The following is a 137,472-nucleotide window of genomic DNA, read 5'->3' as shown; positions in this document are numbered from 1 at the left end:
GAGAGTTGAAATGCTCCCATCAATCCTCTTCACCAGGCAGACTGCATTGGTATTGGATAATTTGTTTGAATTATTCTGATTGCAGATTCTATCATTGTTATATGTCAATAAATATAACATGTTACCAGTGTTTCTTCTCTCGAGTTTTCTTGGGCAAATGACACTGTGTTAATTACCAAGCTGACCATGCCCCCTACATAAACAAATTATTTTAAGAAATGAATGACAATTTCATGGGGACAGCAGTTCTATTAAATCATGGGTCATGTTTTGTGTGGTGCATTTTGAAGCCTCTGTACTTATTCATTTATATTATTTGTAACATCTTGATGATCACCAACCCCCACGGCACCTCAATAGCCAACTGAAGCAGAGCATTTAAAAGTGCTCCAAACTGGAAATCACATGGTCACTCCATGAGAAATTCTAGGTGCAAAAACACACCTCTAACTCATTTTAAAACTGGGACATCAACATTTCTAGAATTTCATACTTGGATTGACAGGGGGCTAGGAAGGGAGAAAGGAAATGACTCACCTTGCCATAGATACTGCTCCAGGCTCAGAGGGCTTTAATACTTGACAAAGCCTTGACAGTTAAAGATCACACCAGACATGAGGCATTTTTCTATAGCTCAAACCTTCCTTACACCAAGGGTTTACAATCTGTGCATCTCCAGATGTTTCAGGACCACAGCTTCCATCAGCTTACAATTGACCATTATTATCAAGGATGATAGAAGCTATAGTCCAGAAACATCTGGATACTGCAACATTGTCTATCACTGCCTTAAACTGATGGGCCACCCTGACAGCCTTCAGAATTACCACTTCTTACCAGAGTAAGAAAGGGATGGCACAGACATCCCCAAGCATGCCACTCTACTTCAAACAACATATATCTGCTCTTTCAAAAGTAGCTAGACTGTATGTTCCCAAGATCCAGTAAGTGTCACAGAGTGTAGGCACCCCTAGCCATAGGAAATTAGACAAGTGAGGAAAGGATGAGGTTGGCTTATCTCTAAAAATTATTTTGCCCAATATGGGGCTTTAACTCATGACTCTGAGAGTATGCTCTACCAACAGAGCTATCCTAGCAGTTTTTAGATGATGCCAGAGAGATTCCCATGCATGCCACATTGCTTCAAACAGTACATATGTGTTGTTTCTAAAGTCTAGACTGCATTAGTCAGGGCCCGTACATTTTGATATGGTTAGTACTCTCTCCTGCATTGTATCCAAGATCTAGTTAGTGGGGTGGATAGCAATGTCTGATCAGTGTCACATAGTTGAGAGAGTGTAGGAGGCCCCAGCAAGGTATTCTAGGAAGAGATGGTGTTTTGTTTGGGTTTGGGGGATTTTTTTAATTATGGTGTACCCTTTTAGACATTACCGATTGATGTGGTCTGCGTTGCTCCCGGGAGGGAAAAAGGAAGTCAAATGACACCGAGGTGGATTCAGAGAAAGAGTTATTTATTTCTGCTCTCCGGAGCAGCAGAAAGGCACTTGCGTGATTAGTTCACAGCAAGAGCACTTAAAGAGCAGTTACACACACCTTATATACCCTTTCTGGTCCCCTTGCCCCCTCCCCAGGAATCCAGCCACGTCAGCTTATACACGTAAGTTGACATCCATGACCATAAACAGATGTTCCTGTTCCGGTACTCTTGACCATAAAAGGGTGTTCCTGTTCCTGTATTCCTTATCTTGGGGTAAGAAGGTCACCAACTCTAAGAGCACTCCTGGCGTCATCCCCGAGCGCGGGGGTATCTTGCAAGCTCTGTGCGTCAGTGTGTCAGGATATTTACAACCCACAAGATAAGATAAGCCCCAGCTCTGCCATTCTGACTCCACTTCGGAACTGACAAGGCCATCCATTAAGCGTCACGGACTGATAAAGGAGAGAGCTTTGTTTATACAGCTGGGTTCCTGTTACACATTTGTTCAAGTGCTCAAGTTAATGGTTTTTAGCTAATGCATCCTTGGAGAAGGAAAAATGGGGATTTGGAGGCCCGTTTCAGACTGACTGCACAGTCAGGTTTTAGATTTGGAAAACCCATTCCTTCAATGGGTGTCCTGCATTAGCAAGCAGATTGGGCAAGATGGCCTTAGAGATCCCTTCCTAACCTTTGATTCTGTGATGTGGCAGACATGTTTACTTCGGCAGTTCTCCTCCTGGTGATGCAACATAGAGTCCAACAACATTGCGAAAGTGATTATTTCCCCTGTAATTATTAAAATTATTATGATCAATTCACCTGGCAAATCTCCAGAAGGCAGAATGGGAAATAAAAAATGAAAACATAAATCTGAAATGATTTAAAGCACCCCAGTGTTCCAAAGACAGCTATGGTAAGGGAGGAGAGGTGAGGCCAGGATCTGTTATTTCACAGAGTTTTGATTTTCATTGTATCAATTAGATCTCAAATCATGATATTTTATATAGCATTTGATCAATTTTTTTGACATTATTGAAGTTAATGAGAAGGTTGATACAGGTCTGCTTAAGTACTGAATTGCCAGAGTTGGCTGCCATCAAATCCATCCTGTTCAAGTCAGACTGATGATAGTAACAATATTGTAGAGAGGCAAAGGAGAGTCCATGTGTAGAAGGATATTTGGGATCAGGATGTTGTTGCTGCTGCTTCTCCTGCTCCTTCCCAATATGGTGCCCAAAGTGCACACTGTTGGTTGCAGCAGAAATAATCCTGTGCATATTCCACATGAGTGGTATGAACAAGGGGACCTTATCATTGGTGGGATAGCATCTCATATCTTTTACATGTACCCCAAGCTTTCCTTCAATATACACCCTTCTCATGTCTTTATTGATCTCCCAGTGTAAGTAAAATGTCCTTAACATTATTTTATTTGTTATTTATACATTGATATCTGGATATCTGACAGAAAAGTACTTTGATTGCTTTGGGAAAAAGTTTTACATTTAAAAAACACAAAAACAAATGGACATTTTCTATAAGAAATATAAGAAATATCCATGCACATACTGTAGGCTATGCCTAAACTATTAATTAGTCATCAGAAAACATTCACCTTCACCAATTCTGGAAAGATAAAGAGAAAGGAGAGTAGGAGAAAGAGAAAGTGAGTAAGATAAGAACTGCTCTCCAACATACAGCCATGCAGTTATCCAGTCATGTTTGCTGATGATTCTAAAATGTTTAGTTATTAAAAAATAAGACAGATTGCAAAGCACTCCAAAATAATCTCTGCATACTGGTTGCATGAGCAGTAAAATGGCAAAGGCAATTCAATTTAAGCAAGTGTGAAGTGAGATTTATTCCAGGCTAAAGAAATTATTAATTTTACTTATATACCTATGGCATCTGAACTAGTGGTGAATGACCAGGAATGAGACCTTGGGTCATAGCAGATAACACAGTGAAAATGTGGACACAGGGTGCAGCTGTGCTAGAATTCCATTCTAGCAAACATCACTTAAGGAACTGCCAATATCATAATGCAGTTAAACTAATCTATGGCGTGACCTACACTTGGTACACTATGTACAGTTCTGGTCAATTCACCTAAGAAGGGATGGTGTAGAGCTGGAAAAAGCTCACCCGAGGCCCTTCTTCATGTGCCTCCTCCACGAGAGGTCTGGAGGGTGGCAACACAACAATGGGGCTTTTTGCTCCCCACTTATGGAATTCTCTCCCCAGGAAGGCTCAGCTGCCACCTTCATTACATATCTTTAAGCACCAGGCAAAAACATTCTCTTCTCCAAGGCCTTGGCTAATTGAACAATCTATGCCGTTTTAAACTGGAGCACTGTATTTAGCTCATACTGTGCTATATATTTCATGTTTTTTATTGTAAACCGCCATATGAACCTCAGATGAAGGGTGATTAATAATAATAATAATAATAATAATAATAATAATAATAATAATAATAATAATAATACATGACTAAACTGGTGGGCTGTACCCTCTCCTTTCAATTCTAGATTTTATGCTCTGTTTAATTCTCCCATAAAACAGTAACTCACTTCGTTTGCAGGGTGATGACAAAGTTGTACCAACACATCCTGGCCTTGGTGTTTGCCATTGATGAGATCAACGAGAATCCCAGGATGTTGCCCAATGTCACTCTGGGGTTCCACATCTATGATAGCTATTATGATTCAAAGATGACCTACCGAACCACTCTGGATCTGCTCTTTAAATCGCGTTACTTTCTCCCCAACTACATATGTAGCATCCAGAAAAGTGTAGTAGGAGTCATTGGGGGATTTGGCTCTGAGACTTCTTTGTGCATGGCAGACATCTTAGGTCTTTACAAGATTCCACAGGTAGAATATGGGAATTAAAATAATAATAATGGAATTTCACACAATAATAAACTCTCCCCCTCTCCTTCCACTAGAAACCTGCTGATTCATGAATATGGACAGGTAAAAAAGGAAGAGTAAAAGAGACTGCAGTATATAAATATATTAGAGAGGTATAACGTGGGTGAGAAGGGCAATGTTCCAAAGAATGTGTGTTTAATGCATATAATGCTAATTGCTTGAAAATTTCCAAGCATTGGTGACAATGGAAAGATGAAATATAGAAACGAGACTTCCTTGGAAGCAAAATCCAGGTTTGGGGCAAGTACTCTTTGATGAGAGAATCCCAGCAGAGATTTAAAACCACAAAACGTGCTGCACAGTAAAGCACAGAAATATAAGCATGTAGACCTTTAAAATATGTCATTGTGAGTTTCAGAATATTCCCCTTTCCCCCCTACATAGAAAAAGACCTCGCATTTGTTAAAATAAAAATGGTTTACTTATAAACTCTCTGAAGAGTTCATAGTAGATGGAGCATCAACTTCTCTCTACAATCACTAAAAGGGTTACAGAACAGAAGAAGAGGATCAGTGGTTTCTATTGCTCCAGCTCCACATGAAAGTTTTGTTGAATCATACGCTTAGCAGTGCCCAAAGCAGTACATTACAATGAGCAAACTACTCCAAATACTTGGAGACAAATGTGATGACTCAATAATATTAAGAATGAATAGCTTCAGAAATTATTGAGCACAAATTGTCTGCATTTTTCTATGTCCCTAAAATGAGTACATTTGAGTATATAGGATTTATTACTACTACTACTACTACTACTACTACTACTATTAGAATGTATATACTGCCATATACCCAGAGGTCTCAGGGCAGTTCACAGAAAAGATCAACATAAAAACCACTATATAGAGAGAGTGGCAGGTGAAATATCTAGCAAGGAATGACTGTTAATAGCTTGCCTCAAATTGTGGGGAATAAAAGCTAAAGCACATTGTGACAATCTTCCCAATAAACAGATACTTATCTGAAAGTAACTGGAATGTTTACAACACTTACAACACTTATATTCAGATAAATGTGTTGGGAGTTCTTGTTTCCACTTGGACAGTTTGGTTTTTCTTTTTTCAGATTTCATATGGTTCATTTGAATCAGTCATGAATGAACAAATCAAATTCCCTTCCTTTTACCGCATGGTCCCCAATGAAGGACTTCAGTATCAAGGAATTATCCAGTTACTTTTGTATTTTGGATGGAAATGGGTCGGGCTCCTCACTCCAGATAATGAAGCTGGAGAACATTTCTTGCAGATCATTGAACCAATGCTTTACAAGAATCGGATCTGTTCAGCATTCACAGAAAAGATTTGGTACCATCTGCATGTCACTGGTAACATGTTCGATACGGTAGATGATGTGGTACGTGGATCAAAGCTCTTCACACGAGCTTTCATAATGAGCAAAGCCAATGCTGTTGTTATATATGGAGGAAGTCAATCTATTGCATGGCTGTTAAATGCTGCAAAGACAATGATGGTAACTCTGTTAATATATCATCCACATATTAAGTTACCTGAAGGAAAAGTGTGGATTACAACAGCTCAAATTGATTTCACATTACATACAGTTCAAAAAAATACTGGTATTAACATACAAATGTTCCATGGTGCTCTATCCTTTGCTATCCACTCCAAGGAGACTCACAGCTTCCAAGACTTTATTCAGCATGTAAATCCTTATTGGGAAGATGGTGATGGTTTTATCAAAGATTTATGGGAACAAGCATTTGGTTGTTCACTTTCAAACTCCACTGCGTCAAAATACTTTTATGTCACATGTACTGGAGAGGAGATGCTGGAGAGCCTTCCTGCATCATTTTTTGAAATGAGCATGACCGGCCACAGCTACAGCATCTACAATGCTGTCTATGCTTTGGCACATGCCTTACAGATCATGTTTCCGGCTGGAGCCAACCACAAAGGAACAGAGAGTAGAGAAAGACTCTCTCATCAGAATTTGAAACCTTGGCAGGTAGGGTTTCCTGTTACAAAGTGTACAGTTTACAAAATATTCTGTGTTGTGCACTGCCTTGATATATTATATAAATTGGCAATGCACTATAAGTAAAGAAAGAAACCTTGATAACTAAAAATAATTTTGTTATATCAGAGATTGGAATTAGAAAAGTTCTTATAATAATAAAAAGACTTTAGATTACATAGGCATTCCTCTTACCTACGGTTAACAGCACAGATTAGCCAAGTGGAGTGCAAATCAAACTGCCTGAAATGACCCTTGTAGCTTTCTGAAGTTTCTCAAAATCTGGTGGAGAGTCCATGAAAATTTCTGGTTTCCTTGGTAATTCCAGCACACATGATACAGAGATCTAGCAAAATTCAGAGATTCCAGAAATGAAGGAAATGAAAGCCACACACACCCTCCAATTAACAACAACAACAAAACACAACATCTGGCTGGGTTTCCCTAACCACTCTGGGTGGCTCACAGCATATATCAAAACATACTAGAACATAAAACATTAATAATTTTCCAATACAGGGCTGCCTTCAGATGTCTTCTAAAAGTCAGTTAGCTGTTTATTTTCTTGATATCTGAAGGCAGGGTGTTCCACAGGAAGGGCACCACTACCAAGAAGTCCCTCTGCCTAGTTCCCTGTAACTTCACTTCTCGCAGTGAGGGAACCAGCAGAAGACCCTTGAAGGAGGAACAATGGGGGTGGAGATGCTCCTTCAGGTATAATGGGCCGTGGCCATTTAGGGCTTTAAAGGTCAGCACCAACACTTTGAATTGTGCTCGGAAATGCACTGGGAGCCAATAAAGATCCTTTAGGACCGGTGTTATATGGTCCCAGCAGCCACTCCCAGTCACCAGTCTAGCTGCCGCATTCTGGATTAATTGTAGTTTCCGAGTCATCTTCAAAGGCAGCACCACATGCAATAGTCCAAGCATGAGATAACCTGTGCCTCCATGGATAGCTGTCAGTCCAAAATGACCCCCAGACTGCACACCTGGTCCTTTAGAGGCACAGTTACTGCATTCAAGACCAGAGAGTCCCCCACACCTGCCCATTCCCTGACTTTGTAGACCTTGTGGTTCTCTTTTCACATAGGTCCAATCATTCCTGCAGAGAATCTCGTTCAACAACAGTGCTGGTGATGAAATCACATTAAATGAATATGGAGAGTTAGCAGCTGGCTTTGATATTACAAACTTGGTCACTTTCCGAAATGGATCATATGTCAGGGTCAAAGTGGGGAGGCTGGATCCTCAGGCCCCTCCTGGCAAAGAGCTCACCATTAATGCAGACAGAATCAAATGGCATAGTGGCTTCACTCAGGTGAGAAAATAACTGCACAGGCTCTCAGATGGCAACATTCATAGTTTTCCATAAAGATGGGGTGTAAGGGAGGGAAGAAAGCAGGTCTTCACTTAATGCATAATTAAGTTTGCTATACACTGGAGGAGAAAAGAAAGTTTTCAAAAATAAGATGAAAATTTTATCTACGTTGAAAATTCAACATAGATAATGAATGAACTTGAGGCTCATGGGATTGAGGACTGGGGAAACATCACCTAGTAGAACAAGGAACAGCTGGATATTACCCTGGAATACAGCTATATACCATCCTGGAGTGAACACTTTGAATATTTTGATTAACTTTTTAATATATAATTGACAGACAGAGAATTGGAAGTAATATTTATTTAATTTCTATGTCTCTCTTTTCTATTTTTAAAAAAATCTTTTTCCCCCGTTCAGCCTTTTCTCTTTTCCTTTTTTGGTTAATCTACAGTGGTACCTTGGGTTAAGAGCTTAATTCATTCCGGAGGTCCGTTCTTAACCTGAAACTGTTCTTAACCTGAAGCACCACTTTAGCTAATTGGGCCTCCCGCTGCTGCCGCGCTGCCGGAGCACGATTTCTGTTCTCATCCTGAAGCAAAGTTCTTAACACGAGGTACTATTTCTGGCTTAGCAGAGTCTGTAACCTGAAGCGTATGTAACCTGAGCTACCACTATACTTTGCATTTGCTTGTGGGTTGTGTTTTGTTTGTTTGTTTGTTTTTGTTGTTTTGGATGTTCTCTACTCTGGTACACCCAGGAAGGAGATAGATGCAGGTGAAATACATTGTATGAGAGGCACGGGATGGAAGATCTGCCAAGGTGGGAGCCTGGGAGAAAAAAAGGAAGCTCCTAGGTTACAGCTGGAAAGGTCCACCCCCTTTTATGAGAGACAAGGGTTAAGATCTACATTTGGGAGAGGGCTTTATATCCCCCTCCTCTTTCTCTTCCTCTTCCTCTTTCTATTTCTCTTTCTCTTTCTCTTTTCTTTCTCTCCCCCCCCCCTTTTCCTTTATGTAGATTGCTTTTTTATTGTATTCTACAGTGGTACCTCGCAAGACGAATGCCTCGCAAGACGGAAAACTCGCAAGACGAAAGGGTTTTTTTTTTTTGTTTTTTTAGCTGCTTCGCAAGACGATTTTCCCTATGGGCTTGCTTCACAAGACGGAAACGTCTTGCAAGTTTGTTTCCTTTTTCTTAACACCGTTAATACAGTTGCGACTTGACTTCAAGGAGCAACTCATAGCACGCGGTGTGGTAGCCTTTTTTGAGGTTTTTGAAGACTTTGGTGATTTTTGAAGCTTTTCCAAAACTTTTCCGACACCGTGCTTCGCAAGACGAAAAAAATCGCAAGACGACAAAACTCGCGGAACGAATTAATTTCGTCTTGCGAGGCACCACTGTATGTAGAAAGGTGTTTTGTTTTTTTAATGCAAATCCCACCATCTAGAGTCACATCAAAATAGCACCTAGTGAAATTCATGAATCAAATGGCAGTAATCCCATAGTCACACCTGCTAAACTTGCTTGCTATTGGGCAGAACAAATTCAAATTTTGTGGTCTTTTCACAACTTCCCACATGGCCATCAGTCATACTGCTGCCGTCAGCTGACCACTTGCTGAGGGATATCCACCACCCCAGATTTTCTGCAGCCATGCCAGGCCACAACCACTGCTATCAGATGAATATAGTAAGTGGACTTTTTAAATAATAATAATAATAATAATAATAATAATAAATTATTTATATCCCGCTCTCCCCAGCCGAAGCTGGGCTCAGGGTGGCTAACAACAGTGAAAATAACACAGTTTACATAAAATCATAATCCATTAATTGAAATACATTCTAAAACCAATTCATTCTAAAATCAATTCAGAGTCGAATTAATGGCAACCATTGGGCTAGAGTTCTATGAGGCTTACAGAAGGCCTGGTGGAACAACTCTGTTTTTTAGGCCCTGTGGAAAGATGTCAAGTCCCGCAGGGCCCTAGTCTCTTGTGACAGAGCATCCCACCAGACTCCACTTCATGAGTCACCTGTGTACATATGGATTATATATTCCACAATATTGGCCCTCCTATTTACTGATAGATCACCTTATGTTATATGAATTTAAACATTTTCTTAATATTAACCTTATCCCATATCTTCGGATAGGAACCACCACTTTCAATATGTAATGCCAATTGCCGTCCTGGTTATGGGAAGAAAAAGAAGGAGGGGGAGAAGTTTTGCTGTTATGATTGTGATCCATGTCCACATGAGACGTTCTCAAATGACAAGGGTGAGAGATGCCGTGTTAGCATATACTATACAATTCATGTTAGTATATTCTGGGCAGATCCATGCCCACATGAGATGTTCTCAAATGAGAAATGTGGGAGGTAGCATGTAAATATATACAAAACAATACAATTTATTTTAGTAAGCACTGCACTCCTTGACAATTTTGTTGAGTTTAATTTCTGGAGGAGGGAAGTCTTAAATTATGGCTTGATGTGTTGTCCTTATTGTTTATAGATAACATCAATATAATCCTTCTAGAACACATTCTTCAAGATTGTATCTTCACTTTTTTAAAAAGAATATATTTTAGAAAGGTGGGTGATGAATTTACCACCAACATTGACTAATTTACAGTGGAATAAAAGTGGTGGCCCCTTCTCTAGAAACAAGGCTTTTGGGGGAGACTATAAAAGTCCTGTCAAAAACACCTTTCTGTGGCCAATATTTCAGCAACAATATTTCTCTTGTTTAACTATGCAATATCTGTGGTCCTGAGAAAAACAGAAAAGCACCACTAAAAGCATACAGCTTATCCACATTTGTTACATGAGTTGATTTTGTAAGCATCTAGGGCAAAAGCATTCATGACTAACTGCCTAAATTCAATAAAATGTGCAGAGCTTGACTCACTCTTTAGCCAAAACAGCACCCAGCAGAATTTGATTATAGTGTTTAAATTTAGTGCTTACAATGCAATTCACTCCCCTCTCGGAGTGAATAGTCAACAACCATTAGTCAGTTAAATGCTTTACATGCAGTAATCACAAATCTCAGGCATCAATCAGTGCTACAGCAGAAGCAAATACAGGCAAGGTATTCTTTGTTACAAAATAGAATCCATATCTTCAAGCACTGAAACTGGGCTAAGGAGCTCCAGCGTGATGCATGTGGTCAGTTGCATGGTTCAAACAGAAGAGAGAGAGAGAGGATCAGAAAACAAACCATACTTCCTCACTTCTTGGAGAAGTGATATCACGGAGACCTTTCTATAAATTTACAGCTCTGTAGTTCCCTTACTTACTAGCAATAATGTACAGTTGTTTGGCTGCATAAAATCTCCCGTACTTCAGATAACAACATTCTTTAGCATAATCATGGTTCTTTAAAATGATTGTACATTGTATTTTCAGAGATTGAAATATGTGCCAGATGCCCTGCAGGTCAGTATCCAAATGAAGGCCAGGATCAATGCATTCCAAAGACAGCAAACTTCCTGGGCTTTGATGAAACATTGGCCATCGTTTCAACTTTCTGTGCACTTTTATTCTCTCTGATCACAATTCTTGTGCTTGGCATCTTCGTTAAGCACAGGGACACTGCCATAGTCAAAGCCAACAATAGAACCCTAACCTATATTCTTCTACTCTGCCTCCTCTTGTGTTTCCTCTGCACTTTGATGTTCATTGGAAAACCAAGGTGGGTGACCTGTCTTCCCCGACAAACAAGTTTTGGCATCATTTTCTCTGTGGCCCTCTCCAGCATCTTGGCCAAAACCGTATCGGTGGTTTTGGCATTCATGGCTACCAAGCCAGGGTCCAGGATCAGGAGATGGGTAGGCAAAAAGCTGGCTTACACCATTGTCCTCTCTGGCTCCATTGTTCAAGTAGGAATCTGTGTCTTATGGCTGGCAACCTCTCCCCCATTCCCAGATTTGGACATGCACTCAATGAATGAAGAAATTATAATATTATGTAACGAAGGGTCAGTCTTGATGTTCTACTGTGTTTTGGGCTACATGGGCTTCCTGGCCATTATCAGCTTCACTGTGGCCTTCTTAGCCAGGAAGTTGCCTGACAGTTTCAATGAAGCCAAGTTCATCACCTTCAGCATGCTGGTTTTCTGCAGTGTTTGGCTCTCCTTTATTCCAACGTACCTGAGCACCAAAGGAAAATACATGGTGGCTGTGGAGATTTTCTCCATCTTGGCTTCCAGTGCTGGGCTGCTGGCTTGCCTCTTTTTCCCTAAATGCTACATTATTGTGATGAGGCCTGAGCTGAATAACAGAGAACAGCTGATACGGAGCAAAGCATAAATGACAGAAGAGATTGTAATTTATGTTGGGAGTTAGGCTCTGTAATCTTTCTGGCTAGTGTCAGATGTGGTGGTCAAAATAACAGAAGAGCTTATCTTATCATTTATGTTCATGGGATCCAGCATAGTTACATATGATATGGAAATGAATTGGGTTACTCTAATCCCTTACTCTAATTTTCTGGCATCCACTTTCCCAATAGGTTCTGAAACTCCTGAGCAGATGTTGGGGTGCGTTGGAAACTGCAGATAGAGAAAAGGGGAAAGGGAACAGTGTAAGCTGCCTTATGTTGAGTGAGAGCATTGCTCAATATATCCGAGCCATGCACAAGACTCAACCAAGTCTCCGTCCAAATTATGGAAGAATTTGGGCAGTTTGGGTTGTATGATCTGTGGCTGTTGGAAAGGAATATCAGGCAAGAAGTGGAGGCAGGCACTAGCCTGGGAAAATTGTGTGTAGTCTGAGACCTATCTGCTCCTCAGGTATGTCTTCCCCAGAGAATGTAAAAGCCTTGTGCCATCTAAGATGTTACTGAGCTAGGACCCTCCCTTTCTCTGCTCATCTCATCATTTTTTGATTTTTGCATAATTATTATTTCTTTGAAACTTTTCCTACCATTGGGTAAAAATACAAAAGAGGGTCAGCTATAATTTGAACTAATGGGAACCTAAACAGAACTCTACTATTTGCCAAAAAGTTGAGAAATAAGGGATATCTAAGTAGGACTGTGAGGCAGAGTCGGTTTCCTTTAAAGAACAAATCTAGTCACTGTTAAGTGGGAAGGGTTTTATTTGTTTGTTCTTTGCTCTAACTATTCCACTGTTTCAAAATAAAATTCTTTCTTGAAAGATCTCTTCACAGGCAATGTTTCTATACCTGCCTTACACACACACACACACACACACACACACACACACACACACACAAAATCTTAAAACTTCAAGGATAAACTGGGACTTCTACGCTTCTGTAATCTTATACCTGCATTGAGATTGGGCTGGGAAGGGAGTCAGGAAGTGACTCACCTTCCCATGAACACTGCTTCAGGCTCAGAGGGCTCAAATACTTGACAAAGCCCTGACAGTGCAGCATGACACCAGACACAAGGCATTTTTTCAACAGCCCAAACCTTCCTTACACCAAGGGTACCCAATCTGTTGCCCTCCTAATGTTGCTGGACTACATCTCACATCAGCTTACAATTGGCTATTATTATCATGGATGATGAAAGCTGTAATCCATCTGGAGGGAAAAATACTGCCTATCACTGCCTGACAGTGATAGACCACCTAGTCTTTGGAATTACTACTTCTTACTAGTGTAAAAGACGGATGGCACAGTTGTTCCCAAGCATACCACTCTGCTTCAAACAGTAGATATGCGTTCTTTCAAATGTATCAGGACAGTAATATCCAGGGTCTCTATATCCTGATATGGTTTGGACCCTTTCCATCATTGTTTCCAAGATCCAGCAACGGGGAATAAATGTTACAGATGTCAGAGAGTGTGTGGGCCAATAACAGTAGGAAATGAGACAAATTTTATTTTTGTTTGTAGTTATGGATGTCCTGCATTAGCAAGAAGACTGGACTTGATGACCTTAGACATCTCTGATTCTGTGATGTGACCGATATGTTTACTTCGGAAATCTTCCCATTCCTGATGCAACATAGAGTCCAAAGACATAGCACAAAAGGTTATCTGCCCTGTAATTATTAAAATTACTATAATCAAATCACCTGGCAAAGCACCAGAAGGCATAATGAAAAATAAAGAATCAAAAACTAATTCTGAAAAGATGAAAAGCACCCCAGTGTTCCATTGACAGCTATGGTAAGGGAGGAGAGAGGAGGCCAGGCTCTGTTATTTCAGTCAGTTTCCCTCTTTCATTGTATAGGTCAAGTTTCAAATCACTCTAGATTATTTAGCATTCAATTCCTTTTTTTGGTAACAGTGAAAGTGGATTCCTGACCCTTTAATTGGCAACAGAATTGCCAAAGTCGGCTGTCACCAAATACATCCTGTTCAAGTCAGGCTGGTGATAGTAACAATATTGTAGAGAGTAGAAGGGTAGAAGGATATTTGTGATCAGGATGTTGTTGCTGCTGCTTCTCCTACTGCTTCCCAATATGGTTCCCCAAGTGCACACTGTTGTTTGCAGCAGAAATAACCCTGTGCATATTCCCCATGAGTGGTATGAACAAGGGGACCTTATCATTGGTGGGATAGTGTCTCATATCCATTACGTATTCCCCAGCATTTCCTTCCATCAACACCCATCACACGACTTTATTGACAATCCAGTGTAAGTAAATGGACCTTAAGATTATTTCTTTTATTCCTTAGACATTTATATCCACCTAGAAAGTACTTTTGCTTTGGAAAAAATGCTATGAAAAAATATTTTTAATTTATTTTTAAAAAAGTCATAAGAATTTATAAGAATATTTTATTTTTGGTTCAGAGAAAGAGGAGACACACCATAATCTGCTTCAAGTTGGACAGTATGTGTCTATTATCCAGTGAAGCATAGAAAACTCACTGAACTTCCCCAGTCAAAGAGGCAGAATTAGGGTTGTGCGAGCAGTGTACACACATCAGATACAGAGCCATGGGAGCACTGCCTCAAAGCCGGGTAAGCCAGGCACTGGGCTTGAGTAGAGAACCATGAGTATCTGACTAGGTTCTGGACTCCTCCTGCCTCCTTCACAAAGCCTAGTTAGCAATTTTTCAGCTTTGAGAATTAGATGGAAGGATTCTAGGACCCTGCCAGAGCCTTGTGATTCCTTCCTAAGGGAAGGCAATGCAAGGTCTACGTGGGTGCAAATTTTCAGCCTTGCAATAGGTGTCATAGTACCCAAGTCTGCCACTGCCAGTCAATCCTATAAAGCTCCATTTAAAAAGCCAAGACAGGCAAGGGTCAAGGGGTCAGTTTGACAACTTCATTTCTTCAAGCACATTCACTACATCCTCTGGCCACAATAATCAAAACTGTTCCAGCAAAAATGGAACAGAGAGTGCACTGCATACCATTTGACAAGATCCAATTGTATCATGCAATTCTGTCTGAAACTGATTCCATCTCTAAAGTATTTCCAAAGACATAGCAGCAGGCTGCTAACTTTATTAGAGAAATGCTGTCTTGGCCAGATGACAAAAGAATATTCAAGCTCTTCCAGATAGCTGGTTGTGGACGCAGTGCTGGTAAAGATGAAGATATGAAACTTCAACTGTGTTTGAGCTGGTGCAGTTTCAGATCACCATCACTTGCTCTCTAGCCATTGATCCTCCTGCCCACAGTAATACATCATGGCAACCTTTGGGTTCAAATCTCCATTTTCTGGGTCACCTACAACTTAGGCACTTTTGTGGGAGACAAGGGGAGAGAGGAGAACTATGAAGCCCAGCTTGAGCTGCATTAGTGAAGGATGGTTCAAAATGGAAGGCATGTCTAAAGTACATTGCAAACATTCAGGGATACATTTTAAATACGCTTAGTAATAATGGGAGGAGAGCCCTTTTACTATCATCACTGCTAGCTCATCACTGGGCATTCTTCATATTCAAAATGGCAGCTGCCAATTCCTTTGTTTAATATCATACCATTTCTATTGCTAGGGACAGCTATGTACTGACAAAGGGATATCGAACTGATTTCAATAACTGTAGCATAGCCATGTGGCACAGTTCTTGTTTCTAGTGATAAAGAGCAACATGGTTAAAAAACCTGAAGCTTCATAAGTGAAGATCTCTTCTCAACCTATGTGTTCAGACAACTAAAAAATCTAACTTGGATGGAGGAGACATCCAAACATTAACTCTAAACACACAAAGCAATTTCAATATTTACATGAATATTTAACAGAGGCAGTTTAATCTCTGACATCTCGATGTTGTGCACTGCTTTATTCCCCATAAAATAGTAACACACTTTATTTGTAGGGTGATTAGAAAGTTCTACCAACACATCCTCGCCTTGGTGTTTGCTGTTGATGAGATCAATGGGAATCCCAAGATCTTGCCCAATGCCACGCTTGGATTCCACATCTATGATAGCTGTTCTGATTCAAGGATGACCTACCAAAACACTCTGGATCTTCTCTTTAAATCACATCACTTTGTCCCCAACTACATATGCGGAAATCAGAAAAAAATAGTAGGAGTCATTGGGGGACTTAGCTCTGACACCTCCTCATCCATGGCAGATGTCTTAGGTCTTTACAAAATTCCACAGGTACATAATATAGATATGTCATTCTGTAGTTCACTCTACACTCCTTCAACTAGGAAGCTGTTGATTCATAAGCATCAAGTCAAAAAAGGAAAATGGTTGCCATATATCGATATATTTGAGGACGTTAGTATGTGCATAAACCAACTTTTATGAGAGAGCCGTGTTCCCAAAGATGTGTTTAATATATTTAGTGGAGGATTGGGCAATCCTGCAAGCATTGTCCTAACTGTCTGAAAAGTACCAATCCCAATTCATGCTGCTAATAATCACTTGCAGAGGCATAAATGACTCAGGACAAGAATGGTGTTTCCCTAGGAATCATGAAATTCCCGCCTTGTGGAAGTGTGATGTTATTCAGCACTGTCCTCTTTCAGAGGCTAATGAAAAGCACTTTTCTTGTTATTTTTCTGGCACTTGGGGTGAGAAAAATAGTGGTACCATTTTTGTGTTGCTCTGCTACATTACTGAACTTCATTTTAATTGCCTTAATTTTTGCTAGTATTTTGATTCATTATATAGGATATGGTTTATTGTTGTTCACAAAAGAATAAAAAGTATTATGTCCAGGAAATCTACAGGAGAACTCCCATGAAAGTTCTTAGTACATAAACCATCAAAGTCTCTCTACAATTGCTTTAAAGGTTATAGACCAGAAGAACATGATCAATGGTTTGTCTCCCTCCATTTCCACAATCAAGTTATGTTGATGTATCCAAGCAGTATGTGGAAACGAGCAGGGATAAATGCTCTCCTGATTTTGACACAATCCATGTGTACATGTATGCGACTGTGATGACACCACAATAATAGAAATTAATATCTACATAAATAAATGAGCAAGATTGTTTGTTTTGTGCGTTTTTCTATGTAAATCGGAGGGTAGCCCTTTCTCTAAGATTAGAAAAGATGGAATGCATAGGATTTATATTAGATAAATGAGTGTGTTGTGAATTCTTGTTTCCACATGGAAAAGTTTGGCTTTTTTCTTTCTCAGATTTCATATGGTTCTTTTGAACCGGCCATAAATGATCACATCAAATTCGCTTCCTTTTATCGCATGGTCCCCAATGAAGATCTTCAGTACAAGGGAATTATCCAGCTACTTCTGCATTTCAGATGGAAATGGGTTGGGCTCATGACTCCAGCTAATGAAGCTGGAGATCAGTTCTTGCAGACCATTGAACCAATGCTTTTCAAGAATGGAATATGTTCAGCGTTCACAGAAAGAACAGATTACTATTTGCATTTCAGTGGTAACATATTTCATATAGTGGATCAATCAAAGCTTTTCTCGCAAAATTTCATTACAAGCAAAGCAAATGCAGTTGTTATATATGGAGAAAGTACATCGATTATATGGCTTACAGGTGTTATAATTCCAAAGATTATGATTCGGCTAATTCTTCAGCAATTTGCGGGGAAAGAACCTGATTGGAAAGTATGGATTACAACAGCCCAAATAGATTTCATATCAAATCAAATTTTCAGTAAAGTTATTGACATTAATATACAAATGCTCCAAGGTGCTATCTCCATTACGATTCACTCCAAGGAGATTCAAGACTTCTCAAACTTTCTGCAGGATGTAAAGCCTTCTGGACAAGACGAAGATGGTTTTATCAAGCATTTCTGGGAACAATCGTTTGGTTGTTCACTTTCAAACGCCACTGCAATGGCAGGCATTTTGGGTACATGTACTGGAGAGGAATTGCTGGAGAACCTCCCTACACCATATTTTGAAATGAGCATGACTGGCCACAGCTACAGTATCTATAATGCTGTCTATGCTCTGGCACATGCCTTACGTATTAGGTGCTCATCTGAAGCCATCTGCAAAAGGACAAAGGACAGAAACAGACTCTTTCCTCAGAATGTAGAGCCTTGGCAGGTAGCGTTTCTTGTTACAAAGTCTTTACTATATAACATGCTCAGTGTTGTGCACTCCATTGATGTACGATATGGGTTGTCAATTATTTATATTAAATAAAATCATAAATCTTAATACATCAAAATTAACATTAACTAATTTTATTGTGCTCCCCTCCAACTCTAATTATATGATCCTATGATTCTAGAAAATATTTGCTTGAACTTTCCCTGTCTGACATCAAAGCAATTTTTTTAAAAAAATAACTTGGGGGGGGGTTTATAAACAAGGATAAAGTTATACAAATAGGTATACCAAGTTTTCTCATGTCTTTTGTATATCACAAGAATAATAAATGTGGAGTAATATCTGCAACATACCGGTATGTTTCATTATTAGTGGTCAATGTATAAGTTCTTGGTTCATGAATTGGTATAAACAAAGGGGAAACAAAGGGGATAGAACAGAGGGGGCTTGTTAGGAAGAAAAGAGGGGATGGGGGAATAGGTCGTGTGGTTATTCTTCTATTCTTCTACTTAGTGTATGTTTGGGGTTTTGGGTCAGCGTTACTTGTATGGGTTCTCCGACTATTCACTTGTTATATTTGCTTGGTGTTGAGAGAGGTTGGGGTGGCTTAGGGTGTGGTTGTTTGTCTTTGGTTAGCTGTAGTGAGGTGGGGGAGGGTGGGGGTGTATTTTTGAATCAGCTTAGCCAGATTGATTTGTATGCTGTCGGCAGATTCTTGTTATTGTGTTGTTGAGCTGTGTATGTGATAACGGGGAACCATATCGGTGTAAAGGCGTCTTCTTCTATTTGTCCCCTTGTCAGTTTCAGTTTATTGGTTCATTTTTCTAATAAGGCTGTTTCCCATACTATTTGATACCATTGGTCCATGCTTACTCCTGACAGGTCTCTCCAGTGTCTGGCTATGATATTTCTTTATCATGTGAGTGGTCTTTATTATCTTGGAATATGTTTAGTGAGGTCAGTTCTGGGGTGACTTCTAATACTTGCTTAGTTATTTTGCGTATTTCTTATATGATTGCTGTCCAGAAGGGTTGGATTTGGGGACATTCCCACCATATATGGAGGTATGTGCCTGTGGAGGTGCATCCTCTTGAGTATCTTGGTGAGGTTCCTGGGTGTATTAGCGCTAGTTTCCATGGTGTTAGGTACCATCTGTAAGTGAGTGTCAGAGTGAGTTCTTTCCTTTTTGTTGATATGGCTTTAAAGGGAGGTTTAGACCACATTTTAGTCCATTGGGTGGTGTTAATCTAATGTCTTATGGCATCCGCCCAATTTTTTTTTTATTATGACAAGGGGGATATGAGATTTTGGAGCAGTATTTTGTATATTGTGGGTACCATCCATTTGCTGTGTCCCTTTGATGTTAGGAGGAGGTTTTCGAAAGTTTTCAAGGGCCTAGTTGCTGAATATTTTACTACTGCGTTGTTTAGGAGGGCATGTGATGGGATAGCCAGGACATCTGGGTAGCCCCTAGTTTGTCTTGTATTTCTTGTGTTGATAAGGGTTTGCTGTTTTTGTATAAGCCTTTGGCTTGCCATGTTTTTATCCAGAGATTTTGTTCTGCACGGTGGAATAGTGGGTGGTGTGCCAGGGGTATTAGTAGGGATGGGGTTGGGGACAGTTTACCTACTTCTTCTTTCCATGCTTTTAGCATGATCAGCAAAGATTCTTTTTCAGTGGCAGGCTGACTTTCTTATAGAAGAACATGAATTCTGGGGACATTTTGTCTATCTTCAATAAAGCCCCTCTCATTTCTTATGTCCTGTGTAGAGCACAGTGGTGTGACATGCTGTAGCCAAGAGCTGATGCCCTCCACTTGTGTTGGATATGTCTTGTCTAGTGGAAGAGTCCAGTACATCTAGAGGCATGGCAAAAGTTGTAGTGTGTTTGCCATTGTTTGCTGTGAGAGCCCCTTCACATGTTCACCTAGAAGATATTCCCTTTAGAGGTGAGGACTTTCATATGGGGGAAAATTGCACACTGCTCTACTGTGTGTCCTAAATAGTCCCTATTACCAAGGAACATATACTAACACAAGACTGCTCAAAAAGAGGCTTCTTGGTTATCAGAAGAGGGCTTACATTGACTAAATGCACAGTAACTAATACAGAGCAGCATACAGCTACACACAAACAGAAATCATGGATGCCCTGAACTAAGAAACTCAAGCGCCTAACATAAGGGCTACAGCTACATGTTTCCATGTTGCAGTAATATAATGTCTTGAGAACACGAGCACCTGACCCTTTTCTTGCCCATCATCTCTTTTTTTTTAAAAAAAATAATTTTTATTAATTTTCCAACACAAAAAAGACAAAGACAAGAACATATATAGTTTCAAAAAATCCTACTTTCTTAACCTTGTTCCTTGACTTCCCCCCACCCCCCTTCATGCATCCCAATTCCCATAATTGTGTCAGCAAATTATTATTTCTCCTCTTTACCATCTTAATATTACATCTTTTATGAAAAAATAAGTTTTTTTTCCTAAGTTGGACTCAAATTCCCTTCCATCGATTTCCCATTTTGTATTAGATAAAAGTCATATTAACTAAACCCAAAAGTCATAAATGTTTTTAAAGTTCTATTCTTCCCTCCCTCCCATCCCCGGTTTTCGTCCCTTCCCCAATACGTGTCCAAAATAACCATTCTAGCCTGGATTCCTCACGTCCGAGGCTTTCAAGTTTCTTTCAGTCCCTCTCCGCCGGTCTTGTTGGTAGTCCTTTATGTTGGTCGTCGAATCTCGAAGGAGTTCTATCCCCATCAAACCAGGTTCTCTTCCCACAAGGATATTTAGGAACAACTGCTGCAAAAGTTCCACAGGCCATGCATCTTCAGAGTCAGAGTGGGGGCCCCAATCAAATTTCTTCTTTGTTTTAAATACCTGTATTCCATATACTCCAGGGGCCTCCTCCTTCGTCTTTTGCATCTTTCGCAGATTTGTAATCAATGTGATCCCAAAGTCTCCTTGCTTGTACTCCACTAGTGTAAACTTCTGGTTGGTACTTTCCATCTTTGCTTTCTCTTTTCCTTGTTTAGTCTCCTCCACTTCTTGAGATATCATTTCTAATCCAGCTGCAGATTCTTTCTCATTCAAGTCCTCAATACATTCAGCAGAGCTGCTTATTCCAGAGGTCAAGGTCATGAGTTGTTTATTCATAGCCAGACTCTGCTCTTGTAAGATTCCCACCAAGTAAAACATTCTTTCGATTTCCGCTAGTACCTTTCCATCCGCAGCCATTGTAATATCACAGAATTCCCCCTAGAGGGAATCTGGTTACTTAATAATCTTTCTCCAACAAACCTCTGACTCGTTATTGTTTCTTTGTTTCCAACGATTTTAGTTCAATTGTAACTCATTTTAATCTAGAGGGATCTTAAATAACAATTTTTTCAGCTTTAAATTGTCCGTTTGACAGCTTTTGACAGCTGTCAAACTCCGTATTCCTCTTCCATACGCTCAAACACAGGACGCTCCCGGGCCCGGGAGGGGGGTTGTACACAACAAAAAGAAAGCTTCTAAGATTCCACTCTTTCACTCCAGCTCAAATTTCTTTTTACCAAATCTTGGAAGTTAATGTCTTTTTTAACTCACCCCGCAAAGGGTAGGCTCTCCAGCTTAGTTCTTCTATTGTTGCTTTAGATCGTCTGCAATGGGGGGGGGGGGTGCGGACTTCCCTTTAACACACACCCCGGTTGTACCGAATTCAGAAATAAATATTTTAAAGTCCCAATTCCACTTTACTCACGGGTTGCTTCTTTTCCAGCCGAATTCAGGGAAAAAAGTCAGCGCTCTTCAGCCATGGCACGCGGCTTCGCTCCACTGGGGTAGCGGTCTACTCTCAGCACCGCGCCGCTCTCCGTACCCTCTCCAAAGCCTTTAAAAAGGCTCTTCGTGGGTCAGAGGGGGCGTTTAAGGTGCCCACCGAGTCACCAGGTCCGCAGGCATCCGCGCCTGCGGTTTTTGAGGGTCTCCGCGTCGCCGTCGCGGCAGGACCCGTCTCCAGCGGAGCCGATTCCCTCCGGAGCTCGGAGGGAATCCGCCATTAGCTGTCCGCGCTAACCCGGAAGTCCTTGCCCATCATCTCAAATCCCTTCTACAGCTTGAATCTTAACAAAGGCTGCTCTGAAACACACAGATTTACAGCCTTTATGTGTGTATCCCATGACTGTTGAATTTACACTGATTCACAATTTCCCTCTCTATTTGATCTGCTGTCGAAATTTCGGTGCTCTCCATTGGGAACTGAAGTGGGGAACCCATGGAGGAAAAGAGCTTATATTCTTCCCGGAAAACTATTGAATTATCTTAGTAAGACTTTCACAACACTTCATAGACCTTTTGATTCTCTTTCCACCTAGCTGCACTCATTTCTGCACAGAATCTCATTCAACAACGGTGCTGGGGATGAAATCACATTAAATGAACATGGAGAATTAGCAGGTGGATTTGATATTACAAACCTGGTCACTTTCCCAAATACTTCCTATGTCAAGGTCAAAGTCGGAAGGCTGGATCCTCAGGCCCCTCCTGGAAAAGAGCTCACCCTTAATGAGGATGGAATCCAGTGGCACAGAGCCTTCACTCGGGTAAGGACATCACTGCACAAAGGGGTGGCATTATTGGTCATTTGGAACTTGTTGCAGAGTGCGTGCAGAGTAGACCACACAGATGGAATCACTGAAGAGATGCAAAAATATCTTTGCATGGTTTAAAAGCAAATCTGCAAACCAATATGCAGTTTTTATATCCAAATGATAAATAGAATGTCCATGTTGTGATCCATCTATTAACAAAAGCTATTAACAAAAACTCTGATCATTGCAAATATACCTCAAAGCTCCAGAGTCAAAAACCAAAAAAATTCCACTTGGCACCTGTGTGAAAAGCTCGTGGCTCGTATCTGCCTTTACAATATGATGGCGGCTGCTGCTGGGGTGACGACTGTGATTGTTGAGCTGAAGCAGATTTGGGAGTACCTTGTGTGGTTTCTTTTGGATCTGCAATCCTTTGCAAAATGTCCTTGTTTATTGCAGGAAAAACGCTTGGCAACTTTTAATGCAGTCGTGTCACCGCAAGTCCGCATACGGCTATCCTCATTATTTCTGGAACCAGCCGTTCTTATCGCACAAGCCTCCCTTCGGTCTAACTCGCCCATTAATCTTGCCGTTACCCCTTCCACTGTTAATTGTGCTGGTGGAATGGTAGATATCTGGCCAGCTAGACCATCAAAGTCTTCATTAAGGGAACAAAGAACGATAAATTCATACTGAATATCGGGTATCACCATGTCCCTTCGAATCAATTCATCACGTTTTTCCTCCAAACACCTGAAGTGTGCCGCCAAGTCACCGCCAGGCTGCAGCTTTGTCTGGTAAAGCTGCTTGAAAAACATTAATAAGACACACACTCCTTCCTAAGATGTTCTGCTGCAAGACCTTCCCACGTTTGCTTGGCAGTTTTCTTATTCCTTATGTAAACCACTTGTTGGTATCTGACAGCCAAATTAATTATTGCCCTGGCTTTTGCATCTCCTATCGCCCAAGGATCATTCATGGGGTTAGCAGGGTCCTCAGTCACATACTGCCACATATCACGAGAGGTCAAAAGTGCCTCCACACCAAACGACCATGAACTATAATTCTCATTTGTCAGCTCTGGAAACGTAAGAGCTTTCTTGGCTTCTGTAACATGGTCAGTCATCCTTGAAATCTTCCAGTACCACACCAACAGGAGGAGTAGACTTCAAACCTTTCTCAGAGTCCAAAAATGGGCAGTCATATACTCAATGCTGGGCCCATAACCAGATATTGGGTATTGCAACTATCCAACAGACATGTTTTGCCACTTGAGGTGAAAAGGGAAGTGCTGCCACTACTAATAACGCTGCTACTAATAGTTCTTTTGTAAAAAATAAAATGAACCATTGCTCCAAAAAGAGCAACATGCAAAGAAGACATATCAAACCAAGAAGGACCAATGACTATCAGAGAGTGTTGTACAAAATGCTTGTTTGTTAAAGGCAGCTCTCTACATAGTGGCATTAGACAGAATGCCAATCTAACCATATCATTATGCATAAACACTGGAATCTTTCAGGTTCACACTGATGCCGCTTAAGATTCTAGTGTTGAATTGGAACGATAGAAGCAGGGGTGTATGGAAGTGTTTGTCAGGTTGGCCCCTGCCACAGACCAAGGAGGAGCCCCCCAAATCATGCCTTGCTCAGAGTGGCTTGGAGCCCGGCTGCCCAGCCATGTACTCCATGGGTTGCTGGACAAAGGATTCAGGCTCCTCTCAGTACCTCGGTGGAGGAATCCAGGTGCTTGTCATAGTCGTGTGTTGCCAGCCATGGCTGAGCTCCAAGAGGGAGAAGCCAGTCAACCAGCCAAATCTCAGAGGGGTACTTGCTTGGAGGTAGAGTCCATATACACGCTCCAGTCCAGTCGTAAGGTCTGGAGTATCTCAGTTCATATAGTCAGACAATCTGGGGGTCAAGAAAGCCAGGGGTCAAAGGTCACGAGAAACAAGAAGCAGCAAGGTCTGATCAGGGATGACAAATGTTGTTTACAGCGACTGACTGAGGCTGGAAACCCTGCTTTAAAAAGCTGGAGCCAGCTGGTTCTCATCAGGAGCAAGAAAGCTGATCAGCAGCAGGTGGAGTCACTTCGCCTTCTGCTCCTTCAGGCTACTGCTTGGTAGGTGAAGCTGACTCCTGGCCCATGACACCACATTGGCCATCGGAGCAGCGGTGCAGTTCCACATCCTAGTTATCTGATGGCACTGTTGTAAGTGTGAGTAGAGTGCAAAGCTTAGCTTGGAGGGAAGAGAAGAGAGGCTGGTGGATGGAGTTGTAATAGATATAAGGCGAGCAGGTGGTATGCAAAGCGACGGAGGCAGGCAGGCAGGCAGGCAGACAAAGGAAGGCAGGGGGAGGAGCAGAGCAGACCCAACCCTGATGGCCCAGGAGGAGCACAAAAGGTGATGAAAAGCAAACTTTAGAAGTTCCTGTTCCATGGTCTCTTCCGACTTTGGAAGCACTGATATCTCCTTGCCAATAGTGCAAGGGATGGTGGGGATGCCAAAATAGCTCCATGCCAAGGGGACAAGGAAGCCTCGGTACACCTCCACATAGAAGGCATCAATATCTTCACAAGCAGATCTCAGTTTTACTAGAACTAAAAGTGGCCATATGATTGCTCCTACTTTGAGAATATATATTGTAAAGAAAAAGAGCACTAGGTAAAGTTTAACCACAGTTGACTTCTGAAGGAGAACTCTTCAGTACTTCTGTCCATAAAGGAATTATTAATTTACAACTTTAAAATATATGTATTGGATCTGCCTTAATTCTGTTATATATCCAAGAGTGCCAGTTTCGGCCTACATAAATAAATAAATTCTGTATAAAGTAAAGTACCATTGGAATATTGACTTTCAAGTTCACACTAATAAACATTTTTGGAATGTTTTAATGCCAATTCCTTTCAGGATTGTTAACCCAATATTTGCTAAATTCCATTCCCAATTCCTTTATATGAAGGATGAAGAGATTTGAATATATTGAGAGTGTGGATCCTACATTTAACATTTCTGGCCCTCCTATTTACTGATAGATCACCTTATGTTAGATGAATCCCTGAAACATTTTCTGAATATTCACCTCTTTGTGTCTCTTTGGATAGGTACCACCCCTTTCATTATGTAATGCCAACTGCCGTCCTGGTTATGAGAAGAAAAAGAAGGAGGGCAAGAAGTTTTGTTGTTATGATTGTGATCCATGTCCGCATGGGATGTTCTCAAATGAGAAGGGTGAGAGCATATACAAGTTATTTCTAGGGTGTATAACATGAGAATGTGACTATATGCATAATGTAAAGATTTTCCAACATTATTGCATGTAACGCTTTATAATGTTTAATGCAATCTCCTATTGCCAGTGAATCACTTCTGTGCTGCCACATTTTAATAAATAATATAAAATTTGTACTGTCCTGGAAGACACTAAAGGTTTGGAGAAGGGAGGCTGGAATAGAAGTGGTGGTCTTTTCTCTAAGAACAAGGCACATTGTGGACTTAAATATTCTTCTTCCTCTTCTTCACATTTTATGGGTTGTACACATTTTAATAATGCATTTTATTGTTATTAACCACTACTGTAGCACCACCCCAAGTCTGTTTTGATGCGACAAGACATAAAGTTGGTACATGCTAAGGGGAATTTTAAAAAAAAAACCACTCTTCAGCATGTTCTGGATTGTTTCCAATTGTCATGCAACCTTTTTTCAGGATTGGAAACCTGTGCCAGATGTCCTCCGCATCAATATCCAAATCAAGAGCAGAATGAGTGCATTCCCAAGAAACCAAACGTCTTAGGCTTTGGTGAAACTTTGGCCATGATTTCAACTTTCTCTGCACTTTTATTCTCCCTGATCACAGCTATGGTACTTGGCCTTTTCATTAAGCACTGGAACACTGCCATTGTCAAAGCCAATAACAGAAGCCTCACTTACATTCTCCTCATCTCCCTCCTCTTGTGTTTCCTGTGCTCCTTGATGTTCATTGGAATGCCTAATAAGGCAACCTGCCCACTCCGACAAACGGCTTTTGGCATTGTCTTCTCTGTGGCCCTCTCTAGCATCTTGGCCAAGACTATTTCAGTGGTTTTGGCATTCATGGCTACCAAGCCAGGATCCACAATCAGGAAGTGGGTAGGCAAAGAACTGGCTTACTCCATTGTCCTTTCCTGCTCTTTGATTCAAGTCGGAATCTGTGCCTTCTGGTTGGCAACCACTCCCCCATTCCCAGATGTGGACATGCACTCAATGAGTGAAGAAATTATATTCTTATGTAATGAAGGGTCAGCTCTCATGTTCTATGGTGTTTTGGGCTACATGGGCTTCCTGGCCATTATCAGCTTCACTGTGGCCTTCTTAGCCAGGAAGCTGCCTGACAGCTTCAATGAAGCCAAGTTCATCACCTTCAGCATGCTGGTCTTCTGCAGTGTTTGGTTCTCCTTTATTCCCACATACTTGAGCACCAGAGGAAAATACATGGTGGCTGTGGAGATCTTCTCCATCTTGGCTTCTAGTGCTGGGCTGCTGGGTTGCATCTTTTCCCCTAAATGCTACATTATTGTGGTGAGGCCTGAGCTGAATAAGAGAGAGCAGCTGATACGGAGAAAGATGTAAATAACACCATAGTTTGTCATTTCTGTATTTAGACTATATATACCTTGGGCAGCTTGCATCATCACACCTCAAGGAAGCCAATCAAGAAATGCCACTGTGCTAATTACCAAACCAACCATCCCCATACATGTACAGATTATTTTAAGAAATGAATGAAAAGTGACAATTTCATGGCGACAGTAGTTCTCTTAAATCATGGATCATGTTTTGTGTGATTCATTTTTAAGCCCCTACATTTATGTATATATTCATTTGTGTTGTTCATAATATGATGAAGCAGAACATTTAAAAGTGCTCCAAACCAGAAATCACAAGGGAACTCCACTAGCCATTCTAGGCACAAAAAGACACCAATTTCAGAACTCCCAGGATAGACTTGGATTTCTACACTTCTGGAATCTCATACCTCAGTTGACACGGGGCTTTGAAGGGAGACAGGAAGTGATCCACCTTGCCATATGTAGAAACTGCTCTAGAGTCAGGTCTCTAATACTTGAAATACCCCTGGCAGATCAATATCACCCTAGAGATGGAGCCTTTTTCTACTCTCTACTCTTATTTGCACCAGCGGTAGTCAATCTGTGGCCCTCCAGATGTTGCTAAATGGCAGCTCCCACCAGCTCACAACAAACCATTATTATAAATGATAATGGAAGCTGGAGTCCTTAAACATCTGGACGGCATAACAGTGCCTATTACTACCTTACACTGATGTGCCACCCTGACAGTTTTCTGAAGTATTGTTTCCTACCAGAGTATGAGAGCGATGTCTTGAACCTGTGGTTTTCGACCAGTGTGCCATGGCATCCTGGGGTGCCTTGAATGATGGACAGGGGTGCAGAGCACAACACTGGCCTCTGTCCCTCTTTCCTTCGCTCCCTCCTCTGATGCCCTCTTGTGACTCGGCCTCCCTTAGGCTTGTACAGCCTTGGCTTTAAGCTCCCCAGGTGAATGGTTCCTCCGGCGCTGGCCAGGGCGTGCTTCCAAGGCCCCTGTTAGGGGGAAGTGTTAGGGGGAAGGAGATAAGGGGGCAGCTCTGACCAGGAAAGGCAGCAGCAGATGCCCAGAGGTCTCCCAAGGAGACACGAGAGGAGAGGAGGCTGAGGGAACATGCTATGAGGGAGGGTGTTTGAAAAAGTGTGGGGTGCTGCCAGCTCTGCAGGCAAGGGGTGACATAACTGGGCTCCTGAAAGAATGTAGTTGGTCAAGGGAGCTCTGTCAGGCTTTTATGAAAAGCCCTTTCATCTGTGGCTCAATGCTGTAATCAGAAATAGGCACGGCTTGATAGTAATCAACTTTATTGCGCAGTAACCAAGGAGATATCACACTGCACTTCCATCAGCTAAGCAGGTCAGTTGCAGAAGTTAAATTCCTTTCCCTCTCATCCCCTATTAATACCTCCATTCTTAATTGTTCCAGCCTTTTCTTGACTCTTTTTTCATGTGCTGGGAATGGGGAAGGGGAAGGGGAAGGAGACGAATCAATTCTGTATGGCAGAGCAGAAGACAAAACCCCTACTCCTTCTCTATCACCTCTGTGGCTCCCTCAAGCCTCTCCCTTTCCTGTTCAGTCTCTGCTGATGATTCCTCTCTGTCCCACCTGTCTGAACCTGGTTCAAAGTCTGCTTCCCCCTCAGGTGCCTCCTGGGCCACCGGCTGACACTACTCTCCTTGTCCAGCCAGGCCCTGACACTGTCTTAGGTGTTCCCAAGCATGTCACTCTGCTTCAAACGGTATATACATGTTCTTTCAAAAGTAGCTGGACTGTATTATCCAGGGTCTCTGTATCCTGATATGGTTTGAACCATTTCCATCATTGTTTCCAAGATCTAGCAAATGGAATCAATGTTACATATGTCAGAGAGAGTCAGGGCCAATAGCAGTAGGAAATTAGACAAGTGGGAAAAGGATGCAGTTGGCTCACCTCTAAATACATTTTGTAGAGGAGTTTTTAGGGAGAAGATGGATGCCTGCCTACAGGTGGGGTGTTTTTATTTTTCTTGGTTTGGTTGTAGTTCTGGATGTCCTACATTACCAAGCAATTGCACAGGATGACCTTGGAAATCCCTTCCTAACCTTTGATTCTGCCTTGTGACAAATATGTTTACTTTGGCAGTTCTACTGATGACACATCAAAGAGTCAAAAAACATTGCACAAAAAGTTATCTGACCTGTAATTATTAAAATTACTATAATCAATTCACCTGGCAAAGCAACAGAAGGCATAATGAAAAATAAAGAATCAAAAATTAATTCTGAAATGATTAAAAGTACTGTGGTGTTGCATAGACAGCTAAGGTAAGGGAGGAGAGGAGCGGCCAGCTTTTGCTTTTCATTGTATTGGTTGGATTTCAAATGATAGCATTCAATTAATTCTTTGTGACAGTGCTGAAGTTAATGAGAAGGTTGATACCTGCCTCTTTAAGTACAGAATTGGCAGAATCAGCTGTCACCAAATACATCCTGTTCAAGTCAGACTGATGATAGTAACAATATTGTAGATAGGTAAAGGAGAGTCCATGTGCAGAAGGATATTTGTGATGAGGATGTTGTTGCTGCTCCTGCTCCTACTGTTTCCCAGTATGGTGCCCCAAGTGCATACTGTTGTTTGCAGCAGAAATAATCCTGTGCATATTCTACCTGAATGGTATGAGCAAGGTGACCTTACCATTGGCGCGATAGTGTCCCATTTCCATTGCATATTCCCCAGCATTTCCTTCCATAAACACCCTTCTCAGTTCTTTATTGACAACCCAAGGTAAGTAAATGGCTCTTAAACAATTTCATTTATTCTTTCTACATTTATATCTGACTATAAAGCACTTGGTTCACTTTGAAAGCCAAAGTAAGATTAAACCCAATAGTAAGATTTTTATAAGACTCTTCTACTCTTAGTTTAGAGCAGTACTCTGAAAGAGGGGATACACCATAACCTGCTCCAAGATACATGGGATCTCTCCATCCTCCAATGAATCATCTATCACTCGCTAGACCTCCCCAGTCACAAGGGCAGCGTTAGGGTTCTGCAAGAAGTTGCCATACATCGGGCCCAGAGCCATGGAAGTGCTGTCTCAAAACCTGGTAAGCAAGGCGCTGGGCTTTGAGAAAGAGGCATGGGCTCTGATAAGGTCCTAGAGCCTTCCTCCCTCCTTCCCAAAGCCTAGTTAGCACTTTTCCAGCTTTGGGAACCAGGTGGGAAGCTCTAGGACCCTACCCGAACCTTGCTTTTCCTTCCATAAGCCAGGCAAGGGATCAATTTGGCAGCTTCATTTCTTCAAGTGCGTTCACTACATCCTCCGGCCACAATAATTTAGAGTGATCTAGCAAAGATGGAACAGAGGGCGCACTGCATACCATTTCACTGGATTTAATCATGGTAAAGGTAAAAGGACCCCTGACAGTTAAGTCCAGTCACGAACGACTCTGGGGTTGCTCATCTCGCTTTACATTTCAATGGAGCCAGCATTTGTCTACTTCTTCAGACATTTTTTCCAAGTCATGTGGCCCCCAGACACCTAGTTGTGGACACAATTGTAGTGAAGAAGTAAGCTGTCATCACCACTGCCCCTTCCCTGCCACGTACCAGGTGCAGAAATGAAACCTCAGCCATGTTTGAGCTGATTCAGTTTCAGATTACTACCACTTGCTTTCTAGCTACTGATTCTCCTGCCCACAGTAATGTAGCATGGCAGACTTGCATTGGGGACATCTGGGTTCAAATCTCCATTTACTTGGCCAACTACAACCTAGGAGCTTTCCTGAGTATGCAAGGGGAGAGAGGAGAACTGTAAAACCCAGCTTGAGATGCTTCAGTGAAGGGTGGTATAAAATTGAAGTTATGTCTAAAGCACATTGAAAGCAATCAGGGATAAGCCATAAATGCACTTAGTAATAATAGGATGAGAGCCATTTTACCATCTTCACTGCCAGATCGTCACTTGGCATTCTTCGTATTCAAAATGGCAGCTGCCAATTCCTTTATTTTCATTTAATACCAGTTTATCTTCCTAGGGACAAGAACTGACAAAGAAGTGTAGAAATGATTTCAATAATTGTGCATGTTTCTAGTAATAAAAAGCAACATGGTTAAAAAACCTGAAGCTTAGTAAGTGAAGATCTCTTCTAAATCTTTGTGTTCAGACAAATAAAAATTCTGACTTGGATGGAGGAGACATCCAAAAATTAACTCTAAAAGGACAAAGCAATTTGAATATTTACAAGAATATTTAACACAGGCAGTTAAATCTATCACATCTCGATGTTGTGCACTGCTTTATTCCCCATAAAATAGTAACACACTTTATTTGTAGGGTGATAAGAAAGTTCTACCAACACATCCTCGCCTTGGTGTTTGCTGTTGATGAGATCAATGGGAATCCCAAGATCTTGCCCAATGTCACGCTTGGATTCCACATCTATGATTCCTATTCTGATTCAAGGATAACCTACAAAAACACACTGGATCTGCTCTTTAAATCACATCACTTTGTCCCCAACTACATATGTGGAATTCAGAAAAAAGTAGTAGGAGTCATTGGGGGACTTAGCTCTGACACCTCCTCATCCATGGCAGATGTCTTAGGTCTTTACAAGATTCCACAGGTACAAAGAATAGATATTTCTAACCGTAGTTCACTCTACACTCCTTCCATTAGGAAGCTGATGATTCAAAAATATCAAGTCGAAAAAGGAAAATGGTTGCAATATATTGATATATTTGTGGGGGTTAGTAAGTGCATTAACTTTTATGAGAGAGTCATGTTCTGAAACATGTGTGTTTAATATATTTAGTGGAGGATTGGGCTCACATTATTTCAACCCTGCAAGCATTGTCCTAGATGTCTGAAAAGCACCAATCCCAATTCATGCTGTTGATAATCGCTTGCACAGGCATAAATAACTCAGGACAAGAATGGCTCTCTCCCAGCCAGGGTGGTGTAGTGGTTACGAGCGGTAGAATCATAATCTGGAGAACCGCGTTCGCGTCTCAGCTCCTCCACATGCAGCTGCTGGGTGACCTTGGGCTAGTCACACTTCTTTGAAGTCTCTCAGCCCCACTCACCTCACAGAGTGTTTGTTTTGGGGGAGGAAGGGAAAGGAGAACATTAGCCTCTTTGAGACTCCTTCGGGTAGTGATAAAGCGGGATATCAAACCCAAACTCTTCTTCTTCTTCTTCCCTAGGAATCATGAAATTCCGACCTTGTGGAAGTGTGACGTTATTCAGCACTGTCCTCTTTCATAGGCTAATGAAAAGCACTTTTCTTGTTATTTTTCTGGCATTTGGAGATAGAGAAATAGTGGTACCAATTTTGTGTTGTTCTACTACATTACTGAACTTCATTTTAGTTGCCTTAATTTCTGCTGGTATTTTACTTACATTTTATAGGATATGGTTTATTGTTGATCACAGAAGAATAAAACATATTATATTCAGGAAACCTATAGGAGAACTCCCATGAGAGTTCTTAGTATAAAAACCAGCCAAGTCTTTTCAAGTGCTTTAAAGGTTATAGACCAAAAGAACATGAACAATGGTTTGTCTCCCTCCATTTCCACAATCAAGTTTTGTTGATTTATCCAGGTAGTATGTTGAAACGAGCAGGGATAAATGCTCTCCTGACTTTGACACAATCCATGTGATGACTCCACAATAATAGGAATTAATATCTACATAAATAAATGAGCAAGATGGTTTGTTTTGTGTGTTTTTCTATGTAAATGGGAGGGTGGTTTTTAAGATGGAATGCATAGAATTTATATAAGATAAATGAGTGTGTTGTGAATTCTCGTTTCCACATGGAAAAGTTTGGCTTTTTTCTTCTTCAGATTTCATATGGTTCATTTGAACTGGCCATAAATGATCACATCAAATTCGCTTCCTTTTATCGAATGGTCCCCAATGAAGATCTTCAGTACAAGGGAATTATCCAGTTACTTCTGCATTTCAGATGGAAATGGGTTGGGCTCATCACTCCAGCTAATGAAGCTGGAGAACAATTCTTGAAGACCATTGAACCAATGCTTTTCAAGAATGGAATCTGTTCAGCATTCACAGAAAGAACAGAATACTATCTGCAATTCAGTGGTAAAATATTTGATATAGTGGATCAATCAAAGCTTTTCTCACAAGCTTTCATAAAAAGCAAAGCAAATGCAGTTGTTATATATGGAGAAAGTACATCGATTATATGGCTTACAGCTGTGTTTACTGCAAGGAATATGATTCAGCTAATTCTTCATCAATCTGTGAGGAAAGAACCTGAAGGGAAAGTATGGATTACAGCAGCCCAGATAGATTTCATATCAAATGTTGCAAGAAAAGGTATTGACCCTAATATACAAGTGCTCCAAGGTGCTATCTCCATTACAATTCACTCCAAGGAGATTCAAGACTTCTCAGACTTTCTGCACAGTGTAAAGCCTTCTGGACAAGATGCATATGGTTTTATCAAGGATTTCTGGCAACAAGCATTTGGTTGTTCACTTTCAAACGCCACTGCAATGGCAGCTATTTTCGGTACATGTACTGGAGAGGAGTTGCTGGAGAGCCTCCCTGCACCATTTTTTGAAATGAGCATGACTGGCCACAGCTACAGTATCTATAATGCTGTCTATGCTCTGGCACATGCCCTACATATTAGGTGCTCATCTGAAGTCATCTGCAAAAGGTTAAAAGGTGGAAACAGACTCTTTCTTCAGAATGTAGAGCCCTGGCAGGTAGTGTTTCCTGTTACAAAGTCTTTACTTTATAACATGTGCAGTGTTTTGCAATCCATTGATGTACAATATGGGTTGTGATTTATTTATAATAAATAAAATAATGAATCTTAATACATCAAAATGAACATTAATTTTATTGTGATCCCCTCCAACTCTATAATTATATGACCCTATGATTCTAGAAAATATTTGCTTGAACATGCCTTGTCTGACTTCCATCAAAGCAAAGATTTTTTAAAAAACATAACTTTTTATTGGGTTTTATAAACAAGAATAATATTATACTAATAAGTATACCAAGTTTCCTCATGTCTTTTCTATATCACAAAAATAGAATAATAAATGTGCAGTAATATCTGCAACATATGTTTCATTAGTCAATGTATAAGTTCTTGGTTCATGAATTGGTTTAAACAAAGTAGAAACAATGGGGATAGAACAGAGTGGTTTTTTGTTAGGAAGAAAAGAGGGGGAAAGAGGGGATGGGGGAATGGGTCTGGTGGTTATTCCTCTATTCTTCTACTTTGTGTATGCGTGGGGTTTTGGGTCAGCATTACTTATATGGGTTCTCTGACTATTCACTTGTTATATTTGCTTGGTGTTGAGAGAGGTTGGGGGTGGCTTTGGGTTCACTGTAGTGAGGTAGGGGTGGGGGTTGGGGAGGGTGGATGTATTTTTGAATCAGGTTAGCCAGATTGATTTCTATGCTGTTGGCAGATTCTTGTTATTGTGATGTCGAGCTATGCATGTGATAAAGGGGAACCATATCGGATTAAGGCGTCTTCTTCTATTTGTCCCCATGTTTCAGTTTATTGGTTCGTTTTTTTAATAAGACTGTTTCCCATACTATTTGATACCATTGGTCCATGCTTACTCATGACAGGTCTCTCCAGTGTCTGGCTGCTGAGAGTAGGTGGGTTATAAGCTTCTTATCATGTGAGTGGGCAATATTATCTTGGAATAGGTTTAGTGGGGTTACTTTTGGGATGACTTCTAATACTTGCTTAGTTATTTTGCATATTTCTTGTTTGATTGCTGTCCAGAAGGTTTGGATTTGGGGACATTCCCACCATATATGGAGGTATGTGCCCGTGGAGGTGCATCCTCTTGAGTATCTTGGTGAGATTCCTGGGTGTATTAGCGCTAGTTTCCATGGTGTTAGGTACCATCTGTAAGTGAATTTCAGAGTGAAATTCCTTTTTGTTGATATGGCTTTAAAGGGAGGTTTAGACCACATTTTAGTCCATTGTGTGGCGTTAATCTCACAGCCTATAAGACACTGAGTCCAGTCAGTTGTTAAAAATGAACCCAAAAAAACAAGTTTATTTTACAAACGTTAACAAGTTTATGGTTTCTCAGATAATATTCCTGTCAGTGTCTTAACTTTAGTTTCTTTACCAGCTTATACCTTCCTAATACCTCCTGACTGATTATCTCAACTGTTTGACTGACTCCTCTTAACAAATTCTCTCACTCTCTCCCACCAGACTAGCCCAACCCACAGACTTTTCTTATCTGCCTCCCCAACTCCAGACTGTCTTCTCCACTACTCTGACTCTCTCTCCAAGAAAACCCCACCTCTGTGCTTAAACCTTATACACAGTTAACTCTGCCCCCTAGGTTCCGATCCGTTAGTCATTTTACAATTAGTTAACCCTTTCCCTATGAACCCAGTATGATGTCACACACATAGGAGGGCAAACGCCACACAGGGGTATTAGTCGGGATTGGGTTGGGAGCAGTTTACCTACTTCTTCTTTCCATGATTTAAGCAAGATTAGCAAAGATTTTTTTCAGTGGCAGGCTGCTTTCTTATAGCAGAACATGAATTCTAGGGACATTTTGTATATCTTCAATACAGCCCCTCTCATATCTTATGTCCAGTGTAGAGCACAGTGGTGTGACATGCTGTAGCCAAGAGCTGATGCCCTCCACTTGTGTTGGATATGTGATGGCTAGTGGAAGAGTCCAGTACATCTAGAGGCGTAGCAAAGGTTGTAGCTAGTCTGCCATTGATTGCTGTGAGAGCCCCTTCACATGTCCACCTAGAACATATTCCCTTTAGAGGTGAGGCCTTTCATATGGGGAAAAATTGCACACTGCTCTACTGTGTGTCCCAAGTAGTCCCTATTACCAAGGAACATATACTCACACAAGACTGCTCAAAAAGAGTTTTCTTGGTTATCAGAAGAGCGCATACATTGACTAAATGTGCAGTAACTAATACAGAGCAGCATTCAACTACACACATACAGAAATCATGGATACCCTGAACTAATAAACTCAAGCTCCTAACATGAGGGCTACAGCTACATGTTTCCATGTTGCAGTAATATAATGTCTTGAGAACATGAGACCTGACTCTTTTTCTGCCCATTATCTGAAATCCCTTCTACAGCTTGAATCTTATCAAAGGCTGCTCTGAAGGAAACAGGTCTACATCCTTTATATACATATTTCATGACTATAGATTCAGGTAGGTAGCCGTGTTGGTCTGTCATAGTCATAATAAATAACAAGATGAAAGATTTTTTAAAAAAATTATTAAAAGATGATCCAAAAAGAACTCCCTTAAGAGAATCGAGTCTTTTTTTCTTAAGACAGTCTTTAAAAGAATACTTCCAAAAAAATATTTATAATTCCAGTAGCACCTTACATCCCTTGCCCTTCCCTGTGGAACCAACTGCCATCATTAACAGTTATCAACAGTTATAAGGTTGTAGCGACCTCAGCTTCAGAGTATCTGAAGATGTGTGTATGCACACGAAAGCTCATACCTAAAAGGCTTATATTTAGTTGGTCTTTATGGTGCTACTGGAATTATTTTAAAAGGGGGGGGGAGATTCTTTTAAAGACTGTCTTAAAACAAAAAGACTTGATTCTCTTCAGGAAGTTATTTTTGGATCATCTTTTAATAAAAAAATATTTTAATCTTTCATCTTGCTATTTATTCTATCCCATGGCTGTTGAGTTTACACTGATTTATGATTTCCCTCTCTATTTGATCTGCTGTTGAAATCTGGGTGCTCTCCATTGGGAACTGAAGTGGGGGACCCCTCGATGAAAAGAACTTAAATTCTCCCAGGAAACCTATTGAATTGTCTTAGTAAGGCTATTACAAGACTTCATGGACCTTTTGATTCTCTTTCCACCTAGCTGCACTCATTTCTGCACAGAATCTCATTCAACAACAGTGTTGGCGATGAAATCACATTAAATGAACATGGAGAATTGGCAGGCGGATTTGATATTACAAACCTGGTCACTTTCCCAAATAATTCCTATGTCAGGGTCAAAGTCGGAAAGCTGGATCCTCAGGCCCCTCCTGGAAAAGAGCTCACCCTTAATGGGGATGGAATCCAATGGCACAGAGTCTTCACTCAGGTAAGGAAATCAATGCATATAGGGGTGGCATGTCTGGTTTTGCCACTTGAGGTGAAAAGGGAAGTACTGCCCACTACAAATAACAATGCTACTAATAATTCCACAGTGGTACCTTGGTTCTCGAATGGCTTGGCTCCTGAACAAATTGACACCCGAATTCCGCAAACCTGGAAGTCAGTGTTCCGGTTTGCGAATGTTTTTCGGATGTCGAACATCTGACGCGGCTTCCACTTGAGTACAGGAAGCTACTACAGCCAATCAGAAGCCACAGCTTGGTTTTTTAAACAGTTTTGGGAGTCGAACGGATTTCTGGAACATGTTAAGTTCAAGAACTAAGGTTAACATATTAAGTTCAAGAACTATACAGTGGTACCTCGGGTTAAGAACTTATTTTGTTCTGGAGGTCCATTCTTAACCTGAAACTGTTCTTAACCTGAAGCACCACTTTAGCTAATGGGGCCTCCTGCTGCCGCCTCTCCGCTGCTGCTGCACGATTTCTGTTCTCATCCTGAAGCAAAGTTTTTAACCCAAGGTAATATTTCTGGGTTAGCAGAGTCTGTAACCTGAAGCGTCGGTAACCTAAAGCGTCTGTAACCTGAGGTAACACTGTATTAGTAAATGTGAAATGAACTATTTCTTCAAAAAGAGCAACATTCAAGGAAGACATGCCAAACTAAGAAGGACCAATGGCTATCAGAGAGTGTCGTCCAACATGATTGTTTGTTCAAGGCAGCTCTCTACTTAGTAGCATTAGATAGAATGCTAAGCTAGCTGTATCTTTGTGAATGAACATTGTAATCTTCATGAGTTTTTCAGATGCCACTTGGGACCCTAGTTTTGAACTGGAATGATAGAAGCAGGAGTGTTTGGAGGTGTTTGTCAGGTTGGCCCCTGCCACAGACCCAGGAGGAGCCCCCCAAATCATGCCTTGCTCAGAGTGGCTTGAAACCCGGCTGCCCATCCAAGTACTCCATGGGCTGCTGGGCAAGGCATGCCTAGGGAAGGAATCCAGCTGTTTGTCATGGTCCTGTGCTCCCTCAGAGGAGGGAGCAGCCAGCCAACCAGCCACATCTCAGGGGGGTACTGGACTGGAGGCAGAGTCCCAGATGCTCGGTGAAAGGGATGCATGACAAAGGGCTGTTCTGCACACACACACATTCGCAAGCGGTAACCCGTTCCCGTAATTCTGGTTTTGCCGCAGACATTCAGCAGAATGGACGCTCAACGGGGTGTACGTTCAAGGAGGTATTACTGTACACAGTTCAGTCCAGTCCTAACCTCAGGAGTATTACAGTTCACATAGTCAGACAATCTGGGGATCAAGAAAGTCAAGGGGCCAAGGTCACGAGAAGCAAGATCACGAGAAGACCATGAGCAGCAAGGTCTGGTCAGGAATGACAAAAGTTGTTTCCAGCAACTGACTGAGGCTGGAAACCCTGCTTTAAAAACTGGAGCCAGCTGGTTCTCATCAGGAGCAAGAAGGCTGATCAGCAGCAGGTGGAGTCACTTTGCCTTCTGCTCCTTTAGGCTGCTGTTCAGCAGGTGAAGCCGACTCCTGGCCCATGACACCACTGGCGTTGGCCATCAGAGCAGCGGTGCAGTTCCACATCCCTAGTTAGCTGTTGGCACTGTTGTAAGTGTAAGTAGAGTGCAAAGCTTAGCTTGGAGGGAAGAAAAGAGAGGCTGGTGGATGGAGTTGCAAGAGACAGAAGGCGGGCAGGCAGGCAAAATATATTTCAGGTTCACACTAATAAACATTTTTGGAATGTCTTAATGCCCACATCCATTTTGCTGTCAGGATTGTTAACCCCATATTTGCTAGATCCCATTTCCATTTCCTTTATATGAAGGATGAAGAGATTCTTTTGCATATATTGAGAGTATGGATCCTACATTTAACATTTCTGGCCCTCCTATTTAATGATAGATCACCTGATGTTAGATGAATCCCTGAAACATTTGCTTAATATTAACCTCTTCCTATATCTTTGGATAGGTGCCACCCGTATCATTATGCAATGCCAACTGTCTTCCTGGTTATGAGAAGAAAAAGAAGGAGGGGAAGAAGTTCTGTTGTTATGCTTGTGATCCATGTCCTCATGGGATGTTCTCAAATGAGAAGGGTGAGAGGTGCCATATTAGCATATACAAGTTACTTTAGTAAATTATGAACAAATGGGCAATGGGGTTTGCTCTGTATGGACCCAATTTATATTCTTTAATAAAAATAGTATCTTAATTTCCCTTCAGTCTCAGTAAAAACTGCCACTATGAAGAAATTATCTTAGCTTTCTATGGAGTAAACCATCAGAATGTGACTTTATCTGTCACATAAAGATTTTCCATCACTGTATCTACATTGATCATTTAAATGTTATTAAATATAATGTTCCATAATGTTTAATGCAGTTTCCCATTGCTGGTGGCTCCCTGCTGTGGTGTCACATTTTAATAATGCATTTTAACTTTATAAACCACTAGCGTAGCTTCACCTCAAATCTGTTTTGATGCAACGACATAAATTTCATACAGTGGTAGCTTGGGTTACAGACGCTTCAGGTTACAGACACTACAGGTTACAGACTCCGCTAACTCAGAAATAGTACCTCGGGTTAAGAATGTTGCTTCAGGATGAGAACAGAAATCACATGGTGGCGGTGTGGCGGCAGTGGGGGGCCCCATTAGCTAGAGTGGTGCCTCAGGTTAACAGTTTCAGGTTAAGAATGGACCTCCACAATGGAATAAGTTCTTAACCCGAGGTACCACTGTACATACATGTTGTCCTGGAAGACAACACTAAAGTTTTGGGGAAGGGAGGATGGAATAGAAGTGGCGGTTTTTTCTCTAAGACCAAGGCTCTTTGGGGACAGTGTTAAAATCCTATAAAAACCACCCGTCTTGCTTCCAAGATTTCAGCTATAATATTTCTCTGATTTCATTCTGAAGTATCTGTGGTTCTAAGAAAATGGAGGAGGACCACCAAAATAATAGTTTCTCCATATATGAAATGTAAGATTTCATGCATAACTTTATTTTCAAAGCATCAAGGGCACAAGCATTTGAACTAGACGTTTTGAAACTTTTCCTTTTTGGGAAACACTATGGTAAGGGGTCTCCTGAGTTTTAAAAAACACACTCTTAAGCATATTCCGGATTGTATCCAATTGTCATGCAACCTTTTTTCAGAGTTGGAAACCTGTGCCAGATGTCCTCCGGATCAATATCCAAATGAAGAGCAGAATGAGTGCATTCCCAAGAAACCAAACGTGCTAGGCTTTGGTGAAACTTTGGCCATCATTTCAACTTTTTCTGCACTTTTATTCTCTCTGATCACAGCTATGGTACTTGGCATTTTCATTAAGCACCGGAACACTGCCATCGTCAAAGCCAATAACAGAAGCCTCACTTACATTCTCCTCATCTCCCTCCTCTCGTGTTTCCTGTGCTCCTTGATGTTCGTTGGAATGCCTAATAAGGCAACCTGCCCACTCCGACAAACGGCTTTTGGCATTGTCTTCTCTGTGGCCCTCTCTAGCATCTTGGCCAAGACTATTGCAGTGGTTTTGGCATTCATGGCTACCAAGCCAGATTCCACAATCAGGAAGTGGGTAGGCAGAAAACTGGCTTACTCCATTGTCCTTTCCTGCTCTGTGATTCAAGTAGGAATCTGTGCCTTCTGGCTGGCAACCTCTGCCCCATTCCCAGATGTGGACATGCACTCAAGCAGTGAAGAAATTATATTCTTATGTAATGAGGGGTCAGTTCTCATGTTCTATAGCGTTTTAGGCTACATGGGCTTCCTGGCCATTATCAGTTTCACTGTGGCCTTCTTAGCCAGGAAGCTGCCTGACAGCTTCAATGAAGCTAAGTTCATCACCTTCAGCATGCTGGTCTTCTGCAGTGTTTGGTTCTCCTTTATTCCTACATACTTGAGCACCAGAGGAAAATACATGGTGGCTGTGGAGATCTTCTCCATCTTGGCTTCCAGTGCTGGGCTGCTGGGTTGCATCTTTTCCCCTAAATGCTACATTATTGTGGTGAGGCCTGAGCTGAATAACAGAGAGCAGCTGATACGGAGAAAGATGTAAATAACAGAATAGTTTGTCATTTCTGTATTTACACTCTAGACTTGTTGGCATGGTAATTTCCCTGTGGTTTTTTCAAGAAAGGAAGTTACCTGAAATGATGAAAATTACAGAAGAGATTGTCTTATCATTTATATTCTTGATATCCAGTGTAGTTGCATATGACGTGTAAATGAACTGGGGGAAAACTATGGATGATATCTGTAGCACCTCTGAGCACCAGAAGAAAATACATGGTGGCTGTGGAGATTTTCTCCATCTTGGCTTCCAGTACTGGCTTGCTGGCTTGCCTCTTTTCCCCTTAATGCTACATTATTATGATAAGGCCTGAACTGATTAATAGAGAACAGCTGATATGGAGCAACTTATAAATGACAGAAGAGATTGTAGTTTATGTTGGGAGTTAGGCTCTATAACCTTTCTGGCCAGTGTCAGATGTGGGGGTCAAAATAACAGAAGAGCTTGTCTTATCATTTATGTTTTTGGGATCCAGCATAGTTACATATGATATGGAAATGAATTGGGTTACTCTAATCCCTTACTCTAATTTTCTGGCATCCACTTTCCCAATAGGTTCTGAAACTCCTGAGCAGATGTTGGGGTGCGTTGGAAACTGCAGATAGAGGAAAGGGGAAAGGGAACCTTGTAAGCTGCCTTATGTTGAGTCAATGCATTGCTCAATATATCTGAGCCATGCACGAGACTCATAGAATCATAGAATCATAGAGTTGGAAGAGACCACAAGGGCCATCGAGTCCAACCCCCTGCCAAGCAGGAAACTCAACCAAGTCTCCCTCCAAATTATGTTAGAATGTGGGCAGTTTGGGTTGTATGATCTGTGGCTGTTGGAAAGGAATATCAGGCAAGAAGTGGAGGCAGGCACTAGCCTGGGAAAATTTTGTGTAGTCTGAGACCTATCTGCTCCTCAGGTATGTCTTCCCCAGAGAATGTAAAAGCCTTGCGCCATCTAAGATGTTACTGAGCTAGGACCCTCCCTTTCTCTGCTCATCTCATCATTTTTTTATATTTCTATAATTATTATTTCTTTGAAACTTTTCCTACCATTAGGTAAAAATACAAAAGAGGGTCAGCTATAATTTGAACTAATGGGAACCTAAACAGAACTCTACTATTTGCCAAAAAGTTGAGAAATAAGGGATATCTAAGTAGCACTGTGAGGCAGAGTCGGTTTCCTTTAAAGAACAAATCTAGTCACTGTTAAGTGGGAAGGGTTATATTTGTTTGTTCTTTGCTCTAACTATTCAGCTGTTTCAAAATAAAACTCTTTCTTCAAAGATCTGTTCACAGGCAATGTTTCTATAGCTGCCTTACACACACACACACACACACACACACACACAATCTTAAAACTTCAAGGATAAACTGGGACTTCTACGCTTCTGTAATCTTATACCTGCATTGAGATTGGGCTGGGAAGGGAGTCAGGAAGTGACTCACCTTCCCATGAACACTGCTTCAGGCTCAGAGGGCTCAAATACTTGACAAAGCCCTGACAGTGCAGCATGACACCAGACACAAGGCATTTTTTCAACAGCCCAAACCTTCCTTACACCAAGGGTACCCAATCTGTTGCCCTCCTGATGTTGCTGGACTACAGCTCACATCAGCTTACAATTGGCTATTATTATCATGGATGATGAAAGCTGTAATCCATCTGGAGGGAAAAATACTGCCTATCACTGCCTGACAGTGATAGACCACCTAGTCTTTGGAATTACTACTTATTACTAGTGTAAAAGACGGATGGCACAGTTGTTCCCAAGCATACCACTCTGCTTCAAACAGTAGATATGCGTTCTTTCAAAAGTAGCACAAAAGGTTATCTGCCCTGTAATTATTAAAATTACTATAATCAAATCACCTGGCAAAGCACCAGAAGGCATAATGAAAAATAAAGAATCAAAAACTAATTCTGAAAAGATGAAAAGCACCCCAGTGTTCCATTGACAGCTATGGTAAGGGAGGAGAGAGGAGGCCAGGCTCTGTTATTTCAGTCAGTTTCCCTCTTTCATTGTATAGGTCAAGTTTCAAATCACTCTAGATTATTTAGCATTCAATTCCTTTTTTTGGTAACAGTGAAAGTGGATTCCTGACCCTTTAATTGGCAACAGAATTGCCAAAGTCGGCTGTCACCAAATACATCCTGTTCAAGTCAGGCTGGTGATAGTAACAATATTGTAGAGAGTAGAAGGGTAGAAGGATATTTGTGATCAGGATGTTGTTGCTGCTGCTTCTCCTACTGCTTCCCAATATGGTTCCAAAAGTGCACACTGTTGTTTGCAGCAGAAATAACCCTGTGCATATTCCCCATGAGTGGTATGAACAAGGGGACCTTATCATTGGTGGGATAGTGTCTCATATCCATTACGTATTCCCCAGCATTTCCTTCCATCAACACCCATCACACGACTTTATTGACAATCCAGTGTAAGTAAATGGACCTTAAGATTATTTCTTTTATTCCTTAGACATTTATATCCACCTAGAAAGTACTTTTGTTTTGGAAAAAATGCTATGAAAAAATATTTTAAATTAATTTTTTAAAAAACAGTCATAAGAATTTATAAGAATATTTCATTTTTGGTTCAGAGTAAAGAGGCGACACACCATAACCTGCTTCAAGTTGGACAGTATGTGTCTATTATCCAGTGAAGCATAGAAAACTCACTGAACTTCCCCAGTCAAAGAGGCAGAATTAGGGTTGTGCGAGCAGTGTACACACATTGGAGACAGAGCCATGGGAGCACTGCCTCAAAGCCAGGTAAGCCAGGCACTGGGCTTGAGTAGAGAGCCATGAGTATCTGACAAGGTTCTGGAGTCCTCCTGCCTCCTTCACAAAGCCTAGTTAGCAATTTTTCAGCTTTGAGAATTAGATGGAAGGATTCTAGGACCCTGCCAGAGCCTTGTGACTCCTTCCTAAGGGAAGGCAATGCAAGGTCTACGTGGTGCAAATTTTCAGCCTTGCAATAGGTGTCATAGTACCCAAGTCTGCCACTGCCAGTCAATCCTATAAAGCTCCATTTAAAAAGCCAAGACAGGCAAGGGTCAAGGGGTCAGTTTGACAACTTCATTTCTTCAAGCACATTCACTACATCCTCTGGCCATAATAATCAAAACTGTTCCAGCAAAAATGGAACAGAGAGTGCACAGCATACCATTTGACGTCTGAAACTGATTCCATCTCTAAAGTATTTCCAAAGACGTAGCAGCAGGCTGCTAACTTTATTAGAGAAATGCTGTCTTGGCCAGATGACAAAAGAATATTCAAGCTCTTCCAGATAGCTGGTTGTGGACGCAGTGCTGGTAAAGATGAAGATATGAAACTTCAACTGTGTTTGAGCTGATTCAGTTTCAGATCACCACCACTTGTTCTCTAGCCATTCATCCTCCTGCCCACAGTAATACATCATGGCAACCTTCTGGGTTCCAATCTCCATTTTCTGTGTCACCTACAACTTAGGCACTTTTGTGGGAGGCAAGCGGAGAGATGAGAACTATGAAGCCCAGCTTGAGCTGCATTAGTGAAGGATGGTTCAAAATGGAAGGCATGTCTAAAGTACATTGCAAACATTCAGGGATACATTTTAAATGTGCTTAGTAATAATGGGAGGAGAGCCCTTTTACCATCATCACTGCTAGCTCATCACTGGGCATTCTTCATAATCAAAATGGCAGCTGCCAATTCCTTTGTTTAATATCATACTGTTTCTATTGCTAGGGACAGCTATGTACTGACAAAGGGATATCGAACTGATTTCAATAACTGTAGCATAGCCATGTGGCACAGTTCTTGTTTCTAGTGATAAAGAGCAACATGGTTAAAGAACTAGAAGCTTCATAAGTGAAGATCTCTTCTCAACCTATGTTTTCAGACAACTAAAAAATCTAACTTGGATGGAGGAGACATCCAAACATTAACTCTAAACACACAAAGCAATTTCAATATTGACATGAATAGTTAACAGAGGCAGTTTAATCTCTAACATCTTGATGTTGTGCACTGCTTTATTCCCCATAAAATAGTAACACACTTTATTTGTAGGGTGATTAGAAAGTTCTACCAACACATCCTCGCCTTGGTGTTTGCTGTTGATGAGATCAATGGGAATCCCAAGATCTTGCCCAATGCCACGCTTGGATTCCACATCTATGATTCCTATTCTGATTCAAGGATGACCTACCAAAACACTCTGGATCTGCTCTTTAAATCACATCACTTTGTCCCCAACTACATATGTGGAATTCAGAAAAAAGTAGTAGGAGTGATTGGGGGACTTAGCTCTGACACCTCCTCATCCATGGCAGATGTCTTAGGTCTTTACAAGATTCCACAGGTACAAAAAATAGATATTTCATACCGTAGTTCACTCTACACTCCTTCCATTAGGAAGCTGATGATTCAAAAGTATCAAGTCAAAAAATGAAAATGGTTGCAATATATTGATATATTTGTGGGGGTTAGTAAGTGCATAAACCAACTTTTATGAGAGAGTCATGTTCTGAAACATGTGTGTTTAATATATTTAGTGGAGGATTGGGCTCATATTATTTCAATCCTTCAAGCATTGTCCTAGATGTCTGAAAAGCACCAATCCCAATTCATGCTTTGATAATCGCTTGCACAGGCATAAATAACTCAGGACAAGAATGGCTCTCTCCCAGCCAGGGGGGTGTAGTGGTTAAGAGCGGTAGATTCGTAATCTGGAGAACCGGGTTCGCATCTCAGCTCCTTCACATGCAGCTGCTGGGTGACCTTGGGCTAGTCACACTTCTTTGAAGTCTCTCAGCCCCACTCACCTCACAGAGTGTTTGTTTTGGGGGAGGAAGGGAAAGGAGAACATTAGCCTCTTTGAGACTCCTTAGGGTAGTGATAAAGCGGGATATCAAACCCAAATTCTTCTTCTTCTTCTTCCCTAGGAATCATGAAATTCCCACCTTGTGGAAGTGTGATGTTATTCAGCTCTGTCCACTTTCAGAGGCTAATGAAAAGCACTTTTCTTGTTATTTTTCTGGCATTTGGAGATAGAGAAATAGTGGTACCAATTTTGTGTTGTTCTACTACATTACTGAACTTCATTTTAATTGCCTTAATTTCTGCTGGTATTTTACTTACATTTTATAGGATATGGTTTATTGTTGATCACAGAAGAATAAAACGTATTATATTCAGGAAACTTATAGGAGAACTCCCATGAGAGTTCTTAGTATAAAAACCAGCCAAGTTTTTTCAAGTGCTTTAAAGGTTATAGACCAAAAGAACATGATCAATGGTTTGTCTCCCTCCATTTCCACAATCAAGTTTTGTTGATTTATCCAGGTAGTATGTTGAAATGAGCATGGATAAATGCTCTCCTGACTTTGACACAATCCATGTGATGACTCCACAATAATAGGAATTAATATCTACATAAATAAATGAGCAAGATGGTTTGTTTTGTGTGTTTTTCTATGCAAATGGGGGGAGGGTGGATTTGAAAGATGGAATGCATATAATTTATATAAGATAAATGAGTGTGTTGTGAATTCTCGTTTCCACATGGAAAAGTTTGGCTTTTTTCTTCTTCAGATTTCATATGGTTCATTTGAACTGGCCATAAATGATCACATCAAATTCGCTTCCTTTTACCGCATGGTCCCCAATGAAGATCTTCAGTACAAGGGAATTATCCAGTTACTTCTGCATTTCAGATGGAAATGGGTTGGGCTCATCACTCCAGCTAATGAAGCTGGAGAACAATTCTTGAAGACCATTGAACCAATGCTTTTCAAGAATGGAATCTGTTCAGCATTCACAGAAAGAACAGAATACTATCTGCAATTCAGTGGTAAAATATTTGATATGGTGGATCAATCAAAGCTTTTCTCACAAGCTTTCATAAAAAGCAAAGCAAATGCAGTTGTTATATATGGAGAAAGTACATCGATTATATGGCTTACAGCTGTGTTTACTGCAAGGAATATGATTCAGCTAATTCTTCATCAATCTGTGAGGAAAGAACCTGAAGGGAAAGTATGGATTACAGCAGCCCAGATAGATTTCATATCAAATGTTCCAAGAAAGCTGATGGACCCTAATATACAAGTGCTCCAAGGTGCTATCTCCATTACAATTCACTCCAAGGAGATTCAAGACTTCTCAGACTTTCTGCAGGGTGTAAAGCCTTCATGGGCAGATGCAGATGGTTTTATCAAGGATTTCTGGCAACAAGCATTTGTTTGCACACTTTCAAACGCCACTGCAATGGCAGGCATTTTGGGTACATGTACTGGTGAGGAGTTGCTGGAGAGCCTTCCTGCGCCAGTTTTTGAAATGAGTATGACTGGCCACAGCTACAGTATCTATAATGCTGTCTGTGCTCTGGCACATGCCCTACATATTAGGTGCTCATCTGAAGCCATCTGCAAAAGGTTAAAAGGTGGAAACAGACTCTTTCTTCAGAATGTAGAGCCCTGGCAGGTAATGTTTCCTGTTATAAAGTCTTTATAACATGTGCAGTGTTTTGCAATCCATTGATGTACAATATGGGTTGTGATTTATTTATAATAAATAAAATAATAAATCTTAATACATCAAAATGAACATTAACTAATTTTATTGTGATCCCCTCCAACTCTATAATTATATGATCCTATGATTCTAGAAAATATTTGCTTGAACTTGCCCTGTCTGACTTCCATCAAAGCAAATGTTTTTTCAGCAAATATTTTATAAACAAGAATATTATACAAATAAGTATACCAAGTTTTCTCATGTCTTTTGTATATCATAAAAATAGCATAATAAATGTGGAGTAATATCTACAACATATGGTTCATTATTAGTGCTCAATGTATAAGTCCTTGGTTCGTGAATTGGTTTAAACAAAGGGGAACCAAAGGGAATAGAACAGAGTGGTTTTTTGTTAGGAAGAAAAGAGGGGGAAAGAGGGGATGGGGGAATGGGTCGGGTGGTTATTCCTCTATTCTTCTACTTAGTGTATGTGTGGGATTTTGGGTCAGCGTTACTTGTATGGGTTCTCTGACTATACACTTCTTATATTTGCTTGTTGTTGAGTGAGGTTGGGGGTGGTTGAGGGTGTGGTTGTTTGTCTTTGGTTAGCTGTAGTGAGGTGGGGGGGGGGGTATTTTTGAATCAGGTTAGCCAGATTGATTTCTATGCTGTTGGCAGATTCTTGTTATTGTGTTGTCGGGCTACGTATGTGATAAAGGGGAACCATAACGGGGTGAAGGCGTCTTCTTCTATTTGTCCCCATGTCAGTTTCAGTTTATTGGTTCATTTTTCTAATAAGGCTGTTTCCCGTACTATTTGATACCATTGGTCCATGCTTACTCATGACAGGTCTCTCCAGTGTCTGGCTGCTGAGAGTAGGTGGGTTATAAGCTTCTTATCATGTGAGTGGGCAATATTATCTTGGAATATGTTTAGTAGGGTCAGTTCTGGGATGACTTCTAATACTTGCTTAGTTATTTTGCATATTTCTTGTTTGATTGCTGTCCAGAAGGTTTAGATTTGGGGACATTCCCACCATATATGGAGGTATGTGCCCGTGGAGCTGCATCCTCTTGAGTATCTTGGTGAGATTCCTGGGTGTATTAGCACTAGTTTCCATGGTGTTAGGTACCATCTGTAAGTGAATTTCAGAGTGAAATTCCTTTTTGTTGATATGGCTTTAAAGGGAGGTTTAGACCACATTTTAATCCATTGTGTGGAGTTAATCTCACAGCCTATAAGACACTGAGTCCAGTCAGTTGTTAAAAATGAACCCAAAAAAACAAGTTTATTTTACAAACGTTAACAAGTTTATGGTTTCTCAGATAATATTCCTGTCAGTGTCTTAACTTCAGTTTCTTTACCAGCTTATACCTTCCTAATACCTCCTGACTGATTATCTCAACTGTTTGACTGACTCCTCTTAACAAATTCTCTCACTCTCTCCCACCAGACTAGCCCAACCCACAGACTTTTCTTATCTGCCTCCCCAACTCCAGACTGTCTTCTCCACAACTCTGACTCTCTCTCCAAAAAACCCCCACCTCTGTGCTTAAACCTTATACACAGTTAACTCTGCCCCCTAGGTTCCGATTCGTTAGTCATTTTACAATTAGTTAACCGTTTCCCTATGAACCCAGTATGATGTCACACACATAGGAGGGCAAACACCACACAGGGGTATTAGTCGGGATTGGGTTGGGAACAGTTTACCTACTTCTTCTTTCCATGATTTAAGCAAGATTAGCAAAGATTTTTTTCAGTGGCAGGCTGCTTTCTTGTAGCAGAACATGAATTCTAGGGACATTTTGTATATCATCAATAAAGCCCCTCTCATTTCTAATGTCCTGTGTAGAGCACAGTGACAGTAGCCAAGAGCTGATGCCCTCCACTTGTGTTGGATATGTGATGGCTAGTGGAAGAGTCCAGTACATCTAGAGGCGTAGCAAAGGTTGTAGCTAGTCTGCCATTGATTGCTGTGGGAGCCCCTTCACATGTCCACCTAGAACATATTCCCTTTAGAGGTGAGGACTTTCATATGGGGAAACAATTGCACACTGCTCTACTGTGTGTCCTAAATAGTCGCTATTACCAAGGAACCTATACTCACACAAGACTGCTCAAAAAGAGGTTTCTTGCTTATCAGAAGAGGGCATACATTGACTAAAGGCACAGTAACTAATACAGAGCAGCATACAGCCACACACATACAGAAAGCATGGATGCCCTGAACTAAGAAACTCCAGCTCCTAACATGAGAGCTATAGCTACATGTTTCCATGTTGCATTAATATAATGTCTTAAGAACACGAGCACCTGACCCTTTTCCTGCCCATTATCTGAAATCCCTTCTATATCTTGAATCTTATCAAAGGCTGCTCTGAAGGAAACAGGTCTACATCCTTTATATACATATTTCATGACTATAGATTCAGGTAGGTAGCCGTGTTGGTCTGTCATAGTCATAATAAATAACAAGATGAAAGATTTTTTAAAAAAATTATTAAAAGATGATCCAAAAAGAACTCCCTTAAGAGAATCGAGTCTTTTTTTCTTAAGACAGTCTTTAAAAGAATACTTCCAAAAAAATATTTATAATTCCAGTAGCACCTTACATCCCTTGCCCTTCCCTGTGGAACCAACTGCCATCATTAACAGTTATCAACAGTTATAAGGTTGTAGCGACCTCAGCTTCAGAGTATTTGAAGATGTGTGTATGCACACGAAAGCTCATACCTAAAAGGCTTATATTTAGTTGGTCTTTATGGTGCTACTGGAATTATTTTAAAAGGGTGGGGGGAGAGATTCTTTTAAAGACTGTCTTAAAACAAAAAGACCTGCTTCTCTTCAGGAAGTTATTTTTGGATCATCTTTTAATAAAAAAATATTTTAATCTTTCATCTTGCTATTTATTCTATCTCATGACTGTTGAGTTTACACTGATTTATGATTTCCCTCTCTATTTGATCTGCTGTTGAAATCTTGGTCCCCTCCATTGGGAACTGAAGTGGGGGACCCCTGGAGGAAAAGAACTTAAATTCTCCCAGGAAACCTATTGAATTGTCTTAGTAAGGCTATTACAAGACTTCATGGACCTTTTGATTCTCTTTCCACCTAGCTGCACTCATTTCTGCACAGAATCTCATTCAACAACAGTGTTGGCGATGAAATCACATTAAATGAACATGGAGAATTGGCAGGCGGATTTGATATTACAAACCTGGTCACTTTCCCAAATAATTCCTATGTCAGGGTCAAAGTCGGAAAGCTGGATCCTCAGGCCCCTCCTGGAAAAGAGCTCACCCTTAATGGGGATGGAATCCAATGGCACAGAGTCTTCACTCAGGTAAGGAAATCAATGCATATAGGGGTGGCATGTCTGGTTTTGCCACTTGAGGTGAAAAGGGAAGTACTGCCCACTACAAATAACAATGCTACTAATAATTCCACAGTGGTACCTTGGTTCTCGAATGGCTTGGCTCCTGAACAAATTGACACCCGAATTCCGCAAACCTGGAAGTCAGTGTTCCGGTTTGCGAATGTTTTTCGGATGTCGAACATCTGACGCGGCTTCCACTTGAGTACAGGAAGCTCCTACAGCCAATCAGAAGCCACAGCTTGGTTTTTTAAACAGTTTTGGGAGTCGAACGGATTTCTGGAACATGTTAAGTTCAAGAACTAAGGTTAACATATTAAGTTCAAGAACTATACAGTGGTACCTCGGGTTAAGAACTTATTTTGTTCTGGAGGTCCATTCTTAACCTGAAACTGTTCTTAACCTGAAGCACCACTTTAGCTAATGGGGCCTCCTGCTGCCGCCTCTCCGCTGCTGCTGCACGATTTCTGTTCTCATCCTGAAGCAAAGTTTTTAACCCAAGGTAATATTTCTGGGTTAGTGGAGTCTGTAACCTGAAGCGTCGGTAACCTAAAGCGTCTGTAACCTGAGGTAACACTGTATTAGTAAATGTTAAATGAACTATTTCTTCAAAAAGAGCAACATTCAAGGAAGACATGCCAAACTAAGAAGGACCAATGGCTATCAGAGAGTGTCGTCCAACATGTTTGTTTGTTCAAGGCAGCTCTCTGCTTAGTAGCATTAGATAGAATGCTAAGCTAGCTGTATCTTTGTGAATGAACATTGTAATCTTCATGAGTTTTTCAGATGCCACTTGGGACCCTAGTTTTGAACTGGAATGATAGAAGCAGGAGTGTTTGGAGGTGTTTGTCAGGTTGGCCCCTGCCACAGACCCAGGAGGAGCCCCCCAAATCATGCCTTGCTCAGAGTGGCTTGAAACCCGGCTGCCCATCCAAGTACTCCATGGGCTGCTGGGCAAGGCATGCCTAGGGAAGGAATCCAGCTGTTTGTCATGGTCCTGTGCTCCCTCAGAGGAGGGAGCAGCCAGCCAACCAGCCACATCTCAGGGGGGTACTGGACTGGAGGCAGAGTCCCAGATGCTCGGTGAAAGGGATGCATGACAAAGGGCTGTTCTGCACACACACGCATTCGCAAGCGGTAACCCGTTCCCGTAATTCTGGTTTTGCCGCAGACATTCAGCAGAATGGACGCTCAACGGGGTGTACGTTCAAGGAGGTATTACTGTACACAGTTCAGTCCAGTCCTAACCTCAGGAGTATTACAGTTCACATAGTCAGACAATCTGGGGATCAAGAAAGTCAAGGGGCCAAGGTCACGAGAAGCAAGGTCACGAGAAGACCATGAGCAGCAAGGTCTGCTCAGGAATGACAAAAGTTGTTTCCAGCAACTGACTGAGGCTGGAAACCCTGCTTTAAAAACTGGAGCCAGCTGGTTCTCATCAGGAGCAAGAAGGCTGATCAGCAGCAGGTGGAGTCACTTTGCCTTCTGCTCCTTTAGGCTGCTGCTCAGCAGGTGAAGCCGACTCCTGGCCCATGACACCACTGGCGTTGGCCATCAGAGCAGCGGTGCAGTTCCACATCCCTAGTTAGCTGTTGGCACTGTTGTAAGTGTGAGTAGAGTGCAAAGCTTAGCTTGGAGGGAAGAAAAGAGAGGCTGGTGGATGGAGTTGCAAGAGATAGAAGGCGGGCAGGCAGGCAAAATATATTTCAGGTTCACACTAATAAACATTTTTGGAATGTCTTAATGCCCACATCCATTTTGCTGTCAGGATTGTTAACCCCATATTTGCTAAATCCCATTCCCATTTCCTTTATATGAAGGATGAAGAGATTCTTTTGCATATATTGAGAGTATGGATCCTACATTTAACATTTCTGGCCCTCCTATTTAATGATAGATCACCTGATGATAGATGAATCCCTGAAACATTTTCTTAATATTAACCTCTTCCTATATCTTTGGATAGGTGCCACCCGTATCATTATGCAATGCCAACTGTCTTCCTGGTTATGAGAAGAAAAAGAAGGAGGGGAAGAAGTTCTGTTGTTATGCTTGTGATCCATGTCCTCATGGGATGTTCTCAAATGAGAAGGGTGAGAGGTGCCATATTAGCATATACAAGTTACTTTAGTAAATTATGAACAAATGGGCAATGGGGTTTGCTCTGTATGGACTCAATTTATATTCTTTAATAAAAATAGTATCTTAATTTCCCTTCAGTCTCAGTAAAAACTGCCACTATGAAGAAATTATCTTAGCTTTCTATGGAGTAAACCATCAGAATGTGACTTTATCTGTCACATAAAGATTTTCCATCACTGTATCTACATTGATCATTTAAATGTTATTAAATATAATGTTCCATAATGTTTAATGCAGTTTCCCATTGCTGGTGGCTCCCTGCTGTGGTGTCACATTTTAATAATGCATTTTAACTTTATAAACCACTAGCGTAGCTTCACCTCAAGTCTGTTTTGATGCAACGACATAAATTTCATACAGTGGTAGCTTGGGTTACAGACGCTTCAGGTTACAGACACTACAGGTTACAGACTCCGCTAACTCAGAAATAGTACCTCGGATTAAGAATGTTGCTTCAGGATGAGAACAGAAATCACATGGTGGCGGTGTGGCGGCAGTGGGGGGCCCCATTAGCTAGAGTGGTGCCTCAGGTTAACAGTTTCAGGTTAAGAATGGACCTCCACAATGAAATAAGTTCTTAACCCGAGGTACCACTGTACATACATGTTGTCCTGGAAGACAACACTAAAGTTTTGGGGAAGGGAGGATGGAATAGAAGTGGCGGTTTTTTCTCTAAGACCAAGGCTCTTTGGGGACAGTGTTAAAATCCTATAAAAACCACCCGTCTTGCTTCCAAGATTTCAGCTATAATATTTCTCTGATTTCATTCTGAGTATCTGTGGTTCTAAGAAAATGGAGGTGGACCACCAAAATAATAGTTTCTCCATATATGAAATGTAAGATTTCATGCATAACTTTATTTTCAAAGCATCAAGGGCACAAGCATTTGAAGTAGACGTTTTGAAACTTTTCCTTTTTGGGAAACACTATGGTAAGGGGTCTCCTGAGTTTTAAAAAACACACTCTTAAGCATATTCCGGATTGTATCCAATTGTCATGCAACCTTTTTTCAGAGTTGGAAACCTGTGCCAGATGTCCTCCGGATCAATATCCAAATGAAGAGCAGAATGAGTGCATTCCCAAGAAACCAAACGTGCTAGGCTTTGGTGAAACTTTGGCCATCATTTCAACTTTTTCTGCACTTTTATTCTCTCTGATCACAGCTATGGTACTTGGCATTTTCATTAAGCACCGGAACACTGCCATCGTCAAAGCCAATAACAGAAGCCTCACTTACATTCTCCTCATCTCCCTCCTCTTGTGTTTCCTGTGCTCCTTGATGTTCATTGGAATGCCTAATAAGGCAACCTGCCCACTCCGACAAACGGCTTTTGGCATTGTCTTCTCTGTGGCCCTCTCTAGCATCTTGGCCAAGACTATTTCAGTGGTTTTGGCATTCATGGCTACCAAGCCAGATTCCACAATCAGGAAGTGGGTAGGCAGAAAACTGGCTTACTCCATTGTCCTTTCCTGCTCTGTGATTCAAGTAGGAATCTGTGCCTTCTGGCTGGCAACCTCTGCCCCATTCCCAGATGTGGACATGCACTCAAGCAGTGAAGAAATTATATTCTTATGTAATGAGGGGTCAGTTCTCATGTTCTATTGCGTTTTAGGCTACATGGGCTTCCTGGCCATTATCAGCTTCACTGTGGCCTTCTTAGCCAGGAAGCTGCCTGACAGCTTCAATGAAGCCAAGTTCATCACCTTCAGCATGCTGGTCTTCTGCAGTGTTTGGTTCTCCTTTATTCCCACATACTTGAGCACCAGAGGAAAATACATGGTGGCTGTGGAGATCTTCTCCATCTTGGTTTCCAGTGCTGGGCTGCTGGGTTGCATCTTTTCCCCTAAATGCTACATTATTGTGGTGAGGCCTGAGCTGAATAACAGAGAGCAGCTGATACGGAGAAAGATGTAAATAACAGAATAGTTTGTCATTTCTGTATTTACACTCTAGACTTGTTGGCATGGTATTTTCCCTGTGGTTTTTTCAAGAAAGGAAGTTACCTGAAATGATGAAAATTACAGAAGAGATTGTCTTATCATTTATATTCTTGATATCCAGTGTAGTTGCATATGACATGTAAATGAACTGGGGGGAAACTATGGATGATATCTGTAGCACCTCTGAGCACCAGAAGAAAATACATGGTGGCTGTGGAGATTTTCTCCATCTTGGCTTCCAGTACTGGCTTGCTGGCTTGCCTCTTTTCCCCTTAATGCTACATTATTATGATAAGGCCTGAACTGATTAATAGAGAACAGCTGATATGGAGCAACTTATAAATGACAGAAGAGATTGTAGTTTATGTTCGGAGTTAGGCTCTATAACCTTTCTGGCCAGTGTCAGATGTGGGGGTCAAAATAACAGAAGAGCTTGTCTTATCATTTATGTTTTTGGGATCCAGCAAAGTTACATATGACGTGGAAATGAGTTGGGACTATGTATATGAATGAAACTATGGATCAAATCTAACATATCCAACAATCTAAATCCCTTACTCTACTTTTCCAGCATCCACTTTCCCAATAGGTTCTGAAACTCCTGAGCAGATGTTGGGGTGCGTTGGAAACTGAAGATAGAGAAAAGGGGAAAGGGAACAGTGTAAGCTGCCTTATGTTGTGCGAGAGCAATGCTCAATCTATCAGGGCCATGCACTAGACTCAAGCAAGTCTCCCTCCAAATTATGGAAGAATTTGGGCAGTTTGGGTTGTATGATCTGTGGCTGTTGGGAAGGAATATCAGGCAAGAAGTGGAGGCAGGCACTAGCCTGGGGAAATTGTGTGTAGTCTGAGACCTATCTGCTCCTCAGGTATGTCTTCCCCAGACAATGTAAAAGCTTTGTGCCATCTAAGATGATAGAGACCTACAACCTTCCCTTTCTCTGCTCATCTCATCATTTTTATATATTTCCATAATTATTATTTCTTTGAAACTCTTCCTACCATTGGATGAAAATACAAAAGAGTGTCAGCTATCATTTGAACTAATGGGAACCTAAACAGAACTCTACTATTTGCACAAAGGCGGAGAAATAAGGTATATATAAGTAGCACTGTGAGGCAGAGTCGGTTTCCTTTAAAGAACAAATCTCCAAGGATAAACTGGGACTTCTGCACTTCTGTAATCTGATACCTGCAATGACATGGGGCTGGAAAGGGAGTCAGGAAGTGACTCACCTTCCCATGGACACTGCTTCAGGTTCAGAGGGCTCAAATACTTGACAAAGAGAGCCAGTGAGATGTAGTGGTTAAGAGCGGTAGACTCATCATCTAGTGAACCGGGTTCGCATCTCCGCTCCTCCACATGCAGCTGCTGGGTGACCTTGGGCTAGTCAAACTTCTTTGAAGTCTCTCAGCCCCACTCACCTGACAGAGTGTTTGTTGTGGGGGAGGAAGGGAAAGGAGAATGTTAGCTGCTTTAAGACTCCTTCGGGCCGTGATAAACCAGGATATCAAATCCAAATCCAAACAAAGCCCTGACAGTTCAGCATGAGGCATTTTTTCAACAGCCCAAACCTTCCTCACACCAAGGGTACCCAATCTGTGGCCCTCCAGATATTGCTGGACTACAGCTCACATCAGCTTACAATTGGCTATTATTATCATGGATGATGAAAGCTCTAATCCAGAAACATCTGGAGGGGAAAATACTGCCTATCACTGCCTGACAGTGATAGACCACCTAGTCTTCAGAATTACTACTTCTTACAAGAGTAAAAGATGGATGGCACAGTTGTTCCTTAGCATGCCACTCTGGTTCAAACTATATATATATGTGCTCTTTCAAAAGCAGTTCGGCTGTGTTCTCCAGGGTCTCTATATCCTGATATGGTTTGGACCTTTTCCATCATGGTTCCCATGATATGTAATAAATGTTACATATGACAGCGAAATTAAGGGCCGGGAGGAAATTAGACAAATGGGGAAAGGATGCAGTTGGCTCCCCTCTAAACACATTTTGATAGAGAAATTTTTTGGAAAAAGATGAATGCCTGCCTACAAGTGGGGTGTTTTTATTTTTGTTTGTAGTTATGGATGTCCTGCATTAGCAAGCGGATAATACTTGATGACCTTAGAAATCTCCTCCTAATCTAGGATTGTGTGATGTGACAGATATGTTTACTTCGGAAATAATTTCTGATGCACCATAGAGTCAAAAACAAAACAAAAAAGGTAGCTGACCTGTAATTGTTAAAATTACTATAATTAATGCACCTGGCAAAGCAGCAGAAGACATAATGAAAAATAAAGAGTCAAAAACTAAATCAGAAATGATTAAAAGCACCCTAGTGTTCCATTGACAGCTGTGGTAAGGGAGGGGAGAGGAGGCCGGGCTCTCTTATTTCAATCAGTTTTCCTCTTTCATTGTATAGGTCAGGTTCCAAGTCACTCTAGATTATTTAGCATTCAATTCCTTTTTTTAGTAACAGTGATAAAGTTAATAAGAAAGTGGAATCCTGCTTCTTTAAGAACAGAACTGCCAAAGGCGGCTCTCACCAAATACATCCTGTTCAAGTCAGGCTGGTGATAGTAACAATATTGTAGAGAGTCCATGTGTAGAAGGATATTTGTGATGAGGATGTTGTTGCTGCTGCTTCTCCTACTGCTTCCCAATATGGTGCCCCAAGTTCACACTGTTGCTTGCAGCAGAAATAATCATGTGCATATTCCACAAGAGTGGTATGAACCAGGTGACCTTATCATGGGTGGGATAGTGTCTTATATGTATTACGTATTCCCCAGCATTTCCTTCCATCAACACCCATCTCACGACTTTGTTGACAATCCAGTGTAAGTAAATGGACCTTAAGATTATTTCCTTTATGCTTTATACATTTAGAATCTGTCTAGAAAGTACTTTTGCTTTGGGAAAAATGCTATGAAAAAATATTTTTTTTAAAAAAAAAAGGCATAAGAATATTTTATTCTTGGTTCAGAGTAAAGAGGAGGCACACCATAACCTGCTTCAAGTTGGATGGTATTTCTCCATTCTCCAATGAAGCATAGAAAACTCACTGAACTTCCCCAGTCAAAGAGGCAGAATTAGGGTTGTGCGAGCAGTGTACACACATCGGAGACAGAGCCATGGGAGCACTGCCTCAAAGCCGGGTAAGCCAGGCACTGGGCTTGAGTAGAGAACCATGAGTATCTGACTAGGTCCTGGACTCCTCCTGCCTCCTTCACAAAGCCTAATTAGCAATTTTTCAGCTTTGGGAACTAAGTGGAAGGATTCTAGGACCCTGCCAGAGCCTTGTGACTCCTTCCTAAGGGAAGGCAATGCAAGGTCTACGTGGGTGCAAATTTTCAGCCTTGCAATAAGTGTCATAGTACCCAAGTCTGCCACTGCCAGTCAATCCTATAAAGCTCCATTTAAAAAGCCAAGACAGGCAAGGGTCAAGGGGTCAGTTTGACAACTTCAAGTGCATTCACTGCATCCTCTGGCCACAATAATCAAAACTGATCCAGCAAAAATGAAACAAAGTGTGCACTGCATACCATTTGACAGGCTACATAGCGTTATGTAATTCTGTCTGAGACTGATTCCATCTCTAAAGTTTTTCCAAAGACATAGCAGCAGGCTGCTAACGTTACAATAGAAATGCTGTCTGGGCCAGATGACAAAAGAATATTCAACACTGAAAAGCTCTTCCTGATAGCTGGTTGTGGACGCAGTGCTTGTAAAGATGAAGATATGAAACTTCAACTGTGTTTGAGCTGATTCAGTTTCATATCACCACCACTTGCTCTCTAGCCATTGATCCTCCTCCCCACAGTAATATATCATGGCAACCTTCTGGGTTCAAATCTCCATTTTCTGCATCACCTACAACTTAGGCACTTTTGTGAGTATGCAAGGGGAGAGAGGAGAGCAATGAAGCCCAGCTTGCGCTGCTTTAGTGAAGAATGGTACAAAATGGAAGGCATGTCTAAAGTACATTGCAAACATTCAGGGATACATTTTAAATGTGCTCAGTAATAATGGGAGGAAAGCCCTTTTACCATCATCACTGCTAGCTCATCACTGGGCATTCTTCATATTCAAAATGGCAGCTGCCAATTCCTTTCTTTAATATCATACCATTTCTATTGCTAGGGACAGCTATGTACTGACAAAGGGATATCGAACTGATTTCAATAACTGTAGCATAGCCATGTGGCACAGTTCTTCTTTCTAGTGATAAAAATCTGACTTGGATGGAGGAGAAATCCAAATATTAACTCTAAAAGCACAAAGCAATTTGAATATTTACAAGAATATTTAACAGGGGCAGTTGAATCTCTCACATCTCGATGTTGTGCACTGCTTTATTCCCCATAAAATAGTAACACACTTTATTTGTAGGGTGATGAGAAAGTTCTACCAACACATCCTCGCCTTGGTGTTTGCTGTTGATGAGATCAATGGGAATCCCAAGATCTTGCCCAATGCCACACTTGGATTCCACATCTATGATTCCTATTTTGATTCAAGGATGACCTACCAAAACACTCTGCATCTGCTCTTTAAATCACATCATTTTGTCCCCAACTACATATGTGGAATTCAGAAAAAAGTAGTAGGAGTCATTGGGGGACTTAGCTCTCACACCTCCTCATCCATGGCAGATATCTTAGGTCTTTACAAGATTCCACAGGTACATAAAATAGATATGTCATTCCGTAGTTCACTCTACACTCCTTCTACTGGAAGCTGTTGATTCATAAGTATCAAGTCGAAAAAGGAAAATGGTTGCAATATATTGATATATTTGAGGACATTAGTATGTGCATAAACCAACTTTTATGAGAGAGCCATGTTCCCAAAGATGTGTGTTTAATATATTTAGTGGAGGATTGGGCTCACATTATTTCAATTCTGCAAGCATTGTCCTAGCTGTCTGAAAAGTACCAATCCCAATTCATGCTGTTGATAATCGCTTGCACAGGCATAAATAATCGCTTGCACAGACAAGAGTGGCCCTCTCCATAGGAATCATGAAATTCCCACCTTGTGGAAGTGTAATGTTATTCAGCACTGTCCTCTTTCAGAGGCTAATGAAAAGCACTTTTCTTGTTATTTTTCTAGCATTTGGAGAAAGAGAAATAGTGGTACCAATTTTGTGTTGTTCTGCTACATTACTGAACTTCATTTTAGTTGCCTTAATTTTTGCTGGCATTTTATTTTCAATATATGTACAGTAATGGTTTATTGTTGATCACAGAAGAATAAAATGTATTATATTCAAGAAACCTATAGGAGAACTCCCATGAGAGTTCTTAGTACATAAACCATCAAAGTCTCTCTACAACTGCTTTAAAGGTTATAGACCAAAAGAACATGATCCATGGTTTGTCTCCCTCCATTTCCACAATCAAGTTTTTTTTTTTTTCATTTATCCAAGCCGTATGTGGAAACAAGCAGGGATAAATGCTCTCCAGACTTTGACACAATCCATGTGTACTGTGATGACTCCACAATAATAGGAATCAGTATCTACATAAACAAATGAGCAAGATTGTTTGCTTTGTGCGTTTTTTCTAGGTAAATGGGAGGGTGGCCCTTTCTCTAAGATTAGAAAAGATGGAATCCATAGGATTTATATTAGATAAATGAGTGTGTTGTGGATTCTTGTTTCCACATGGAAAAGTTTGGCTTTTTTCTTTTTCAGATTTCATATGGTTCATTTGAACCGGCCATAAATGATCACATCAAATTCATTTCCTTTTATCGCATGGTCCCCAATGAAGATCTTCAGTACAAGGGAATTATCCAGTTACTTCTGCATTTCGGATGGAAATGGGTTGGGCTCATCACTCCAGCTAATGAAGCTGGAGAACAATTCTTGAAGACCATTGAACCAATGCTCTTCAAGAATGCAATCTGTTCAGCATTCACAGAAAGAACGGAATACTATCTGCAATTCAGCGGTAGAATATTTGATATAGCAGATCAATCAAAGCTTTTCTCACAAACTTTAATGAAAAGCAAAGCAAATGCGATTGTTATATATGCAGAAAGTACATCTATTATATGGCTTACGTCTGTTTTTATTGCAAGGAATATGATTCAGCTAATTCTTCCTCAATCTGTGAGGAACGAACATGAAGGGAAAGTATGGATTACAGCAGCCCAAATAGATTTCATATCAAATATTGTAGGAAAACTGATTGACCCTAATATACAAATGCTCCAAGGTGCTATATCCATTACAATTCACTCCAAGGAGATTCAAGACTTCTCAGACTTTCTGCAGGATGTAAAGCCTTCTGGACAAGATGCAGATGGTTTCATAAAGAATTTCTGGGAACAATCATTTCTTTGTTCAGTTTCAAAGTCCTCTGCATTAGCACTCATTATGGGTACATGTACTGGAGAGGAGATGCTGGAGAGCCTTCCTGCACCATTTTTTGAAATGAGCATGACCGGCCACAGCTACAGTATCTATAATGCTGTCTATGCTCTGGCACATGCCTTACATATTACGTGCTCATCTGAAGCCATCTGCAAAAGGACAATGGACGGAAACAGACTCTTTCCTCAGAATGTAGAGCCTTGGCAGGTAGTGTTTACTCTTACAAAGTCTTTACAACCTGCTCAGTGTTATGCACTCCATTGATGTACAATATAGGTTGTGATTTCTTTATAATAAATAAAATAATAAATCTTAATACAACAAAATGAATATTAACTAATTTTATTGTGATCCCTTCCAACTCTATAATTATATGATCCTATGATTCTAGAAAATATTTGCTTGAACTTACCCTGCCTGACTTCCATCAAAGTAAAGATTATTTTTCAGTGGCAGGCGGCCTTTCTTATAGCAGAACATGAATTCTTGGGACATTTTGTATATCTTCAATAAAGCCCCTCTCATTTCTTATGCCCTGTGTAGAGCACAGTGGTGTGACATGTTGTAGCCAAGAGCTGATGCCCTTCACTTGTGCTGGATATGTAATGGCTAGTGGAAGAGTCCAGTACATCTTGAGGTGTGGCAAATGTTGTGGCCAATGTGCCATTGATTGCTGTGGGAGCCCCTTCACAAGTCCACCTAGAACATATTCGCTTTAGAGGTGAGGACTTCCATATGAGGGATCAATAGCACACTGCTCTACTGTGTGTCCTAAATATTCCCTACTACCCAGGAACATATACTCACACAAGACTGCTCAAAAAGAGCTCCTGGCTCTTTTCGTGCCCGTCATCTCAAATTCCTTTTATATATTGAATCTTAACAAAGGCTGCTCTGAAACGTATCTCCTGACTGTTGAGTTTACACTGATTCATGATTTCCCTGCTGAAATTTGGGTCCCCTCCATTGGGAACTGAAGTGGTGAACTCCTGGAGGAAAAGAACTTAATTTTTTCCATGAAAACTATTGAATTGTCTTAGTAAGGCTATTACAAGACTACATAGAACTTTTGATTCTCTTTCCACCTAGCTGCACTCATTCCTGCAGAGGCTCTCATTCAACAACAGTGCTGGCGATGAAATTACATTCGATGAACATGGAGAATTAGCAGCTGGATTTGATATTACAAACCTGGTCACTTTCCCAAATAATTCCTATGTCAGGGTCAAAGTCGGAAGGCTGGATCCTCAGGCCCCTCCTGGAAAAGAGCTCACCATTAACGGGAACAGAATTCAATGGCACAGAGCCTTCACTCAGGTAAGGACATCAATGCACATAGGGGTGGCTTGTCTAGTTTTGACTAGTGCTGCCCAACTATTGCTGCCACTACTAATAATGCTGCCACTAATAATTCTATTAGTAATTATAAAACGAACCATTTTTACAAAAAAGATCAGTGTGCAAAGAAGACATGTCAAACTAAGAAAGAGCATTGTCGATCAGAGTGTCATCCTACATGCTTGTTTGTGAAATCCACAAGGCAGCTCTCTGTTTAAGGTAAAGGTACCCCTGCCCATATGGGCCAGTCTTGACAGACTCTAGGGTTGTGCCTCCATCTCACTTAAGAGGCGGGGGGCCAGCGCTGTCCGGAGACACTTCCGGGTCACGTGGCCAGCGTGACAAAGCTGCATCTGGCAAGCCAGCGCAGCACACGGAAACGCTGTTTATCTTCCCACCAGTAAGCGGTCCCTATTTATCTACTTGCACCCGGGGGTGCTTTCGAACTGCTAGGTTGGCAAGCGCTGGGACCGAGCAACGGGAGCACACCCCGCCGCGGGGATTCGAACCGCCGACCTTTCGATCGGCAAGTTCTAGGCACTGAGGCTTTTACCCACAGCGCCACCCACGTCCCCAGCTCTCTGTTTAGTGGCATTCAATAGAATGCTACACTAACTGTATCTTTGTGAATGAACATTGTAATCTTCATGAGTTTTCCTGTTACTGCTTGAGACCCTAGTGTTGGCTCTCTTTATTCCAATGGTATAAGTGGTAGGGACTGTCCAAATATGAGCAGAACCACAGTATTTCACTACCTTCAGATCCCAACTCCTTGAAGCTCACTAAGGGGAAATCAAGTGAAATCCCTGAAGCAAAGGGCACAAAGCTGTATTTCCATTAAAAAAAAAAATAACAATTAGTAGAATCAGATGATGGTTGTAGCATTGGTCAATCTAGGTATGAACATTGTAATCTTCTTGTGTTTGTATGATGCTTAGAACTGTAGCTTTTTTTGTGTTGTCAAAAATGCTATTCCTTTTCCAGTCAGTCCCAGTAATTGTGAAAGATGAATGTTTTAAAAGATGGCAGAAGGAAATTTCCAAGTTTATTGGGGAGGGACAAAAGGCCAAGGATAAAACATAAGATACTAACAGATACAAAAGAAAGAGGTGGTATTGCCCTCCCGTACCTTAAATTATACTATGAGGCTGCATGCCTGGTATGGATCAGGGACTGGATAAAGTTGGAAAAGCAAAAAGCATTAGATCTGGAAAGACATGACAACAGATTTGGATGGTACACATATTTAAAGTATGGGAAAGGGAAAATACATAAAGGTTTTTATAACAATATAATTACGAAATCACTAATGAGAGTATGGAAAAGATATAAAGACTTATTAGAACAGAAGACTCCTTGGTGGCTTTCACCACATGAAGCTTTATTGCTCCAGCCACTCGGTAAAAAAGGAAAGTGGCTCATGTATGCTGATTTATTAAAGGACCAAGAAGGAAAATGGAAATTAAGAGATTACAGGGAAATAAAAGACCATTTTCAGACCTGGTTACACTATTGGCAACTACACGAGATATACAAAGAAGACAATAAGAAAGGATTTAGTTATACAATATCTAGATTTCAAAAGGAAGTTGTGGCAGGGATGGTAAAGCTGCTTAAGGGTGCATATAGTATTCTGCTAGAATGGGAAACAAAAGATGAGGAGGTGAAATCAGTCATGATCAAATGGGCACAAGTTATAGGTCATAATATATTGCTTGAAGATTGGGAAAGATTGTGGAAAACTGATTTAAAATTTATAGATTTTAAGAATTGTAGGGAAACACCTGCCAAGGAAAGTGAAGAACATATTTATGTATGCTACAAAGGCGGCAAGTGTCTTAATAGCACAGGGATGGAAGAATGAAGAAACCCCAACAAAAGAACAGTAGCAAGAGAAATTGATGGACTATGCGGAACTGGCAAAGTTGACACAGAAACTGCGCAATAAGTACAACTTTGACTTCAAAGAAGAATGGAAACCTTTTACAAAGTACTTAAAGAAACAAGAATATGAATTGAACTCCTTGGCAGGTTTTGAATAAACATACACGAATTTATTTGTTAATATAATAGATGGATAATTTAGAGAATTTTAAATTTTTATAACATGCAGAGAATAATATGTGTTCACAAATCAGAAAGGGGAGCAGAGGGATGTTGTAGGGGGGAGGGGTATGTGGGGGAGATGGGGAGGGGAAAATTGGGGGAAATACAATTGTTGGAATAATTTGTTATGTGAAAATAGTCAATAATTTATTTATTTTTTTAAAAAAGATATTAATCCCTTTGTGTCCCTTTGGATAGGTGCCACCCTTTTCCTTATGTAATGCCAACTGCCGTCCTGGTTATGAGAAGAAAAAGAAGCAGGGGAAGAAGTTCTGTTGTTATGCTTGTGATCCATGTCCTCGTGGGATGTTCTCAAATGAGAAGGGTGAGAGATGCCATATTACCATATACAAGCTATTATAGTAAATTCTGAACAACTGGGCAATGGGGCTTGCTCTATATGGCCTCAATTTATATTGTTTATTAAAAATAGTAGAATAATTTCCCTTCAGTCTCAGTAAAAACTGCCACTATGAAGGAATTATCTTAACCTTCTATGGAGTAAACCATCAGAATGTGACTTTATCTGTAATGTAAAGATTTTCCATCACTGTATCTACATTGATCTTTTAGACGTTATTAAATATAATGTTCCATAATTTTTAATGCAGTTTCCCATTGCTGGTGGCTCACTGCTGCGGTGTCACATTTTAATAATGCATTTTAACTTTATAAACCACTAGTGTAGCTTCACCTCAAGTCCATTTTGATGCAACAAGACATAAATTTCATACAGTTGGTACCTTCGGTTACAGACGCTTCAGGTTACAGACTCTGCTAACCCAAAAATAGTACCTCAGGTTAAGAACTTTGCTTCAGGATGAGAACAGAAATCGTGCGGCGGCAGCATGGAGGCAGTGGGAGGCCCCATTAGCTAAAGTGGTGCCTCAGGTTAAGAACAGTTTCAGGTTAAGAATGGACCTCCAGAATGAAAAAAATTCTTAACCCGAGGTACCACTGTACATACATTTTGTCCTGGAAGACAACACTAAAGTTTTGGGGAAGGGAGGATGGAATAGAAGTGGCAGTTTTTCTCTGAGACCCAGGCTCTTTGGGGTCAGTGGTAAAATCTGATAAAAATCACCCCTCTTGCTTCCAAGATTTCAGCTGTAATATTTCTCTGATTTCATCATGAAGTATCTGTGGTTCTAAGAAAATGGAGGAGGACCACCAAAATAATAGTTTCCCCATATATGAAATGTAAGATTTCATGCATAACTTTATTTTCAAAGCATCAAGGGCACAAGCATTTGAACTAGACGTTCTGAAACTTTTCCTTTTTGGGAAACACTATGGTAAGGGGTCTCCTGAGTTTAAAAAAAAAAACACTCTTAAGCATATTCTGGATTGTATCCAATTGTCATGCAACCTTTTTTCAGGGTTGGAAACCTGTGCCAGATGTCCTCCGGATCAATATCCAAATGAAGAGCAGAATGAGTGCATTCCCAAGAAACCAAATGTCCTAGGCTTTGGGGAAACTTTGGCCATGATTTCAACTTTCTCTGCACTTTTATTCTCTCTGATCACAGCTATGGTACTTGGCATTTTCATTAAGCAGCGGAACACTGCCATCGTCAAAGCCAATAACAGAAGCCTCACTTACATTCTCCTCATCTCCCTCCTCTTGTGTTTCCTGTGCTCCTTGATGTTCATTGGAATGCCTAATAAGGCAACCTGCCCACTCCGACAAACGGCTTTTGGCATTGTCTTCTCTGTGGCCCTCTCTAGCATCTTGGCCAAAACTATATCAGTGGTTTTGGCATTCATGGCTACCAAGCCAGATTCCACAATCAGGAAGTGGGTAGGCAAAAAACTGGCTTATTCCATTGTCCTTTCCTGCTCTGTGTTTCAAGTGGGAATCTGTGTTTTCTGGCTGGCAACCTCTGCCCCATTCCCAGATGTGGACATGCACTCAAGCAGTGAAGAAATTATATACTTATGTAATGAGGGGTCAGTTCTCATGTTCTATGGTGTTTTAGGCTACATGGGCTTCCTGGCCATTATCAGCTTCACTGTGGCCTTCTTAGCCAGGAAGTTGCCAGACAGCTTCAATGAAGCTAAGTTCATCACCTTCAGCATGCTGGTCTTCTGCAGTGTTTGGTTCTCCTTTATTCCCACATACTTGAGCACCAGAGGAAAATACATGGTGGCTGTGGAGATCTTCTCCATCTTGGCTTCTAGTGCTGGGCTGCTGGGTTGCATCTTTTCCCCTAAATGCTACATTATTGTGGTGAGGCCTGAGCTGAATAACAGAGAGCAGCTGATACGGAGAAAGATGTAAATAACAGTATAGTTTGTCATTTCTATATTTACGCTCTAGACTTGTTGGCATGGTAATTTCCATGTGGTTTTTCAAGAAAGCTAGTTACCTGAAATGATGAAAATAGCAGAAGAGATTCTCTTATCATTTATATTCTTGATATCCAGCATGGTTGCATATGAGGTGTAAATGAACTGGGATAATGTGTATGAAAAAACTATGGATGATATCTGAGCACCAGAAGAAAATGCATGGTGTCTGTGGAGATTTTCTCCATCTTGGCTTCCAGTACTGACTTGCTGGCTTCCCTCTTTTTCATAATAATAATAATAATAATAATAATAATAATAATAATAATAATTTATTATTTATACCCCGCCCACCTGGCTGGGCTTCCCCAGCCACTCTGGGCAGCTTCCAAAAAAAATTAAAATACTGCAATACATCAAACATTAAAAGCTTCCCTAAACAGGGCTGCCTTCAGATGTCTTCTAAAAGTCTGGTAGTTGTTGTTCTCTTTGACATCTGGTGGGAGGGCACCACTACCGAGAAGGCCCTCTGCCTCGGTGCTGGACCTCAGTGTCCAGGTAGAATGATAGGAGTGGAGACGCTCCTTCAGGAGCCCTTTAGGGCTTCAAAGCATTTCCCCTAAATGCTACATTATTATGATAAGGCCTGAACTGATTAATAGAGAACAGCTGATATGGAGCAACATATAAATGACAGAAGAGATTGTAGTTTATGTTGGGAGTTAGGCTCTATAACCTTTCTGGCCAGTGTCAGATGTGGGGGTCAAAGTAACAGAAGAGATTATCTTATCATTTATGTTCTTGATATCCAGCATAGTTACATATGAGGTGTAAATGAACTTGGATAATGTCAGGGAACTGACAATGGAGCAAGGTAGAGAGGCAAGGCTCCCCAATGATGCCGGAGAGGGAACCAGTACAGGAGGAGAGAGGGCTCCTGCGGGGGAAGGAGACTCAGGTGACACCAGGAAGAAAGGAGGGTTGGAGAGCACCTCGGAGGAGAGGCTCCGAGACTCTTCTAGTGAGGTCAGTGAGGAGAGTGGAGGACCACCGATAGGCATGCCCACTCTGCGCAGAAGGCTGCTGCGCAGAGTGGCGAGAAGGAGGCTGTCCGTTAAGGAATTCTTATGTTGGAAGAAGTTTAGGAAACGCCCACTGACGGATTCTGCCAGCGACTGAAGCAGTCGTGCCCAAGGGGGGCTGCTCAGCCGGGGAAAGAGCAACCGCTTCACGCAGTTTGGAGCAGGTGGAGGTTTACACACAAGCAACCCCAATTGCTAGAGCTCCCAAACGGACACCCGATCAAGGTGAAAGCGCTTCTGGATTCAGGCAGCTCTTGTAACTTCTTTAGCAGGGACTTTGCACTGGAACACCAGCTCCAGGTGGTGCCGCTAAAACATCCGTTGCAAGTGACAACCATTGATGGGAGAGAACTCTTGGGAGGGGAAGTAACCCACCAGACCCCGCCCATGAGAATGACAGTGTCCAGACACACAGAGACAATTGCCTTCCATGTAGCCACCTTAGCAGGACCACCCATCATACTGGGAATGAGCTGGCTAGCACTGCACAACCCAGTGGTGGGGTGGCATCAGCGAACAGTCACCTTTGGGTCTGCCCACTGCGTAGAGTGCTGTCACGGAGGGGAAAGCCCGAGGATGGCAGTAGCCAGAGTGGCAGGGATGGTGGTAGGGGAGAGGGGAAGGGTACCACCTCAATATGCTGATTTAGAAGAAGTTTTCAGTGAGAAGGAGGCGGATAGACTACCCCCCCCACAGGCCCTTTGACTGTCAAATCAACCTGCTCCCAGACGCACAGCTGCCAGTGGGGAAGTTGTACGCCATGTCAGATAGAGAGATGCAGGAGTTGCGCAAGTTTATCGACAAGAACCTGAACAGAGGGTTTATATGAGAGTCCAGGGCGGTGGGAGGTAGTCCAGTGTTCTTTGTGAACAAACGAGATTCCAAAGAACCCAGGCTTGTAGTTGATTACCGCGCCTTAAACTGGGTGTCGGAACCCGTGACCTTCCCTATGCCCAGAATTGACGACATCTTGACAAGGGTAAGGAAGGGAAAGATTTTTACCAAGCTGGACCTGAGGGGGGCGTACAATTTGATAAGGATGAGGGAGGGGGATGAATGGAAAACCACCATGTTCACTCCTCTGGGGACCTTTGAGTATTTAGTTATGCCCTTCGGATTACAATCCAGCTCCAGCACTTTTCAAGGATTTATGCATCACGTGCTCGGCTCACTGCTGTACAAGAATTGCGTGGCGTTCTTGGACGACGTGCTGATCTACTCAGAGAACGAGGAACAGCATGTGAAAAACGTCAGGGAAGTGCTGAAAAGACTGCAGGAGCACCAATTGTGGGTTAAGCTGGAGGAGTGCCAATTCCATGCCCGAGAGGTGGAGTTCCTGGGTTACAGGCTGTTGGACAAAGGTTTAGCCATGGACCCGGGTAAGGTGCAAGCAGTGCTGGAATGGAAGCCTCCCAAGAACCGGAAGGACGTGCAAAGGTTCTTGGGGTTTGGGAATTTCTACAGGAAGTTCATCAAGAACTTTGCCCATTTGACGGCACCTATTACGGATTGTCTTCGCAGCAAGAAGAAGTTTGAATGGACGGGAGAGGCACAGCGGTTGTTTGAGAAACTTAAGAAGGCGTTCGCCTCGGAAGAACAACTCCTACATGTGGATCTGCGAAAGCCAATGAGACTGGAGATGGATGCGTCAGACAGAGCCGTGGGGGGCATATTGCTCCAGCCGGGAGATCGGGGAGTGTGGAAGCCGTGCGCCTTTTTCTCAAGGAAGCTGAACAAGTCAGAACAAAACTATACGGTGTATGATCGAGAACTGCTGGCAATTCACGAGGCCTTCAGGTGCTGGAGACATTTTTTGATAGGTGCACAACACAAGATCCAAGTGTGCACTGACCACAAGAACTTGGAATATTGGAGAACGGCACGAGTGTTGAACCAAAGACAGATGCGGTGGGCACAGGAGTTCTATAAGTTTAATTTTGAGATTAGGTATGTGCCGGGAAAGGAAAATGTCAGGGCGGACGCTCTCTCACGCAAACCAGAGTACTCGGAAGGGGAGGGAGTGCCGGAAGTACGGCATGTCATACTTGAGGACCGATGGGTGTGTGCAGGAATGTTGGTAAGGAGACAAGAGCTAGCGGAGTTGACAAGGGAAGACCAGTATGCTCAGAACAAGATCAGGGAGATCCTAGATGCAGGAGATGGTCAAGGGGGTTTTAAGGAAAGAGATGGGGCTTTGTACTACAAGGGTGCGCTGTACATACCAGAAGGGGAGTTGAGGAGTAGAATACTCAAACAACTTCATGACAACCCCACAGCAGGGCATTTTGGCCAACACAAAACCATGCTACTGATTACCAGGGAGTTCTGCTGGCCACGGGTGAGGGAGGATGTCAAAGAATATGTACGGGGCTGCCAGCACTGCCAGAGAGCAAAGGGGGAGAGGGCAGTGCCAGCGGGGTTACTGGAGCCTCTACCCATGCCAGAGACCATGGGAGGTGGTATCAGTGGATTTTATGACAGATTTACCCAGGGCCAGGGAAAGACGGCAGTAATGGTGGTGGTTGATCAGCTGACCAAAATGTGCCACTTTATTGCATGCTCGCATGCGGTATCGGCGGAAGAGACAGCTAAACTGTTTGTAGAGCATGTGTTCAGGTTGCATGGCGCCCCCTTGAGGATTGTATCCGATAGAGGCCGCCAATTTACGTCCAGATTCTGGCGGAAGCTGATGAGCTTGCTAGATGTGGAGGTGAGCTTCTCGACGGCGAGACATCCAGAGACCAATGGACAAGCAGAAAGAGCCAATAGCATACTTCAACAATACTTACGTTGCTACGTGAACGACAGGGAGAAGGATTGGGTGGACAAACTAGCACTGGCGGAGTTTGCGTACAACAATGCGGAACATGTATCCACGGGGATGAGCCCATTCATGGCTAATTACGGGTGTCACCCCAGAGCTTTCCTGGGGGAGGGGCGGGAAGGTGGAGTGTTCCTGCGGTGGAAGAATTTGTGGAAGAGATGGAGGCTTTACACCAACAGCTAAAGATCAACCTAGAACGAGCCAAGAAAGAGTACAAGAGGCAGGCGGACAAGCACCGCAGGGAAGGGGAAACCATAAGGGTGGGGGACCAGGTGTGGTTGTCTACCCAGGGGTTGCCGTTCAAAGGAGGGTGTAAGAAGTTACGGCCAAAACGATTGGGACCGTTCGAAGTAACCCAACAGGTGAATCCGGTAGCCTTTAGGCTCAAATTGCCCCCCAACATGAAATTGCATCCGGTATTCCACAGGTCCTTGCTCTCACCAGTCCGGGAGGGAAGGGAGTGTTTGGGCCAAGAAGGAGACTCGTCCTTGCTTCCATCGATGGAAGAACGAGAACTCAGTGGGCATGCAGCTGAAATTCTCGATTCCAGGTGGAAAGGAGGGCGAGTGGAGTATTTGGTAGCTTGGGAGGGGGAGTCAGAAGCAGAAAACACATGGGTTCCAGCGGAGGAGTTGGGGGATGAGTATATGCAGGAGGCTTTCCATCGCAGGTACCCGAGGAAACCCAAACCCCGAGAGAGGTTCTGGGAGGAGCAATTTGGCACCACAGATGATGAAGAAGATTTTGTGGGATTTCTCGACTCTGAGGGGGAGGAGAATTGCTCGAAGAAGAAGAATCCGACGAGGAAGATTGGGTGGTGGAAAGGCACGGCAGCAGATGGAAAGGGGTTTTTGAGTCATCAGATGGAGGGGACAGTTCTTTCCGGGGGTTTCCGGTGTCACCATCCAAAGAACGGACGGGGGAGGAGAAGGGCCCTGGGAGGGAGGTGGATGTCAGGGAACTGACATCGGAGCAAGTTAGAGAGGCAAGGCTCCCCAATGATGCCGGAGAGGGAACCAGTAGAGGAGGAGAGAGGGCTCCCGCGGGGGAAGGAGACTCAGGTGACACCAGGAAGAAAGGAGGGTTGGAGAGCACCTCGGAGGAGAGGCTCCGAGACTCTTCTAGTGAGGTCAGTGAGGAGAGTGGAGGACCACCGATAGGCACGCCCACTCTGCGCAGAAGGCTGCCGCGCAGAGAGGCAAGAAGGAGGCTGTCCGTTAAGGAATTCTTATGTTGGAAGAAGTTTAGGAAATGCCCACTGACGGATTCTGCCAGCGACTGAAGCAGTCGTGCCCAAGGGGGGCTGCTCAGCCGGGGAAAGAGCAACCGCTTCACGCAGTTTGGAGTAGGTGGAGGTTTACGCACAAGCAACCCCAATTCCCATGATAGATAATGTATATGAAGAAACTATGGGTGATATCTGTAGCACCTCTGAGCACCAGAAGAAAATACATGGTGGAGATTTTCTCCATCTTGGCTTCCAGTACTGGCTTGCTGGCTTGCCTCTTTTTCCCTAAATGCTACATTATTGTGATAAGGCCTGAACTGATTAATAGAGAACAACTGATATGGAGCAATGTATAAATGACAGAAGAGATTGTAGTTTATGTTGGGAGCTAGGCTCTGTACTCTTTCTGGCTAGTGTCAGATGTGGGGGTCAAAATAACAAAAGAGCTTGTCTTATCATTTATGTTCTTGGTATCCAAAATAGTTACATATGAGGTAGAAATGAGTTGGGACTATGTGTATGAATGAAACTATAGATGAAATCTAACATATCCAACAATCTGAATCCCTTACTCTACTTTTCCGGCATCCACTTTCCCAATAGGTTCTGAAACTCATGAGCAGATGTTGGGGTGCATTGGAAACTGCAGATAGAGAAAAGGGGAAAGGGAACAGTGTAAGCTGCCTTATGTTGTGCGAGAGCATTGCTCAATCTATCAGGGCCATGCACAAGACTCAACCAAGTCTCCTTCCAAATTATGGAAGAATTTGGGCAGTTTGGGTTGTATGTTCTGCGGCTGTTGGGAAGGAATATCAGGCAAGAAGTGGAGGCAGGCACTAGCCTGGGGAAATTGTGTGTAGTCGGAGACCTATTTGCTCCTCAGTTACGTCTTCCCCACGACTTTGTGCCATCTAAGATGATAGAGAGCTAGGACCTTCCCTTTCTCTGCTCATCTCATGATTTTTTGATTTTTGCATAATTATTATTTCTTTGAAACTCTTCCTACCATTGGATGAAAATACAAAAGAGGGTCAGCTATGATTTGAACTAATGGGAACCCAAACAGAACTCTACTATTTGCCAAAAGGTTGAGAAATAAGGGATATCTATGTAGCACTGTGAGGCAGAGTCGGTTTCCTTTAAAGAACAAATCTAGTCACTGTTAAGTGGGAAGGGTTTTTCTATATTTGTTTGTTCTTTGGTCTAACTATTCAACTGTATTAAAATAAGATTCTTTCTTAAAAGTTCTCTTCACATTTAGTGTTTCTATAACTGCCTTACAAAAAATAATAATAATAATCTTCAAACTCCGAGGATAAACTGGGACTTCTGCACTTCTGTAATCTGATACCTGCAATGACATGGGGCTGGAAAGGGAGTCAGGCAGTGACTCACCTTCCCATGGACACTGCTTCAGGCTCAGAGGGCTCAAATACTTGACAAAGAGAGCCAGTGTGGTGTAGTGGTTAAGAGCGGTAGACTCATAATCTAGTGAACCGGGTTCGCATCTCCGCTCCTCCACACGCAGCTGCTGGGTGACCTTGGGCTAGTCACACTTCTTCGACATCTCTCAGCCCCACTCACCTGACAGAGTGTTTGTTGTGGGGGAGGAAGGGAAAGGAGAATGTTAGCCGCTTTGAGACTCCTTCGGGTAGTGATAAAGCAGGATATCAAATCCAAATCCAAACAAAGCCCTGACAGTTCAGCATGAGGCATTTTTTCAACAGCCCAAACCTTTCTTACACCAAGGGTACCCAATCTGTTGCCCTCCAGATGTTGCTGGACTACAGCTCACATCAGCTTCCGATTGGCTATTATTATCATGGATGATGAAAGCTGTAATCCAGAAACATCTGGAGGGAAAAATACTGCCTATCACTGCCTGACAGTGATACACCACCTAGTTTTCAGAATTACTACTTCTTACAAGAGTAAAAGATGGATGGCACAGTTGTTCCTTAGCATGCCACTCTGCTTCAAACTATATATATATGTGCTCTTTCAAAAGCAGTTCGGCTGTGTTCTCCAGGGTCTCTATATCCTGATATGGTTTGGACCCTTTCCATCATTGTTCCCAAGATTCAGTAATTGTAATCAATGTTACATATGACAGCGAGTGTAAGAGCCAATAGCAGTAGGAAATTAGACCAATGGGGAAAGGATAAAGTTGGCTCCCCTCTAAATACATTTTGATAGAGGATTTTTTTGGAAAAAGATGGATGCCTGCCTACAGGTGGGGTGTTTTTGTTTTTGTTTGTAGTTATGGATGTCCTGCATTAGCAAGCGGATAATACTTGATGACCTTAGAAATCTCCTCCTAATCTAGGATTGTGTGATGTGACAGATATGTTTACGTTGGAAATCATTTCTGATGCACTATAGAGTCAAAAACAAAAAAAGGTTATCTGACTTGTAATTATTAAAATTACTATAATCAATTCATCTGGCAAAGCACCAGAAGACATAATGAAAAATAAAGAGTCAAAAACTAAATCAGAAATGATTAAAAGCACCCTAGCGTTCCATTGACAGCTATGGTAAGGGAGGGGAGAGGAGGCCAGGCTCTGTTATTTCAGTCAGTTTCCCTCTTTCATTGTATAGGTCAGGTTTCAAATCACTCTAGATTAATTCACATTCAATTAATTTTTTTTAGTAACAGTGATAAAGTTAATAAGAAAGTGGAATCCTGCTTCTTTAAGAACAGAACTGCCAAAGTCGGCTCTCACCAAATACATCCTGTTCAAGTCAGGCTGATGATAGTAACAATATTGTAGAGAGTCCATGTGTAGAAGGATATTTGTGATGAGGATGTTGTTGCTGCTGCTTCTCCTACTGCTTCCCAATATGGTGCCCCAAGTTCACACTGTTGATTGCAGCAGAAATAATCATGTGCATATTCCACAAGAGTGGTATGAACCAGGTGACCTTATCATTGGTGAGATAGTGTCTTATATGTATTACGTATTCCCCAGCATTTCCTTCCATCAACACCCATCTCACGACTTTATTGACAATCCAGTGTAAGTAAATGGACCTTAAGATTATTTCCTTTATGCTTTATACATTTATATCCACCTAGAAAGTACTTTTGCTTTGGAAAAAATGCTATGCAAAAATATTTTTAATTTATTTTTTTTAAAAAGTCGTAAGAATTTATAAGAATATTTTATTCTTGGTTCAGAGTAAAGAGGAGGCACACCATAACCTGCTTCAAGCTGGATGGTATTTCTCCATCCTCCAATGAAGCATAGATAACTCACTGAACTTCCCCAAAGAGGCAGAATTAGGGTTGTGTGAGCAGTGCACACACATCAGATACAGAGCCATGGGAGCACTGCCTCAAAGCCGGGTAAGCCAGGCACTGGGATTGAGGAGAGGGCCCTGAGCATCTGACAAGGTCCTGGAGTCCTCCTGCCTCCTTCACAAAGCCTAGTTAGCAATTATTCAGCTTTAGGAACTAGGTGGAAGGACTCTAGGACCCTGCCAGAGCCTTGTGACTCCTTCCTAAGGGAAGGCAATGCAAGGTCTAAATGGGTGTAAATTTTCATCCTCGCTAAGGGCGTCATAGTACCCAAGTCTGCCACTGCCAGTCAATCCTATAAAGCTCCATTTAAAAAGCCAAGACAGGCAAGGGTCAAGAGGTCAGTTTGACAACTTCATTTCTTCAAATGCATTCACTACATCCTCTGGTCACAATAATCAAAACTGATCCAGCAAAAATAGAAGAGAGAGTGCACTGCATACCATTTGACAGGCTACATAGTATTATGCAATTCTGTCTGAGACTGATTCCATCTCTAAAGTGCTTCCGAAGACGTAGCAGCAGGCTGCTAACCTTATAAGAGAAATGCTCTCTTGGCCAGATGACAAAAGAATATTCAACACTGAAAAGCTCTTCCAGATAGCTGGTTGTGGACGCACTGCTGGTAAAGATGAAGATATGAAAGTTCAACTGTGTTTGAGCTGATTCAGTTTCATATCACCACCACTTGCTCTCTACCCATTGATCCTCCTGCCCACAGTAATATATCATAGCAACCTTTCATTGGGGATACATTTTAAATACGCTTAGTAATAATGGGCATGCTTCATATTCAAAATGGCAGCTGCCAATTCCTTTATTTAATTTCATAGCAATTTCTATTGCTAAGAACAGCTGCGTACTGACAAATGGATATCGAACTGATTTCAGTAACTGTAGCATAGCCGTGTAGCACAGTTCTTCTTTCTAAATAAAAATCTGACTTGGATGGAGGAGAAATCCAAACATTAACTTTAAAAGCATAAAGCAATTTGAATATTTACAAGAATATTTAACAGGGGCAGTTGAATCTCTCACATCTCGATGTTGTGCACTGTTTTATTCCCCATAAAATAGTAACACACTTTGTTTGTAGGGTGATGAGAAAGTTCTACCAACACATCCTCGCCTTGGTCTTTGCTGTTGATGAGATCAATGGGAATCCCAAGATCTTGCCCAATGTCACGCTTGGATTCCACATCTATGATACCTATTTTGATTCAAGGATGACCTATCAAAACACTCTGCACCTGCTCTTTAAATCACATCATTTTGTCCCCAACTACATATGTGGAATTCAGAAGAAAATAGTAGGAGTCATTGGGGGACTTAGCTCTCACACCTCCTCATCCATGGCAGATGTCTTAGGTCTTTACAAGATTCCACAGGTACATAAAATAGATATGTCATTCCGTAGTTCACTCTACACTCCTTCTACTGGAAGCTGTTGATTCATAAGTATCAAGTCGAAAAAGGAAAATGGTTGCAATATATTGATATATTTGAGGACATATGTGCATAAACCAACTTTTATGAGAGAGCCATGTTCCCAAAGATGTGAGTTTAATATATTTAGTGGAGGATTGGGCTCACATTATTTCAATTCTGCAAGCATTGTCCTAGCTGTCTGAAAAGTACCAATCCCAATTCATGCTGTTGATAATCGCTTGCACAGGCATAAATAATCGCTTGCACAGAGAAGAATGGCCCTCTCCATAGGAATAATGAAATTCCCACCTTGTAGAAGTGTGATGTTATTCAGCACTGTCCTCTTTCAGAGGCTATTGAAAAGCACTTTTCTTGTTATTTTTCTAGCATTTGGAGAAAGAGAAATAGTGGTACCAATTTTGTGTTGTTCTGCTACATTACTGAACTTCATTTTAGTTGCCTTAATTTTTGCTCGCATTTTATTTTCAATATATGTACAGTAATGGTTTATTGTTGATCACAGATGAATAAAATGTATTATATTCAAGAAACCTATAGGAGAACTCCATCAAAGTAAACCATAAACCATCAAAGTCTCTCTACAACTGCTTTAAAGGTTATAGACCAAAAGAACATGATCCATGGTTTGTCTCCCTCCATTTCCAAAATCAAGTTTTTTTCATTTATCCAAGCAGTATGTGGAAACGAGCAGGGATAAATGCTCTCCAGACTTTGACACAATCCATGTGTACTGTGATGACTCCACAATAATAGGAATCAATATCTACATAAATAAATGAGCAAGATTGTGTGTTTTGTGTGATTTTCTAGGTAAATGGGAGGGTGGCCCTTTCTCTAAGATTAGAAAAGATGGGATCCATAGGATTTATATTAGATAAATGAGTGTGTTGTAGATTCTTGTTTCCACATGGAAAAGTTTGGCTTTTTTCTTTTTCAGATTTCATATGGTTCATTTGAACCGGCCATAAATGATCACATCAAATTCGCTTCCTTTTATCGCATGGTCCCCAATGAAGATCTTCAGTACAAGGGAATTATCCAGTTACTTCTGCATTTTGGATGGAAATGGGTTGGGCTCATCACTCCAGCTAATGAAGCTGGAGAACAATTCTTGAAGACCATTGAACCAATGCTCTTCAAGAATGAAATCTGCTCAGCATTCACAGAAAGAACGGAATACTATGTGCAATTCAGCTTTAAAATATCTGATATGGTGGATCAATCAAAGCTTTCCTTACCAGCTTTCATGAAAAGCAAAGCAAATGCGATTGTTATATATGGAGAAAGTACATCTATTATATGGCTTACATCTGTTTTTATTTCAAGGAATATGATTCAGCTAATTCTTCCTCAATCTGTGAGGAACGAACTTGAAGGGAAAGTATGGATTACAGCAGCCCAAATAGATTTCATATCAAATATTGTAGGAAAACTGATTGACCCTAATATACAAATGCTCCAAGGTGCTATATCCATTACAATTCACTCCAAGGAGATTCAAGACTTCTCAGACTTTCTGCAGGATGTAAAGCCTTCTGGACAAGATGCAGATGGTTTCATAAAGAATTTCTGGGAACAATCATTTCTTTGTTCAGTTTCAAAGTCCTCTGCATTAGCACTCATTATGGGTACATGTACTGGAGAGGAGATGCTGGAGAGCCTTCCTGCACCATTTTTTGAAATGAGCATGACCGGCCACAGCTACAGTATCTATAATGCTGTCTATGCTCTGGCACATGCCTTACATATTAGGTGCTCATCTGAAGCCATCTGCAAAAGGACAATGGACGGAAACACTCAGAATGTAGAGCCTTGGCAGGTAGTGTTTCCTCTTATAAAGTCTTTACAACCTGCCCAGTGTTATGCACTCCATTGATGTACAATATAGGTTGTGATTTCTTTATAATAAATAAAATAATAAATCTTAATACAACAAAATGAACATTAACTAATTTTATTGTGATCCCTTCCAACTCTATAATTATATGATCCTATGATTCTAGAAAATATTTGCTTGAACTTACCCTGGCTGACTTCCATCAAAGTAAAGATTATTTTTCAGTGGCAGGCGGCCTTTCTTATAGCAGAACATGAATTCTTGGGACATTTTGTATATCTTCAATAAAGCCCCTCTCATTTCTTATGCCCTGTGTAGAGCACAGTGGTGTGACATGCTGTAGCCAAGAGCTGATGCCCTCCACTTCTGTTGGATATGTGATGGCTAGTGGAAGAGTCCAGTACATCTTGAGGTGTGGCAAAGGTTGTAGCCAGTCTGCCATTGATTGCTGTGGGAGCCCGTTCACATGTCCACCTAGAACATATTTGCTTTAGAAGTGAGAACTTCCATATGAGGGATCAATTGCACACTGCGCTACTGTGTGTCCTAAATAATCCCTACTACCCAGGAATATATACTCACACAAGACTGCTCAAAAAGAGCTCCTGGCCCCTGTCGTGCCCATCATCTCAAATTCCTTTTATATATTGAATCTTAACAAAGGCTGCTCTGAAACGTATCTCCTGGCTGTTGAGTTTACACTGATTCATGATTTCCCTGCTGAAATTTGGGTCCCCTCCATTGGGAACTGAAGTGGTGAACTCCTGGAGGAAAAGAACTTAAATTTTTCCATGAAAACTATTGAATTGTCTTAGTAAGACTATTACAAGACTACATAGAACTTTTGATTCTCTTTCCACCTAGCTGCACTCATTCCTGCAGAGGCTCTCATTCAACAACAGTGCTGGCGATGAAATTACATTCAATGAACATGGAGAATTAGCAGCTGGATTTGATATTACAAACCTGGTCACTTTCCCAAATAATTCCTATGTCAGGGTCAAAGTTGGAAAGCTGGATCCTCAGGCCCCTCCTGGAAAAGAGCTCACCATTTACGGGAACAGAATTCAATGGCACAGAGGCTTCTCTCAGGTAAGGAAATCACTGCACATAGGGGTGGCTTGTCTAGTTTTGACTAGTGCTGCCCAACTACTGCTGCCTCTAGTAATAATGCTGCCACTAATAATTCTATTAGTAATTATAAAATGAACCATTGCTACAAAAAGAGCAATGTGCAAAGAAGACATGTCAAACTAAGAAAGAGCATTGGCGATCAGAGTGTCATCCTACATGCTTGTTTGTGAAATCCACAAGGCAGCTCTCTATTTAGTGGCATTCGATAGAGTGCTACGCTAACTGTATCTTTGTGAATGAACATTGTAATCGTCATGAGTTTTTCTGTTACCGCTTGAGACCCTAGTGTTGGGTTGCCATCATAGAAGGAGGAATGTACGGAGGTGTTTGTCAGGTTGACTCCTGCCATAGGCCTAGGAGCTTCCCCCAAAATGATGCCTTGCTCGGAGTGCCATGGAGCCCAGCTGCCCATCCATGTACTCCGTGGGCTGCTGGGCAAGGCATGCAGGCTCCTCTCAGGGGAGGAGTCCAGCTGCTTGTCATTGTCCTTTTCTGCCAGCCATGGCAGAGCTCAGTGGTGGAAGAAGCCAGCCAACCAGTCAAGTCTGGGGGTTGCTTGCCTGGAGGCAGAGTCCGCATAAAAGATCCAGTCCAGTCCTAAGGTCACGAGTATCTCAGTTCATGTAGTCAGACAATCTGGGGCTCAAGAAAGCCAAGGGTCAAAGGTCACAAGAAACAAGAAGCAGCAGCAGGACTGGTCAAGAATGACAAAAGTTGTTTCCAGTAACTGACTGAGGCTGGAAACCCTGCTTCAGAAAGCTGGAGCCTGCTGGTTCTCATCAGGAGCAAGAAGGCAGATCGGCAGCAGGTGGAGTCACTTCACTTTCTGCTCCTTTAGGCTGCTGCTCAGTAGGTGAAGCCAACTCTTGGACCATGACACTGGTGGCATTGGCCATCAGAGCAGCTGTGCAGTTCTTCATCTCTAGTTAGCTGTTGGCATTATTATAAGTGTGAGCAGAGTGCCAAGCACAGCTCGGAGGGAAGAAAGGAGAGGCTGGTAGATGTAGTTGCAAGAGATAGAAGGTGGGCAGGTGGTATGCCAAGCGAGGGAGGTAGCCTGGCAGGGAGACCAAGGAAGGCAGGAGGAGGAGCAGAGCAGACCCAACCCCGATATCTGAGGAGGAGCAGTTACAGATACAAAAGAACAAGGTTGTTTTGCCCTCCCGGACCTTAAATTATACTATGAGGCTTCATGCCTGGTGTGGATCAGGGACTAGATAAAGTTGGAAAAGCAAGAAGCATTAGATCTGGAAGGACATGACAACAGATTTGGATGGCACACATATTTAAGGTATGGGAAAGGGAAAATACATAAAAGTTTTTATATCCATATAATTACGAAATCACTAATGAGAGTATGGGAGAGATATAAAGACTTATTAGAACAGAAGACTCCTTGGTGGCTTTCACCACATGAAGCTTTACTGCTCAAGCCACTCAGTAAAAAAGGAAAGTTGCTCATGTATGCTGATTTATTAAAGGACCAAGAAGGAAAATGGAAATTAAGAGATTACAAGGAAATAAAAGACCATTTTCAGAGCTGGTTACACTATTGGCAACAACACAAGATATACAATGAAGACAATAAGAAAGGATTTAGTTATACGAAATCTAGATTTCAAAAGGAAGTTGTGGCAGGGAAGGTAAAGCTGCTTAAGGGTGCATATAGTTTTCTGCTAGAATGGGAGGCAAAAGATGAGGAGGTGAAATCAGTCATGATCCAATGGGCACAAGTTACAGGTCATAATATATTGTTTGAAGATTGGGAAAGATTGTGGAAAACTAATTTAAATTTACAGATTATTCTTTATTGAAATAAAAGTACATTAAAATAATGTATAGATGGTACATAGCACCAGTACAGATAGCCAGAATGTATAAAACTGGCTCAAACATATGTTGGAAATGTCAGGAAAAAGAAGGGACTTTCTATCATATGCATTGTAGAGAAATTTAAAAATTTTGGGAAATGATATATAATGAGTTGAAGAAAATGTTTAAACTAACATTTGTAAAAAATAAAAAAAAAGCCAGAAGCATTTTTGTTAGGGATTGTAGGAAAAGACCTGCCAAGGAAAGTGAAGAACATATTTATGCATGCAACAACAGCCGCAAGAGTCTTAATAGCACAAGGATGGAAGAATGAAGAAACCCCGACAAAAGAAGAGTAGCAAGAGAAATTGATGGAGTATGCGGAACTGGCAAAGTTTACACAGAAACTGCACAATGACCGCTCCCCGCTTAAAACGGGGGGCGCCCTTTGCGTGGACGCGTGCAGCCCTGGATCTGGAGTGGCCCCATCAGCATAGGCTTTGCCTTCCCTCAGGTGGGATACCTGGAGGTCCCCGCCTACCTCAGTGAGTTGTCCAATCCCACCTGGGGGAAGCGTTGCCAGGGAAATCAGGCCAGGTAGGGGGAGGGATTACCTGCCCACATAATAGAGGGAGAATCTTACCTGGGAATCCTCACTTGGCTCCAGAGCTTCTCCCACCCTACCCACCCTCAGTTAATGTCTTCTTTTGCAGGTTAACTTTTCTTCATAGGTTTTGCAGGTTAACCTTTCTCCACAGGTACGCAGGCGCTGCTACGATAAGGTCGCTGTTAAAGGGCCGGAAAGGAATTTCCCTGCATTGGCAGGTTTCGCCTTTCCCGTAGCAAAACGTCACAACTTTGGCAGTATCAGGCCTTGGGCGGAATCCTTTAGTCCATCTTCCTCTTTGCGGCGGCGATTCCAGGGTTCCCCGTTAAAGGGGGTTTCTGAAGGGAGGCTTTGACCGTACGCCGAAAGGTCGTCATTGCCCTCCCCTGCGGTGGCGGCGTAACGGGGGCGGCTGTCTCTGCTTGAACATATGTTCTCCAGAGCCAGCCCATCCCCCCCCCACACACAGGATAACCCTGAAGCTCCCTAGGTCCCCGGCTGGGGACTGGGGAGGGAGAACGCCCAATGCCTGAGCCAAGGTCTACCCACATTTGAAATTTAATAAAGTTGTGGCCAATTTAATCCCATAGCACGTTGTCTAGAGTCGTTATTCCACATGACGGGGGGACCACTCAGGATCTGGGGACTCCGCCTGTCCACGCAATAAGGACAACTGTGACTTTAAAGAAGAATGGGAACCTTTTACAAAGTACTTAAAGAAACAACAAAATGAATTGGACTCCTTGGCAGGTTTTGAATAAACATACACAAATTTATTTGTTAATATAATAGATGGATAATTTAGAGATTTTTACATTTTTATAACATGCAGAGAAGAATATGTGTTAACAAATCAGAAAGAGGAACTGAGGGAAGTCGTGGAGGGAGGGGGTATGAGGGGGAGATGGGGGGAAATTGGGGAAATTGGGGAAAATACAATTGTTGGAATAATCTGTTATGTGGAAATAGTCAATAACTTTTTTTAAAAAAAAAAAGAAGAACTTTAGCTTTTTCTCCCAAGGTATGTGGCACCTGGGCACATATGGATCCTGCAGTTAACATTTCTGGCCCTCCTATTTACGGATACTTCACCTGATGTTATACGAATCCCCTAAAACACTTTCTCAATATTAACCCCTTTGTGCCCCTTTGGATAGGTGCCACCCATTTCCTTATGTAATATCAAATGCCGTCCTGGTTATGAGAAGAAAAGGAAGGAGGGGAAGAAGTTCTGTTGTTATGCTTGTGATCCATGTCCTCATGGGATGTTCTCAAATGAGAAGGGTGAGAGATGCCATTTTAGCATGTACAAGAAATAATCTTAACCTTCTAGGGAGTAAACCATCAGAATGTGACTTTATTTGTAATGTAAAGATTTTCCATCACTGTATCTACATTGATCTTTTAAACGTTATTAAATATAATGTTCCATAATGTTTAATGCAGTTTCCCATTGCTGGTGGCTCACTGCTGTGGCGTCACAATTTAATAATGCATTTTAACTTTATAAACCACTAGTGTAGATTCACCTCAAGTCCGTTTTGATGCAACAAGACATAGATTTCATACAGTGGTACCTTGGGTTACAGACGCTTCAGGTTAAAGACTCTGGTAACCCAAAAATAGTACCACAGGTTAAGAATTTTGCTTCAGGATGAGAACAGAAATCACGCGACGGCAGCGTGGAGGCAGTGAGAGGCCCCATTAGCTAAAGTGGTGCCTCAGGTTAAGAACAGTTTCAGGTTAAGAATGGACCTCCAGAACAAAATAAGTTCTTAACCCGAGGTACCAGTGTACATACATTTTGTCCTGGAAGACAACACTAAAGTTTTGGGGAAGGGTGGATGGAATAGAAGTGGTGGTTTTTTCTCTGAGACCAAGGCTCTTTGGGGACAGTGTTAAAATCTGATAAAAATCACCCCACTTGCTTCCAAGATTTCAGCTATAATATTTCTCTGATTTCATTATGAAGTATCTGTGGTTCTAAGAAAATAGAGGAGGACCACTGAAAGAATAGTTTCTCGATATAGAAAATGTAGAATTCCATGCATAACTTTATTTTCAAAGCATCAAGGGCACAAGCATTTGAACTAGACGTTATGAAACTTTTCCTCGTGGAAACAGTATGGTAAGGGGTCTCCTGAGTTTTTTAAAAAACACTCTTAAGCATATTCTGGATTGTATCCAGTTGTCATGCAACCTTTTTTCAGGGTTGGAAACCTGTGCCAGATGTCCTCCGGATCAATATCCAAATGAAGAGCAGAATGAGTGCATTCCCAAGAAACCAAACGTCCTAGGCTTTGATGAAACTTTGGCCATTATTCCAACTTTCTCTGCACTTTTATTCTCTCTGATCACAGCTATGGTACTTGGCATTTTCATTAAGCACCGGGACACTGCCATCGTCAAAGCCAACAACAGAAGCCTCACTTACATTCTCCTCATCTCCCTCCTCTTGTGTTTCCTGTGCTCCTTGATGTTCATTGGAATGCCTAATAAAACAACCTGCCCCCTCCGACAAACGGCTTTTGGCATTGTCTTCTCTGTGGCCCTCTCTAGCATCTTGGCCAAGACTATTTCAGTGGTTTTGGCATTCATGGCTACCAAGCCAGATTCCACAATCAGGAAGTGGGTAGGCAGAAAACTGGCTTACTCCATTGTCCTTTCCGGCTCCAGTGTTCAAGTGGGACTCTGTGTTTTCTGGCTGGCAACCTCGGCCCCATTCCCAGATGTGGACATGCATTCAAGCAGTGAAGAAATTATATTCTTATGTAATGAAGGGTCAGCTCTCATGTTCTATGGTGTTTTGGGCTACATGGGCTTCCTGGCCATTATCAGCTTCGCTGTGGCCTTCTTAGCCAGGAAGTTGCCAGACAGCTTCAATGAAGCCAAGTTCATCACCTTCAGCATGCTGGTCTACTGCAGTGTTTGGTTCTCCTTTATTCCCACATACTTGAGCACCAGAGGAAAATACATGGTGGCTGTGGAGATCTTCTCCATCTTGGCTTCCAGTGCTGGGCTGCTGGGTTGCATCTTTTCCCCTAAATGCTACATTATTGTGGTGAGGCCTGAGCTGAATAACAGAGAGCAGCTGATACGGAGAAAGATGTAAAGAACAATATAGTTTGTCATTTCTGTATTTAGAATCTGTAGACTTCTTACCAGGGTCATTCCACTGTGGTTTTTCAAGAAAGGAAGTTACGTGAAAAAATCAAAACAACAGAAAAGATTGTCCTATCATTTATGTTCTTGATATGCAGCATAGTTGCATATGAAGTATAAATGAACTGGGATTATGTGTCAGCTGTGGCGCGGGAAATAGGAAGAGCCTTGGCCGCGCCAGACCTAAATAGGCGAGGCCACGCCCCCCCGAGCCAGCTGATTGGCATCCGAGGATTTCCCGCTATCGCATGGGCTGGAGCCAGCCCCCGCGAGTGTGGGAAGGGGCGTGAAGCCCGCAACCCCACCTCCTCCCTAGCTCGGAAGTGGCTTTCTTGATATGCAGCATAGTTGCATATGAGGTATAAATGAACTGGGATTATGTGTATGAAAAAACTATGGATGATATCCGTAGCACCTCTGAGCACCAGAAGAAAATACATGGTGGCTGTGGAGATTTCCTCCATCTTGGCTTCCAGTACTGGCTTGCTGGCATGCCTCTTTTTCCCTAAATGCTACATTATTGTGGTGAGGCCTGAACTGAATAACAGAGAACAGCTGATATGGAGCAATGTATAAATGACAGAAGAGATTGTAGTTTATGTTGGGAGTTAGGCTCTAGAAACTTTCTGGTCAGTGTCAGATGTGGGGGTAAAAATTTGTTACATATGAGCTGGAAATGTATTGCACAGTTACATATAAGCTGGAAATGTATTGGAACTATGTGTATGAATGAAACTATGGATCAAATCCAACATATCCAACAATTTGAATCCCTTACTCTACTTTTCCAGCATCCACTTTCTCAAAAGGTACTGAAACTCCTGAGCAGATGTTGGTGTGCGTTGGAAACTGCAGATAGAGGAAAGGGGAAAGGGAACATTGTAAGCTGCCTTATGTTGTGCAAGAGCATTGCTGAATCTATCACGGCCATGCAATAGACTCAACCTAGTCTCCACCCAAATTATGGAAGAATTTGGGCAGTTTGGGCTGTGGCTGTGGGGAAGGAATATCAGACAAGGAGTGGAGGCAGGCACTAGCCCGGGGAAATTGTGTGTAGTCTGAAACCTAATAAATCCTCCTCTTTAGACAATTCTTATTGTCTATCTGTATTTATTTACAACTACTCTTAGTTATATTAATCTCCTTATTCATTTTGCTTCGTTATTTTCATTATCCATCACTTTTCCTAATCTTCCCAATTTTAAGGTTTATTTCTAGTTCTACTGGTTTCACTATTTCATCTTATCTTTCCTATATACAACATAAATTTTCCCATTCTTTTTGAAATGTTTCCTCCCCTGCTGTCTATTTTTTCCTGTTATTTTGGCTATTTCTGCATATTCCATTACCTTCTGTCGCCATTCTTCTACTGTTGGCATTTGCTGTTGCTTCCAGACTTGTAATCAGTTTCCAGACTTATACCTGCCTTGACATGGGGCTGGAAAGGGAGTCAGAAAGTGACTCAACTTCACATGGACACTGCATCAGTCTCAGAGGTCTCAAATTCTTGAGAAAGAGAGCCAGTGTGTTGTAGTGGTTAAGAGCGGTAGGCTCTTAATTTGGTGAACCAGGTTCGCATCTCCGCTCCTCCACATGCAACTGCTGGGTGACCAGCTAGTCACACTTCTTTGAAGTCTCTCAGCCCCACTCACCTCACAGAGTGTTTGTTGTGGGGGAGGAAGGGAAAGGAGAATGTTAGCTATTTTAAGAGTCTTTCGGGTAGTGATAAACCAGGATATCAAATCCAAATCCAAACAAAGCCCTGACAGTTCAGCATGACACCAGACATGAGGCATTTTTTTCAACAGCCCAAACCTTCCTTACACCAATGGTACCCAATCTGTGGCCCTCCAGATGTTGCTAGACTACAGCTCACATCAGCTTCCAATTGGCTATTATTATCATGGATGATGAAAGCTGTAATCCAGAAACTTCTGGAGGGAACAATACTGCCTATCACTGCCTGGAAGTGATAGACCACCTAATCTTCAGAATTACTACTTCTTACAAGAGTAAAAGACGGATGGCACAGTTGTTCCTTAGCATGCCACTCTGCTTCAAACTGTATATATGTGCTCTTTCAAAAGCAGTTTGGCTGTGTTCTCCAGGGTCTCTATATCCTGATATGGTTTGGACCCTTTCCATCATTGTTCCCAAGATTCAGTAAGTGTAATCAATGTTACATATGACAGCGAGTGTAAGGGCCAATAGCTGTAGGAAAGTAGACAAATGGGGAAAGGATGAAGTTGGCTCCCCTCTAAATACATTTTGATAGAGGAATTTTTTGGAAAAGATGGATGCCTGCCTACAGGTGGGGTGTTTTTGTTTTAGTTTGTAGTTATGGATGTCCTGCATTAGCAAGCGGATAATACTTGATGACCGTAGAAATCTCCTCCTAATCTAGGATTGTGTAATGTGACAGATATGTTTACGTTGAAAATCATTTCTGATGCACTATAGAGTCAAAAACAAAAAAAGGTTATCTGACTTGTAATTATTAAAATTACTATAATCAATTCATCTGGCAAAGCACCAGAAGACATAATGAAACTAAAGAGTCAAAAACCAAATCAGAAATGATTAAAAGCACCCTAGCGTTCCATTGACAGCTATGGTAAGGGAGGGGAGAGGAGGCCAGGCTCTGTTATTTCAGTCAGTTTTCTTCTTTCATTGTATAGGTCAGGTTTCAAATCACTCTAGATTATTTCACATTCAATTCATTTTTTTAGTAACAGTGATAAAGTTAATAAGAAAGTGGAAACCTGCTTCTTTAAGAACAGAATTGCCAAAGTCGGCTCTCACCAAATACATCCTGTTCAAGTCAGGCTGGTGATAGTAACAATATTGTAGAGAGTCCATGTGTAGAAGGATATTTGTGATGAGGATGTTATTGCTGCTGCTTCTCCTACTGCTTCCCAATATGGTGCCCCAAGTGCACACTGTTATTTGCAGCAGAAATAATCCTCTGCATATTCAGCATGAATGGTATGAACCAGGTGACCTTATCATTGGTGGTATAGTGTCTTATATCCATTACGTATTCCCCAGCATTTCCTTCCATCAACACCCATCTCACGACTTTGTTGGCAATCTAGTGTAAGTAAATGGACCTAAAGATTATTTCCTTTATGCTTTATACATTTAGATCTGTCTAGAAAGTACTTTTGCTTTAGAAAAATATTTTTAATTTATTTAAAAATAAAACAACCGTAAGAAATTATACAAATATTTTATTCTTGGTTCAGAGTAAAGGGGAGACACACCATAACCTGATTCAAGTTGGACAGTATCTCTCTATTATCCAGTGAAGCATAGAAAACTCACTGAACTTCCCCAGTGAAAGAGGCAGAATTAGGGTTGTGCGAGCAGTGCACACACATCAGATACAGAGCCATGGGAGCACTGCCTCAAAGCCGTTTAAGCCAGGCACTGGGATTGAGGAGAGGACCATGAGCATCTGACAAGGTCCTGGAGTCCTCCTGCCTCCTTCACAAAGCCTAGTTAGCAATTTTTCAGCTTTGAGAACTAGATGGAAGGACTCTAGGACTCAAGGTCTACGTGGGTGTAAATTTTCATCCTCGCTAAGGGCGTCATAGTAGCCAAGTCTGCCGCTGCCAGTCAATCCTATAAAGCTCCATTTTAAAAGCCAAGACAGGCAAGGGTCAAGGGGTCAGTTTGACAACTTCATTTCTTCAAATGCATTCACTACATCCTCTGGCCACAATAATCAAAACTGATCCAGCAAAAATAGAAGAGAGAGTGCACTGCATACCATTTGACAGGCTACATAGTATTATGCAATTCTGTCTGAGACCGATTCCATCTCTAAAGTGTTTCCAATGACGTAGCAGCAGGCAGGCTGCTAACTTTATTAGAGAAATGCTCTCTTGGCCAGATGACAAAAGAATATTCAACACTGAAAAGTTCTTCCAAATTGCTGGTTGTGGACGCAGTGCTGGTAAAGATGAAGATATGAAACTTCAACTGTGTTTGAGCTGATTCAGTTTCAGATCACCACCACTTGTTCTCTAGCCATTGATCCTCTTGCCCACAGTAATACATCATGGCAACCTTTGGGTTCAAATCTCCATTTTCTGGGTCACCTACAACTTAGGCACTTTTGTGGGAGGCAAGAGGAGAGAGGAGAACTATGAAGCCCAGCTTGAGCTGCATTAGTGAAGGATGGTTCAAAATGGAAGCCATGTCTAAAGTACATTGCAAACAATCAGGGATACATTTTAAATATGCTTAGTAATAATGGGAGGAGAGCCCTTTTACCATCATCACTGCTAGCTCATCACTGGGCATTCTTCATATTCAAAATGGCAGCTGCCAATTGCTTTCTCTAATATCATACCATTTCTATTGCTAGGGACAACTATGTACTGACAAAGGGATATCGAACTGATTTCAATAACTGTAGCATAGCCATGTGGCACAGTTATTGTTTCTAGTGAAAAGGAGCAACATGGTTAAAAAACCTGAAGCTTCATAAGTGAAGATCGCTTCTCAACAAAACAATTTGATATTTACAAGAATATTTAACAGGGGCAGTTGAATCTCTCACATCTCGATGTTGTGCACTGCTTTATTCCCCATAAAATAGTAACACACTTTATTTGTAGGGTGACAAGAAAGTTCTACCAACACATCCTCGCCTTGGTCTTTGCTGTTGATGAGATCAATGGGAATCCCAAGATCTTGCCCAATGCCACGCTTGGATTCCACATCTATGATAGCTATTCTAATTCAAGGATGACCTACCAAAACACTCTGGATCTGCTCTTTAAATCACATCACTTTGTCCCCAACTACATATGTGGAATTCAGAAAAAAATAGTAGGAGTCATTGGGGGACTTACCTCTCACACCTCCTCATCCATGGCAGATGTCTTAGGTCTTTACAAGATTCCACAGGTACATAAAATAGATATTTCATACTGTAGTTCAATCTACACTACTTCCACTAGGAAGCTGTTGATTGATAAGTATCAAGTCGAAAAAGGAAAATGGTCACAATATATTGATATATTTGAGCACGTTAGTATGTGCATAAACCAACTTTTATGAGAGAGCAATTTTCCCAAAGATGTGTGTTTAATATATTTAGTAGAGGATTGGGCTCACATTATTTCAATTCTGCAAGCATTGTCCTAGCTGTCTGAAAAGTACCCATCCCAATTCATGCTGTTGATAATCACATGCACAGGCATAAATAACTCAAGACAAGAATGGCTCTCTCCCTAGGAATCATGAAATTCCCACCTTGTGGAAGTGTGATGTTATTCAGCACTGTCCTCTTTCAGAGGCTAATGAAAAGCACTTTTCTTGTTATTTTTCTAGCATTGGGAGAAAGAGAAATAGTGGTACCAATTTTGTGTTGTTCTGCTACATTACTGAACTTCATTTTAGTTGCCTTAATTTTTCCTGGCATTTTATTTTCATTATATATACAGTAATGGTTTATTGTTGATCACAGAAGAATAAAACATATTATGTCCAGGAAATCTACAGGAGAACTCACATGAGAGTTCTTAGTACATAAACCATCAAAGTCTCTCTACAACTTCTGTAAAGGTTATAGACCAAAAGAACATGATCCATGGTTTGTCTCCCTCCATTTCCACAATCAAGTTTTGTTCATTTATCCAAGCAGTATGTGGAAACAAGCAGGGATAAATGCTCTCCTCTCTTTGATACAATCCATGTGTACATGTATGTGACTGTGATGACTCCACAATAATAGGAATCAATATCTACATAAATAAATGAGCAAGATTGTGTGTTTTGTGTGATTTTCTATGTAAATGGGAGGGTGGCCCTTTCTCTAAGATTAGAAAATATGGAATGCATACGATTTATATTAGATTAATGAGTGTGTTGTGAATTTTTGTTTCCACATGGAAAAGTTTGGCTTTTTTCTTTTTCAGATTTCATATGGTTCATTTGAACCAGCCATAAATGGTCACATCAATTTCGCTTCCTTTTATCGCATGGTCCCCAAAGAAGATCTTCAGTACAAGGGAATTATCCAGTTACTTCTGCATTTCGGATGGAAATGGGTTGGGCTCATCACTCCAGCTAATGAAGCTGGAGAACAATTCTTGAAGACCATTGAACCAATGCTCTTCAAGAATGCAATCTGTTCAGCATTCACAGAAAGAACGGAATACTATGTGCAATTCAGTGGTCAAATATTTGATATACTGGATCAATCAAAGCTTTTCTTACAAACTTTCATGAAAAGCAAAGCAAATGTGATTGTTATATATGGAGAAAGTACATCTATTATATGGCTCACGTCTGTTTTTATTGCAAGGAATATGATTCAGCTAATTCTTCATCCATCTGACAGGAACCAACCTGATGGGAAAGTATGGATTACAGCAGCCCAAATAGATTTCATATCAAATATTGTAGGAAAACTGATTGACCCTAATATACAAGTGCTCCAAGGTGCTATCTCCATTACAATTCACTCCAAGGAGATTCAAGACTTCTCAGACTTTCTGCAGAGTGTAAAGCCTTCTGGACAAGATACAGATGCTTTCATCAAGGATTTTTGGGAACAAGCATTTCTTTGTTCAGTTTCAAACTCGTCTCCATTAGCACTCATTATGGGTACATGTACCGGAGAGGAGATGCTGGAGAGCCTCCCTGCGCCAGTTTTTGAAATGAGCATGACTGGCCACAGCTACAGTATCTATAATGCTGTCTATGCTCTGGCACATGCCTTACATATTAGGTGCTCATCTGAAGCCATCTGCAACAGGACAATGGACGGAAACACTCAGAATGTAGAGCCTTGGCAGGTAGTGTTTCCTCTTACAAAGTCTTTACTTTATAACCTGCTCAGTGTTGTGCATTCCATTGATGTACGATATGGGTTGTGATTTCTTTATAATAAATAAAATAATAAATCTTAATACAACAAAATGAACATTAACTAATTTTATTGTGATCCCTTCCAACTCTATAATTATATGATCCTATGATTCTAGAAAATATTTGCTTGAACTTACCCTGCCTGACCTCCATCAAAGTAAAGATTATTTTTCAGTGGCAGGCGGCCTTTCTTATAGCAGAACATGAATTCTAGGGAAATTTGTATATCATCAATAAAGCCCCTCTCATTTCTAATGTCCTGTGCAGAGCACAGTGGTGTGACATGTTGTAGCCAAGAGCTGATGCCCTTCACTTGTGCTGGATATGTAATGGCTAGTGGAAGAGTCCAGTACATCTTGAGGTGTGGCAAATGTTGTAGCCAATGTGCCATTGATTGCTGTGGGAGCCCCTTCACAAGTCCACCTAGAACATATTCGCTTTAGAGGTGAGGACTTCCATATGAGGGATCAATAGCACACTGCTCTACTGTGTGTCCTAAATATTCCCTGCTACCCAGGAACATATACTCACACAAGACTGCTCAAAAAGAGCTCCTGGCTCTTTTCGTGGCCATCATCTCAAATTCCTTTTATATATTGAATCTTAACAAAGGCTGCTCTGAAACGTATCTCCTGACTGTTGAGTTTACACTGATTCATGATTTCCCTGCTGAAATTTGGGTCCCCTCCATTGGGAACTGAAGTGGTGAACTCATGAAGGAAAAGAACTTAATTTTTTCCATGAAAACTATTGAATTGTCTTAGTAAGGCTATTACAAGACTACATAGAACTTTTGATTCTCTTTCCACCTAGCTGCACTCATTCCTGCAGAGGCTCTCATTCAACAACAGTGCTGGGGATGAAATTACATTCAATGAACATGGAGAATTAGCAGCTGGATTTGATATTACAAACCTGGTCACTTTCCCAAATAATTCCTATGTCAGGGTCAAAGTCGGAAGGCTGGATCCTCAAGCCCCTCCTGGGAAAGAGCTCACCATTTACGATAACAGAATTCAATGGCACAGAGCCTTCACTCAGGTAAGGACATCAATGCACATAGGGGTGGCTTGTCTAGTTTTGACTAGTTCTGCCCAACTATTGCTGCCACTACTAATAATGCTGCCACTAAGAATTGTATTAGTAAATAAAAAATGAACCATTGCTACAAAAAGAGCAATGTGCAGAGAAGACATTTCAAACTAAGAGAGAGCATTGTCGATCAGAGTGTCATCCTACATGCTTGTTTGTGAAATCCACAAGGCAGCTCTCTATTTAGTGGCATTCAATAGAGTGCTACGCTAACTGTATCTTTGTGAATGAACATTGTAATCTTCATGAGTTTTTCTGTTACAGCTTGAGACCCTAGTGTTGGGTTGCCATCATAGAAGGAGGAATGTACGGAGGTGTTTGTCAGGTTGACTCCTGCCACAGGCCTTGGAGGTTCCCCCAAAATCATGCCTTGCTTGGAGTGCCATGGAGCCCAGCTGCCCATCCATGTACTCCGTGGGCTGCTGGGCAAGGCATGCAGGCTCCTCTCAGTGCCTCAGGGGAGGAATCCAGCTGCTTGTCATTGTCCTGGGCTGCCAGCCATGGCAGAGCTCAGTGGAGAGAGAAGCCAGACAACCGGTTAAGTCTCGGGGGGGGGGGCTTGCCTGGAGGCAGAGTCCGCATAAAAGGTCCAGTCCAGACCTAGGGTCACGAGTATCTCAGTTCATGTAGTCAGACAATCTGGGGGTCAAGAAAGCCAAGGGTCAAAAGTCACAAGAAACAAGAAGCAGCAAGGTCTGGTCAGGAATGACAAAAGTTGTTTCCAGTAACTGACTGAGGCTGGAAACCCTGCTTAAGAAAGCTGGAGCCTGCTGGTTCTCATCAGGGACAAGAAGGCAGATCAGCAGCAGGTGGAGTCACTTCGCTTTCTGCTCCTTTAGGCTGCTGCTCAGTAGGTGAAGCCAACTCCTGGACCGTGACACTGGTGGCATTGGCCATCAGAGCAGCTGTGCAGTTCTTCATCTCTAGTTAGCTGTTGGCATTATTATAAGTGTGAGCAGAGTGCGAAGCACGGCTCGGAGGGAAGAAAGGAGAGGCTGGTGGATGGAGTTGCAAGAGATAGAAGGTGGGCAGGTGGTATGACAAGCGAGGGGGGTTGGCAGGCTGGGAGACCAAGGAAGGCAAGAGGGGGAGCAGAGTACACCCTACCCTGATGGCTGAGGAGGAGCAGTTACAGATACAAAAGAACAAGGTGGTTTTGCCCTCCCAGACCTTAAATTATACTATGAGGCTGCATGCCTAGTATGGATCAGGGACTGGATAAAGTTGGAAAAGCAAGAAGCATTAGATCTGGAAGGACATGACAACAGATTTGGATGGCACGCATATTTAAGGTATGGGAAAGGGAAAATACATAATATAATTACGAAATCACTAATGAGAGTATGGGAGAGATATAAAGACTTATTAGAACAGAAGACTCCTTGGTGGCTTTCACCACATGAAGCTTTATTGCTCCAGCCACTCAGTAAAAAAGGAAAGTGGCTCATGTATGCTGATTTATTAAAGGACCAAGAAGGAAAATGGAAATTAAGAGATTACAAGGAAATAAAAGACCATTTTCAGACCTGGTTACACTATTGGCAACAACACGAGATATACAAAGAAGACAACAAGAAAGGATTTAGTTATACAATATCTACATTTCAAAAGGAAGTTGTGGCAGGGAAGGTAAAGCTGCTTAAGGGTGCATATAGTATTCTGCTAGAATGGGAGACAAAAGGTGAGGAGGTGAAATCAGTCATGATCCAATGGGCACAAGTTATAAATCATAATATATTGTTTGAAGATTGGGAAAGATTGTGGAAAACTAATTTAAATTTACAGATTATTCTTTATTGAAATAAAAGTACATTAAAATAATGTATAGATGGTACATAGCACCAGTACAGATAGCCAGAATGTATAAAACTGGCTCAAACATATGTTGGAAATGTCAGGAAAAAGAAGGGACTTTCTATCATATGCATTGTAGAGAAATTTAAAAATTTTGGGAAATGATATATAATGAGTTGAAGAAAATGTTTAAACTAACATTTGTAAAAAAACACACACAAAAACCACACAAAAATACAAGAACATATTTATGTATGCAACTATAGCAGCAAGAGCGGCAACAATAGCGGCAAGCGGCAAAAGTGAAGAACATATTTATGTATGCAACAGTAGCGGCAAGAGTCTTAATAGCACAAGGATGGAAGAATGAAGAAACCCCGACAAAAGAAGAGTAGCAAGAGAAATTGATGGAGTATGCGGAACTGGCAAAGTTTACACAGAAACTGCGCAATAAGGACAACTGTGACTTTAAAGAAGAATGGGAACCTTTTACAAAGTACTTAAAGAAAGAACACAATGAACTGGACTGCTTGACAGGTTTTGAATAAACATACACAAATTTATTTGTTAATATAATAGATGGAAATTGGAATAATCTGTTATGTGAAAATAGTCAATAATAATTAATTTTTTTAAAGAAGAACTTTAGCTTTTTCTCCCAAGGTATGTGGCACCTGGATACATATGGATCCTACAGTTAACATTTCTGCCCCTCCTATTTACAGATACTTCACCTGATGTTATACGAATCCCCTAAAACACTTTCTTAATATTAACCCCTTTGTGTCCCTTTGGATAGGTGCCACCCCTTTCCTTATGTAATATCAAATGCCGTCCTGGTTTTGAGAAGAAAAAGAAGGAGGGGAAGAAGTTCTGTTGTTATGCTTGTGATCCATGTCCTCATGGGATGTTCTCAAATGAGAAGGGTGAGAGATGCCATATCACCATATACAAGTTATTTTAGTAAATTCTGAACAAATGAGCAATGCTCTGTATGGCCTCAATTTATATTGTTTATTAAAAATAGTATATTAATTTCCCTTCAGTCTCAGTAAAAGCTGCCACTATGAAGAAATTATCTTAATCTTCTAGGGTGATTCACATCAGAATGTGATTTATCTGTAACGTAAAGATTTTCCATCACTGTATCTACATTGATCTTTTAAACGTTATTAAATATAATGTTCCATAATGTTTAAAGCTGTTTCCCATTGCTGGTGGCTCCCTGCTGTGGTGTCACATTTTAATAATGCATTTTAACTTTATAAACCACTAGTGTAGCTTCACCTCAAGTACGTTTTGATGCAACAAGACATAAATTTCATACAGTGGTACTGCATCAGGTTACAGACTCTGGTAACCCAAAAATAGTACCTCAGGTTAAGAACTTTGCTTCAGGATGAGAACAGAAATCACGCAGCTGCAGCATGGAGGCAGTGTGAGGCTCCATTAGCTAAAGTGGTGCCTCAGGTTAAGAACAGTTTCGGGTTAAGAACGGACCTCCAGAACGAAATATTTTCTTAACCCGAGGTACCACTGTACATACATTTTGTCCTGAAAGACAACACTAAAGTTTTGGGGAAGGGAGGATGGAATAGAAGTGGCGGTTTTTTCTCTGAGACCAAGGCTCTTTGGGGACAGTGGTAAAATCTGATAAAAATCACCCCACTTGCTTCCAAGATTTCAGCTATAATATTTCTCTGATTTCATTATGAAGTATCTGTGGTTCTAAGAAAATAGAGGAGGACCACTGAAAGAATAGTTTCCCCATATATGAAATGTAAGATTTAATGCATAACTTTATTTTCAAAGTATCTAAGGCACAAACATTTGAACTAGACGTTTTGAAACTTTTCCTTTTTGGGAAACACAATGGTAAGGGGGCTTCTGAGTTTAAAAAAAACACTCTTAAGCATATTCCAGATTGTATCCAATTGTCATGCAACCTTTTTTCAGGGTTGGAAACCTGTGCCAGATGTCCTCTGGATCAATATCCAAATGAAGAGCAGAATGAGTGCATTCCCAAGAAACCACACGTCCTAGGCTTTGGTGAAACTTTGGCCATGATTTCAACTTTCTCTGCACTTTTATTCTCTTTGATCACAGCTATGGTACTTGGCATTTTCATTAAGCACCGGAACACTGCCATCGTCAAAGCCAATAACAGAAGTCTCACTTACATTCTCCTCATCTCCCTCCTCTTGTGTTTCCTGTGCTCCTTGATGTTCATTGGAATGCCTAATAAGGCAACCTGCCCACTCCGACAAACGGCTTTTGGCATTGTCTTCTCTGTGGCCCTCTCTAGCATCTTGGCCAAGACTATTTCAGTGGTTTTGGCATTCATGGCTACCAAGCCAGATTCCACAATCAGGAAGTGGGTAGGCAAAAAACTGGCTTATTCCATTGTCCTTTCTGGCTCCATTGTTCAAGTGGGACTCTGTGTTTTCTGGCTGGCAACCTCGGCCCCATTCCCAGATGTGGACATGCATTCAAGCAGTGAAGAAATTATATTCTTATGTAATGAGGGGTCGGTTCTCATGTTCTATGGTGTTTTAGGCTACATGGGCTTCCTGGCCATTATCAGCTTCACTGTGGCCTTCTTAGCCAGGAAGTTGCCGGACAGCTTCAATGAAGCCAAGTTCATCACCTTCAGCATGCTGGTCTTCTGCAGTGTTTGGTTCTCCTTTATTCCCACATACTTGAGCACCAGAGGAAAATACATGGTGGCTGTGGAGATCTTCTCCATCTTGGCTTCCAGTGCTGGGCTGCTGGGTTGCATCTTTTCCCCTAAATGCTACATTATTGTGGTGAGGCCTGAGCTGAATAACAGAGAGCAGCTGATACGGAGAAAGATGTAAATAACAGTAGAGTTTGTCATTTCTATATTTACACTCTAGACTTGTTGGCATGGTAATTTCCTTGTGGTTTTTCAAGAAAGGAAGTTACCTGAAATGATCAAAATAACAGAATGGATTGTCTTATCATTTATGTTATTGATGTCCAGCAGAGCTGTTTATGAGGTTTCAATGAACAGGGATTACATGTATGAATGAAACTATGGATGATAACCAACCACTTGAATGCCTACACGTCCCCTTACTCTTCTTCTCCTGCATCCAAAGACATGCCTTCTTATCTTCCCAAGAGGCCTGAATCTCTCCTTTGGAGATGATGGGGTGCAGAGAGAAGAGAAGAAAAAGAACACAAGAACTTAAGAAGCTGCCTTATACTGAGTCCTTTAGTCTATCCAGCAGGGCTGTGCACCAGATTTGACCATGCTCCATGCCGAAATGTGCTGATTTTGGGTGAGCTGGGCATCTATCAAGTTCCTGTGGGACAGCAATGAATTGCAGCAGGTTGGATTAGATGAAGCAGAATGATCCAAGGCCACTGTGGAGAGGGGCATCAGTCAGTGTGTGGATGCCAGCATCAGGCTAGAAAACCTCACTGAGCCATTTCAAAAAGTAAGGGCAGGTAAAAGAAGGGAGCCAGGCAATAAAGATACGAACTTTATGTTTAGATAAGGATGAAGAACAAGCTAAGAATCCAGTGATAATGGCCAAAGATTTCTTGCCCACTGCCACTCTCAAAATTCAGTTTGCAGCTTCTATCATCACTCCTCACAAACCAAAGCAGAACTGACACAATGTTAAATACCACCCCAACCATTCCCTACATACTGATTATTTTAAGAAATGAGCGGAACATGACAATTTCATGGCGACAGTAGTTTCATTAAATCATGGGTCATGTTTTGTGTGATTCATTTTGAAGCCCCTACATTTATGTATGTATTCATTTACATTGTTCATAATATCTTGAAGCAGAACATTTAAAACTGCTCTGAACTGAAAATCAAATGCAGGTGGCTCAACTTGCCATAGACACTCCTCCAGGTTCTAAGGTGATTTTATATGTTGTGGTCTTCTTTGTGAAACACCCTGCAACCTCTAGGTATTGAGTGGTGTATAAATAACAACAACAACAACAACAACAACTCTTTATATAGCAGTGGCAGATAAATATCACCCTAGAGGTGGAACCTTATTCTACACCCCCACTCTTATTTGCACCAGGGGTAGTTAATCTATGGCTCTTCAGATGTTGCTGAACAACAGCTCCCACCAGCTTACAACAGGCCATTATTATCAAGGATGAAGACAACTGTAGTCCAGAAACATCTGGATGGCATAACAGTGCATATAACTGTCTTGCACTGATGGGCCACCCTGACAGTCTTCTGCATTTATGCTTCCGACCAGAGTAAGAGAGAGATGTCTTGAACCAGTGGTTTTCAGCCAGTGTGCTGTGGCATCCTGGAGTGCCTTGAATGATGGTCAGGGGGGCCACAGTCAACACTGGAATCTCTTCCTCTTTCCTTTCCTCCCTCCTCTGATGCCCTCTTGTGACTCGACCTCCCAAAGATTTGCACAGCCTTGGCTACAAGCTCCTCAGGTGAATGGTGCCTCTGGGGCTGACCAGAGGGTGCTTCCAAAGCCCCCATGGGGCAGTGTTAGGAGGGGTAGGGGGCAGCTTAGAGACTAGGCGTGGCGGCGGCAGCAGCAGGGAGAGGCAGAGGAGAGGAGGCTGAGGGAACATGCCACAAGGGAGGGTATTTGAAAAAGTGTGGGAAGCTGCCAGCTCGGCAGACAAATCAATACTGTATTGCAGACCAGAAGACACAACCCCTACTCCTTCTCTATCAGCATCTGTGGTTCCCTCAAGCCTTTCACCTTCACTCTCCGCTGGTGATTTCTCTCTGTCCCACCAGTCTGAACCTGGTTCAAAGTCTCCTTCCCACTCAGGTCCCTCCTGGGCCACTGGCTGCCACTACTCTTCCTCGTCCAGCCAGGCCCTGACACTGTTTGGGGCATTCCCAAGCATGTCACTCAGCTTCAAACAGTATATAAATGTTCTTTCAAAAGTATAGAGGCTGTATTATCCAGGGTCTCTATATACTGATATGCTTTGGACCTTTTCCATCATTGTCAATCAATCAATAATTTATTACGATCAGAGACCAGCTTGTTTTTCCATCGTTGTTTCCAAGATCCAGCAACTGGAATCAATGTTACATATGTCAGAGAGTGTCAGGGCCAATAGCAGTAGGAAATTAGACAAATGGGGAAAGGATACAGTTGGCTCACCTCAAAACACATTTTGATAGATGGATTTTTTGGGAAAAGATGGACGCCTGCCTACAGGTGGGGTATTTTTCTTTTTCTTGGTTTGTTTATAGTTCTGGATGTCCTACATTAGAAAAGCAGATAGGACAAGATGCCCTTAGAGATTCCTAACCTTTGATTCTGTGATGTGACAGATATGTTTACTTCAGAAATTCACCTACTGATTATGAAGCATGGAATCCAAATATATTGCAAAAGTGATGATCTCCTCTGTAATTATTAAAATTATGGTAATTAATTCACCTGGAAAAGCTCTAGAAGGCAGAATGGGGAATAAAAAATGAAATCTGAAATGATTAAAAGCACCCCAGTGTTCCATTGACAACTAAGGTAAGGGAGGAAAGGTGAGGCCAGCTTTTGGTTTTGCATTGTATTGGTTAGAATTCAAATTATAGCATTCAATGAATTTTTTGTGACAGTGCCGAAGTTAATGGGAAGGTGGATACCTGCCTCTTTAAGTACAGAATTGGCAAAGTCAGTGGTTACAAATCTCCAGGTGTAGAAGGATATTTGTGATGAGGATGTGGTTGCTGCTGCTTCTCTTGCTGTTTCCCAATATGGTGCCCCAAGTGCACACTGTTGTTTGCAGCGGAAATAATCCTGTGCATATTCCACATGAATGGTATGAACAAGGTGACCTTACCATTGGTGGGATAGTGTCTCATATCCATTACATATTCCCCAGCATTTCCTTCCATGAATACCCATCTCAGGTCTTTATTCCCAACCCACTGTAAGTAAACAGCTCGTAAGATCATTTCATTTATTCTTTCTACATTTATATCTGACTATAAAGCACTTGGTTCACTTTGAAACCCAAAGTAAGATTAAACCCAATAGTAAGATTTTATAAGACTATTCTACTCTTAGTTTAGAGCAGTGCTTTGAAAGAGGGGATACGACATAACCTGCTCCAAGATACATGGTATCTCTCCATCCTCCAATGAAGTATTGATCACTCGCTAGTGCTCCCAAGTCACAGGGGCAGTGTTAGGGTTCTGCGAGAAGTGGCCATGCATTGGGTACAAGCCATGGGAGTGCTGTCTCAAAACCTGGTAAGCAAGGCACTGGGCTTTGGGAAAGAGGCATGGGCTCTGATAAGGTGCAGAGTCCTCCTGCCTCCTTCTCAAAACCTAGTTAGCACTTTTCCAGCTTTGGGAACGAGGTGGGGAGCTCTAGGACTCTACCCGAACCTTGCGTTTCCTTCCATAAGCTGGGCAAGGGTCAATTTGGCAGCTTCATTTCTTCAAGTGCATTGACTATATCCTCTGGCCACAATCATTTAAAGTGATCTAGCAAAAATGGAACAGAGGGCGCACTGCATACCATTTGACTGGCTTTAATCACGGTAAAGGTAAAGGGAACCCTGACAGTTAAGTCCAGTCGTGAACAACTTTGGGGTTGCGGAGCTCACCTCGCTTTACAGGCCAAGGGAGCCAGCGTTTGTCAGCTTTTGCAGACTGTTTTTCTGGGTAATGTGGCCAACATGACTGAGCCGCTTCTGGCGAAGCCAGAGCAGAGCACAGAAATGCCATTAACCTTCCCAACGGAGAGGTACCTATTTATGTACTTGCAGTGCGTGCTTTCGAACTTCTAGGTTAGCAGGAGCTGGGACCAAACAACTGGAGCTCACCCCATTGTGGGGCCTCGAACTGCCAACTTTCCGATCATCAAGTCCAAGTGGCACAGTGGTTTAAACCACGAGCACCACCCGTATCCCCCTTAATCAAAATCTGATTGATTCCATCCCTAAAGTGTTTTTAAAGTTATAATAGCAGGCTGCTAACGTTATGAGAGAAATCTTCTCTTGGCCAGATAACAAACGTATATTCAACATTGAAAAGTTCTTCCGGACCGCTAGTTGTAGACACAATTGTAGTGAAGAAGTAAGCTGTCATCACCACTGCCCCTTCCCTTCCACGTTCCAGGTGCAAAATGAAACCTCAGCCATGTTTGAGCTGATTCAGTTTCACATCACCACCACTTGCTTTCTAGCCATTGGTCCTCCTGCCCACAGTAATTTAACATGGCAGACTTGCATCGGGGAGATCTGGGTTCAAATCTCCATTTTCTTGGCCAACTACAATATGGGGCTTTCATGAGTATGTAAGGGGAGAGAGGAGAGCTGTGGTATCCAGCTTGAGCCGCTGTGTTGAAGGATGGTATAAAATTGAATTCATGTTTAAAGCACATTGAAAACAATCAGGGACAAGCTTCAAATGCATTTAGTAATAATAGGATGAGAGCCATTTTACAATCTTCACTGCCAGATCATCACTTGGCATTCTTTATATTCAAAATCGCAGCTGCCAATTCCTTTATTTTCATTTCAGAACAGTTTGCATTGCTAGGAAAAAGAACTGACCAAGGGATGTAGGAATGATTTAAATAACTATGCATGTCTCCAGAGATGAAAAGCAACATGGTTAGGAAAAAGTGAAGATCATTTCTCAAACTATGTGTTCAGACAAACTGATTCAGATGGAAGAGAGACCCATTTTACAATCTTCACTGCCAGATCATCACTTGCCATTTTTTATATTCAAAATCACAGCTGCCAATTCCTTTATTTTCATTTCATTTCATTTTCAATTCCTTTATTTTCATTTCAGAACAGTTTGCATTGCTAGGAAAAAGAACTGACAAAGGGATTGTAGTTTAATACCTAGTTGTAGTAATGATTTAAATAACTGTGTATGGCTCTAGTGATGAAAAGCAACATGGTTATAAAAACTGAAAATCATTTCTCAAACTATGTGTTCAGACAAACTGATTCAGATGGAAGAGAGATCCAAACAGTAACTCTAAAGGCACAAAACAATTTCCATATTTCCAACATGATTTAATTGAGGCAGTTGTATCCCTCAGATCTAAGAGTTGTGCACTGTTGAATACCCCACAAAATAGTAACATACTTTATTTGCAGAGTGATGACAAAGTTCTACCCACACATCCTCGCCTTGGTTTTTGCTGTTGATGAGATCAATGAGAATCCCAAGATCTTGCCCAATGCCACTCTTGGATTCCACATCTATGATAGCTATTTTGATTCAAGGATGACCTACCGAAACACTCTGGATCTGCTCTTTAAATCTCAACACTTTGTCCCCAACTACATATGTGGCATTCAGAAAAATGTAGTAGGAGTCATTGGGGGACTTAGCTCTCACACCTCCTCATACATGGCAGATGTCTTAGGTCTTCACAAGATTCCACAGGTAGAATATGGGTATTGAAAAATGGGTATTTCATGCCATTGTTAACACGTTTCTTCTTTCACTAGGAATCTGTTTATGCATAATATGAAGTGGTAAAATGGAAAAGGGAAACGGGTTGCAATACATGGGTATTTGGGGGGTGGTGGCTTATAATATTAATTCCCAACAATGTAGATGAAGGGATCCAGGTTCTACAGAATGTATGTATAATATATTTAATGAAAGATTGATCAAAAAGTTCCAGTTAGATGAATGGGGCACCTTGATGGGTTCACATTACGTTATTCCTGAAAGCACTGCCCTAGTTGCATGAGAGGTATACCAGTCCCACTTCGTAGTGATGAAGCTGACTTACAAAGCCATAAATAACCTGGGACAACAATGTCCTTCTCCTTAGGAATCATAAGATCCCCTCTTTTTATAGGTATGGTGATGTTTAGTACTGTCCACCTTCAAAGGCTAATCAAAAACAAAATTCTTGTTATCTTTCTGGCACTTGGTGATGGATGGGTTCCTATCAATATGGTGTTGTTCTGCTGCATTACTTGACTTCATATTAGTTGCCTTAATTTTTCCTGGTATTTTACTTTCATGGGATATGGTTTATTGTGGTCACAGAAGAATAAAATGTATAATATTCAGGAAACGTACAGGATTTCCAAGATATCCACCAACAAGTGCTCTTAGAAGATATGACACCAACCTCTCCCTACAAGTGTTATAAAGATTATAAACCAAAAGATCAAGTGATCAATTGCTTGTATTTCTCCAGTTCCACTTTGGAGTATTGTTGAAGGCAGTGCAGGATAAAAGCTCTCCTGTTCTTGGAGAGAATCCTTGTGTACAAGTATGCAGCTGTGATGACTCCCATAATAACAGAAATTAATATCTACAAAATTAAATGAGCAATATTGTTTGTTTGGTTTTTGAGCAATATATTTTCTATGTAAATGGGGGTCGGCCCTGAGTAAGATTAGTAAATATGGGATATACAGGATTTATACTCAGAAAATGGGTGCATTGTGAATTCTTGTTTCCGCTTGGAAAGGTTTGGCTTTTTCCTTTTCAGATTTCATATGGTTCATTTGAACCAGCCACAAATGATCAAATCAAAGTTGCTTCCTTCTACCGCATGGTCCCCAATGAAGATCTTCAGTACAAGGGAATTATCCAGTTACTTCTGCATTTCGGATGGAAATGGGTCGGGCTCATCACTCCAAATAATGAAGTTGGAGAACGTTTCTTGCAGATCATTGAACCAATGCTTTTCCAGAATGGAATCTGTTCAGAATTCACTGAAAAATTTGAATACCATCTGCATTTCACTGGTAACATACTTCATACAAGGCTTTTGTCCCCAGCTTTCATGGCAAGCAGAGCAAATGCAATTGTCATATATGGAGAAAGTGCATCTATTTTATGGCTATCATGTATTATAGAGGCAAGGAATATAATACAGCTGATATTGCCGCCATCTAATAGGAAACAATCTGGAGGAAAAGTATGGATTACAACAGCCCAAATTGATTTTATATTATATTATTTTAAAAAAATGGTGAAGGTTAATATACAAATGTTCCATGGTGCTATCTCCTTTGTGATTCACTCCAAGGAGATTCAAGACTTCTCAGACTTTCTAAGGAGTGTAAAGCCTTCCTGGGCAGATGCAGATGGTTTTTTCAGCGATTTCTGGGAACAAGCATTTGTTTGTTCATTTTCAAATTCCACTGGGCCAGCAGACACATGTACTGGAGAAGAGTTGCTGGAGAGCCTTCCTGCACCATTTTTTGAAATGAGCATGACCGGCCACAGCTACAGTATCTATAATGCTGTCTATGCTCTGGCACATGCCTTACATATTAGGTACTCATCTGAAGCCATCAGCAAAAGGACAAAAGGTGGAGACAGACTCTCTTCTCAGAATGTAGAGCCCTGGCAGGTAATGTTTCCTCTTATAAAATGTTCACCTTGCAAAGTATTCAGTGTTCTGCACTGTGTTGATAATATAATGTGAGTTGGCATTCATCTATAAGTAAATAATTAAAGTAATAAATACATCCAAGATTAACGTTAAATTATTTTATTTCCTATAATGATATTAAGCAGACTTTAGATTTCACAGACTTTCATAAGTGACACACTAGCAGCAACTACTTGACAAGTTAATTTTTTTCCTAAAAATTTAAACATTTAGAACTGGCACAAGTTCCAGTATTTCAAATGGCATTTAATTAGACCAGTGGTTCCAAATTAGCTAATTACTGAGGTCCCTCTGTTTTTCAAAAGCTAAGGACCCCTGCTTTTGAAAATTTTGATAACTGCAAAGCGATTTTTTTGGAGAAAATGTGGGGTAGCCTAGAATAAGCAAAGGATTTTAAGTATACTGAAAAATAGATCATAAAATCTGTGATTTTACCATGCAAAAACGACAAAGATTTAGTTGGAGCGGAGACAAATTTTATTTTATTTTAGTACAAATGAACAAATTACGACGTTTCCAGCAGCTTCTAAACCTATATCTATATATTTATCTCTATCTATCTATGTATGTATATATCTGTCAAACCAGGAACCAGGCAGAGGGCCTTCTTGGTAGTGACACCCTCCCTGTGGAACGCCTTCCCTTTAGATGTCAAGGAAATAGAGAACTACAAAACCTTTAGAAGACATCTGAATGCAGCCCTGTATCAATAAGTTTTTTGTAATTTTTTAAATTAGTTTTCAATTACAATGATCCAATAATAGCCTCATTATAAAGGTACCCCTGCCCGGCCAGTCTTGACAGACTCTAGGGTTGTGCGCTCATCTCACTCTAGAGGCCGGGAGCCAGCGCTGTCTGCAGACACTTCCGGGTCACGTGGCCAGCGTGACAAGCTGCATCTGGCGAGCCAGCGCAGCACACGGAAACGCTGTTTACCTTCCTGCTGGTAAGCGGTCCCTATTTAATAACTTGCTTTCGAACTGCTAGGTTGGCAGGCACTGGGACCGAATGACGGGAGCGCACCCCGCCGCGGGGATTCGAACCGCCGACCATGCGATCGGCAAGTCCTAGGCGCTGAGGTTTTACGCACAGTGCCACCCGCGTCCCTTTAGCCTCATTATATCAATGCCAAATTACAATTCCTAATATCAATCATTCAAATACACAATTACATAATTTAGGTGGCTCTCTCTGTGTTAGAATTGATACTTTGACAATTTACTTTACTTCTGCGTTGCAAAATCTTATTAATTTCAATTATATTCCAGTCATAATAGCAATCCCTTATACAACAGCTGCAATATTGATAACTTCTATTCGTATTAACATTAACATTTAGTGATTTATTAGTCTACAGGTGAAGTTCTCATGGATCCTTATTCTTCCTGTATGTGACATTTAATCTGTCCATGTTGTTTCTTCCTGTCCTTATAAAATATTATGTCTATTTTTACCGGTTGTTACTGCTATCCGTCGTGCCTAGTGCGGAGCTGATATCCTGATGTTATTCCAAAAGTATGTCCCTCACTCAGTCCCGTGCTTCTTTGTTTTTGCAACTTTTAGCGATAGCTGCAAATGTCACTTTATCCCAATTTATTTTTTCATTTTATTTCTTTTCACCATTCTCTCAGTCTAGGGAAAAGAGTGATCTGACACCCTACCAATGCCTTGTATTGGGAAGTTTTTAATATATGATATTTTATTATGTTTTTATATGTGCACCACCCATCTGGCTCAGTTGCCTCAGCCACTCTGGGAAGTTCCCAACATAATGTTAAAAACACATTGAACCCTTTTTGGACTTCCATTGCTCCGTAGGAGCCCACTGCTGCAGCAGGAGGCAGCGATGGAGCCCATCACAGCAGCAGGAGGGCCTGCCAGAGCCCTTCCAGCATGGCCCCCTCATTGAAATTTTTGTGGGTGCCTGGGAACTCAGGGCCCCAGAGAGAAGGTGCCAGTTCTTGTGGCTTTCTGTAGTTTCTCATCATCAGATAATATGCATAAAAATGTCTGGCTTCCATGGTAACTCAAACAAACAGAGCCAGGAAAAGATCTTAAATTCTCCCAGGAAAACTATTGAATTATTTTGTTGTTGTTGTTCAGTCGTCTAGTTGTATCCGACTCTTCATGACCCCATGAATTATCTTAGTAACACTATTACAACACTTCACAGACCTTTTGATTCTCTTTCCACCTAGCTGCACTCATTCCTGCAGAGGCTCTCATTCAACAACAGTGCTGGGGATGAAATTACATTCAATGAACATGGAGAATTAGCAGGTGGATTTGATATTACAAACCTGGTCACTTTCCCAAATAATTCCTATGTCAGGGTCAAAGTTGGAAGACTGGATCCTCAGGCCCCTCCTGGCAAAGAGCTCACCATTAATAGGGACAGAATCCAATGGCACAGAGTCTTCACTCAGGTAAGGAAATCACTGCCCACAGGTGGGAGAGCATGGAGTTTTGCCACATGAGGTGAAAAGGGAAGTGCTGCCCAACTACTGCTGCCACCACTAATAATGCTGCTACTAATAATTTTATTAATAAATAAACAAATGAACCACATCACCAGAAACAGCAATAAGCACAGAAGACATGTCACACCAAGAAGGACCAATGGCTATCAGAGAGTGTTGTCCAACATGCTTGTTTGGTAGCTTCACCTTGCCAACAAAGGTCCGTATAGTTAAAGCCATGGTTTTCCCAGTAGTGATGTATGGAAGTGAGAGCTGGACCATAAAGAAGGCTGATCGCTGAAGAATTGATGCTTTTGAATTCTGGTGCTGGAGGAGACTCTTGAGAGTCCCATGGACTGCAAGAAGATCAAACTAATCCATTCTTAAGGAAATCAGCCCTGAGTGCTCACTGGAAGGACAGATCCTGAGGCTGAGGCTCCAATATTTTGGCCGCCTCATGAGAAGAGAAGACTCCCTGGGAAAGACCCTGACATTTCTGACCCTCCTGTTTACTGATAGATCACCTGATGTTACCTGAATCCCCTAAAACATTTTCTTAATATTAACCCCTTTGTGTCCCTTTGGATAGGTGCCACCCCTTTCCTTATGTAATGCCAACTGCCATCCTGGTTATGAGAAGAAAAAGAAGGAGGGGAAGAAGTTCTGTTGTTATGATTGTGATCCATGTCCTCCTGGGATGTTCTCAGATGAGAAGGGTGAGAGATATGCCATATTATATTTTTTTATATGCCATATTAGCATATAAAAGTCATTTTAGAAACTTCTGAGCAAATCGGCAATGGGATTTGCTCTGTTTTATTCTACTATTAACAATAATCTCCCTGCTGTCTCAGTAAAAGCTGCCAGTATTAAGAAATTATATTAGCTTTCTAGTGGGTATAACATGAGAATGTGACTTTACCTGTAATGTAAAGATTTTCCATCACTTTATCTATATTGATCTTTGAAATGTTATTAAATATAACGTTCCATGATTTTTAATGCACTTTCCCATTGCCAGTGGCTCACTGCTGTGGTGTCACATTTTAATAATGCATTTTACCGTTATAAATCACTAGTGTAGCTCCACCCCAAGACTGTTTTGCCCTGAAGACAGCACTAAAAATTTTAGGGGGGAGGAGGTAATAGGAGTGATTGTCTTTTCTCTAACAACAAGGATTTGGGGAAAGTGTTAAAATCCTATAAAAATCACCCCTCTTGCTTCCAAGATTTCAGCTGTAATATTTCTCTGATTTCATTATGCAGTATCTGTTGTTCTAAGAATATGGAAGAGGATCACTAAAAACATAGTTTCTCCATATAGGAAATGTTAAATTCCAGGCATAACTTTATCTTCAAAGCATCTAGGGCACCAGCATTGAATTAGAAGTTTTGAAACTTTTCCTCAGGGAAACACTATGGTAAGGGTCTTAAGCATATTCTGGATTGTAAGCATATACATCAAATATACATTATTATTCTTAAACATATTCTGGATTGTATCCAATTGTCATGCAACTTTTTTCAGGGTTGGAAACCTGTGCCAGATGTCCCCCGGATCAATATCCAAATGAAGAGCAGAATGAGTGCATTCCCAAGAAACCACACGTCCTAGGCTTTGGTGAAACTTTGGCCATGGTTTCAACTTTCTCTGCGCTTTTATTCTCTCTGATCACAGCTATGGTACTTGGCATTTTCATTAAGCACCGGAACACTGCCATCGTCAAAGCCAATAACAGAAGCCTCACTTACATTCTCCTCATCTCCCTCCTCTCATGTTTCCTGTGCTCCTTGATGTTCATTGGAATGCCTAATAAGGCATCCTGCCCACTCCGACAAACGGCTTTTGGCATTGTCTTCTCTGTGGCCCTCTCTAGCATCTTGGCCAAGACTATTTCAGTGGTTTTGGCATTCATGGCTACCAAGCCAGATTCCACAATCAGGAAGTGGGTAGGCAGAAAACTGGCTTACTCCATTGTCCTTTCCTGCTCTGTGATTCAAGTAGGAATCTGTGCCTTCTGGCTGGCAACCTCTCCCCCTTTCCCAGATGTGGACATGCACTCAAGCAGTGAAGAAATTATATTCTTATGTAATGAGGGGTCAGTTCTCATGTTCTATGCTGTTTTAGGCTATATGGGCTTCCTGGCCATTATCAGCTTCACTGTGGCCTTCTTAGCCCGGAAGTTGCCTGATAGCTTCAATGAAGCCAAGTTCATCACCTTCAGCATGCTGGTCTTCTGCAGTGTTTGGTTCTCCTTTATTCCCACATACTTGAGCACCAGAGGAAAATACATGGTGGCTGTGGAGATCTTCTCCATCTTGGCTTCCAGTGCTGGGCTGCTGGGCTGCATCTTTTCCCCTAAATGTTACATTATTGTGGTGAGGCCTGAGCTGAATAACAGAGAGCAGCTGATACGGAGAAAGATGTAAATAACAGAATATTTTATCATTTCTATATTTACGCTCTAGACTTGTTGGCATGGTAATTGCCCTGTGATTTTACAAGAAAGGAAGTTACCTGAAATGATCAAAATAGCAGAATGGATTGTCTTATCATTTATGTTCTTGATGTCCAGCATAGCTGCTTATGAGATTTCAATGAACAGGTATTACATATATGAAAGAAACTATGGATGATAACCAACCACTTGAATGCCTACACGTCCCCTTACTCTTCTTCTGCATCCAAAGAGCTGCCCTCTTCTCTTCCGAAGAGGCCTGAACCTCTCCTGAGGCGATGCTGGGGTGCAGAGAGAAGAGAAGAAAAAGAACACAAGTACTTGAGAAGCTGCCTTATACTAAGTCCATTAGTCTATCCAGCAGGGTTGTGCACCAGATTTGGCAATGCCCCAAGCCAAATTGTCCCTATTTTGAGTGAGCTGGCCATCTATCAAGTTCATGTGGGACAGCAATGAATTGCAGCAGGTTGGAATAGGTGAAGCAGAGTGATCCAGGGCCACTGTGGAGAGGGGCATCAGTCAGTGTGTGGATGCCAGCATCAGGCTAGAAAACCTCACTGAGCCATTTCAAAAAGTAAGGGCAGGTAAAAGAAGGGAGCCAGGCAATAAAGATACTAACTTTATGTTTAGATAAGGATGAAGAACAAGCTAAGAATCCAGTGATAATGGCCAAAGATTTCTTGCCCACTGCCACTCTCAAGATTCAATTTGCAGCTTCTATCATCACAACTCACAGAAACCAAAGCAGCACTGACACGATGTTAAATACCACCCCAACTATTCCCCTACATATGCTGATTATTTTAAGAAATGAGTGGAACATGACAATTTCATGGCTACAGTCGTTCCATTAAATCATGGATCATGTTTTGTGTGATTCATTTTGAAGCCCCTACATTTAAGTATTTATTCATTTACATGGTTCATAATATGTTGAAGCAGAACATTTAAAAGTGCTCCGAACTGAAAATCACATGTGCACTCAGCTAGAAATTCTAAGCACAAAAGACACATCTAACCAATTTTAAAACTCCCAGGATTAACTTGGACTTCTGGAATGCCATACTTTAATTGATATGTGGCTGTGAAGGGAGGCAGGAAGTGGCTCAACGTGCCGTAGACACTCCTATAGCCTCTAAGGTGATTTTATATGTTGTGATCTTCTTTGTGAAACGCCTTGAGACCTCTGGGTATTGGGTGGTGTATAAATCATCATCATCATCATCATCATTCATATAGCAGTGACAGATAAATATCACTTTAGAGATGGAACCTTATTCTACACCAGGGGTAGTTAATCTATAGCCCTCCAGATGTTGCTGAACAACAGCTCCCACCAGCTTTCAACAGACCATTAATATCAAGGATGATGGCAACTGTCATCCAGAAACATCTGGATGGCATAACAGTGCCTATCACTGCCTTGTACTGATGGGCCACCCTGTCAGTCTTCTGAATTTATGCTTCCGACCAGAGTAAGAGAGAGATGTCTTGAACCAGTGGTTTTCAACCAGTGTGCTGTGGGGTGCATTGAATGATGGTCAGGGGTGCCACAGTCAACACTCTCTTCCTCTTTCCTTTTCTCCCCCTTGTGATGCCCTCTTGTGACTCAGCCTCCCAAAGATTTGCACAGCCTTGGCTACAAACTCCTCAGGTGAATGGTGACCAGGGGGTGCTTCCAAAGCCCCCATGGGGCAGTGTTAGGAGGTACCTGTCGTGGGGGTAGGGGGGCAGCTTAGAGACCAGGGGCTGCGGGAGCAGCAGCAAGGAGAGGGCAGAGGACAGGAGCCTGAGGGACATGCCACAAGGGAGGGAATTTGGAAAAGTGTGGGAAGCTGCCAACTCTGCAGGCAAATGGTGACAGAACTGGGTTCCTGAGCCCCACAGGGGTGCCACAGAAATAATGTAGTTGGTCAAGGGAGCCGTGTACTCAAAAAGGTTGAAAACCTCTGTCTGTCAGGCTGTCATGAAAAGCCCTTCCATCTGTGGTTCAACGCTGTAAGCAGAAACAGACACAGCTGGGCAGTAATCAACTTTATTGCTCAGTAAACAGGGAGCCACCACACTGCACATCCATCAGCTAAGCAGGTCAGTAGCAGAAGCTAAGGTTTCTGACCTTTTCATCCCCTATTTATACCTCCCTTCTTTATTGCTGCAGCCTTTTCTTGACTCTTTGTTCCTGCACTGAGAATAGCGATGGGGAAGGAGCCAAATTAGTACTGTATTGCAGAGCCCCTACTCCTTCTCTATCAGCATCTCTGGTTCCCTCAAGCCTTTCACCTTCACTCTCCGCTGGTGATTCCTCTCTGTCCCACCAGTCTGAACCTGGTTCAAAGTCTCCTTCCTCCTCAGGTGCCTCCTGGGTCACTGGCTGCCACTCTGACTCATCCAGCCAGGCCCTGACACTGTTTTGGGCATTCCCAAGTATGTCACTCAGCTTCAAACAGTATGTAAGTGTTCTTTCAAAGTATAGGGGATGTATTATCCAGGGTCTCTATATACTGATATGCTTTGGACCTTTTCCATCATTGTCAATCAATCAATAATTTATTACGGCCAGAGATCAGCTTGTTTTTCCACCGTTGTTTCCAAGATCCAGCAACTGGAATCAATGTTACATATGCCAGAGAGTGTCAGGCCCAATAGCAGTAGGAAATTAGACAAATGGGGAAAGGATGTAGTTGGCTCACCTATAAACACATTTCGATAGAGACGTTATTAGGTGACATATGGATGCCTGTCTACAGGTAGAGTGTTTTTCTTTTTCTTGGCTTGTTTTTAGTTCTGGATGTCCTGTGTTAGCAAGAAGATTGGACAAGATGACCTTGGAGGCTTCTTCCTAACCTTTGATTCTGCAATGTGACAAATATGTTTACTTTGGCCATTCTCCTACTGGTGTTGCAACACAGAGTCCAACAACATTGCAAAAGTAATTATCTTCTCTATAATTATTAAAATTATGATAATCAATTCACCTGGAAAAGCTCCAGAAGGCTGAATGGGAAATAAGAAAAAATAATTAAATCTGAAATGATTAAAAGCACCCCGGTGTTCCATAGAGAGCTAAGGTAAGCTAAGGAGAGGTGAGGCCAGCTTTTGCTTTTCATTGTATTGGTTAGATTTCAAATCATAGCATTCAATGACTTTTTTGTGGCAGTGTTGAAGTTAATGAGCAGGTGGATACCTGCCCCTTTAAGTACAGAATTGGCAGAGTCAGTGGTCACAAAATATATCCTGTTCAAGTTAGGCTGATGACAATTACAATATTGTAGAGAAGCAAAGGAGATTCCAGGTGTAGAAGGATAGTTGTGATGAGGATGTGGTTGCTGCTGCTTCTCTTGCTGCTTCCCAATATGGTGCCCCAAGTGCATACTGTTGGTTGCAGCGGAAATAATCCTGTGCATATTCCACATGAGTGGTATGAACAAGGGGACCTTATCATTGGTGAGATAGTGACTCATATCTATTACCTATTCCCCAGAATCTCCTTCCATGAACACCCATCTCAGGTCTTTATTCCCAACCCACTGTAAGTAAACAGCTCTTAAGATCATTTCATTTATTCTTTCTACATTTATATCTGACTATAAAGCACTTGGTTCACTTTGAAACCCAAAGTAAGATTAAACCCAATAGTAAGATTTTATAAGACTATTCTACTCTTAGTTTAGAGCAGTACTTTGAAAAAGGGGTTACGCCATAACCTGCTCCAAGATACATGGTATCTCTCCATCCTCCAATGAAGTATTGATCACTCGCTAGACCTCCCAAGTCACAGGAGCGGCGTTAGGGTTCTGCGAGAAGTGGCCACGCATTGGGTACAAGCCATGGGAGTGCTGTCTCAAAACCTGGTAAGCAAGGCGCTGGGCTTTGGGAAAGAGGCATGGGCTCCGATAAGGTGCAGAGTCCTCCTGCCTCCTTCCCAAAACCTAGTTAGCACTTTTCCAACTTTGGGAACGAGGTGGGGAGCTCTAGGACTCTACCCAAACCTTGCGTTTCCTTCCATAAGCTGGGCAAGGGTCAATTTGGCAGCTTCATTTCTTCAAGTGCATTGACTACATCCTCTGGCCACAATAATTTAAACTGATCTAGCAAAAATGGAACAGAGGGCGCACTGCATACCATTTGACTGGCTTTAATCACAGTAAAGGTAAAGGGGACCCTGACAGTTAAGTCAAGTCGTGAACAACTTTGGGGTTCCAACATTTCCAACATGATTTAATTGAGGCAGTTGTATCCCTCAGATCTAAGTGTTGTGCACTGTTGAATACCCCACAAAATAGTAACATACTTTATTTGCAGAGTGATGACAAAGTTCTACCCACACATCCTCGCCTTGGTTTTTGCTGTTGACGAGATCAATGAAAATCCCAAGATCTTGCCCAATGCCACTCTTGGATTCCACATCTATGATAGCTATTTTGATTCAAGGATGACCTACCGAAACACTCTGGACCTGCTCTTTAAATCACATCATTTTGTCCCCAACTACATATGTGGCATTCAGAAAAATGTAGTAGGAGTCATTGGGGGACTTAGCTCTGACACTTCCTCATCCATGGCAGACATCTTAGGTCTTCACAAGATTCCACAGGTAGAATATGGGCATTGAAAAATGGGTATTTCATGCCATTGTTAACACGTTTCTTCTTTCACTAGGAATCTGTTTATGCATAATATGAAGTGGTAAAATGAAAAAGGGAAACGGGTTGCAATACATGGGTATTTGGGGGAGGGGGCTTATAATATTAATTCCCAACAATGTAGATGAAGGGACCCAGGTTCTAAAGAATGTATGTATAATATATTTAATGAAAGATTGTTCAAAAAGTTCCAACCTGATGAATGGGGCACCTTGATGGGTTCACATTACGTTATTCCTGAAAGCACTGCCCTTGTTGCATGAGAGGTATACCAGTCCCACTTCGTAGTGATGAAGCTGACTTACAAAGCCATAAATAACCTGGGACAACAATGTCCTTCTCCTTAGGAATCATAAGATCCCCTCTTTTTATAGGTATGGTGATGTTTAGTACTGTCCACCTTCAAAGGCTAATCAAAAACAAAATTCTTGTTATCTTTCTGGCATTTGGGGATGGATGTATTCTTATAAATATGGTGTTGTTCTGCTGCATTACTTGACTTCATATTAGTTGCCTTAATTTTTCCTGGTATTTTACTTTCATAGGATATGGTTTATTGTGGTCACAGAAGAATAAAATGTATAATATTCAGGAAACGTACAGGATTTCCAAGATATCCACCAACAAGGGTTCTTAGTAGATATGACACCAACCTCTCCCTACAAGTGTTTTAAAGATTATAAACCAAAAGATCAAGTGATCAATTGCTTGTATTTCTCCAGGTCCACTTTGGAGAATTGTTGAAGGCAGTGCAGGATAAAAGCTCTCCTGTTCTTGGAGAGAATCCTTGTGTACAAGTATTCAGCTGTGATGACTCCCATAATAACAGAAATTAATATCTACAAAATTAAATGAGCTATATTGTTTGTTTGGTTTTTGAGCAATATATTTTCTATGTAAATGGGGGTCAGCCCTGAGTAAGATTAGTAAATATGGGATATACAGGATTTATACTCAGAAAATGGGTGCATTGTGAATTCTTGTTTCCACTTGGAAAGGTTTGGCTTTTTCCTTTTCAGATTTCATATGGTTCATTTGAACCAGCCACAAATGATCAAATCAAAGTTGCTTCCTTTTACCGCATGGTCCCCAATGAAGATCTTCAGTACAAGGGAATTATCCAGTTACTTCTGCATTTCGGATGGAAATGGGTCGGGCTCATCACTCCAAATAATGAAGTTGGAGAACGTTTCTTGCAGATCATTGAACCAATGCTTTTCCAGAATGGAATCTGTTCAGAATTCACTGAAAAATTTGAATACCGCCTGCTTTTCAATGGTAACATACTTCATATGGTGGGTCACACAAGGCTTTTGACCCCAGCTTTCATGTCAAGCAAAGCTAACGCAATTGTTATATATGGAGAAAGTACATCTATTTTATGGCTATCAAGTACTATAGAGGCAAGGAATATAATTCAGCTGATATTGCCGCCATCTAAGAGGAAACAACCTGGAGGAAAAGTATGGATTACAACAGCCCAAATTGATTTCATATTATATTATTTTAAAAAAATGCTAAAGGTTAATATACAAATGTTCCATGGTGCTATCTCCTTTGTGATTCACTCTAAGGAGATTCAAGACTTCTCAGACTTTCTAAGGAGTGTAAAGCCTTCCTGGGCAGATGCAGATGGTTTTATCAACGATTTCTGGGAACAAGCATTTGTTTGTTCACTTTCAAATTCCACTGGGCCAGCCGACACATGTACTGGAGAAGAGTTGCTGGAGAGCCTTCCTGCACCATTTTTTGAAATGAGCATGACCGGCCACAGCTACAGTATCTATAATGCTGTCTATGCTCTGGCACATGCCTTACATATTAGCTACTCATCTGAAGCCATCAGCAAAAGGACAAAAGGTGGAGACAGACTCTCTTCTCAGAATGTAGAGCCCTGGCAGGTAATGTTTCCTCTTATAAAATGTTCACCTTGCAAAGTATTCAGTGTTCTGCACTGTGTTGATAATATAATGTGAGTTGACATTCATCTATAAGTAAATAATTAAAGTAATAAATACATCAAAGATTAATGTTAAATTATTTTATTTCCTATAATGATATTAAGCAGACTTTAGATTTCACAGACTTTCATAAGTGACACACTAGCAGCAACTACTTGACAAGTTAATTTTTCCCCTAAAAATTTAAACATTTAGAACTGGCACAAGTTCCAGTATTTCAACTGGCATTTAATTAGACCAGTGGTTCCAAATTAGCTAATTACTGAGGTCCCTCTGTTTTTCAAAAGCTAAGCTATGGACCCCTGCTTTTGAAAAATTTGATAACTGCAAAGCGATTTTTTGGAGAAAATGTGGGGTAGCCCAGAATAAGCAACGGATTTTAAGTATACTGAAAAATAGATAATAAAATCTGTGATTTTACCATGCAAAAATGACAAAGATTTAGTTGGAGCGGAGACAAATTTTATTTTATTTTAGTACAAATGAACAAATTACGACGTTTCCAGCAGCTTCTAAACCTATATCTATATATTTATCTCTATCTATCTATGTATGTATATATCTGTCAAACCAGGAACCAGGCGGAGGGCCTTCTTGGTAGTGACACCCTCCCTGTGGAACGCCTTCCCTTTAGATGTCAAGGAAATAGAGAACTACAAAACCTTTAGAAGACATCTGAATGCAGCCCTGTATCAATAAGTTTTTTGTAATTTTTTAAATTAGTTTTCAATTACAATGATCCAATAATAGCCTCATTATAAAGGTACCCCTGCCCGGCCAGTCTTGACAGACTCTAGGGTTGTGCGCTCATCTCACTCTAGAGGCCGGGAGCCAGCGCTGTCTGCAGACACTTCCGGGTCACGTGGCCAGCGTGACAAGCTGCATCTGGCGAGCCAGCGCAGCACACGGAAACGCTGTTTACCTTCCTGCTGGTAAGCGGTCCCTATTTAATAACTTGCTTTCGAACTGCTAGGTTGGCAGGCACTGGGACCGAATGACGGGAGCGCACCCCGCCGCGGGGATTCGAACCGCCGACCATGCGATCGGCAAGTCCTAGGCGCTGAGGTTTTACGCACAGTGCCACCCGCGTCCCTTTAGCCTCATTATATCAATGCCAAATTACAATTCCTAATATCAATCATTCAAATACACAATTACATAATTTAGGTGGCTCTCTCTGTGTTAGAATTGATACTTTGACAATTTACTTTACTTCTGCGTTCCAAAATCTTATTAATTTCAATTATATTCCAGTCATAATAGCAATCCCTTATACAACAGCTGCAATATTGATAACTTCTATTCGTATTAACATTAACATTTAGTGATTTATTAGTCTACAGGTGAAGTTCTCATGGATCCTTATTCTTCCTGTATGTGACATTTAATCTGTCCATGTTGTTTCTTCCTGTCCTTATAAAATATTATGTCTATTTTTACCGGTTGTTACTGCTATCCGTCGTGCCTAGTGCGGAGCTGATATCCTGATGTTATTCCAAAAGTATGTCCCTCACTCAGTCCCGTGCTTCTTTGTTTTTGCAACTTTTAGCGATAGCTGCAAATGTCACTTTATCCCAATTTATTTTTTCATTTTATTTCTTTTCACCATTCTCTCAGTCTAGGGAAAAGAGTGATCTGACACCCTACCAATGCCTTGTATTGGGAAGTTTTTAATGTATGATATTTTATTATGTTTTTATATGTGCACCACCCATCTGGCTCAGTTGCCTCAGCCACTCTGGGCAGCTCCCAACATAATGTTAAAAACACATTGAACCCTTTTTGGACTTCCATTGCTCCGTAGGAGCCCACTGCTGCAGCAGGAGGCAGCAATGGAGCCCATCACAGCAGCAGGAGGGCCTGCCAGAGCCCTTCCAGCATGGCCCCCTCATTGAAAATTTGGTGGGTGCCTGGGACCTCAGGGCCCCAGAGAGAAGGTGCCAATGCTTGTGGCTTTATGTAGTTTCTCATCATCAGATAATATGCATAAAAATGTCTGGCTTCCATGGTAACTCAAACAAACAGAGCCAGGAAAAGATCTTAAATTCTCCCAGGAAAACAATTGAATTATTCTGTTGTTGTTGTTCAGTCGTCTAGTTGTATCCGACTCTTCATGACCCCATGAATTATCTTAGTAACACTATTACAACACTTCACAGACCTTTTGATTCTTTTTCCACCTAGCTGCACTCATTCCTGCAGAGGCTCTCATTCAACAACAGTGCTGGGGATGAAATTACATTCAATGAACATGGAGAATTAGCAGGTGGATTTGATATTACAAACCTGGTCACTTTCCCAAATAATTCCTATGTCAGGGTCAAAGTTGGAAGACTGGATCCTCAGGCCCCTCCTGGCAAAGAGCTCACCATTAATAGGGACAGAATCCAATGGCACAGAGTCTTCACTCAGGTAAGGAAATCACTGCCCACAGGTGGGAGAGCATGGAGTTTTGCCACATGAGGTGAAAAGGGAAGTGCTGCCCAACTACTGCTGCCACCACTAATAATGCTGCTACTAATAATTTTATTAATAAAGCCATTTCCGAGCCTCGGGAGGAGAGGGTGTTGTGGACAGGACCCTCCCACAAGCGCGGGGGCTGGAATTTAGCCCCCGCGAGAGCTAGGTATTCCCCGGGGGCGTGCCTTTCCGCCTTCCCCCCCGTCCGCCAATCGGCGGACTGGGGAGGCGTGGCCTTGGCTACTTAAGGCCAGGCACGCCCCGGGATCTCCCTCTTTCCCCCTCAGCAGCGTGAGGTTTTCCCAGCCCACCCACCCTTAGATTAGGCAGGCTTGACCTTGCTATGGACTTCGGTTGGTCGCCGCAAGGGGCCTGGTAGGAATTTTTCCAAGTTGGCGGCTTTCAGCCTTTTGGTTTTTTCGCCTACCTCGTAGCAATTCGTCACAACTTTCGCGGTTTGGCGGTTAGGCATTGGCAGGGGTCTATTGTTATGCAAATGGTTGGGGGGGAAGGATACGCCATCACCTTCCCCCGAGGAAAAGGGTAGTCCGGTAGAGGACTCCGGGGGCGTTGCCTTGTCCGAGACCTAGTAAGGTGAGGGCCGCCGGCACGCCCACGAGCGGTGACACCCGTGGGGATCCTAGTCGGCGTACTCCTGCAGGGCACCCACGATTCGTGTTCAACCCTTCCCGGTTACCATGCCGGGTAGTGATAGGAGCCAATGCCTAAGGCCAATACCTTCAATTCTGTAATCAATAAAGTTGTGGCCATTTACGCCCATTAACCATAAATAATGTGTCCGGTGTCTTTATTTCTTTTGGGGGAGGGAACTTGACACACAAATAAACAAATGAACCACATCACCAGAAACAGCAATATGCACAGAAGACATGTCACACCAAGAAGGACCAATGGCTATCAGAGAGTGTTGTCCAACATGCTTGTTTGGTAGCTTCACCTTGCCAACAAAGGTCCGTATAGTTAAAGCCATGGTTTTCCCAGTAGTGAGGTATGGAAGTGAGAGCTGGACCATAAAGAAGGCTGATCGCTGAAGAATTGATGCTTTTGAATTCTGGTGCTGGAGGAGACTCTTGAGAGTACCATGGACTGCAAGAAGATCAAACCTATCCATTCTGAAGGAAATCAGCCCTGAGTGCTCACTGGAAGGACAGATCCTGAAGCTGATGCTCCAATATTTTGGCCGCCTCATGAGAAGAGAAGACTCCCTGGGAAAGACCCTGACATTTCTGACCCTCCTGTTTACTGATAGATCACCTGATGTTACCTGAATCCCCTAAAACATTTTCTTAATATTAACCCCTTTGTGTCCCTTTGGATAGGTGCCACCCCTTTCCTTATGTAATGCCAACTGCCATCCTGGTTATGAGAAGAAAAAGAAGGAGGGGAAGAAGTTCTGTTGTTATGATTGTGATCCATGTCCTCCTGGGATGTTCTCAGATGAGAAGGGTGAGAGATATGCCATATTATATTTTTTTATATGCCATATTAGCATATAAAAGTCATTTTAGAAACTTCTGAGCAAATCGGCAATGGGATTTGCTCTGTTTTATTCTACTATTAACAATAATCTCCCTGCTGTCTCAGTAAAAGCTGCCAGTATTAAGAAATTATATTAGCTTTCTAGTGGGTATAACATGAGAATGTGACTTTACCTGTAATGTAAAGATTTTCCATCACTTTATCTATATTGATCTTTGAAATGTTATTAAATATAACGTTCCATGATTTTTAATGCACTTTCCCATTGCCAGTGGCTCACTGCTGTGGTGTCACATTTTAATAATGCATTTTACCGTTATAAATCACTAGTGTAGCTCCACCCCAAGACTGTTTTGCCCTGAAGACAGCACTAAAAATTTTAGGGGGGAGGAGGTAATAGGAGTGATTGTCTTTTCTCTAAGAACAAGGATTTTGGGGACAGTGTTAAAATCCTATAAAAATCACCCCTCTTGCTTCCAAGATTTCAGCTGTAATATTTCTCTGATTTCATTATGCAGTATCTGTTGTTCTAAGAATATGGAAGAGGATCACTAAAAACATAGTTTCTCCATATAGGAAATGTTAAATTCCAGGCATAACTTTATCTTCAAAGCATCTAGGGCACCAGCATTGAATTAGAAGTTTTGAAACTTTTCCTCAGGGAAACACTATGGTAAGGGGTCTTAAGCATATTCTGGATTGTAAGCATATACATCAAATATACATTATTATTCTTAAGCATATTCTGGATTGTATCCAATTGTCATGCAACCTTTTTTTCAGGATTGGAAACCTGTGCCAGATGTCCTCCGGATCAATATCCAAATGAAGAGCAGAATGAGTGCATTCCCAAGAAACCAAACGTCCTAGGCTTTGGTGAAACTTTGGCCATGGCTTCAACTTTCTCTGCACTTTTATTCTCTCTGATCACAGCTATGGTACTTGGCATTTTCATTAAGCACCGGGACACTGCCATCGTCAAAGCCAACAGCAGAAGCCTCACTTACATTCTCCTCACCTCCCTCCTCTTGTGTTTCCTGTGCTCCTTGATGTTCATTGGAATGCCTAATAAGGCAACCTGCCCACTCCGACAAACGGCTTTTGGCATTGTCTTCTCTGTGGCCCTCTCCAGCATCTTGGCCAAGACTATTTCAGTGGTTTTGGCATTCATGGCTACCAAGCCAGATTCCACAATCAGGAAGTGGGTAGGCAAAAAACTGGCTTACTCCATTGTCCTTTCCTGCTCTGTGATTCAAGTAGGAATCTGTGCCTCCTGGTTGGCAACCTCTGCCCCATTCCCAGATGTGGACATGCACTCAAGCAGTGAAGAAATCATATTCTTATGTAATGAGGGGTCAGTTCTCATGTTCTATGCTGTTTTAGGCTACATGGGCTTCCTGGCCATTATCAGCTTCACTGTGGCCTTCTTAGCCAGGAAGTTGCCTGATAGCTTCAATGAAGCCAAGTTCATCACCTTCAGCATGCTGGTCTTCTGCAGTGTTTGGTTCTCCTTTATTCCCACATACTTGAGTACCAGAGGAAAATACATGGTGGTTGTGGAGATCTTCTCCATCTTGGCTTCCAGTGCTGGGCTGCTGGGCTGCATCTTTTCCCCTAAATGCTACATTATTGTGGTGAGGCCTGAGCTGAATAACAGAGAGCAGCTGATACGGAGAAAGATGTAAAGAACAGAATAGTTCGTCATTTCTGTATTTTGATTATGTTGAATTGTTTGTATGGTAATTTCACCATCCTTTTTCAAGAAAGGAAGTTACCTGAAATGATCAAAATAACAGAAGAGATTATCTTAACATTTATATTCTTGATATCCAGTGTAGTTGCATATGATGTGTAAATGAACAGGGATGACGTGTATGAAAGAAACTATGAATGATTTCCAAGCACTTGAATGCCCACACGTCCCCTTACTCTTCTTCTCCTGCATCCAGAGAGCTGCCCTCTTATCTTCCCAAGAGGCCCTGAACCTCTCCTGAGGCTATGCTGGGGTGCAGAGAGAAGAGAAGAAAAAGAACACAAGAACTTGAGAAGCTGCCCCAAGCCATTTTTGTACTTATTTGGGAAATCTGGGTATCTATCAAGTTCATGTGGGACAGTCATGAATTGCAGCAGGTTGGATTAGATGAAGCAGAATGATCCAGGGCCGCTGAGGAGAGGGGCATCAGTCAGTATGTGGATGCCAGCATCAGACTGGAAAACTTCTGAAAAGGCAGAGTCCTATCTGATAATAAGCTGTGCCTTCCTAGGAGAATGCAGAAGCCTGACACTATCTGGCACTCCTCCCTGCCAGACACCCCACTCCACAGCATCTATGCCTCTTGCAGGCTTTTAGAATTTCCAGGATAAACTTGGACTTCTACATTTCTGGAATCTCATACATCAATTGACATGATGCTGTGAAGGGAGACAGGAAGTGATTCACCTTGCCATAGGTAGAAACTGCTCTAGACTCAGTGGTCTCTAATACTTGACATAGCCCTGACAGATCAATATCACCCTAGAAATGGAGACTTTTTCTACTCCCCACCCTGATTTGCACCAGGGGTAGTCAATCTGTAGCCCTCCAGATGTTGCTTAATGACAGCTCCCACCGGCTCACAACAGACCATTATTATCAAGGATGATGGAAGCTGTAGTCCAGAAACATCTAGACGGCATAACAGTGCCTATCACTGCCTTACACTGATGGGCCACCCTGACAATCTTCTGGATTAATGCTTCCTACCAGAGTAAGAGAGAGATGTCTGGAACCAGTGGTTTTCAACCAGTGTGGCATCCTGGGGTGTCTTGAATGATGGTCAGGGGTGGCATGGACAAGACTGGCCTCTGTCCCTCTTTCCTTCCCTCCCTCCTCTGATGCCCTCTTGTGACCCAGGCTCCCAAAGGCTTGCACAGCCTTGGCTAGAAGCTCCCCTGGGGAATGTTGCCTCGGGGGCTGGCCAGGGCTGCTCCCAAGGTCCCTGTGGGTCAGTGTTAGGAGGTACCTCTCTTTGGGGTAGGGGGACAGCTCAGAGACCAGGGGAGGCAGCAGTAGCTGCCAGGAGGACTCCCAAGAAGAGGGCAGAAGCGAGGTGGCGGAGGGAACACGTGAGGGTGTTTGGAAAAGGGTGGGAGGCTGCCAGCTCTGCAGGCAAGGGATAACTGGGCTTTGGAGCCCCACAGGGGTGCCACAGGAAGAGCGTAGTTGGTCAAGGTGTTTGGTTTGTCTTTAGTTCTGGGTGTCCTGCATTAGCAAACAGATAGGACAAGATGACTTTGGAGGTCTCTTCCTAACTTTTGATTCTGTGACGTGACAGATATGTTTACTTTGGCAGTTCTCCTACTGGTGATGCAACAAATAGCCCAAAAACATTGCAAAAGTAATTATCTCCTCTATAATTATTAAAATTATGGTAATCATTTCACCTGGAAAAGCTCCAAAAGGCAGAATGCAAAATAAGAAATAAAAATTAAATCTGAAATGATTAAAAGTACACTGGTGTTCCATAGAGCGTTAAGGTAAGGGAGGAGAGGTGAGGCCAGCTTTTGCTTTTCATTGTATTGGTTAGATTTCAAATCATAGCATTCAATGAATTTTTTGTGACAGTGCTGAAGTTAATGAGAAGGTGGAGACCTGCCTCTTTAAGTACACAATTGGCAGAGTCAGCTATCACAAAATACATTCTGTTCAAGTGTGGTGATAGTAACAATATTGTAGAGAGGCAAATGAGAGTCGGGGTGTAGAAGGATATTTGTGATCAGGATGTTGTTGCTGCTGCTTCTCCTGCTGTTTCCCAATATGGTGCCCCAAGTGCATACGGTTGTTTGCAGCGGAAATAATCCTGTGCATATTCCACATGAGTGGCATGAACAAGGGGACCTTATCATTGGTGGGATAATGTCTCATATCCAATACATATTACCCAGCATTTCCTTCGATGAACACCCATCTCAGGTCTTTATTAACAGCCCAATGTAAGTAAATGGCTCTTAATATCATTTCATTTATTCTTTCTACATTTATATCTGAGTATGAAGTACTTTTTTTTTTTTTTTGAGGGACGCGGGTGGCGCTGTGGGTAAAAGCCTCAGCTCCTAGGGCTTGCCGATCAAAAGGTCGGCGATTCGAATCCCCGCGGCAGGGTGCGCTCCCGTTGTTTGGTCCCAGCGCCTGCCAACCTAGCAGTTCGAAAGCACCCCCGGGTGCAAGTAGATAAATAGGGACCGCTTTCTAGCGGGAAGGTAAACGGCGTTTCCGTGTGCGGCTCTGGCTCGCCAGAGCAGCGATGTCACGCTGGCCACGTGACCCGGAAGTGTCTCCGGACAGCGCTGGCCCCCGGCCTATAGAGTGAGATGGGCGCACCAACCCCAGAGTCTGTCAAGACTGGCCAGTACGGGCAGGGGTACCTTTACCTTTACCTTTATGAAGTACTTTATAGTACTATAAAGACTATAAGTACATCTGGAGTGCTCTGGTCCATGGGGTCACAAAGAGTCGGACACGACTAAACGTCTAAACAACAGCAAAAGTACTTGGTTTGCTTTGAAACCCAAAGTAAGATTAAACCAAATAGTAAGATTTTATAATACTATTTTACCCTTGATCAGAGCATCTTCCAATGAAGCTAGACCTCCCCAGTCACAGGGGTGGCATTAGGGTTCTGCAATAAGTGGCCACACATTGGGTTCAAGCCATGGGACTGCTGTCTCAAAACCTGGTAAACAAGGCGCTGGGCTTTGGGAAGGAGGCATGGGCTCTGACAATATCCTAGAGTCCTCCTCCCCACTTCCCAAAGCTTAGTTAGCGCTTTCCCAGCCTTGGGAACGGGGTGGGGGCTCGAGGACCCTACCCGAGCCTCGTGTCTCCTTCCTTAATCCGGTCACAGCTTTACCCGTCTTACGGAAGGCCATGCAAGGGCTAAGTGGGTGCAAAATTTTGGCCTTGCCCAGGGCGCCATAGTACCAAAGTCTGCCACTGCCAGTCAATTCCATATAGCTAGATTTCAAAAGCCAAGATGGGCAAGGGTCAAGGGGTCCATTTGGCAGCTTCAAATCTTCAAGCACAGTCACTACATCCTCAGGGCACAATAATTTAAAATTATCCAGCAAAGATGGAACAGAGAGTGCTCTGTATACCATTTGACTCTCTCCAATCATGCCATGCAACTCCGAATCTGATTTATTCCATCCCTAAAGTGCTTTTAAAGTTATAATAGCAGGCTGCTAAAGTTATAAGAGAAATGTTCTCTTGGCCACATAACAAACCTATCTTCAACATTGAAAAGCTCTTCCAGACAGCTAGTTGTGGACACAATTGTAGTGAAGCCGTCTTCAGCACTGCCCCTTCCCTTCCATGTACCAGGTGCAGAAATGAAACCTCAACCATGTTTGAGTTGATTCTGTTTCAGATCACCACCACTTGCTCTCTAGTCATTGATCCTCCTGCCCACAGTAATATCACATGGCAGATTTGCATTGGGGAGATCTGGGTTCAAATCTCCATTTACTTGGCCAGCTACACCCTAGAGGCTTTCATGTATAAGCAAGGGGAGCGAGGAGAGCTATGAAACCCAGCTTGAGCTGCTTTAGTGAAAGATGGTATAAAATAGAAGCTATGTCTAAAGCACTTTGAAAACAATCAGGGATAAGCATTGAATGCACTTAGAAAGAACTGGATGAGGGCCATTTGAAAATTATCACTACCAGATCATCAGTCGGCATTCTTTATATTCAAAATGGCAGCTGTCAATTCCATTATCTTCATTTCATACCAGTTTGTGTTGTTACAGACAACAACTGATGAAGGGGCATTGTAATGATTTCAATAACTGTACATGTTTCTAGTAATAAAAAGCAATATGGTTAGAAAAACAGAATGTTATTAAGTGAAGATCACTTCTCAATCTTCATGTTCAGACAAATAAAAAATTTGATTCGGGTGGAAGAGAGATTCAAACATTAACTCTATAGAAACAAAATCATTTCCGTATTTCTAACATGATTTAATTGAGGAAGTTGTATCCCTCAGATCTAAGTGTTGTGCACTGTTTAATTCCCTATAAAATGGTAAGGCATTTTCTTTGCAGGGTTATGAGAAAGTTCTACCAACACATCCTCGCCTTGGTGTTTGCTGTTGATGAGATCAATGAGAATCCCAAGATCTTGCCCAATGTCACTCTTGGATTCCACATCTATGATAGCTATTTTGATTCAAGGATGACCTACCGAAACACTCTGGATTTGCTCCTTAAATCACATTACTTTGTCCCCAACTACAGGTGTGGCATCCAGAAAAATGTAGTAGGAGTCATTGGGGGACTTAATTCTGACACCTCCTCATCCATGGCAGATGTCTTAGGTCTTTACAAGATTCCACAGGTAGAATATGGGTTTTGAAAAATTGATATTTCATGCCGTAGTTCACTCTTTTCTCCTCACACTAGGAATCTGTTGATTCCTAAATTTGAAGTGGCAAAATGGAAAAGGGAAATGGGTTGCAATTTATGGAATTTTGGGGGGGAGGTATAATATTATTACCCAACCGGGTACATGAAAGGACCTAGGTTCTAAAGAATGTGTGTATAATATATTTAATGAAAGATTTTTTGATATGTTCCAATATTATAAATGGGGTACCTCCCTGCACAGGTATGATGATCTTTAGTATTGTCCACTTTCAGAGGCTTATTGAAAACAAATTTCTTGTTATTTTTCTGGCATTTGGGGATGGATATATTTTTACCAATATGGTGTTGTTCTGCTGCATTACTAGACTACTTTTTAGTTGCCTTAATCTTTCCTGGATCATCCTTTAAGATCCCCTGAATCCTTCCATTCCTTCCACCATTCCATGGTTACTATTATCAATCTTTCCCCCCCCCCCCAACTGTTTCTCTTACTTTCTCTATTCCATTTTTACCATAGGTTTTCATACATTACAAGCATTATTCAAATCCTGTCAGAGTTTTTAGTTGTTTTCCTTGTTCTCTTAAATCCATTATGATTTTTTCCCATTCCTTTTTAAAGTTCTTCTCTTCTGATTTTCCCGGTCATTTTCAGCATTTCAGCGTAGTCCATCAACTTCAGCAGCCATTCCTCTCTGGTCGGGACTTCTTTCCATCTCTGGGCCAGTAGTATCCGTGCTGCTGTAGTCGCATACATAAATAATCGTTTCTGCTCCTTTGGTATCTCTGCATCTTTTATAAGTTATGGCTTATTGTGGTCACATAAAATTAAAATGCACAATATTCAGGAAATCTTCCGAATTTCCAGGAGATCCTCCCACAAGAGTTCTTAGTAGAAATGCCATCAGCCTCTCTCTACAAGATTATAGACCAAAAGAACATGATCAATTGCTTGTATTTCTCCAGTTCCACTTTGGAGTATTGTTGAAGGCAGTGCAAGGATAAAAGCTCTCCTGTTCCTGGAGAGAATCTGTGTGTAAAAGTATGCAGCTGTGATGACTCCCATAATAATAGGAATTAATATCTACAAAATTAAATGAGCAATATTGTTTCTTTGGTTTTTGAGCAATATATTTTCTATGTAGATGGGGGTCGGCCCTGACTAAGATTAGTAAATATGGGATATACAGGATTTATACTCAGAAAATAGGTGCATTGTGAATTCTTATTTCCACTTGGAAAGGTTTGGCTTTTTCCTTTTTCAGATTTCATATGGTTCATTTGAACCAGCCACAAATGATCAAATCAAAGTTGCTTCCTTCTACCGCATGGTCCCCAATGAAGATCTTCAGTACAAAGGAATTATCCAGTTACTTCTGCATTTCGGATGGAAATGGGTCGGGCTCATGACTCCAAATAATGAAGCTGGAGAACATTTCTTGCAGATCATTGAACCAATGCTTTTCCAGAATGGAATCTGTTCAGAATTCACTGAAAAAATAGAATACCATCTGCATTTCACTGGTAACATACTTCATATGGTGGGTGACACAAGGCTTTTGACCCCAGCTTTCATGTCAAGCAAAGCTAATGCAGTTGTTATATATGGAGAAAGTACATCTATTTTATGGCTATCAAGTACTATAGAGGTAAGGAATATGATTCAGCTGATATTGCCTCCATCTAAGAGAAAGCAACCTGGAGGAAAAGTATGGATTACAACAGCCCAAATTGATTTCATATTATATGCTTTTAAAAAAATTATTGAAATTAATGTACAAATGTTCCATGGTGCTATCTCGTCTGCGATTCACTCCAATGAGATTCAAGACTTCTCAGACTTTCTGAGGAATGTAAAGCCTTCCTGGGCAGATGCAGATGGTTTTATCAACGATTTCTGGGGACAAGCATTCAGTTGTTCACTTTCAAATTCCACAGCGTCAGAAGACACATGTACTGGAGAGGAGTTGCTGGAGAGCCTTCCTGCACCATTTTTTGAAATGAGCATGACCGGCCACAGCTACAGTATCTATAATGCTGTCTATGCTTTGGCACATGCCTTACATATTAGGTACTCCTCTGAAGCAATCCACAAAAGGACAAAAGGTGGAGACAGACTCTCTTCTCAGAATGTAGAGCCTTGGCAGGTAATGTTTCCTCTTATAAAGTGTTCACCTTGCAAAGTGTTCAGTGTTCTGCACTGTGTTGATAATATAATGTGAGTTGGCATTCATCTATAAGTAAATAACTAAAGTAATAAATACTTCAAAGATTAACTTTAAATTATTTCATTTCCTATAATTATACTAAGCAGACTTTAGATTATACAGACTTTCATAAGTGACACACAAGCAGCAACTACTTGACAAGCTAATAATTTTTCTACAACTGGCACTGTTCCAGTATTTCTAAAGGTACCCCTGCCCGTACGGGCCAGTCTTGCCAGACTCTAGGGTTGTGCGCTCATCTCACTCTATAAGCCAGGAGCCAGTGCTGTCCGGAGACACTTCCGGGTCACGTGGCCAGCGTGACAAGCTGCATCTGGCGAGCCAGCGCAGCACACGGAAACGCCGTTTACCTTCCCGCTAGTAAGCGGTCCCTATTTATCTACTTGCACCTGAGGGTGCTTTCGAACTGCTAGGTTGGTAGGCGCTGGGACCGAGCGACGGGAGCGCACCCAGCCGCGGGGATTCGAACCGCCAACCTTTCAATCGGCAAGTCCTAGGTGCTGAGGCTTTAACCCACAGCGCCACCCGTGTCCCATTCCAGTATTTCTACTGGTATTTAATTAGACCAGTGGTTCCTAATTTGCTTCTCAAAAATTTGATAACTCTATGGTAGTTACCTGTGCAAAGCAATGTTTTGAAGAATATGTGGGGTAGCCCAGAATAAGCAAAGGATTTTAAGTATACTGGAAAATAGACCATAAAATTGGTGATTTTACCATGCAAAAATGACCAAGATTTAGTTGGAGGGGAGACAAATTTAATTTCATTAAAGTATAGTATAATGTAGAAATTATGACACACATACACATGCTGCTAGAAATGTCATAATTTCTTCATTGTACTATAATGAAATATATACCAGGAACCAGACAGAGGGCCTTCTTTGTAGTGACGCCCTCCCTGTGGAACGCCCTCGCTTCAGATGTCAAGGAGATAAAGAACTACAAAACTTTTAGAAGACATCTGAAGGCAGCCCTGCATTGGGAAGTATTTAATGTTTGATATTTTATTATTATTATTTATATGCACAACTCCTCTGGCTGGGATGCCTCAGCCACTTGAGAGTGTATCTCAAGCTGCCTGAAATGACCGTTCTAGCCAGGTACACTATGTTTCAACCCACATTGTGGGGGTCTGGTGCGCATGTGTGATGTCATGTGCTACATGTGATGTCACAGATTTGGAGGCGCCCGGGCAGGCCTATCCGGGCCTTTTAGAGGGATCTCTAAGGCTTCTCCCAAAGGGTCTGTAAGGGGCTCCATCACCCACTGCTGCAGCAGGAGGTAGTGATGGAGCTGCAGAATATTGAGGGCTCCTGGCCCCATCATTAAAAATTTTGTGGGTGCCTGGAAACCCAGGGCCATGCAGTGATGGTGCCGGTGCCAGTGCCAGGCTGTTTGACTACAGCTGCTCATCTGATTGGGGCACCATAGCCACTCTGGGAAGTCTCTGTCAAATTAAAACACAAGACATGAAACATTTAAAACTTCCCTATACAGGGCTCCCTTCAGATGTTTTCTAAAAGTCAGGTTGTTGTTCATTTCCTAGACATCTGATGGGAGGGCATTCAGCAGGGCAGGTGGCTCCGTGCTTTCTCCATTTAGCATCTGGGTTGAATGATTGGGGTGCGGATGCTCCTTCAGGTATATAGGAGCAGACACTAAGGGCTATAAAGGTCAGCATCAACCCTTTGCATTTTACTTGGAAATATAATGGGAGCCAATGGAGTTCCTTTAAGACCAGTGTTATATGTTCCTGGCAGCCACTCACAGTCACCAGCCTGGCAGCTGTGTTTTGGATTAGTTTTAGTTTCTGAGTCAATGTCAAAGGTAGCCCAACATAAAGCGCACTGCAATAATCCAAGCAGGAGATAACCAGAGCATTTTCCATTCTGGGGCGACAGAGCACAGGCAGGTAGGGTCTCAGCTGGAATACCAGACAGAGCTGGTAGACAGCTGCCCTGGACACAGAATTGACTTGCACCTTCATAAACATCTGTGTGTCCAAAATGGCTCCCAGGCTGCACACCTGGTCCTTTAAGGCCACAATTACACCATTCAGGGCTAGGGAATCCCCCCCACACCTACCTGCCCCCTGCCCCCTGCCCCCTGTCCCCTGAAAAACTACTTCCATCTTGGTGGGATTGAATCTCAATCCATTAGCGACCATCCACCCCCTAACTGCCTTCAGACACCCAAACAGGATGTTCACACCCAAACAGGATGTCTTCTGACTCTCTTTCCACCTAGCTCCACTCATTGCTGCAGAGAATCTCATTCAACAACAGTGCTGGGGATGAAATCACATTAAATGAACATGGAGAATTAGCAGCTGGCTTTGATATTACAAACCTGGTCACTTTCCCAAATAATTCATATGTCAGGGTCAAAGTTGGAAGGCTGGATCCGCAGGCTCCTCCTGGCAAAGAGCTCACCATTAATGGGGACAAAATCCAATGGCACAGAGTCTTCACTCAGGTAAGGAAATCACTGTACACAGGTGCGAGAGCTTCTAGTTTTGCCACTTGAGGTGAAAAGAGAAATGCTGCCCAACTGCTGCTGCCACTACTAATAATGCTACTAATAATTTTATTAATAAGTAAACAAATGAACCACATTCATAAAAAATAGCATTATGCACAAAAGACTTCATGAATTTGAGTGTTGAGTTGGAATCATAGAAGCAGAGGTGTATGAAGGTGTTTGATTGGCTTCTGCCACGGGCCCAGGCCCAGGAGAAGACCACAAAATGCCTTGCTCAGAGTGTCTTGGAGCCCAGCTGCCCATCCATGTACCCCATGGGCTGCTGGGCAAGGCATGCAGGATCTTCTCTGTGCCTTGGTGGAGAAATCCAGCTGCAGGCGTTGGCCATCATCCCCAGTTGGTCAGTGGCACTATTATAAGTGTGAGCGGAGTGCCAAGCAGGGCTTGGAGGGAAGAAAAGAGAGGGAAAGAGGAAGGAAGGAAGGAAGGAAGGAAGGAAGGAAGGAAGGAAGGAAGGGAGGGAGGGAGGGAAGGGGGATGCAGGAAAGAAGGCAGACAGACCGACCAAGGAGGGCAGGAGGCAGAACCGATGGCCAAGGAGAAAGTGACCAAAGAAGCACAAAAGGTGACAAAAAGCAAACTTTTTGAGTTTCTTTTCCATGGTCCCTCCCGACTTTGGAGGCACTGAGGGAGCCTAGGTACACCACTGCATTGAAGGCACAAGGGAGCCTAGGTACACCACTGCATTGAAGGCATCAATATCCTCACAAGCAGATCTCAGTTATACTGATGGCAGTATGATCGCTCTTGCTTTCAGGATATATATTGGTAAAGAAAATCAGCACTGTGAAAAGCTCAACCACAGCTGACTTATGAAGGAGAAATCTTCAGTACTTTGGTCCAGAAAGGAATTATTATTTTAAAAGATATTTATTAAAGTAAAGGTAAAGGTACCCCTGCCCGTACGGGCCAGTCTTGCCAGACTCTAGGTTTGTGCGTTCATCTCACTCTATAGGCCAGGAGCCAGCACTGTCCGCAGACACTTCCGGGTCACGTGGCCAGCGTGACAAGCTGCATCTGGCGAGCCAGCGCAGCACACGGAACGCCGTTTACCTTCCCGCTGGTAAGCGGTCCCTATTTATCTACTTCCACCCCGGGGGTGCTTTCGAACTGCTAGGTTTGCAGGCGCTGGGACCGAACGACGGAAGCGCACCCCGCCGCGGGGATTCGAACCGCCGACCATGCAATCGGCAAGTCCGAGGCACTGAGGTTTTACCCACAGTGCCACCCGCGCTTTATTATTTATTATTTATTATTTATTAGATCTGCCTTAATTCCGTTATGCCTTGAACAATGCATGTTTTCTCAAAATAAATACATAAATAAATTCTTTATAAAGTAAAGTGCCATTGGAATATTGACTTAAGATAGTCCTCTTTCAGGTTCACATAGATAAACATTTTTGGAATATTTTAATGCCCACATCCATTTTGCTTTCAGAATTGTTAAACCAATATTTGCTAAATACCATGCCCATTTCCTTGTATATGAAGGATGAAGAGGTTATTTTTTCATGTATTGAGAATCATTGGGGGAAATGTTGGAAATATTTCTTTTTGAAAAATGACACCAGACTTTATAAATTGATTTTGTAGAGAACAAAAAGTTCCAACTTATTATATGTACACATTGTATTGTAGTCCCCTGTCTTTTTATAAAGCTGGTTTTATAAAGCCAGTCCATCACAACCCCAATACATCTGCCCACCATCTTCACTTCATCTTCACTTTATTCCAATGGTATAAGTGGTAGGGACCGTCCAAATATGAGCAGAACCACAATATTTCACTACTTCCAAATCCCAACACCTTGAACCTCACTAAAGGGACATGAAGTGAATTTCCTAAAGCAAAGGGCATGAGGTTGCACTTCCATCAAAACAAATAACCAATAGTAGTATTAGATTGAATTATGTGATGGTTGCAGCATTAATCAATCTAGATATGAAAAATTGTAATCTTCTTGTGTTTGTATGATGCTTAGAACTGTAGCTTTTTATCGCACTATATGTGCTGCTTTGGCACATTAACATTTCTGGCCCACCTACTTAATGGTAGATCACCAGATGTTAGATGAATCCCCTAAAACATTTTCTTAATATTAACCTCTTCGTGTCGCTTTGGATAGGTGCCACCCCTTTCCTTATGTAATGCCAACTGCCTTCCTGGTTATGAGAAGAAAAAGAAGGAGGGGGAGAAGTTTTGTTGTTATGATTGTGATCCATGTCCTCATGGGATGTTCTCAGATGAAAAGGGTGAGAGATGTCATATTAGCATATACAAGTTATTTTAACATATTCTGATCAAATCGGAAGTGGGGTTTGCTCTGTCTGATACCAATTTATATTGTTTATTAACAATAGTAGAATGATTTCACTTCAGTCTCAGTAAAAGCTGCCACTATGAAGAAATTATCTTAACCTTCTAGGGAGTATGCCATGAGGATGTGAGCTTGATCTGTAATGTAAAGATTTTCTAACACTGTATCCATACAGTTTCCTCTTGCCAGTGTCTCACTGCTGTACTGCCACATCTTAATAAAACATTTTAACAATCTAAACCATGAGTGTATGTCCGCCCGCTCTGTTTTGAAGCAACAAGACATAAAAATTTTACATGGAAGAAACTATAGTTTTGGGGGAGGGAGGATGCAACAGAAGTGGTAGTTTTTTCTCTAAGAAGAAAGCTCTTTGGGGACCTTATCTTCAAAGCATCAAGGGCACAAGCATTTGGGCAAAAAGTTTTGAAAAACTATCATAAGGGGACTTGTGTAAACAAAAACACAAAAGACCTCATAAGCATATTTGGGTTGTTTCCAATGGTTATATCACCTTTTTCAGGATTGGAAACCTGTACCAGATGTCCTCCGGATCAATATCCAAATGAAGAGCAGGATCAGTGCATTCCCAAGAAACCTAACGTGCTAGGCTTTGGTGAAACTTTGGCCATGGTTTCAACTTTCTCTGTGCTTTTATTCTCTCTGATCACAGCTATGGTACTTGGCATTTTCATTAAGCACCGGGACACTGCCATCGTCAAAGCCAATAACAGAAGCCTCACTTACATTCTCCTCATCTCCCTCCTCTTGTGTTTCCTTTGCTCCTTGATGTTCATTGGAATGCCTAATAAGGCAACCTGCCCACTCCGACAAACAACTTTTGGCATTGTCTTCTCTGTGGCCCTCTCTAGCATCTTGGCCAAGACTATTTCAGTGGTTTTGGCATTCATGGCTACCAAGCCAGATTCCACAATCAGGAAGTGGGTAGGCAGAAAACTGGCTTATTCCATTGTCCTTTCCTGCTCTGTGATTCAAGTAGGAATCTGTGCCTTCTGGCTGGCAACCTCTGCCCCATTCCCAGATGTGGACATGCACTCAAGCAGTGAAGAAATTATATTCTTATGTAATGAAGGGTCAGTTCTCATGTTCTATTGCATTTTAGGCTACATGGGCTTCCTGGCCATTATCAGCTTCACTGTGGCCTTCTTAGCCCGGAAGTTGCCGGACAGCTTCAATGAAGCCAAGTTCATCACCTTCAGCATGCTGGTCTTCTGCAGTGTTTGGTTCTCCTTTCTTCCTACATATTTGAGCACCAGAGGAAAATACATGGTGGCTGTGGAGATCTTCTCCATCTTGGCTTCCAGTGCTGGGCTGCTGGGTTGCATCTTTTCCCCTAAATGCTACATTATTGTGGTGAGGCCTGAGCTGAATAACAGAGAGCAGCTGATACGGAGAAAGATGTAAATAACAGTAGAGTCTGTCATTTCTGTATTTAGAATCTGTAGAATTGTTAGCATGGTAATTTCCCTGTGGTTTTTCAAGAAAGGAAGTTACCTGAAATGATCAAAATAACAAAAGAGATTGTCTTATCATTTATGTTCTTGATATCCAGCATGAGGTTTAAATGAACTGGGCTTATGTGTATGAAAGAAATAATGGATGATATCCAACCACTTGAATGCCTACATGCCCCCTTACTCATCTTCTCCTGCATCCAAAGGGATGCCACCTATCTTCCCAAGAATCCCTGAACCTCTCCTGTGGAGATGATGGGGTACAAAGAGAAAAGGAATGCAAGAACTTGAGAAGCTGCCTTTTACTGAGTCCTTTAGTCTATCCAGCAGGGCTGTGCACCAGATTTGACCATGACCCCAAGCCAAATTGAGCCTATTTTGGGTGATCTGGGCGTTTATCAAATTCAGGTGAGACAGCCATGAATTGCAGTACATTGGATGCAAGATACTTTGTCTTTGCTATATGCTTCCAACAATGATGAAAGATACACTAAAATGTCACATATTAAAAACTTCTCTGAACAGGGCTGCCTTCAGATGTCTTCTGAATGTCAGGTAGATGTTTATCGCTTTGACATCTGATGGGAGGGCGTTCCACAGGGCGGGCGCCACTACCGAGAAGGCCCTCTGCCTGGTTCCCTGTAATTTGGCCTCTCGCAGTGAGGGAACCGCCAGAAGGCCCTCGGAGCTGGACCTCAGAACGATGGGGGAGGAGATGCTCCTTCAGATATACTGGACCAAGGCCGTTTAGGGCTTTAAAGGTCAGCACCAACACTTTGAATTGTGTTCTCCAATCCCATTCACTACATCCTCAGGCCACAATAATTTAAACTGATCTGGCAA

At 41.8% G+C, this 137,472-nt stretch overlaps 9 protein-coding genes across 9 annotated transcripts; all 9 read left to right on the top strand.

Moving 5' to 3' along the window:
* Positions 1-5,501: 5,501 nt before the first annotated feature.
* LOC114583428 (vomeronasal type-2 receptor 26-like) lies at positions 5,502-11,988 on the top strand. Its single transcript, XM_077918038.1, has 4 exons — positions 5,502-6,338; positions 7,438-7,665; positions 9,828-9,954; positions 11,087-11,988. Exons 1-4 carry the CDS (start codon positions 5,502-5,504, stop codon positions 11,986-11,988), a joined length of 2,094 nt encoding a protein of 697 aa, XP_077774164.1.
* A 21,209-nt stretch (positions 11,989-33,197) lies between these two features.
* LOC114583430 (vomeronasal type-2 receptor 26-like) lies at positions 33,198-41,500 on the top strand. Its single transcript, XM_077918037.1, has 4 exons — positions 33,198-34,025; positions 37,185-37,412; positions 39,409-39,535; positions 40,599-41,500. The coding sequence occupies exons 1-4, from the start codon at positions 33,198-33,200 to the stop codon at positions 41,498-41,500; spliced, it is 2,085 nt and encodes a 694-aa protein (XP_077774163.1).
* Positions 41,501-43,733: 2,233 nt separating this feature from the next.
* LOC144325285 (vomeronasal type-2 receptor 26-like) lies at positions 43,734-45,942 on the top strand. The gene is made up of 2 exons (XM_077918036.1): positions 43,734-43,945; positions 45,561-45,942. Exons 1-2 carry the CDS (start codon positions 43,734-43,736, stop codon positions 45,940-45,942), a joined length of 594 nt encoding a protein of 197 aa, XP_077774162.1.
* Positions 45,943-47,147: 1,205 nt separating this feature from the next.
* LOC144325284 (vomeronasal type-2 receptor 26-like) lies at positions 47,148-55,441 on the top strand. The gene is made up of 4 exons (XM_077918035.1): positions 47,148-47,975; positions 51,127-51,354; positions 53,351-53,477; positions 54,540-55,441. Exons 1-4 carry the CDS (start codon positions 47,148-47,150, stop codon positions 55,439-55,441), a joined length of 2,085 nt encoding a protein of 694 aa, XP_077774161.1.
* Positions 55,442-59,909: 4,468 nt separating this feature from the next.
* LOC144325283 (vomeronasal type-2 receptor 26-like) lies at positions 59,910-77,478 on the top strand. The gene is made up of 6 exons (XM_077918034.1): positions 59,910-60,161; positions 61,176-62,066; positions 62,949-63,176; positions 65,502-65,628; positions 66,683-67,580; positions 77,124-77,478. The coding sequence occupies exons 1-6, from the start codon at positions 60,000-60,002 to the stop codon at positions 77,476-77,478; spliced, it is 2,661 nt and encodes an 886-aa protein (XP_077774160.1). The 5' UTR covers positions 59,910-59,999.
* Positions 77,479-78,476: 998 nt separating this feature from the next.
* Positions 78,477-85,978, top strand: LOC144325282 (vomeronasal type-2 receptor 26-like). Its single transcript, XM_077918033.1, has 4 exons — positions 78,477-79,295; positions 80,178-80,405; positions 84,024-84,150; positions 85,077-85,978. Exons 1-4 carry the CDS (start codon positions 78,477-78,479, stop codon positions 85,976-85,978), a joined length of 2,076 nt encoding a protein of 691 aa, XP_077774159.1.
* A 17,937-nt stretch (positions 85,979-103,915) lies between these two features.
* Positions 103,916-115,714, top strand: LOC114583435 (vomeronasal type-2 receptor 26-like). Its single transcript, XM_077918032.1, has 6 exons — positions 103,916-104,203; positions 105,273-106,142; positions 108,383-108,610; positions 109,233-109,359; positions 110,172-111,069; positions 115,405-115,714. The coding sequence occupies exons 1-6, from the start codon at positions 103,916-103,918 to the stop codon at positions 115,712-115,714; spliced, it is 2,721 nt and encodes a 906-aa protein (XP_077774158.1).
* A 1,113-nt stretch (positions 115,715-116,827) lies between these two features.
* LOC114583431 (vomeronasal type-2 receptor 26-like) lies at positions 116,828-128,059 on the top strand. Its single transcript, XM_077918031.1, has 5 exons — positions 116,828-117,646; positions 119,891-120,118; positions 121,507-121,633; positions 122,450-123,347; positions 127,750-128,059. The coding sequence occupies exons 1-5, from the start codon at positions 116,828-116,830 to the stop codon at positions 128,057-128,059; spliced, it is 2,382 nt and encodes a 793-aa protein (XP_077774157.1).
* Positions 128,060-129,395: 1,336 nt separating this feature from the next.
* On the top strand, positions 129,396-136,647 carry LOC114583432 (vomeronasal type-2 receptor 26-like). Its single transcript, XM_077917982.1, has 4 exons — positions 129,396-130,214; positions 132,545-132,772; positions 134,966-135,092; positions 135,678-136,647. The coding sequence occupies exons 1-4, from the start codon at positions 129,396-129,398 to the stop codon at positions 136,577-136,579; spliced, it is 2,076 nt and encodes a 691-aa protein (XP_077774108.1). The 3' UTR covers positions 136,580-136,647.
* The last annotated feature ends 825 nt before the right edge of the window (positions 136,648-137,472 follow it).

Source organism: Podarcis muralis, chromosome 13, assembly GCF_964188315.1.
Source record: "Podarcis muralis chromosome 13, rPodMur119.hap1.1, whole genome shotgun sequence".
In the NCBI taxonomy this organism is placed as follows: Eukaryota; Metazoa; Chordata; class Lepidosauria; order Squamata; family Lacertidae; genus Podarcis; species Podarcis muralis.
Note: the sequence above shows the minus strand (reverse complement) of the source record. Positions and strands in the feature narration are given on the sequence as shown.

Coding starts and splice junctions, on each gene's coding strand:
- LOC114583428 (XM_077918038.1), top strand. CDS start 5,502: ATGGTCCCCAATGAAGGACTTCAGTATCAAGGAATTATCCAGTTACTT. Junction 6,339..7,437: donor AGAATTTGAAACCTTGGCAG/GTAGGGTTTCCT, acceptor CTTTTCACATAG/GTCCAATCATTCCTGCAGAG. Junction 9,955..11,086: donor GACGTTCTCAAATGACAAGG/GTGAGAGATGCC, acceptor TTGTATTTTCAG/AGATTGAAATATGTGCCAGA.
- LOC114583430 (XM_077918037.1), top strand. CDS start 33,198: ATGGTCCCCAATGAAGATCTTCAGTACAAGGGAATTATCCAGTTACTT. Junction 34,026..37,184: donor AGAATGTAGAGCCCTGGCAG/GTAGTGTTTCCT, acceptor CTTTCCACCTAG/CTGCACTCATTTCTGCACAG. Junction 39,536..40,598: donor GATGTTCTCAAATGAGAAGG/GTGAGAGGTGCC, acceptor ACCTTTTTTCAG/AGTTGGAAACCTGTGCCAGA.
- LOC144325285 (XM_077918036.1), top strand. CDS start 43,734: ATGTTGTTGCTGCTGCTTCTCCTACTGCTTCCCAATATGGTTCCAAAA. Junction 43,946..45,560: donor GACTTTATTGACAATCCAGT/GTAAGTAAATGG, acceptor CTTTATTTGTAG/GGTGATTAGAAAGTTCTACC.
- LOC144325284 (XM_077918035.1), top strand. CDS start 47,148: ATGGTCCCCAATGAAGATCTTCAGTACAAGGGAATTATCCAGTTACTT. Junction 51,355..53,350: donor GGCACAGAGTCTTCACTCAG/GTAAGGAAATCA, acceptor ATCTTTGGATAG/GTGCCACCCGTATCATTATG. Junction 53,478..54,539: donor GATGTTCTCAAATGAGAAGG/GTGAGAGGTGCC, acceptor ACCTTTTTTCAG/AGTTGGAAACCTGTGCCAGA.
- LOC144325283 (XM_077918034.1), top strand. CDS start 60,000: ATGACCTACCAAAACACTCTGCATCTGCTCTTTAAATCACATCATTTT. Junction 60,162..61,175: donor GTCTTTACAAGATTCCACAG/GTACATAAAATA, acceptor TTTCTTTTTCAG/ATTTCATATGGTTCATTTGA. Junction 62,067..62,948: donor AGAATGTAGAGCCTTGGCAG/GTAGTGTTTACT, acceptor CTTTCCACCTAG/CTGCACTCATTCCTGCAGAG.
- LOC144325282 (XM_077918033.1), top strand. CDS start 78,477: ATGGTCCCCAATGAAGATCTTCAGTACAAGGGAATTATCCAGTTACTT. Junction 79,296..80,177: donor AGAATGTAGAGCCTTGGCAG/GTAGTGTTTCCT, acceptor CTTTCCACCTAG/CTGCACTCATTCCTGCAGAG. Junction 80,406..84,023: donor GGCACAGAGGCTTCTCTCAG/GTAAGGAAATCA, acceptor CCCTTTGGATAG/GTGCCACCCATTTCCTTATG.
- LOC114583435 (XM_077918032.1), top strand. CDS start 103,916: ATGACAAAGTTCTACCCACACATCCTCGCCTTGGTTTTTGCTGTTGAT. Junction 104,204..105,272: donor GTCTTCACAAGATTCCACAG/GTAGAATATGGG, acceptor TTTCCTTTTCAG/ATTTCATATGGTTCATTTGA. Junction 106,143..108,382: donor AGAATGTAGAGCCCTGGCAG/GTAATGTTTCCT, acceptor CTTTCCACCTAG/CTGCACTCATTCCTGCAGAG.
- LOC114583431 (XM_077918031.1), top strand. CDS start 116,828: ATGGTCCCCAATGAAGATCTTCAGTACAAGGGAATTATCCAGTTACTT. Junction 117,647..119,890: donor AGAATGTAGAGCCCTGGCAG/GTAATGTTTCCT, acceptor TTTTCCACCTAG/CTGCACTCATTCCTGCAGAG. Junction 123,348..127,749: donor CAGCTGATACGGAGAAAGAT/GTAAAGAACAGA, acceptor TTTTCTTTGCAG/GGTTATGAGAAAGTTCTACC.
- LOC114583432 (XM_077917982.1), top strand. CDS start 129,396: ATGGTCCCCAATGAAGATCTTCAGTACAAAGGAATTATCCAGTTACTT. Junction 130,215..132,544: donor AGAATGTAGAGCCTTGGCAG/GTAATGTTTCCT, acceptor CTTTCCACCTAG/CTCCACTCATTGCTGCAGAG. Junction 135,093..135,677: donor GATGTTCTCAGATGAAAAGG/GTGAGAGATGTC, acceptor CACCTTTTTCAG/GATTGGAAACCTGTACCAGA.